Genomic DNA, 144,179 nt, shown 5'->3' on the forward strand with positions numbered 1-144,179 from the left:
ACATTAGGAAATGTCTCTTGGTTTTCTTTCCCCTTTGAGACATATCTAAGGTGGTCCTCAACCCTGGTTCATGTGTGTCCCTGACACTGGTCCCCAAAACATTGTGTGACAAAAGTACTCAATGTCAGCTCTAACGGAGAGAATCTCCTCCAGCCAAGACCTCAGGGCCTGGAACCTGAACTCAACATGGCCTGGAGTCTCCAAAATGGACCTCTGGGCAGGCCATGGGAAGCCAGTATACAGTTGTCCTCCATGACCTTGACGTCCCAGTTCCAAGCTTCTGCTTGAGTTCCTGCCCTGACCTCCCTCCACAAGGACTGCAAGCAGCGGATAAACTCGTTCTTATCCAAATTGCTTTAGTGATGGTCTCTATCCCAGCAATAAAATGCTAAGACAGTTATTTGTTGTTTTTAATTTTTGTTTGAAAATAGAAAATTGTCATTTCCAAGGTTTCATTTTATCTGAAAAAGTCTTCTTACGTTTGTATATTTATTTTCTTGTTCATATGTTTGAGTGGATGTTAAGACCATATGGCAATATACAGGAGCTGGGTCTCTCCTTCCACCATGTGGATTCCAGGATATGAACTCAGCCTAAGCAACAAGCACCCAATAAACCACACTCTCACTCACCGAGTCACACCCTTACCCACTGAACCACACTCCTACCCACTGAACCACACATCCTTACCCACTGAGCCACGCTCCTACCCACCACACACCCTTACCCACTGAGCCACACTCCTACCCACTGAACCACACACCCTTACCCACTGAGCCACACTCCTACCCACTGAACCACACATCCTTACCCACTGAGCAATCTTGCTACCTTCATTTCATCTTGTGTAAAAAGACAAAATATTTGTCTGGTGATGAAAACTATCTGATTAAAAAGAAAACCCTTGTTTGCTCCTGTAGGAATGAGCTCCTAACCATTCCTTATGGTTAATCTAAAACCCAAGGTGAATTTGGGCTTCTGCTTGTCTGTGGGTACTTTTCCTCATCACAGTTTCTCCTGTGAGACACCACTGCAAGCCACTCCTCATGGGTGCTACATCTTAGCCACTGAAATTTTTATTTTTCATAGAATTTGTGCCAAATTCTGTCTTACTGTGTCTCTTTGTTGTTAAGGGGTTTTATGTGTACTGTGGTTCACTAGAGTGGGTGTGCTAAGGGGCTTCGCCTAGTCTTGTTTACAGGCCCATTACCACAGCTTCTAAATGCTTCTCAGATTATGTTCCCATTTTATGTCTGTGGAGCTACATTTCCACATAAACAAAAACCCTTAAATTGCTGGAATTCTTTATGTCTTTTATTGCCAGCCTGCTAATTAACCACATGAAGAACACTCTTTCTCTGCATTTTGCTCTATCCAGTGGAGAGTAATCTAACTGGATTTCTGTCTTCACAATGAAGAAGATGCCACTTTACATCTACAAACATATTTGCATCCTCTGGCCCCAGCCTTGATTGTGTAGATATGACACACAAGCATGTGTTCAGATCCTGCTGTGGTGGCCGCTTTGTTAGCTCTGCTTTACTGAGGCCCACATCTTCGTCCTCTGTAAGGAGGCAGACACCTCACTTCCTTTCCCACCCTGACTTCTGCAGGATGGCTCTGCCCTTGCAGAGCCCTTCCCTTTCGGTGGCTGCGCAGTCTCCTTTTCTCCACCTGCCTCACGGGCGTTCTTGTGCTTTCCTTTTATTTGCCTGACTTTCGAGCCCAGTATCATCTGTGTGTTGGTAGCTACAGACCTGTTTCCAGCTTGTCCCATGAGGCCCAGATACTAGACTGACTGCTGCTTGTCATGTATGCCCTTCCCCAGTTGCTTAGAATTGCTCTGTCCCTGAGCAACAGCCTGCAACAGTGTCCTCGGTCTCCGAGGACAAGGAGCCATGTGCAGTTAGCAGGGCCTGAGCTGGTCAGGGCTTGTCAGTCTTCTCAATTCTTTTCCCCCACACCCCACACTCCCCAGGTCCTGTGCTCATTCTCAGGGGCACAATGGAAGCAGGAACCAGGTACTGCAAGCCTTTGCCCCTTCCACCCTTCCAGACCAATGCAAGTCCTTACGGCACTGGGCACTCGAGGAATGACTGTCGGAGAACTTGTAGGGAGTCATCAGCACAGTTCTGGGAATCTGCCATTTCCCTTTCTAACAGTTCAAAGACACACACACACACACACACACACACACACACACACAGAGAGAGAGAGAGAGAGAGAGAGAGAGAGAGATATTTAAAAAACTATAGTAAAACAATTCATTGCAACAGAGCAACAGATTTTTTCATTTACTATTGTGTTTGGGTGAGACAGACTACTTATCATAATAACCCGATTCAGCTTTTCTACCTTTACATTTTTAATGATCTAATTCAAACTTATATCCTAAATGCTAGAAGTACATGAGACAGGTCAGCAATAATTTTTAAAATGTCAATTCAGCTTAGTAGAGAAAAGCAATTGATGTGCTTCGGTGCAGACTTCACTTGCTTTCTCTCACTGCATTAGAGCAATTCTACTTAATTGGCATGTAATTTAATTGCCACATAAGTTATTTAATTATGCACTATAAATGGGAAGTGCTGTTTGCAGGCACATCTCTTTGTTGAACTTCGGGATGCCAGCACTTTCTCCTGTCTCCTGCTCTCTCTGATCCGTGCTCATAGGTCATCTGTTGGCTGTTCGATTAAATGACACACTAACTGATTTTGTCATTTTTTTTAACCAGGCATGCATATATACACTTGTATTTTCCATTATATTCCAGTAGCAAATGAAGCAGCCTAGAATTAATGCTCATAAAAAAGATTAAAGACACCAAGGCCTGCATTGTTTCTTAAATAAGTTATGGTTATTTATTGCTTCAGGTCAGCAGGCTGTACCTTCTGCTCTGTCCAAACTCTAGTTCATTCCCTTGGAGGGTTTATCATGAGGCTTCCACTGGGAAGTCTGCCTCAGTTCACCGATGGTTCTTCTCTCTAAGTACCAACATAACGGGGTCAGAGGAAGTGGTATGGTCTTCCTTCCCTAAGAGGCGTGATGCTGGGTCTCAGTAAGGAAGGACTCCTGTTACTTAGTTACATCTGGGATAATGAGTACTCATTCACTCACTCACTCACTCACTGGGCTTAGGGAAACCACACTGGCTAAGGCTTAGGACCCTGTATAATCTTGGCACATAAATATTAAAAAACACTTTAGCAGTGTCCTATGAGATGAGCAGATGGGCTTCTGCTGTCTATGGACTTGCCTGCCCCACTGTTCTGTTTGGTTGGAGATCTGTCTGGAGAATTTTGTTTTATATAAGGAAGAGAATAGTGCCTGCAACAAAAGGAATGGTTTGGTGAGCTGGGACAACCCCTATCATCCCAATCTGTCCAAAACTTTTCCTAAAGCAAACACTGCATATTTGACAAACATTTGTTAAGCACCTGCCCTGACCAGGCACTATCCTGTATCAGATAACACAGGTCAAGCCCACATTCACAGAACCTGCAACTCAGTAGAGAGACAAGTACAGGAATGGCTTTGATGCCGAGACGGCACAGAAAGACACTGCAGAGGAATGAGCAGGAGAGGATCCGGTGGGACTGTCTCCTTTTTACATATATTCTGGAAAGCGTCATTGTGTTTTAGGCCAGTATATGTCAATATTCTGATGATAAAGTCAAACTTGCAGCAAAAGCTGGTTATTGTAAAAGGGAACTATTCGGACAGAAGACCCAGAGGAAGTTGGGTCGGTGTAGACCTCAGCACTGAGGCAGGAGAGTGAAGTGTCTACACACTGCTTTCTAACAGCCGTGACTAAGTCAGAAAGAAGACACTGCTTAGCTTCGTGTTTCAAACCGTGCTTGGGTGCCTGACATTTGGAATCTGTAGATAATATAATCTTTATCCCCAAATCTGGCTGTCCAGCTTGTGTTTTGGAGACAGTAGACAGGCCAGCAGGATGGATCTCTGCCAGGCTTGATGAACAAAATTCAATTCTGGAACTGTGTTGTTTTGAATGACAGTGGCTCCCACATGTTCATATGTTTAGAAACATGGTTTCCAATTGGTGGATCTGTCTGTATAAGATTAGGCATCGTCTTGTTGGAGAAGGTGTGTAGCTGGGGGTGGGGTTTGAGGCTTCAAAGGCCTATACCATTCCCAGCGGCTCTAGTTCCCAGCCTCCTGAAGTGGATCAACATGTAAGCTCTTAGCTTCTACCCCCGCACTGTGCATGCCTGCTGCCTTGCTTCCTGTGGTGGTGGCCACAGACTCTAGCCCTCTGGAGCCATAGCTCCTAATAAGATCTTCTATAAGTTGCTTTGTTCATGATGTCTTATCACATCAATAGAAGAGTAACTAAAATGGGGCCCCACATGATGGCAGGGGAGACATGGCCTATGGAAGGTGACCTCTGAACTCCACATGCATCCAGAGGGTTTGCACGACACGCCCACTTTGACAGACTCATAGCATAGACTAGCAGACCAACCGGTACTGAATCCCATCAACCATCAATCACCTCTCACCATTATTCACCACCGGGAGCCACAGAAGCATCAGGAGGAAGAAAGACCTTCTGGCTCCTCCGTAACACAAAGCTTGTGACTCGCCGCATAGGAGGCCATTGGGCTGCCTGGGAGAGCACTGTAGGATTTCTTACTTCACTCACAGGGCCGTTGTTTATCCCCGTGTTCATGAACCAGTTCATGGATTTAGCCGTGATGCTTGTCTCTAAACGTTTGTGGTGCGTATTTGTGTGGTTTATAACTGAGCGCCTTTCCGTGTGCGTTTCTGTGCCACCAGCACTGACATTTGCATAGCTCTGTGAATCACAGCTTAATTTAAAACCATTTTGCAATGAGAGTCGCTTATATAAAAATATCTAAAGAGATTAGGTAGCTTTAGTTTTTTTTTATTTAATTATGTACGTGTGTGTGTGTGTGTGTGTGTGTGTGTGTAGATCTTGGAACTAAGTTGGCTCTGCTAAGTTGGATCTTCCAGAAGAAGGGTGTGCACCCTTAACCACCCAGCAGTCTCTCCAGCCCTGCAGCTTTACTTTTCATGAACAACACCAACGACATAGTTAATGAGTGGATCTTTATTTCCATCCATCTGGATGCAGCCACACTGTGCCACGGTTTGTAGGAAGTTCAGTCCCACACCCTGCCCGCCTGCCTTGTCTCTAGTTAACATGCCCTTCATAAAACTGTTTCCTAGACCAGAGTGTGCAGCCACAGACAAGTCTAGAAAGGCACTTAATCTTGCGTTGCTTTCTCTTTACAATTCGTGAAACTCACTTAAATTCTATAAAATACAGAATGGAAACATGCCTCCTAATGGCAAGAATTAACTGCGAAAACTACAAGAAGCATTAATCAGTCCACTCAAAAACAGACTACAAAGTAAACGGAACTTTTAATTTTCTGACTAAATATATTTTTGAACAAACATGGCTCATCTTGCTATTACCCACGATAGTCTGTTGTCTTGGGTGACAGTTGAAGCGTTGACACCATCACTTGCATCTTTATTCTCTTGTGTGTGCTCCTATTCCTTTATGTGCACATATGTGTTCAGGAGAGCATGCGTGCATATGCTGTGCCTTGGGAGGTCAGAGCCGGGTGTTTTCCTCCACCTTTCTCCATCGTAGAGCTCACTGACCTGCCTAGGTTGCTGGCAGTGAGCCCCAGGGAGGCCCCACCCCTGACGCCCCACCAGTGCTGGGATTATATAAGGTCTCGCCTGATTTCTGTGTGATGGTTAGAGATCACACTCAGGTCCTCGTTCTTGTGTAAAAAGCACTTCCCCAGCCTCTTGTGAGTATACTGAGAAAACACACCACACATAAGCATACACACATAACAAACACACATATGCATGCATACAGTAGACAAACACATGTGCATACACACGGGTGACACACATGTGCACACACAGGTCATGTTCTTTGGGCTATTTCGTAGTTGCCTGACAGGATCTGCTTACGAATTCCAGAGTTGTCTTGCTGTTGTAAATTTCCTGCCTCCACCTCTCAGGTGCTGGGTTCGCTCAGCCCAGTCAAGCCTGGTCTCTGATACTTCATTATTCTGGGTTTTTGTTTGTTTGTTTTCTGAAAGAACAATCTCTGAGACGATTATTCTCACAGATCATGTTCCACATGATATGTGGAGTGAAATTTTAACAATGCATATATGTAAGACTAGTCCTCCTAGAAACACCTACATGTGCATCTTTGCAATTTTTATAATTTGGGTTGTTAATTTGTCAGTAATTTTATTTCTTTGTCTTTGCTTTGAAGTTCCTATATGTTGTATATTCACGTATGTAATTGAGAAGCAAGGCTTTGTTGCTAGGCAGCATTGTGGGGATGGGTGAAGGCAGAAGACTCTGCCGGAGAGCTCAGCATTTATACTCTTATTTTTAAAAGGCTGAATTTGGTAATTGGTCCTGGTGTCCAGCTGTCACAGGTCAAATATTTAACAAAAAAAGACATTTTAAGTTGTATATTTCTAGACTCATATTTTGTGGGTGGAGACTCTTGTTGAGGGCTCTGTGATATAAATATGTGGATGTGTATGTTACATATTGTCTTAGGGTTTTACTGCTGTGCAGAGACACCATGACCATGGAAACTCCTATTAAGGCAAACATTTAATTGGGGCTGGCTTACAGTTTCAGAGGTTCAGTCCATTATTATCATTGTGGGAAGCATGGCAGCGTGCAGGAAGACGTGGTGCTGGAGAAGGAGCTGAGAGTTCTATCTCTGGATGGGCAGGCACCAGGAAATGAGCTGGTATACAATTGTTATGTTAATATTGAAATTAGTACGTTGTCAGTTATTCCTTAACCAGCTAATTCCCCAATAACCACACCCAGAGTCTAAGATTTATTAAAATTGCCTTGAACCAGATGCAATTATGATTCCATTCTAAACCTCCAAGCTGGTCAGGCTCCTTCTGGACAATATTCCTGTCTCACATTTTTGTCCTTTCTCCTCTCCTGATGCTTCTCCACCCCTCTTTGTGGTTCCTTTTTTCCCTCCCTGTCCCTTTCTTCACCCTCCTAGAATCTGAAGTCCTACCTTATTCTCTTTAAAGTTCTGGATTGGCTCATTGGCTTTTATTGGCAAGGGAGAGTGTGAATGAGGAACAATGTTCACACAGACTGGAGGCAGAAGCTTCTAAGAATAAACACAATTGAAACAATATGACGGCAGGGCCAGAAAGTGTTAAGAGAAGGTGGATGCCTCAGTCCTTCTTAGAAGGGAGAACAAAACACTCACACTCATGGGAGGAAATACAGGGACAAACAGAGGATCAGGGATTGGAGAAAAGATCACCCAGAGACTGTCTCACCTTGGGATCCACCAAACCCAAGCACTATTGCTGATGCCAAGTAGTGCTTACTGGCAGGAATCTGATATGGATGCCTCCTCAGAGGCTCTGCCAGAGCCATACTGATACAGAGGAGGATGCTTGCAGCTAACCATCAGACTGAGCATATGTACCCCAATGAAGGACCTAGAGAAAGGACTGAAGGAGCTGAAATGGTCTGCAACCCCATGGGAAGAACAAAATTATCAACTAACCAAACCCATCACAGCTCCCAGGGACTAAAACATCACCCAATGAGCTCCCATGGAGAGATCCATGGCTCCAGGTGCATATGCAGCAGAGGACAGCATTGTCTGACATCAGTGGGAGGAGAGGCCTTTGGTCCAGTGTAGGGGATGCCAAGGTGCTGAGGTGGAGACAGTGGTTGGGAGAGGGAGCACCTTCATGGAGGCAAGGGGAGGGGGATGGGAGTAGGGGGAAGGGGAGAACAGTTGAAATGTAAATACAGAGACTATCCAATAAAATAAAATTGGGGAAAAAAAGAGCATCCACTGTTCTTCCAGAGGTCCTGAGTTCAATTTCCAGCAACCACACAGTGACTCACAACCATCTGTAATGGGACTCGATGCCCTCTTCTGGTGTGTCTTACATAAAATAAATAATTCTTAAAAAAAAAAAAAAAGATACAAGGGCAAAGAAATCATTATTCAAATGAATGACCCAAGGGTGAACTTTACGATGGGTACAAAAACATGCCTTCAAACTGGCCTGAGTGTCCGAAACCTCAAAGGGCATACTAGCAAGGCCACACCTCCTCATGGTGACACTTCCTATGGACTTCAAGCACAGGAGTCTCTGGGGCCACTCCTATCCAAGCCACCGCACATCTGTACGTGTGAGACTATATATGCTTTGGTAGATTGGACTTTCTGTTCCTGGCAGAAACGGCAATAGTTTTACCTTGATACATTCGTCCTCTGCAACAGTACGCACAAACAGTTGTTTCTGAAGGAGTACAAGTGTGTGCCTTTGCCTCGATACCCACTTGACAAAATGTAGCGCTTTTTAAAAATCGCATTTAAATTCACAATGGATTATCAGAGCTGCTCATTTAAAGCACACCAAGCTTCCATTGACAAAGGACTCAGAGTAATTTCAGAGAATTTGCTGTTCCCTTTATGGGGAGCTCAGAGACTGTTGGTGCAGAGCGGTGCTCTGGGCTCTCTCAATGCTGATCCGTTGAGCGTGATAACTTCCGAAAGTCTCTACGTTCAGTTTATCGTCCTGTGCTTGAGTTTGGACATCATGATCTTGTCCATCGCAGGATGCCTTCCCCTGCCCCTATGACCCGAGCAAGGGGGGAAAGAGCGACATTAGAAAGCTTGTTCTTTGTTCTTTGCATTCATGTAGCCTATAATGTCCCTCAAAGGTCTGCCATCATTCTGAGTCCACATCTAAACTAATGTGATCTGCTGGCCAGGTAGACACTCCTGGCCCTGATGCAGCCGGTGCCCTTTGCAGTGTCCCCTGAACTGTGTCAACAGTCCTGGCCCTCAGCAGTCTCCCGCTGTCTTCCTTAGTGCACACAGGTGATATCTCTCAGGTGACACTGAACAGCACCACCGTCCCAGTCCCCCCCCCCATGCGATCTGAAATCGCTTCCCGTCAGTGAGTGTGCACGTGTGCACTGTGCTCACCTGCCGTAGGTACAGTGTCCCCAGCACTCCGTGTTGCTGTTTCTCACTCTGTTCCCATGATACTTCCTCATCCTTCAAGGCCTGCATCAGCAGCTCTACGGGCCACTTCTGAAATGAAGTCAGCTCTGTGGTCACTCAGAGTCCTCTGTGCTTGGTTACAGACCTTTCTGGAGGTTGTCGGATAAATAGGAATAATCCTTTCCGGGGTCCACGTGACTCTTGAGTTTAAGGATGAAACCGACCACTCCCACGTATCTCGGTGCCATTGCAGGATCTGAATCACACCAAATATTCATGAAAGACAATTTCAAAGGAATAAATGTCACCAGGCAGACATGGTCTGAAGTAGCTTTTGTAGCTGTTGACAAAACCAAAAACACAAGACATTTATTACCAGCAGGTGGCGCACTAGCCTCATGTTTTAAATCTCTCTGGCTTTGTGATTTTGTTATAACTCACTAATTGGGCTGTTAAGGGAGGAGATGATAATTTAGGCACTGTTTACAGAATAAAGCTGATTTAACCTTCAGCTTCTCTATAAGCGTTTTCTTTTCAAACGCAGTGTTTCAACCAAAATTGCTAAAGTAAAATGGAAGACTTCAACTTAAAAAAAAAAAAAAAAAAAAAAAAAAAAAAAAAAAAAGATTGGAGTGAAATAAATTCAAAAGCCAGGACATCCAGTTAGGAACTGGGGAATGTGAGACATGAAAGCAACACTTCGGGTTGGTAATGGCGCCACATGAGCTGCAGCCACGCACACAAGCTCCCACAAACGGAAGGCAGACCCGGTTTGTGAGTGAGCTGGGACGTTGGGCGTAGTGTCGTAGGTACAGTGTCCCCAACACTCTGCACTGCCACTTCTCACGCTGTTCCCATGACACTTCCTCGTCCTTTAGGGCTTGTGTCAGCAGCTCTACCGGCCACCTTTGCAAGCTGGTGCTAGTTCCCAGAGCTAGAAGCCTGGACACAAATTGATTGTTTCCCCACATGTCACTGTGAACACCACCCCATGACACTTTCACAAACTGAGATCCATAGAAGACAAGAAGCAAGTGAAGAAGGAGAAGCCTGGGGTGACTGACAGCCTCTGATGTGTGAGATATACGTGGGTGGGGTGGGGGGATAATTCTTGAAGAGAGAAGATGATGGGGGCTCCCTGCTGGGTACTCGAAGCTCAGGAAACTGAATGAGGAGTCCTGACAGCAAAAGGTATAGGGCATGCCCTTCAGGCACTGTGTGTGGCTGGACGTGGTCTGCTCCGTTTGCCGGCTTTTGAGCATGCACCCTGTCCTAGTGAGGGTTTACTGCTGTGAACAGGCACCATGACCAAGGTAAGTCTTACAAATGGGGCTGGCTCACAGGTTCCGAGGTTCAGTCCATTATCATCAAGGCAAGAACATGGCAGCATACAGGCAGGCACGGTGCAGAAGGAGCTGAGAGTTCTACATCTTCATCTGAAGGCTGCTAGCAGAATACAGACTTCTAGGCAGCTAGGAATAGGGTCTTAAAGCCCACACCCAGTGACACACCTACTTCAGCAAGGCCACGCCCCTAAATAGTAACAATCCCTGGGCCTAGCATATGCAAATCATGAGAAATTCTTTGGCAAATAATGTCATGAGAGACAGCACCCTTAAGCCAGTTTTGTTCTTAAAATACTTCATTAGGATGAAGCAATATTAGACATACCAACATAAATAAAAAACAGATTACTGAAAAGTTCATATGTCACTGTGAACTGTGGCCACATTCAAATTGTCGAGGTCAGAATTGTTGTTGCTGTTTTCTTTTCTATTTCTCCACCCCCATCCGTTTCTATTCCTCCCTCCTACCATTCTTCTGTCTCTGTACCTCACCCTCTTCCCCGCCTTTTTAGACAGGGTTCGATGTAGCCCAGGCTGGCCTCAAGCTCACCATGTAACTGAGATAACCCTGATTCTCAGGTCCCTGACTCTCCCTCTCAATTGTGGGTCTCTGGCTGCATCTCCACAGTCCGGTTTCCTGCAACGCTGCTGACTAACTCAGGGCTGCAAGCTAGGACATGCTCTCTATCAACCACTCACCTCCAGAATGAAGGGAAGTTTTGAAAGACAAAACTTAAGAGGATGCAGAGATATTATGAATCCATCCTCCTGGCTGCAGGGACTAGCTTCAGGACCACCTCCAGCTGACTTGGAACTGCTAGGCAGGTTTCCCTGGACAGGCACTTTTTGTAGAAAGCTGTGGTGGCTTCTCTGTGAGTAGTGGTTCTGGCAAGAGCCATTGCTGATGGCTGTGCATAGGAACCTTTCCTTCACAGCCTCCAGCATCCGTTCCTTCTGTGTTGTCAGGGTTGGAGGAAGCATCTGCTTGATCCCGACAGCTTTCACACGGCTTCGTGTAAGAATAGCGAGGGCACCTTGCCTCGCTCACCAATGTTACACATAAAAATCGAGAGCCTAGTCCCATGGATACATCTTCAAAACGCCCCCACATCTAAGGCTCAGAGGTCATTGTGGAAGAGGGAAGCGGCTAGACTTAGTGTGTTTAAGAATCCTATGATCAGCAGGCCCGCAGATTCCCCAGGAAAAGATCCTTTTGAAGATGTTCAGTGATTTTTTTTTCCCATCAGATGAAATACCTCTTAGGCCTTTGAGGTACAGGCAAATAAGGCTCCTCTTGCAGGGCAGCTCCAGATTTGGAAGACAGCCTTGCCTAGAGTAAACTTAGTAAATATTTGCTGAGAAGATTAAAATTAAAGTGTGTATCACACAGCAGCAGCAGCAGCGATCTGTACTCTAAGGTCATTTCAACACATGCACGGATTTGTAAGTTTTACTGTGTTTTATAATTTCTATTTAAGAAGTAAGTGGTGTTCCATGCACACCTTCAAGAAAGATGCTATTCCAGGGAACTTTTCACTGACTGGGAAAAAGAAACAGGGAAACAAAATGGGTCCATTTTTTAACTTAGTTTACACTGATAGATGAGAGTCCGGAGAGAGTCCACATCCTGGATTCCTTTTTTTCCCCCGCTTTGGGGTTTTGTATAGGTTATATGTGAAGTGTTTGCTAATAAAAGAAGCCAAACAGTACAGGAAATTAAGCTTTTCAACCCTCCCCGAATTGTTGAAGCTCGGATCAGAATGCAAACACTGGGTTGGGGGCAGAAATCCGCATAAGGAACTGTGGCTTTTGGAGACTGTCTCCTGTACTTCTACAAGTATTCACTGTTTCCTTGGCTGTTGAACTGACCCTAAATTCAGCTACTAAACACGCTGGTCAAACGTCCTGCTCACAGGCTGACAAGAAGCTCTGTTTCCTGACAGGATGACCAGCACTGTTGTTTGATGTTCTGTCCAGAGGAGAATTAATTCTCTCCCAGGAGGTCACGGTGGTGAGCTAAACTGCAGATGCACAGGGCACACTGGATGGCGGGGCCATCTCACACGTTTACCTGTAATCACATACTTCAACGTCATGGATCCCGCCAGTTTCCCCAAATAAGCTGGCTTTATTAACACAGGTTTAGCTAATGAGCTCCACCATGGCCAGCTGCTCAAAGAACCAGCAAAGAGCAAAGCTGGGGACCTGACACTACACAGGGCAGGGGGATGGGATGCAGCTTTTTAACTCCAGGCCACTGATGGTAATTTCTGGTCGCTTGCCTGGTTTGCCTGGAGCAACTGAAAAGCGTCACCTTGGTTTTATTCAGGCTAATTATCAGCCTGTGCAGTGGTCCTGAGGAATGATTGACAGCTTGTTATGTCTGCTCAAGTTCACACTCACTAGCACACAGTCGCTCAGCTCTGGTCGGCCCCAAAGACGTGCACGGAAACCAGCACCCACTGAGCGCAGACAGCGGTGGGAAGCAGTGCACCTCCCTTGGGTATCCTCGGTTCTCTTCCTGCGCCGGCCATGGCTGCACAGAACAGAGCCTGGGTGTGACCTGGTTTGACCTGCACCTGTGCACAGAGGCAGCTGAGTCTAGAGCTGTCCGACCTGAATCAGCAGTCACTTTACCACAGGGCTGGCTCTTTGTTGATGAAGTCCTTTGAGTAACCAAGTGTGTTCGGCATTCCATAAGTTAAAAAAAAAAAAAAGTGTGAAGGTTGCCACAGTCATGGTTCTCATTTTAGAAATCCTGACCCTTGCAGGTCTCCGATCCTTCCCCCAGAATGGCTTTCCCGCTTTCAGACCCCAAGGGTCTCCATGTACCCTCTAGGGAAAACACCGTCACCGCAGAGGCTTCTGCTGCTCAAGGAGCGCTTCTCCCAGCCTTGGCTTTTCAGTAGAGAGAGGGCCACAGCAGCCTCTTTGCAGTGACCTGGACCTGGGGCCCTGGGATTCCCTCAGAGCATTGCTGGAAGGGATGTCACTGTGGCCTGGCTTCTCATGTTCTTAGCATAACTTACATGTCCCCAATTTTCTTTTTCTCCATCACCCACTACCCACCTCCCCATTCTCCATGGAGATGTGGCACAGACATGGGCTTCGTGGGCTTCTCCCCACTTCCATACACAGAAGAGCAGAGTTCTGTCACATGGCATTGCAAATTGGAGCCCAGTAGACAAAATTCTGACCAGGGATATATATATATATGTTTGCTCTGTATAGTGTTGTAAAAATTAGAAAATTTCACCTAAACCATCTGGATTTTCAGCTTCTTTGTAAAACCGAGAAGACGTGTTATGTTCCTCTTAGAAGGTATTTCTAGAAGGCTGTCAGCAGCCAAGCAGCGGCCAACTGTGGCGGTAGTGCTACAGGACAGCGCCACCCAGGTGAGACCCACCTCACGGTGGAAGCTTTCCAAAATTACAACAAACTGTGTCTTTATGTCTTGGCACAGAAAGCCTGACAGAAGCTTCCAAATGTGGCCATGGAAGAAAAGGATGCCTTCTTCCAGCAGGGAGACCAGCCTCCTTCTTCTGGGGCCGCCCACTGTGCCCCGTCTTCTACTGAGCATACTTTAGATCCTGACTTGACAGTCGCAGCCTTATCAGGTTTCTTCTGTGGAATAGTCCGTCTAGGATTTGCCAACCTAAAAACCCACACAGTGCCCAGTATCTGAGCTCACAGACAGCCCTTTTGTTTTTGAATGTCATGGCTGGGAGCAACCCAAACCAGCCTTCGATATGTGATTTCCATACAGTGCTGAGTGTGTCCCAAAGGCCACTCAGCTGTAGAGTTGTGAAGGGCACTGTTTGTGTCATAGTCCGCATGGACAGAACACAGGAAAGGTAGCAAGCACACACCCAGCTTACACAAGCATACCTGGCACACCCTACAAAGGGGACAGTCACATGGGCTGATGTTCAGGGGCTGATCAGAGCTGCTAGGCTGTGATAGAAAGATGTGTGTGTGTGCTGCAGGGGGTAGAGGGAGCTGGTGGAACAGGCTTCACCAGAGAAACTTGCAAATGTGTCTGCTTCTCCTGGTGCCCACACCCACGTGCCAGAAGGAAAAAGTATCCTTTAGTCTCGCCCAACAGCAAACAAGGATGCTTGCAGGCTATGCAGCTTGAAGACCATGACCCCTGCTTTCGTCAAAGAGACTCCAGTGACAGGCATCTTAGTATGTAACTGTCGCGTGTACACCTGAGGCTCTGCTCAGCGTCAACATGAACAGATGGTAACACATCCTCCTCAGGACGAGTGTGCACAAAAGACAGTGCTGCTATCCTGACCAGTGAGCGAATGTCCTGAGGGCGATGGGCAGACGGGTGGAAGACAAGGAGAGAGTTGTTCACTTGAGCATACACACCTCGGCTACCCAGTTCTCTCATCACCGAATGACTCTACACGTAGTTCCTGAAATAGCTGGAACAAACATCCATTTACCAAGGGAGCCAATATTTAGTCAGATATCTTGATATCTTAGATGTGAAAAATCCTTTTCTGAGGCTAAATTAGAAGCAATTTGCTTCAGAGGCAGCCATTACTGGCTCAATTTGCCGTGCCCTGGCTGGTGTTTCAGGCTGTCTTGTCGGTTGGTCATTAACCCTTCCGAGCACCATCTATTTCAAGTGTACCACGAACATAACACCCCTGCAGAGGATCCAAGAATTAACTGAGATGCGTGGTGGTGGTCAGCACATAAGGAAACATTAGGTACATTTGCTTTCTCTGTGGCCACCCTGTTCCTAAGTTGCTTCTCCCTAACCACCCTGCAGGGGGCAGTGTAGCACCGGGGCTGACGGCCAACCAAGGCGGCGTCCCTACTTGTCTGCGTGTGTGACTTCAGGTAAAGTGCTTCAATTCTCTGCTTCTCAGAATCGTTCTCTGTAAAAAAGCTGAAAATGATAGCATTTGAGTTTAAGATGAGACCTGACATTTAAAGCGTTTGGCACAGAGCCTGGCCCTCAGTGCGCACCAGCATTGTTTTGTTTTTTTTTTTTTTTCCCCGAGTCATTACTACCGCCCTTCATAGGGCCATGGCGGTAGAATTTATGAGCTTTGATGATGAGGTCCACGTCTGTCCCCCAGAAATCTGGACAGTCTCTTTGAAACACTCTTACCCACTGCCCTTGTTCTTGTGGTGATTGAAGGCCTTCAGTTTAGTCGATCTGAGCATATAAAGTGGATTTCCAGCAGGGGAGATGGAGGAGGAATAGCCACAGAATTCCAGGCTAACTCTGGAGCTTTTAACCCACAATCTCCTGCTGATTCTTCTGAGATAGGCCCTCCCCCAAATTCTAGGTATCTGGTCACCCTCCTTCAAAATAACTGGATGGCTTTGATCAGGTCCTCTCTATTTCAGATATCAGCTCTTCCTTTCAACAGTTGATTGGAGAGGGGTGGCTGGAAGTTTCTCTCCTGCTGGCCTGTAACACTGTCCTGGTTACCACATTAATCCAGCATCTGCACCTCCTCCTGCAGTCCCTGGGTGCCTTCTGGGTCGTCAGGAGTAAGGTATAAAAGACTGGGGAAAGGTACCTCCAGCTAACGTTGACTCACATTCAGTATCTGAAACACAGTAACATTTAAACAGCCTTAAACTAAGCAGCACGTCTTGGTCTGATATTTTTATATTATCACAAGTCAGATGATCTAGGGAAACAAGACTATTTTAAATCAAGGATAGCAAGTTAATGCCTTCTTGCAGGAAAGACTAATTTACCAAAATTTGATGACCCTTAAAATCAGGTAGCTACTCCACAGTGAAGCACCTCAGGCCAGCTTCTCTGTGATGGCTGACAGCAAATCTGATGGCTTTCAACAACAAAGGCTGTTCATTGCTCAGAGAGAGTGGGGGAGGGGGAGACACACATATACAAACACACACAGAGAGAGTCACACACACACACAGACAGAGAGAGAGAGAGAGAGAGAGAGAGAGAGAGAATTCTAGGGATGCTTGAAGACTGTTCCCAGTAACATCACCTTTTGTTTTTACTCTGATTTTATTAGTTATAAAAGTCACAAGCCATGCCAACCCCAGCTAGGTCCATGGTACGGACACAGGTGCCATCTCCATGATGACGCAGATGGGATATTTGCTTACATAGGGACCAAGCAGGGGAGACAGAACTTCTGACCTCTGCTTAAGTCTGTGCAGTGTGACGTCTGGAGACAGTTTCAGAGCTTACGACCCCTCATACATGCAACTACTCAAGTTCAGAGTCATGATACCAAGCAAGCTGGAGGGGCAGAGGGGCTTCTGCTGTCTGTGGCTATGTACCCTGACCCACCCCACTCCCACCCTGCCCCCACTCCCACCCTCCCCAGTGGAGTTTCCTCTCTCCCTGTTACTCTGTCTATCCCGTTTTAGATGAGGTAGGTTCCACAGACCACTCTCTCCTCGCTCCAATGCTTCTCTACGCTGCCCCACAGAGCAGCACTAACCACTTGGCTTTTGTCTTTAGCCTCACAGCTCAGGACACAGCCTCTCTACCCTCGGGTACCAGCAGAACATGCCAGACTACAGAAGCCACCTAGACCTGTTGCTTCCTTTTCCTGCAGTGTGGACCTGACCTCGTATGAACCTCTCTCGCCGGCAGCCCTGTCTGACTGACCCTTTGGTGCACGGCCCGGAGCGTTCTGTGGCCACAGCTTTGCATACGTGTGGAGGATAAGCCTCTAATCACAACTCCACATCCTCGGAACCCTTAGCAGCCGGTATCAGTGAAGAGAAAACACCAAAGGAGAGGCGGAGGAACATGGCAATACTGTCTTGCTCTCATGCATGCTAGGGCTGTGCACATGCTAGGGCTGTGCACATGCTAGGCCAGCAGCAATCTACCAGGGAGCAGGGTCCCAGACCCACAGTCTGATCTTGGATCAACTTCAATACTATATACAAACTGTTCAACTCAAGGACTTTTGGCTTTTGCTTTTAGGTGAGTGGGTCAAGCTCTTGGAAATAGTATTTGTCTGTTGACTGATTTTTACTATTGCCACCCTGGGTTTTCTATAGAGACCCAGAGGTCACAAAGCTCTTCTCCATTTTTGATGTCTCCTAAAGCCTTACTGCTTGGCCGTATTTGGAGTTGGTGGAAACCTTAAGACGTAGGGCCTGGTAGAGAGCCTTGGGGTGACTCAGACCTTGTCTAAATCTTTCCTTTGTCTTCTCATCTCGTTCAGTCCATTGCCATGGGGGAGCAGTTTTGTCCCACCACACATTCCAGACCACGATGTGTGGCTCACCTGCCCATGCTCAGATCCAGAGCAATTCCGGGGCAAGCATCCGCTCCCACACATGGCTCTCAGCGCTTGTTTCAGTGACAAGAAGCTCAGTGCCAGGGCTGCCGTCTTCACCTCCCAGTCCACAACTGTTTCCCCTTTGCAGTTTCTTCGAGGCCTTTTCACAACATCCCTTGGCTCATCTTTTATCACGAGAGAATATTACCTGGGGCTTCTCGATCTCTCCAACAGCAGCAACGCTTTCGTTAATCTCCAAGCTCTAAGGGTGACAGTGTTAGCAATTTCTAGGGAAAACATGCTTCTTGGAGAATATTTAAGTTTGTGACAAACATCTTAAACTCCTTTAGGGTTGCTGTTTCATATGAGATAATGTAATAAATGCCAAACAACATTATTACTCAATATGTATTCCTCAAAGACCCTACAGTCTCAGACTTAGTGCAGTGTTAATCTAGTTTGAGTGATGGTACCCATGTGAAAGTCACCAAGCTCTCTCCCTCCCTGCCTCCCTCCCTCCCTTCCTCCCTCCCACCCCATCCGTGTGTGTGCATGTGTGTGTGTGTGTGTGTGTATGTGTATGTGTAGGACAGAGTCTGGCATCATGTCTTCCTGTATTGCTTTTCACTTTATTTTTTGAGATAGGATCTCTCATAGTACCTGGTGCTCACTCGTGAGCTCTGCCGGATGGCCAGCAGCCCTGCTGATCCTTCTGGCTTCTCCTGCTGTGCCGCAGAGTTACAGGTGCATAGGACCATGGCTAGCTTTTTTAGGTGAGTTTTGGGTAACAAACTCAGGTACTCGTGTGAACCGAGCAGGCACTTTCCCACCCCTCCATCCTCTGCCTGCTGTTCTTGCTCTACTGGTCTTCAGCCGTCAGACTTCAAGTGTGAAGACAGACAGAGAGTAGTTCTGTTCATTGCTGGGGCCTCAGGCCTTGGGAGTGCCATTGATTGATTCCCAGTCACTAAGTCCGTCAACTGTCGATATCCCTAGAGGGTCTGTTCGCAGATTGGATCCAGTTCAGAAGTCGGTCCGGCAGGAACAGAAGGCTCTGAAGACACTACGATCATGTTACTCAGAAGTCTGCCTTGGAGACTACAGGCTTTCTTACATGAGCCAACCTCTACCTGCTGGCTTCCAGGAGCGAGCTCATCACTGGAGAGTCTGGAAACAAACGTTATTTCTCACTGCTCTAGAACCCAGGAAGCCCAAAGATGATGTGCACTCAGTCTTGATGTCTGGCAGGATGAATGTGTGCTGCTACTAAGATAGCATCTGTTGCGATGTCTGCTGAACAAGGTCCAGCTCCGGCAGGAAGGCTGAGGAGTGGGAGCGGGTTAAGCCCCTCCATGAAGCCTTCCATACGGACCTTATTATTCTCATCCCTGCCAGAAGGCTCCGCCCTCAAACTGTACTTAACTCCTAGGGGTCCTGCCTCTTAATTCTCTCATGTAGGTGACTAAGGACCAACACACCCATTTTAAGGGACTTTCAGACCATAGCAACCGTGAAACAATTTCATGCCAGTGCCCCGCCCCCTTAAACAGTCCGGTGCCCAGTCTTGCTGCACTGGCCCTCTAGCTCCTGGTTTTACTGCTCTGAGCAACCCAGCCAACTTAGGGGGCCATCAGGAATTAGGGAGCTCTCTTGTAAACCTAGCTACCTGCACAGCTGAGCTTGTCCTGGTGAAAGGCTGAGTCTGCTCACCTCCCACTAAAGTTTTCATAGTGTTGGCCAAGGAACGTAGCCCTGGGAGCTGTCAAAGCACTGTCTCTCCGAAGCCTGACTTGTCAGGTCTATGATGATGGATGCAGGCTGCTCAAAACCTCCGCCAAGCATGCTGGGTTATATCAGATCAAAGTCTCAGTTCTTTGGTCTTTTCCTTTAATAAGCAAGAATCACATGGAAAGACTGATGTCTTCCATCCATTCATTCTTTCATCAGCGTTTTCTTCTTTTTTTCACATTTGTGTGTGTATGTGTGTGTGAACATTTATGTGTGTGCGCATGCATGTGTGTATGTGTGTGAATGTGTATGCATGCATGTGTGTATGTGTGTAAATGTATATGGATGCATGTGTGTAAATGTGTATGCAAGCATGTGAATGTGTGTGCATGCATGGGTATATGTGTGTGCATGCATATGTTATGTGTATGAATGTGTGTGCATGCATGTGTGTATGTGTATGTGTATGAATGTGTATGCATGCCTGTGTTGTGTGTGTATGAATTGTGTGTGTGTGTGTGTTGTATATAAACTTATGGATATTCAGGAGCACCTGTGCAGTTGTTCACATGTGTTTATGCTCACATGTGTGAAGACCAGGGGACAGCCTTGGGTATTAACTTCAACGATGCCACCCATCATCTTTGAGAAAGGATCTCTAACTGACCTGGAATTCACCAGTTGAAGCGAGACTAGCTGAGTGGGAGCCCCAGCAGCCTGTGGTCTCTTTCCCCTCCCTCGGAGCTGCGATTACAAGTGTGCACCACTGTAGTCTCTTTCCCCTCCCTTGGAGCTGCGATTACAAGTGTGCACCACTGTGCTCAACACTTTTAACTGTAGATTCTGTGGGCCCAGATCAGGTCTTCGTGCCCAGAAAACAAGCATATTACCTTGTACATTCATCCTAGACTTTCAGCTTGCTTTTTTCAGAGCTTATGGAGGGAGGACCTACTGAGAGGCTGTTGAGAAAACAAAGTGTGGGGTGGGGGTAGGGGGAGTGCATCCGTTCTCAAGCACCTTGAGTAAGTTACCTTTCTGACTGTAAGGTTGATATAGGCCAGAGGCAACTTTCTTAGAAAATATTTTGTATAAATTAACAGTATTTCAGGTTTTGTGTGGCATAAGCCACTGTGGGAGCAATTCCGCTCCACCCTCGGGCACAGGCAGCAGCAAAGGTGATGCCCTTGAAAACTGATGTGCTTCTCTGCAGGAGAACTCCCCAGACACTGTAAATTTTGGTTTTCAAGTCTCTGTAGGCTTCTATAACTTTTAAGAACCCCCCCCAGTCATTAATAAATGTAGTGTCACTCTTGTTTGAGATGGCTGAACAATTAGACATTGGCTATGAGTTAGCTAGTAAGCCACAGATCGTCAGTCTCCTAGGATGGCCACTGAGAGTTTGGGTGAGCTGATCGTGCAGATCGGGAAGCACCATTGTGTTCTCCTGCCTCATGTGCAGTTCCCCAGTGTTTGGCCCTCACTCCCAGCCCAGAGATCTTTGCACAAAGCAGAAATGTCTGTACGATTTTCCGATGTTACTGGGCACATCTGGGGGCTTGTTTTCTCGAAAGAAAATGAAATGACTCCAGTGACTATTTGGTCTTGAAATGGTTTAATTTAGTTTCTACCCCCCCTTCATTCCCTTACTCTTTCTCCGTAACAGAAATTAACATAAAAATTCCTTCTGGCTAAATTCCCAATGCATTTTCACAGTGAGCATTTTCCGAAGTGAAAATTAGGGGCTTCCGTGGGGTTTTCATCAGGGATGTGAAATGGTGTGGCTCACAGGGGTGGAGAACTCAAGCCCATTTATGAATTAATGCATGCTGGTACTGGGGGGGGGTGCTGCCGCCTGCCAGGGATCCTTCCTATAAAAACTCAAGCATCCAAGCAATGAGTTTTATTTCCCCCTTTCATTCTACCACAGAGACAGTATCGGCTGGTGTTTGAAGACATTGATCAGCATCTACAGAGGGCTGTCCTGTCAGTGCTGTCCCTGGGGATCCTGGGACCTGGGGTGCAGAGTAAGGTCTACGTCCCCTCCCTCCACCTCTTCATCTCCAGCCTCCCACGCCTCAGTTTCTGTCTCGCTGAATCTAATGATCACGAACAGCATTGCAACCCCATAAAGACTCTGCAGTCCAGTGCAGTGGGAAAAGACATCTGGGAAAGGAGCAGACTTCTGCCCATCTCTAGTTCCAGCCGTCTGGTTCCCTAAGCAACCTTGAATTCTTCATTCTGATTAGTTAAGCTGTTGATCTAGGTTCGTCTTTACTATCAGCCCTATCTGTCTGTGTGTCTGTCTGTCTATCATCTACCTTCTATCTCTCTGCCATTTTAATATTTGTTGTCTTAATCAGGAAAACATGATGACCAAAAACAACTCAGGGAGGAAATTGTTTATTTTGCTCACTGTTCCATATAACAGTTCAGCATGAAAAACAGTGAAGGTAGGAACTCACCTGCCGCAGGAGCCTGGAGACGGAACTGATGCAGAGGCCATGGAGGAGTGCTGGTTTCTCATGGCTGTTCAGCCTGCTTTCTTACCGAACCCAGGACCAGCAGTTCAGGATGGCTCCACCCACAATGGACTGGATCTGATGGAGGCATTGTCTCAATTGAGGCATCTTCCTCTCTCGTGGCTCTAGCGTGTGTCTGGTTGACATGAAGCTAGCCAGTGTTGTATGCATTTACCATCTGTTGTGGTTTGAATTAAGTACGGCTCCATAGACTCAAGTGTTAGAGTGCTTGACTTATAGGGATCAACACCACTAGAAAGTGTTACCTTAGTGGAGAAGGTGTGGTCTTGTTGGCGGAAGTGTGTCACTGCCTGTCTGGAGGGGGAGGGCTTTGAGGACTTCTGTGCTCAAGCTGTGCCCAGAGTGATACACCGCTGCCTATGAATCAAGATGTAGAACTCCGAGCTCTTTCTCCAGCACGTCTGCCTGGATTCTCACCATAATGATAATGGACTAAATCTCTGTAACCGTGTGCTATTCCCAACTAAATGTCTTCTTTTATAAGAGTTGCCTTAGCCGTGGTGTGTCTTCACAGCAATAAAATCCTCAGACACTATTTATAATCTATCAATCATCAATCTCCTTACCACCTATTTATTATTTATTTGTCTGTCTGTTTGTCTATCTATCAGTTTACCTGATCTTACCCTTTGGATGTCAATTATCTATGGCCTGATAACTCTGAGATTATGAACAATTTGAATTCTGCAGCAAATTTCAGGGGCTACAGGAAGAAAGAAATCACATTATAATGATTCAAACTGCAGTTCTTACGAATCAGCCAGATCTCAGTTTGAGGCTTGGTTTCTCCGCTTAGAGGCCAATGTGGTCTTAGGGAATTTGCTTACATCCTTGTGTTTCTGCATAGGCTGAAGAAGCATCTACAGAGCCCTCAGTAAAAACCATGCAGTTCAGAAGAGTGCTTTTCCTTTGTTTTGGCTCTGAACATTTGCTGACCTGTTACTTTGCTTCTGAAAACAGAATAAAAAGTAAATGTGCAAAATGGAAGATCTTATCCTTTGCTAGGAAAGGTGGAGGAAGTAGTCAGACTTGTTAAGCAATGCCTATGCCTGTTAGGACTAGGGAAAGGGGTAGGAAGGGATGGAGGGGGGATAAGGAGAAAGAGGAGTGGAGAGGGAGGGGAGGGGGAGGAGCCAGGGGAGAGGGAGAAGAGAGAGGGTAGGGAGAGATCAGTCAGGCTTGTTGAGGTTTGAATGTGGACTCTTGTGTGTGAAAACCTGGTTCCCAGCTTGGGGTGATGGTTCTGGGGACTGTGGAGCCTCTAGGAAGTTAGGCTAGGCTTGACGGGCAGAAATGGGTCACTGCCTTGCGCCTTTAAGTGGGTCTGCTGAATCCCCATTCTCTGCTGCCCAGTTTGCCTACAAATGAAAAATCACAACACTGTGGTGTCACTGGTATAGCCCTCTGATACACTGACCCCTCCCAGACCATTCGTGAAAGGTCAACTTCTCCGTCCTTCAGTTGTTTCTGTGACATATTTTGTCAGAGAGACAAGAAAGCCACCACCACAGAGCTTACCAGCACCATTGGGGATTTTAAAGAAAACAGTATCAAACTGAGTGCCACAGGACAGACAGAAGCTCTCTGCCCAGGAGGTAGTCAAGGGTGGGGTTCTATCGTCAGGAAAGAGATGGGGAAGATTTTGCTTTGGCTAGAACTTAATGATGCTGGGGAAGGTCCCAAAGAGGCTGACTGGCCTTTCATGCTCAGAGAACGTTTGCAATATGAGGAAAAGCAGAGTGTAATCGGAGAAGACAGTGGCTTTTCCACCTCTGAGTGTGGAAAGCACTAAAGAGAGCTAAAACAGAGAGCCATGGAGCTCAGCCATGGCTCTTTCAAAAGCCGCTCAACAAGGCCATGATTCAGCAGATATGTGACAAAGCAAGACCAGCAATCTGTCTTCTCAGCCCAGGAAGGAGCTAGTCTTCTGCAAGGTTTCAATCCACTACTGCCCTAGTCAGTGTGTGTGCGTGTGTGTGTGTGTGTGTGTGTGTGTGTGTGTGTGTGTGTTTTCAGGTGCCGGGGAACAGTAACCCCAGAGTAACCAAGGTGCGGCCTGCTGGACCTCTTCTCATATCGCAGCCCAGGGAGCAGGGTGGGAGCTGGCTTCCTTTCCAGCTTGCCTAGGCTTGGTTCCAGCAGCACCGCTGCTTCTCCCAGCCCTAGGTGCTTGCCTTCCCTCCTCCCTTAGCAACCGGGAGTCTGTGGACGCCATCAAGTAGCAACCGGCAGGCAGCGAGGAGCCAGCCCGGGTGAGGAAGGGCGGAGCCCAGCCCAGGTGCCCAGAGTTCCTGCCACTGCCGCGCAAAGCCACCGCTAGCTAGCCGCATCTGCACCTGCAGCGGGGTCCGGAAAGGATTCTGCAAAAATGAGCCATTCTCACCCCGCTGGGTAAGTGACAACTGGCTTTGCCTGGCTGTGGCAGGTGGTGGCTCCAGCCAGCGGCTCTCTTCCTCCTCCCTCCTGCTGCGGAGCTCTGGGGCGACAGGGAGAGGGAGGGAGAGCTGGGGGGAGAAAAAAAAACACACATACACAGATTCTAGGTTACAGGAGGATGGCAGAAATCCCAGGCATCCTCTCTCCTTCCTACCCATCCTCGCTTCTTCATAACGTTCACCACTCTTGAAATTCTCAGCCTGGAAAAATGGATGTGAAAGCCGCGTACAATAAGCAGGGACGGATGTCATCTGGGATGAATGTCCCTCAGTGTGGAACACAAGTGTTTAAATGCTAAAGTAGAAGTTACGGAAATATACATTTGTTGGGAGATTCGAGACAGAGATAAATTCTCTGTGTGACTTGCATACGAAGGAAAGGTTGTTTATTTGTCTGGGAAGGTCTCCTTGCAGGAGGAGGGCCCTCGGTTCCCAATGTATTTTCCCAGTTGCAGAAGCACCATAACGTGAACGCACTCTGTAGAACCACCTGGGCCCAGGAAAGCAGTGTGGCTGAAAAGAGGAAGCGATCAAGGAGTGAGGTGCCCACACACCAGTCTCCTGTGGATAAGGCTCTTCAGAACGCATATTCCCAACATTCAATACATAGCAGACAGCGAACAGTCTTTGCTGGTTATTAAACAAACAAGGTCCCCATTCTCTGGGAAAGGGAGAATATCCATTTGCCTTTTGAATTAAGTGTGCAGCACACATTAGATCAGCTTTTATTACTATGTATCTAGTGAACAGAGAACTCCCCTCCCCTTTTCGGTTTTTGCAAGTAATTTGAAAATGCTTTTCAGTCTCATTTATGATGCGTATTTAGGAGCAGTGGATTGGCACAGGATCATATTCAGGATCATCTGAGACACCATATTCATTATTGCTCTCAGGATCTACAGTCAAACTTGAAGATTTCGCTTTTTGTTCAGTTGTCCCAGGGAAAGGACGAGAGATAGTAATGTTTAAACTGTCCTGCTGGAAGGTGGTTTCAGAACATTTTGGAAAGTAAGGACACTGTGCTAAATTGAATTTTGCTGCTTTAATGTTTTGCTGCTGAGTTTCTGAGCAACCGTTGTTGGCCACGGGTCCCGTGGGATGGGAATAACATGTTTTCTGCAGATGCTGCTGGCACTTTGTCTGAATCCAGGAAAACGAACGTGTCAGTCTCGGTCTCTTCCTATGTTTGTCAAGTTTTTGGCTAAGTTAGAATCTGATTGTTCCATTTAATCATTTATGTGAAAATACAGGCAAACCTGCAGTTGCTTATTAAACTGTGCCAAGATTAAGACTTCAGAAACTGAAGGCAAAATTTTCTGAAGCCCCATTAGTTCCAAGCACACGAGGAAAGGGGACCGAATAAGCGTGAGTGCTATGCAGTATACCCTTCAAGGGTGATGTGAGGTTGGTACGCACATCCTGCACTAGGATGCAAAGCTTCTTGAAATATTAGCCCCATGCCTTATATGCTTTCCTCTCTAGATCTAGGACTGTTCATGGTAAGGGGAAGCTCAAGAATCACTGGTTGAATAGGTGGTACTGGCTGACAGGGCATGCGGTCACCAAAGAAAACCCTGTTAGCACAGACATTAAGTACTTATGTGAGCCAGGTTCCGTTCTGGTGTGCACATGAACTATCTCGTTGACTGCATGTTCTGAGGCTCCAATGACTAAGATTTCCACAGACAATGAAGATGAGGACCGAGAGGTTTCTAAAGGTTGAACAGCTTGGAAGGGCTAGGCCCGAAACATAAAGCTAGCATCTCTGGTCACCTGTGTCCTTCATCATCCTACTCAATAACACACGAGCATTAATGTATAGAACTTCCATTCGGATCAGATCTACATCTGATGAATCACAGACCTAGTGACCGAATATTACGATAGAGGATGGCAATAATTGTTAACAGTGCCCGTGTGAGCGTGTTAGGATTGGTTTATAAAAATAGATACAGGCTGCAGGGCTTTAAGTCCCATCACCTGAAAAAGCAAAGCCAGACAGGTCTCTATGATTTCAAGACAGATCTCCTGTACATAGTGAACTCCAGGCCAGCCGGGGCTACAGTGAGACCCTGTGTCACAACAAGGAAACAAACGAAAGGAGCAGAGATGTATTTAGTCTACATGCCGTAAACTTCAGCCAATAACAAAAGCATTCAAATTGATAAAACGTCTCCCGCTCAAATAAAAGGGGTAATTATTTCTCTTGTTTATGCTGCCATTTGGAAATAGTAAAAGTTTGAGTAGCAAATAAAAGGCTTCATCAAAGCGGAGATGCCTTCTTCATCATTACAGAGGCAGTTTGTCGTTATTCTGTTTTAAGGATAAAATGGTAATAAGGTGCAGTTTCACAATAAACCAGACACGGTGCTTCTGGACTTCCTCTTGCTGTTCAGTAGCAGCTGACGCCTTTCCCTGGCTCTTCTCCCCTCGGAGTTGCTCACCTACTTAATTACATCATCAAATGCTGGATATAAAAAGCACACAGGGCCCCATAAGGGCTTTGTTCAGATAGATGGAGTTTGGGAGTAAATAAAAATGGTCCTAAAAAGTCTTCCAAAGATAACATAGACTTCAAGGTCCAGCTGCCTCTCCATTGGTGGATGCTGACTATGACACACCATTGCCAGTTCTGTTGTCGGGAACAAATGTGGGTTTTAGAGTAAACAGGTTCATTTCACAGTCCCTCCAGTTTCCTAGGTCCCACCCACTTTGCTGTTTGTGTGTGAGTTCGCTGGGCACTCTGCCTCAGGATGGAATGGGCAATGGGGAGTCTTACATCCTCCAGATGAGAATAAAACAAAGCTCTTCCTTCATGCCCATCACTGAATCCATGGGAATGTGGCTCCCTGCCTGAGAGATCTACTTGACTGAGAAGAACCATCAAAGGTACATCTTTGAGTTAAGAGGAGAGAAGAGTTATACTCTGTGACAAGGAAAAATGCAGAGAATGCAGCTTGAAGTGTTGTTCTCTCTGATAACTCCAGAGAACCATATACCACTAGTTGTGCATCTTTAGAGAGTATTATATTTCCTGGCGGCATTGTAATGCACAATAGATGTGTCTATTATACGCCTGAGCAGCCTTCAGGGTCTTTCCCTCCATCCTTAACAACCTAACCCTACACAGAAGATTCCAGTTCATTGCCCATGTCTGTCCCCCAAATCATCTCTTTAATGCAGAATTTCAGAGTTGCTATTTTTAAATATTTGAATTTGTTTGGTGGTTTTTCTGATGGCCAAAGTGTTAACTTAGGAAACAGGTTGGTTCCACTTAACGGTTGGATTTAACGGTGCACTAGTCCTGGCATGTTTTTTTTTTTTTTAGTATAGATGCCATGCTTCTTCCTTATGCTGAACAAACCCATTCATACAAAGAGGTGAAGATGGAGGGGTGTTTGATTTGTGCTGGTAATAATAATGCTTTGAATTCCTTCAGGGATGGGTATTAAAACTTCAATTACCTGTCACCAGAAACGCTCCTTTTGATGGCTCCCCTGAGAGTTCAGCTGCTTCTGATGCAGTGGGTTGAGAACTATTGGATTTCTAATCAGACTACTTGCCCCATGTGGACGGTATTGAATATCCCTTCACATTTCTGCTTTCCTAAGCTCCATGCTCCCCTGTGGGATACCAGAGACTGAGGGGCACCTCCACTTCGTGGTAGCAGATGGGTGTTTATGATTTATAGTGGGGCAGGTATGAGCGTGTAGGAATCAATGTTTCTGGGGGGAAATATTTTACAGAAGTTTCCTTTTAAGGAAGCACAGAAGGAAGTTAAAGGTAGAGTGACATCTACTGAAGCCAGGCTTGCTCAAGTGTCGTCAGGAAAGTTTTTATGGCATCCCGTGACTGTGTGAATCCAAGTTTGCAAACTGGCTTAGAGACCACCATAATGTTTGGTGGGGTTCCCTGCTCCCTTCTGTTCTCAGAGCCTCTGCTTAGGGACACAGGAAGGAGAGACTGAGCATTCTTCAGGCTATTCTAAGAGCAAAACGGGAAAATAGACCTTTTCTAACAGGATTCTTAACTCTTAACACAGCACCAGAATAATCTAAGCATGGGGGAACATGTATTTTTGAGCCTTCAAATTTTTAACTGAACAGCATGGTTTGAATAATTGTTGGTTTTAGGTGAATAATTTTTGTTGGTGTTAGGATTTTGGGGATTCTGAGAAATCATTTCTAATTCAAACCTCAAGTGCTGTGTTTAGTTTTGAGTCTCCTGTGACTCAGTACAGACCAGGACACACGGTATGGAGTGAGAGTCATGGTTCGTTCCTCCTAGAGCATCTTTACTCCCCTACACAGATGGACGAATTCTACGTGGTCTGTGATGATCTCAGAAATACCAAGTTTAAAGGGAAACTCTCACACCTGAGTGGCGCTAAAATCAGCACAGAGAAGCAGAACACACACCTGTCATTCTGTACTGTTGTGTGATCTTTGTCATTTCCCTTCAGATTGTAAATTCCCAAATGGTATGACTGTGTGCATTCTACAAATAGCAGAACAGTTGGCTAATTCAAGGAAAACTTCAACTAGCAAAGATGTATCATGAGCAGACTTATATTTGTACTTTGTATTCAAGAGCATCATTTAAGGTAAATATATTTGAATAGTTATTCTTTATTTTCTGCGTAAGTGACTAGCTGTACAAATGGCACTGGATAATGAGGTGCAGTGTCCCCAGACTTGGGTATATCAACACACTTTACCTCGTTCTTTTCTTCCTTCTCTTGGCTTGTTTTTCTTTATTGTCCAAGTGAAGCATATGAAAAGGGACTGAGTAGTGACTTATGTATAGAACCGCGTGCTGATTTTACAGCTCTAAGAATTTCCAAGAATCTGTACCTTCACTTAAAACAGCCAAGCAGAATATTCCAGCTCCAGAAAAAAAAAACTGTTCATTTCTTACTCTATTTTTGCTCAAGTCCAGAAAAGAGACACATAACTTCACTGTTAACATCGTTGCTACTTGGCCCAAAGCAGCTCAGATGGGAGCTTGGCTTTGTGGAGGATGTGTATTCTGCACAAAGAGGAGGGGATGTGGCTGACTGAACAGAGAGCTCTGAATAGTTGTTACTGTGATTCTGTTGGTGTTAGGGTTCTAAACTTCTGCAAAATCGTTCCCAAATCACTGCTTGTGTAGTGAGCCTCAAGAGATGAACATTAACAGTGAACAGCCCTGCAATGTGGAGAATCAGTGGTTTGGATTATTTACTGTCTCCTTCCTATGGCTGACTCTTGGTCTACAGGCAGACACTGTGACGTGGAGCTTCATCTACCCAAAGTTGCATGGCTTCTGTATGATTTTCTCTTCTAGCGCAGCTGCCAGCACAGATGTGGGAAGGTCCAGAGGGTTTGTCTTAGCCAAGGTTTCTCTTCCTGAACAAAAAACCATCATGACCAAGAAGCAAGTTGGAAAGGAAGGGTTTATCCAGCTTACACTTCCACACTGCTGTTCATCACCACAAGAAGTCGGGACTGGAACTCAAGCAGGTCAGGAAGCAGGAGCTGATGCAGAGGCCATGGAGGGATGTCACTTACTAGCTTGCTTCCCCTGGCTTACTCAGCTTGCTTTCTTATAGAACCCAGGTCTACCAGCCCAGGGATGGCTCCACCCACAATAGGCCCTGTCCCCTTTATCACTAATTGAAAAAATGCCTTACAGCTGAATGGAGGCATTTCCTCAAAGGAAGCTTCTTTCTCTGTGATAACTCCAGCTTGTGTCAAGTTGACACACAAAACCAGCCAGTACAGGGATCCTGTGCCATTTCTGGTTGGCCGTTAATGGTTACATTCTGTTTGAGAGCATAGAGAATCTAGAATCAAGCTTTCTAGGTGCTCAAGGAAGACATTCCTAGTTTCCGTGCCTTATGTGGATGTTGCTACAGACACTGGTCACTGCTCTGGTTATCTGTGTTGGCTCAGTCCTGGCCATCTCAGAGTGTGACTGTGTTTGGAGACGGAGCTTTAAATAAGTAATCAGAGAATTGACATCAATACAAAGGGCCCCAATCCAAGCTGACTTGTGTCCTTACAATAGATAGAGATTAAGACACAGCAAATACACACACACACCATTACAAATGCAGTGGCCATCCAAGAACTAATAAGCGAAGCTGGCATTGATCTTTCCAAAATGGCCCTCAGGAGCAATCAGCTCTGTATACACTGGCCCAAAGTCACAGCGTTTTTAGCTTCCGGAAGCACAAGAAGATAAATACATGCTGTGTAGACCACCAGCTTGTTTTCTGGTGTGATTTTATGATGCTCTGACTCAGCTAACAAACTTGTTCTGGTCCTGGGAAGCTGAAGTAAGTTTTTATAGGAAGTGCAGCATCACAGAAAACAAATGATTGATTATTGGCAGAGTGTTAGTAATGAGTGTCTTAGTGAATCTAAACCTCATAGATCCAGCGCCTTAAAAATAACCCAAATTCACTTCACACAGTTCTAGAGGGTAGGAGTTCAGAGTGGTGGATGACATTTGCACACTTCTTCACTCACAGGTGGCTGCCTTCTGTCTCTGTCCCCACACTGCCTGTATATCAGGACCCTTTTGGTGACCCCCTGCCCCATGCCTTTTCTCTTATTCTGTGGTTCTAATCTCACTTGTGAGGGGGCTGAACACTTCCCTAAACTCTTCCCAATGTCCCCATTTCCTAATATTGCCACACTGGAGGTTGGGATTTCGACTGATGAATTTGAGTGTGCGTGTGACGCTCATGCACCATTACTTCACACACTGACATGTGAAGCCAAAAGTGCAAAAGGGAGACAAGATCCAGCCCCAGCCCAAATTTGAGGGAAACCACTGAGATGAGCTAATGAGGGTAACAGATCAGAGCTCTTCTGGGATGTGTGAAGTCAGCTTCCTCCCTATAGGAAGAACACCTTGTGTATTGTATGGACACATCACCTGTCAATTAAAAAGCCTGTGGCCTATGGCTTAAGACGAAAGTAGAGGTGGGACAACTGGGAGGAGAAAGAATTCTGGGATAGTGCCAGAGGCTGGAGAGCCCCCGGGACAATTCTAGAGCCAGATACTTGGTACCTGAGCACAGGTAACTAGTCACATGGTAAAATGTAGGTTAAAATAATTGGGTTATTTTTGTTACAAACTAGTCGGAGTAGAGCCTAGCTATATGGCTAGGTATTTGTAAATATTTTTTGTTTCTAAGTCTTATTTCTGAGATTATGTGGCTGGAAGCATGAGCCAGGGCCTACCTTCAAGACCTCCCACCCCTCAGTGCCTGGTGCCGACTGGGATATAAAATAGATCATTTGAAACTGGTGATCCATTTCCCTGTGCTGGTTATTATTTTTCTACCACAGAAATAAACATTTGCAAATTAATGAAAATACTGAGGGGTAAAATGCTGAAGCAAAAGAAGGAACAGCGGGGAACGAAACAGGCAAAATGAATGGTACAAGGCACTTCGAAAACAGCATCACAAACTACGGTTTCCATGGAATCGGAGCACATTGTTTGATGGTTGCTGTTAATTTGTTGTTCTCTCTGTGTGTCGGGCTATAATATTTCATATCTGTGGCCATTATGTGCCTTTCGTATTGAGCAGTCCCTTCCGTACATTGCTTGCTCTGAGATATTTACAGTAATATCGTCTCTATTGTTTAGGATCCAATAAAGATAATCTGTGGTTAATGAGAAGAAGAGAATCAGAAGGAACTTCAGATTGCTGGGTGCGAGGGACACAAGCGGTTTTTAATTTTCCTTCCTCCACTTATCTGTATTTTGAAAATTTTGTACTTTGAGATGACAAGAACAAGGGGGAAAATCAACTCGGATTTGAAACCCTCCCTTGCCAGTGATTACAGCGAGCATTTTCTTATATTATTTCCACTCCATGGCCCTACCATTTGCCCCTGTTTTGACAAAACTATACTATTTGAGAATCTGTTTCTCAACTGATGTAAAATTACGTCAACATAGCATCTTAGCCATAATTCCACCCCCCGTGTACATTGCAAGCCCTTGTGGGAAGAGGCTGCATCTCTCTGCGTCTCTCTGTGTCTCTCCAAGTCTCTGGATTTGCCATTTCGCTGTCACTGAGCTTTGCAATTAGCTCAGTGGTTGCTGGAAGCTGGTGTGTTAGTTACTTCCTGAACTTCTGGGACCAGCCTGGGGAGGTGTATTTTGGCGCCACCATGAGAGAGAAATCATGGGTGTTGGAATGGATGTTGGAGCAGGAGGTAACTGGTCATGTGACATCTGAGGCCAGGAAGCAGAGCGCTGTGAAGGCCGGCACTTGGCTAGGCCGCTTTCCACTTTTTGAGCTGTCAAGCACCGCAGCTCATGGCCGCCTATATTCAAGGCAGGTCTTCCCATCCTTACTTAACTGAACTCCCAAACCCTCATGGAGTGCCTAGAGCTTGGTTTCCTTGGTGATTTGAATACCATATAGATGGCACTCAAGATCAACCTTCACACAAATAAGCATTTATTTTTAGTTATTTTTTATTGGATATTCTCTGCATTTACATTTCAGATGTTATCCCCTTCCCCAAATCCCCTCCCCATTGCCTTCATGAAGGTGCTCCCTCTCCCAACCACCCTCTCCTCCCTCAGTGCCTTGGCATCCCCTACACTGGGAAAACAAGCCTTTGCTGGACCAAAGGCCTCTCCTCTCACTGATGTCAGACAATGCCGTCCTCTGCTACATGTGCACCTGGAGCCATAGGTCTCTCCATGTGAACTTATTGGTTGGTGTTTTAGTCCCTGGGAGCTGTGGTGGATTTGGTTAGTTGATAATTTTGTTCTTCCCATGGAGTTGCAGATACTTTCAGTTCCTTCAGTCCTTTCTCTAGCTCCTCCATTGAGGTCCTCATGTTCAGTCTGATGGTTAGCTGCAAGCATCCTCCTCTGTATCAGTATTGCTCTGGCAGAGCCTCTGAGGACGCATCCATATCTGGCTCCTGCCAGTAAGCACTACTTGGCATCAGCAATAGTGCTTGGGTTTGGTGTCTGCATATGGGGTAGATTCCCAAGTGAGGCAATCTCAGGATGATCTTTTCTTCAATTCCTATTCCTCTATTTGTCCCTTTATTTCCTCCCTTGAGCATTTTGTTCTCCCTTCTAAGAAGGACTGAGGCATCCACCTTCTGGTCTTTCTTTTCTTTGAGCTTCATAAGTAGTGTGAATTGTTTCTTGGGTATTTCGAGCTTTTTGGGTTAGTATCCACTTATAAGTGAGTACATACCGTGAGTGTTCCTTTGTGACTGAGTTGCCTCACTCAGGATGATAGCTTCAAGTTCTATCCATTTGCCTGGGAATTTCATGAACTCATTGTTTTTAATAGCTGAGTGGTACTTCATTGTGTATATGTATCACGGTTTCTGTTGAAGGACATCTAGGTTCTTTCCAGCTTCTGGCTATTATAAATAATGCTGCTATGAACATGGTGGAGCATGTGTCCTTGTTATATGTTGGAACTTCTTTAGGGTATATGCCCAGGAGTTATAAAGCTGGGTCCTCAGTACTTTGTCCAATTTTCTGAGGAACCACCAGACTGATTTCCAGAGTGGTCATACCAGTTTACAATCTCACCAACAGTGGATGAGTATTCTTTCTCCACATCCTCACCAGCATCTGCTGTCACCTGAGTTTTTGATCTTAGCCATTCTGACTGGTGTGAGGTAGAATCTTAGGGTGGTTTTTGATTTGTGTTTCTCTGACGGCTAGGGATGTTGAAATTCAAGAAGACCTTAGAAGGTGGAAAGATCTCCCATGCCCATGGATTGAAAGGATCAACATAATAAAAACGGCCATCTTGCCTAAGGCAATCTACAGATTCAATGTAATCCCCATCAAAATTCCAACTCAATTCTTCTTCATAGAGTTAGAAAGAACAATTTGAAAATTCACTTGGAATGTTTAAAAAACCCAGGATAGCAAAACCTATTCTCAACAATTAAAGAACTTCCAGGGGGAATCACTATCCCTGACCTCAAGTTATATTACAAATCAATTGTGATAAAAACTGCATGATACTGGTACAGAGACAGGCAGGTAGATCAATGGAATAGAATTGAAGACCCAGAAATTAACCCACACACCCATGGTCACTTGATCTTTGACAAAGGAGATAAAAGCATTCAGTGGAAAAGGATAGCTTCTTCAACAAATGGTGCTGGTTCAACTGGCACTCAGCATGCAGAAGAATGTAAATCGATCCTTTCTTAACACCCTGTACAAAGCTCAAGTCCAAGTGGATCAAAGACCTCCACATAAAACCAGGTACACTGAAACTAATAGAACAGAAAGTGGAGAAGAGCTTAGAACACATAGGCACAGGGAAAATTTTTCTGAACAGAACACCAATGGCTTATGCTCTAAGATCAAGAATTGACAAATGGGACCTCATAAAATTGCAAAGCTTCTGTAAAGCTAAGGACACTGCCAAAAGGACAAACCAGCAACCAACAGATTTGGAAAAGATCTTTACCAATCCTACATTTGATAGAGGGCTAATATCTAATATATACAAAGAACTCAAGAAGTTAAACTCTAGAAAATCAAATAATCCTATTAAAAATGGGGTACAGAGCTAAACAAAGAATTTTCAACTGAGGAATATCAGATGTGGTCAAGACATTCAGTTTTCAGGACTTCATCTGAGATTCTATAAAGTCCCAAATAACAAGTTTGGGGCACGATTTAAAGCCAGTGATCCTTGCTGAACCTTGCTGTCCTCGGGCAGTACAGTGATCCCATGTTAGGAATATCTTTGCCTGCAAAGGGGAGAGAGGAAATCAAACAGAAGCTCCGGTCCTGGAAAAAGCTATGATTTGTTTTATCTGCAGTGCACACACAGGTGATTGAGGTTTTCACTACTATCAAGACTTGGATTTGTTTTGGTAGGTCTTAATCTCTGCAAATTTTTCGTTTTTCTATGACGACAAGACATAAAAATTAAATTCAGGCATTGTATTTTTTTTTTTTTTTTAAAATAAAACCACCACAAGTAGGAAGGGAAGCAATGGGCCAGGAAAACATTCATAGGATACTTTCAGCATTCTTTGTGGTGTGTGTCATTGACCATAACTACATCTGTGGATACTCTCAGATACATGAGAGAGTAAGGAAGGGGGGGGGGTGTTCTGACTGTACCGGAGGAGGTGGACACAGGAGAAGAGACTGGGAATGATCTTTCCTATACAGTTTAATGTCTACTACAGAGCTATTGTTGCTGGCTGACTGAGATGAGGCTTGGATGGACTGTCAACCATGCCACAAAGGAGTCGTGTGACCCTAAGCAAGTTTCGTGGTTACTCTGATTCCTGACCGTGGGAGGTGTATGTCTCTTACAAGTTGTTGTTGGGACCAATCGGGATGATGATACATTTATCCCAGCGCCTGTCTCATATGAGATGATAACACTTGGTGCTTGGTTCTTCATGTAATCACAGAGCATGAGGGGCACAGGTTTCTACAGAACGTCTGGGTTCATTTCCTAAGCTGGAAGTAGCATTAAGAAATTGAAAGAACACGTCTTGGAGAAGAGTTTTCAGTGTGGCTGAGACATAAGTAAGACGTCTGAGGAAGCTGTCTCTAATGTGATAGCTAGCAGAATATCAGGAGGCGGGGATGTAAAACAGTGACATGTCTTACTGATTTAGGTGTCTTGTCACAGCATGCTGTAAGCCCACATCACATACAAGTGACCCGCCCTAAGTTAAAGCTTCTGCTGTCACACCGTTTGAACATGTCTCTTGTTCATATTTGACACCTTAAGTGGAAAAGTACGCATTAGGGCTTTTCTTTCTAACTGATATTTGTTTAAAATATTTAAGTCAGAAATTGAATTATTATTCCTGATAAAGTCATTATATATATATATATATATATATATATATATATATATATATATATATATATATATATATATTCCAGCCATTGCCCCTCTCCTGATTAGCCCTCCCACAGTTTCTCATCCCATTTCTCTTCTCCCCAATCAACAAGAGGATGTTCCTCCTTCAGGGCTCCCCTTTCTCTGGGGCCTCAAGTCTCTCTGGAGGATTAGATTCATCTTCTCCCACTGAGGCCAGACCGGGCAGTCCTCTGCTGCATATGTACTGGGGTCCCTCACCAGCCTGTGTATGCTACCTGTTTGGTGTCTCGGTCTCTGGGAGCTCCCAAGGTTGTAGGTCCATTGAGATTGCTGGTCTTCCTACAGGGTTACCCTCTCCTGCAGCTTCTTCAGTCTTTCCCCTAATTCAGCCATAAGGGACACTGACTTCAGTCCAATGGTTGGCTGTAAGTATCTGCATCTGTTTCAGTCAGCTGCTGGTAGGGCTTCTCAGAGGACAGCCATGCTAGGCTCCTGTCTGCCAGCACAGCGTGGCATCAGTATTAGTGTCAGGGATTGCTGTTGGCCCAACCCCCATGAGATGGATGCTGAGTTGGGCCGGTCTTTAAAGTGCCTTTCCTTCAGTCTCTTCTCTGTTTTCATTCCTGCAGTTCTTTTAGACAGGAAGAATTCTGGGTCAGAAATTTTGACTGTGGGTTAATAACCAGTCCCTCCAGTTGAGGCCCTGTCTGCCTACTGGAGGTAGACTCTTTGAGTTCTCTCTCCCCAATGTTGGGCATTTTGGCTAAGCTCACCCCCACTGAGTCCCTCATTTCCCAGGTCTCTGGTACTTTCTAGAGTCCCTCCACCTCCCACCCCTGAGACTAAAATTTCCATTCATTCTCCTGGCCCTCTGGGCTTCTCTCCTGTTTCCCCCCTCCATACCTGATGCTACTCCCCTTTCCCCTCCCTTTCCCCTCTTCTACCTAGATCGCTCCCTCACCCCTTCCCTCCTTCCCTCCCCACCTCCCTCCCCACCTCCTTCCCTCCCTCTGGCCCCTGCGATTATTTTCTTCCTCTTTCTAAGTGGGATTGAAGTATCTTCATTTGGACCTTTCTACTTATCACACTTCTTAGTGTCTGTGGGTTCTATTCCAGGCATGTTGTACTAATAAACACTTATCAGTGAGTATGTACCATGCATGGGATGCTGTCTTTGTAACATTCATCTCTACACATTCTGCGTTCCTGCCAGTCAATCTGGGGTCATTGACCCAGGCTAGAATCTTCTAGAACAAGACACAGGGAGAGGGTGATGCTGTATGAGAAGCTGGACACTGAAATTTCATGTTTGGGGCAGAAAGGAAAACCAAAGGTCTGAAGTTTCTGGGCTCAATGTGAGCATGAGGCAACAGCCCAATTCCGGAGCCCCATAAGGGGAAGCAGGAAGGCTCAGACAAGTTGTAGAGACAGACCCTGCAAGAGACTCAGGAATGCAGGGGGCAGGCAGAAGCTTGGAAAGGTCAGACCCTCTCTAGGAGACAGGGTGAGTCTTCTAACTTTCTGAAACTTGCCTTTTTCATTTGCGTTCCATTCTTTGTGTGTGTGTGTGTGTGTGTGTGTGTGTGTGTGTGTGTGAGCAAAATCTGTGAAAGAAAAACTTAGGGAAGGAAAGACTACAATAAAAACATTGAACGTGGGATAGAGGAAAGCTACAGTTCCCATGTTCACATCCATTTCACTTCCTACTGCCTCCAATAGGCCCACCTCCTAACCTCTCCCTTCCTCTACAATGTCATCCCAGCAAGACTCCAACACGGAACTGATGTGTCTGCTTGCTCAGAGCTCTTGGGATCTGGTTGTTTCTGGAAGTGTCATTTCACCTAGAAGTGGAATGAACTGATCGCATGGATGTTTTAAAATTTGGTCAAGCTGACACTGAAAATGAACAACCACTATATACCTGCCCCCTCACATAAAACAGAGAGACAGACACACAGACAGAAATACTTTGTAGAATTAGAATTATTTTCCTGTTTGAACTTGGGAAAGTTTGTTTTTCTTTATGTTGTTTATTTTTTCATTTATTTTTTTTGTCCATGAGGCTGATTAATACCTCTCCTGAAGACATATTGGCACATAATAGGGATTTGATGTGGAAAGTATATATATATATATATATTACCAGCTTTAAGGCTTTAATTCTTAAAGTATGTCAACCAAAAATACAGTATACTGCTCAAAACAAGAGGAGGAGATTCCATGGGGGCTCTGGAATGGTGCAGTGGTGTAGAGCAGGCAAGTCAGGAGAGGGAGAAGCTGTGTTAGAAGACATCCTGGCTGGATGGTAGAGAAAGGGAACCTTGCTGTGCTCTCTCACCCTTAGCATTTAGATGGCCATTCTCCTCTGTAAGACAAGCCTGACTCGCCCCCTTCACTTGGCATGACACTTGCCCAGTTTCCTTCTTCTTGCTCAAGTCTTGTTTAGTTCCTTGGACTAAGCCATGGTCTTCTTCCAGCCATTCTTGACCCTTCTCCTAGAGCACAGGCAGGCACGTAGCTGGCCCATAAGTTTATGTTGTAGCTAATGTCAATACTGCGACATCCTTGCTTCTGGCTAACCTGGCCATTTGCTTATGAGGCCATATTTAATTCGCACTAGAAGGTCCAGATCCTTAAGACAGAGTTATTCTCTCTCGGATGATGAGGCCGAGATTAACAGCAATAAAACAACGTGTTGAAAGCCAAAGAGTAGAGATGGAAATAGAAAACTTAAACTGTAACTTTCTGTTTCCAAGGGGTAGGAAATCTGAATAATGCATGTATAACTTTGTCTCCAAAAAATGGTTAGAAGCACCTGACTTTAAAAGAACTATATGTTAAGCAAGATGTGGTGGTACACATCTTCAGTCTCAGCACGTCCTAGCACTTGGGAGGCAGCAGCAAGCAGATCTCCGAGTTCAAGGACAGCCTGGTTTACATAATTCCAGAGTACCTAAAACTATGTAGAGAGATGCTGTCTTAGACTGACATCAGACAGACAGACAGGAAATATATTTGGAAAGGAATGTAAAGTTTGTTACAAACAAACATAAAAACGGATGTTAGACACATTTAGGACAACTTTCCTTTTTCTCCTATATGTTTTATAATATGTTTATTATGTTTATTGACTGCTCAGTTGCTGGCGTGCTCACCTATTCCATGTTTAGTAGTTGCTCCTGATAGGCTAGGGGGTTGAGAGCCATGTACTATGCTTATGTTTGCCTGAGGTCAGAGGAAGGGCTTAATCTTGACTGGGAACTCACTTGAAGAATTGCAGCTCCACAAAAGCATATAAAATCAAAGTTCAAAGTTATCTTATTGAATCCATATTTTGTTTAGAAGCAAACTGAGAGTTACCAAGGGGAAAATTCAAGTTGCATTATTTTTAAAAAAGGGAAGGAAAAGGAAAGAGTATTGTAACCAGTCATGACATCCTAGGGCCTCTGCATTGTGCTACGTGGGGATGCCTGACTCCTTAGGAAGATCAGATTATATGGAAGTAATTGGGATCCACATTGGATTTCTGAAAGTATCCTGTCTAACTTGGCATCCTGATTATTAGTATTTCATTATTGGAGGATACCCCCAGACTGCAGATCTTGGTCATATTTAAGTGTAACTAAAAACAATATGAGGTTATACAAAGAGAACAGTCTAGTTGCATGTTCACAAAGAGTTGGGTGTTTTCTTCTGTCTGAACACTAGGCCATGAAGAAAACAAGGTCAAGCGTTCTCAAGGAGTTGTAAAGAAAACATGGCTACCTGGCTCCCTAAGAGCCAGGAGACCGCACTGTACCCCAGGTGAGCAGCAGGATGGCCGAACTATCTACTCTTTGAGGGAGAAGTAGGAAGAACCAGGTTTTAGGTGTAGCTCCTTCCAAGGAAGATTTTCCTGCTAATGTGGAAGGTTGTGTGTAGGAATTGGGGTGGGCTCCTCAGGAGGAAGGCCTTGCCTGCGTGTAGGTTAGTTGTCCCTGGACAGCTTATCAGTAGAGAGTGAGGGTGTGAGGGCACAGTGAGCTCTTGAAACAGCCACTGAGCAGTCACGTTCTGCGGAGAGTCTGTGTTCTTCTGGCTTCTGCAGCCACAGACACCCATTTGATGCTTTGACTCCCCAAGGAAGCACAATTTTATGGTCCTTTTCAGTGAAGGATATAAGGGATCAGGGAGCAAAGACGCTTGTGTTTGGCCACCAACCTACTAAATAACCAAATAGCTATGGTAAACACGCTCGGCTTCTAAGCTATGAGCAAGGTGGGTGCTGACTGCAAAATCACGGTAACCTGGCCCTGGCCATGTATTTATTCCCTCTCCAGAACCTCTGCGTAGCTACCATAGAAACGTCTGAGTCTAAGACATATATATATATATATATATATATATATATATATATATATATATATATATGGGAATATTCTTATTTAATTTTTTTTCTTTGGGAGAATCTTCCTCTCTCTTGAGATTTATTTTATTCGTATGGGAATTTTGCCTGTATGTATGTATGTCTGTTCACCATACCCATGTGGTGCCCTCAGAGGCTAGTAAAGGTCATCAGATATCCCGGAACCAGAGTTATGGATGGATGTGAGCCACCATGTAGATACTGGGAACTAAACTCTGGTCCTCTGGGAGAGCAGCCAGTGCTCTTAACCGCTGAGCCATCTCTCCATCCTCTTCCATTGGAGTTTTAAGTACTTATGCTTTGTTAACTCAGCGCACCACCTATGTGCTTCCATTGCCTTTTGGAATTGTCCCTTTGTAGCCTCGTCAAGGGTAAGTCATTCAGTGCACAGACTCCTCAGGGTCCCTCCTCCAGGCCACCGTCACAAACTCACTTCAGCTCAGCAGTGAAAGCAGAAGGTCCTCACTCACGGGCTGGTCACGTCAGCACGTGTGAACTGAGCACACGCCAGACACATACTCTAATGTTTTGCAGTTAGCTCTGGGAGTTGTATCATGGTTTGCATGTTGTCTAGTGTGATTACTGTGGGTACTACAAAATTTTACACATGCTCCTGATAAGAACGGTTGCTTTCTAGAGCTTTCCATCCTCTTACCTTTCCATTAACTGCTTCACTATCTTCTCTTACTTTGAGTTCTTTTTTCTGTAAATGCATATTTTTAAGTGGTTGCATTTTTTTTTTTTCTGTTTAAAGACATAGAAGGTTTAAAGGAAAAGAGCTCAGAGCCACACAGCACATCTTACTTGGAGCTGGTATGTGACAGGCACAGTGCCACACAAAGCTTCCTATTGGTGGATCTCTGAGCACTGTCAAGCTGCCTCGCTACATGCTGGCACAGTGGGAGACCTAGTTTTTAACTAGTCATTTCAAAGCGCTGTATTAAGGCTATAAATAAAATAATATTATGGCTGGCCTCTGAATGCATTGTTAGAATACGCTGGGAAAATTGTAAATCAATATTTAGCATAATTGCTGAGACCTGGCAGGGTTAGATACCAATAAAAAGTACTATGTGGTGTTTTTAATGGAGGAGTACTGGGACGCTCTCAGCTCAGTCACCCGTACAAAGGAGCAGGCTTCAGAGTCCTGCTCTAATTCTCGCTGGCAAAAAAGTTTCCTTATAAAAGACTGGAAATTAATCGACCTTCACATTCATTGTTCTGCGTTGGTTTTTCTCCGACTTTCCTCAGAAGGATGTATTTCACCCCCACCTTCAAGGGACTTTGTTTTCCAAAGTGGTTGTGTACGCTTTGCAAAGATGCTCCCTCAACACTGGGGACATAATGGCCACTGGAACATTCTGCTTGCTAACAAAGCAGGAGGATGTGCAAGGAGACGTCAAACATTTTCTTCCTGCTGTCAGGCTGGCAGTCATTTCTCTGCAAGGGTAGAAAGAAGGCTGTGCCCTTCACCTGTGCCTCCCATAAATGATAGGAATATGCACCCAAGGGTCACACAATGGATTCTGAAGCCAGGCTCCACATTAGAAAGGCTAGCGGAAGGAATCCATAGAAATCCAGAGCCACCGAGCCTTAGTATGTGACCCCTACTCAGGCAGAAAGTCAACAAGTACTATGGCCACTCCTGGGACAGTCTGGCTTGTTTTTATGTCTTTGATTCATGTTTATCAATGGATCACACTCTCTTTTATAAGTTTATACTCTCTGAATATAAAATGATTGGGTTAGACAGATCCTAGGTGGCCATTTAGGTATGCAGATTTTACATGCAAATGATGTCACAATACCACAAAGTAAATATATGTTCAGACCTGAAAGCAAGCCTTTCATGGCAGGAAGTAGGCACTGAGGAGTGTCAGGGGAAGAAGTTGGGGTTTCCCAGGGGCCGTGTGTGTGGGTGTGGGGGTAGGACTCAGTCTGACCTTCAGGGCTCTGTTTCTTAGCCTGTATTTATTTCATCAAATCTTGCATTAAGTAGGAAGCAATATGGGTTGTCCTGCTGTAAACAACAGCAGGAAGTTTACTGTATATCTTTAGAGGTGCAGCCTGGTCTCGTATTTACTAAATTTTCTAACATTTACATACCAGTCATGAAGTTTTCAATGATAGGAAACTAAATTCTGTGGACTGTGTTCTGCTTACTGGTACCACTCTCGGCTGTTTACTTTGGAGACGATGTTTCAACTTAGGTACATTTACTATTCCACTAGGAATCTTGTTGAGATCCAAACCTTAGATTTGGTGGACTGAGAAAAACATCACAGGTTCATTCACAGGGAGCTAGAATTCCACATAGACAAAGGAAGAACCATTTGAGTCAAGGAATAGAGCCTTTCTGTCGTTAACTGCAAGGTGGTGCACAGGCAGACAAGCCAGTAGAGTCTGAGCTTTGTTCAACAAGCCTTCTAGTCACAGTACCTGATTTGAGAGCTGCAGGCACATTGCACTGGTCTGACTTGGAAGTCCGGGTAGGCAGCAGAGCTTTGGCACAGGCCCTCTCGAGCAGTATCAAGCTCTACAAATTGCAGATTTCGTGCCATCGGAAACACAAGACACTTCTCAACCAGACTTTGCCTCTTTATTAATAAATCTGTGCCTGTTCACCAAAGTCTCACCTGATTCTTTTCTGCTGAACATAACATGTACCAGTTTTCTCAGATTGGTAGACAAGGCAAACCTTTCCTTTTATAGTAATGTAAAGAAATACCTTGCATAATATTTTTTAATTGAAATGCATCTGAAAATGACTCTGTTCTTGACACAATTCTTATGTTCTTGTATAAGAGGTAGGAAGTAGGCAAAGAGCTATAAGAGCCCTTAGGTCAAATAATGCATAGGAAGTGTCAGGCAGAGTTCCCTGTGCTCTTGTCCTGAGCTATACCCTCCACCCCCATGATGTATGGCATTATGTGCTGAGAATCTGGATTTTCAGGAAATAAAAAAGAGTCTTGATTTGAGGTATTTGTCACTTTCTGTGGTAAAAATCAACCCACCAGCTTCAGGCCACCAATATCGTGAATGAAATTTTCTCAAAAATTTAACACATATCTCATGTGTCACTGGTTGAGAACACACTCCAGAAAACTGATGTTACTAGTTTTTAGAGTATATAACTTTATATCTTTTATAATTATTTTACGAATAAATAGCCTCTTAGAGTTCATCAAATGAAATTTGTTAAGCCAGTGACTTTGTTAAATTTGCCAAAATCAAAGTTATGAAAGGACTAAAAATAAATAAAATGGAATAATGAAATGTCTAATGTAATATCATCCTGTTCCGACTCCACCTTGCATTTGCTTAACAAGTTCTCAGCCCAGTCTGCCTTTGCAACATTTTAGACTTCCATGGCATAGATTATGGTCCAGATGACTTAACCAAAATAATTGAGAAGATATGTCTAAAACTTCTACCATGTGCTGCCAGGAATGAATGTCTTGGGATTATTCTGCCCCTCATCTAATTGTGATCTAGCTTTGTGGATTTTGCTTTTAATAATGCTGTTTACCCTTGCGCTTGAGCACCAAGAAACTCATTAGAGGCACAAGCCTGTTCTTGGTCTGACCATCAATAAAAAAAAACAAAATAAAACAAAACAAAAACCCCACAAAACTTTTAATCAGGCCATTCACTGTGGCTGCCAATAACTATTATATGCAGATCATTACATAATGCTCTCCAGTTACATACGTCTTCCAGAAAATGATAGAAATTTTTTTTCTTTATATTTGCCCTCGATGGGCATCTAGGCTGATTCTATTCAACTGTAAATAGAGGTTTGCCAAAATGGTGGTGCAGATACCTCTGTGATGTGTGGACGCGCCTACCTGTGGCATAGCTCAGCCATATAGAGGTCTGCACTGTAGTCCTTTGAGTCCTTCCCCCATGTTGGTTTCCAGTTCCACCAGCAGAGTGTGAGGTTCTCTTTCACTCGCCAGCATTTTTTTTGTTGTTGTTGTTGTTATTTGTTTTCTTGATGATGACCATTCTGACTGTGATGAGAAAGAATCTTTAGTTTTGCAGTGCATGCCTGTGTTGTCTGAGGATGTCACACACTTCCTTCATGTTTATTGGCGTTTGCACTCCTTAAATAAGTGTCCCTTTAGCCAGTTTACTGACTGGGTTGTTTGTTGTTTTGAAATTTAGTTTTTGAGTTCTTTATGTGTTCTCAATACTAATCCCCTCATGTATGATTTGCAAAACATTTGTCTATTCTGTCAGCTGTTTCTCTTTCCCATGTAGCTTTGGGAGATGCAGTCTTGTCCGTCTTCTTGGTGCCATTTTTCCTAGTGCTTTGAGACTTTTTTAGTACTTCTTGCTCATGTTAATACTTTTCTACCATTTCTTTTGTTCTAACATTTCAGACTTTCAGGTCCAATGGTTAAAGCTATTGGTGCACTTTGATTTACATACAGGCTGAGAGGCAGGGACTTGACTTCCTTCCTTCATGTGTAGAGACTCAGTTTCCTGAATCATTTGTTGAAGAGGCTGTCTTTTCTCCAAAGAATAGAGCAGGGAAAATCATGTCTCTGCATGGATTTTGCTCCAGCTCCCCTGTTCTTGGTCACCAATGTTGCATCTGTTTTTGAGCCAGCCCCACGTGTGCTGTCCTGGCACTGTTTCTTATAAACCTCTTCTCTATAGGCTTCTGTCATTAAGGGGTTACAGAGTTTTCCAGATTCTGTTTGTGCATGTATTGAGACAATCAAGCAGTTTCTATTCTTAACTCTACTAATGTGCTATATTGCTTTTATTGATTTACTTATGTTCTACTATCCTCTCACATCCTGCAATGAAGTCCAGATGGCCACATGAATGATCTTTTCAATGTATACTTGAATTCAGTTTGCAAATATTTTGTTGGAAGCTGTTACACCCATGCTCATCGGGGAAATCAATACATAATTTTATGTTTTGTTGTGCTCATAAACAGTTTTGCTCTCAGGGTAACACTGCTTTCAGAAGATGAGTCTTTGGGTATTTCTTTTTTATTTTAAAAGATTAAATATTTATTTATTCATTCTTTTTATGTTTATGCCGTGGTCCCTTGTGGATGTAAGGTGAAAATCTAGAGAATCTGTTCCATCCTTCTAGTACATGGTCATAGAGGTCAAAACTCAGATGGTGAGGCTCATTGGCAAGTGCCGTAGCGCACAGAGCCTCCTATGGACACCCATCCCCGCCTCTCCCTCATAATTTGTGTAATGGTTTGAGAAACACTGTTGTTACTTTGTTTTCTTTTTAATTAACAGACCAATTACTTCCTTATTAACTAGCAGACTAATGACTTCTTTATTAATTTAGCACACTAATAATTACTTCAGTTGCATTGCTTGCTATAGATCTGTTTAAGAATTAATTTTTATTTTTAAATTTGACAGGGTATATATGTCTATAAATTTATATACTTCTTTGAAAATTTTCAACTTATTGGAATGCAGGTTTGCAGAGCATACCCCAGTAATTTTCTGAGGTTTTTGTTTTTGTTTTTGTTTTTTTGCTATCAGATGTTATATCTCATTTTTCATCTCTAAATCTATTAATATGTATCCTCTCTCTCTCTCTCTCTCTCTCTCTCTCTCTCTCTCTCTCTGGCTAATTTGGATAAGGATTAATTAATTATAATCAGATTATTTTAAGAATTAACTCTGTTTCACTGATTCTTCTATTATTCATTTCCATTTTTAAACCTCTGCTTTGACCTTCATTATTTTTATGTTTTTTTTTTTTTACTTTTTTTATTTCAAAGACCTTTAAATAAATTCACTGCATTACTTACTTGAGAGTTCCCTGACTGTCTTAATCAGGGTTTCTATTCCTGCACAAACATTATGACCAAGAAGCAAGTTGGGGAGGAAAGGGTTTATTCAGCTTACACTTCCACATTGCTGTTCATTACCAAAGGAAAAGGAAGTTAGGACTGGAATTCAAGCAGGTCAGGAAGCAGGAGCTGATGCAGAGGCCACGGAGGGATGTTACTTACTAGCTTGCTTTCCTGGCTTGCTCAGCCTGCTTTCTTATAGAACCCAGGTCTACCAGCCCAGGGATGGCACCACCCACAATGGACTGGACCCTCCCCACTTGATCACTAGTTGAGAAAATGCCTTACAGCTGGATCTCATGGAGGCATTTCTTCAAGGGAGGCTCCTTTCTCTGTGATAACTCCAGCTTGTGTCAAGTTGACACAAAACCAGCCAGTACACGGACTTCTTAATTTTTAACATTTGTTGCTATCATCTTCTCTCTTAGGACCACTTTCATCTCATGACAGGGTTCCGTTGTGTTGTATTTTGATTTTCATTGAAAAATAGGACTTTTGAAAGCTTCCCTCAGATTTTTCAGTGATCTGTCATTCAAGAGGAGCAGCTCACCACCAACTGTGTATGAATGTTATGCAGTTTTTCCCCCATTGATTTCTAATTTAATCCAACTGAAATAAGATGAAAATCACAAAATTATTTTAATTGTTTTGTTTTTGTAAAACCTTGCTTATTCCTTACAATATGTTCTGCAGCACTGAGAGGAGCACTTAGTACAGTAGGTCTATGATGACATGGAACACTAGGGTGGTTTTTATTTTTATTTTATATTTTTTAGTCTGGATGACCTATCTACAGGTGAAACGGGGTTGTTGAAATCTACATGAGGTGACATTCTTTACCTCAGCAGATTAATTTTGGTTTAAACTTCTTTCTCTATGGCCATGATTCACAGATTTGTTTTTGTAAATGAGTCCTATATTTCTTGCATATTTTGTTCACTTTTTATTACTGCTTTTCATCTATCTATTTTTCTACCTACCTACCTACTAAATCAAATTTATCTATTTTATCTCTAAGCCCAACTGTTCTTTCTTCCACTCAATTCATTCTAGTGGTAATTAGGAAGGTTTAATTGCCTCCTTTCCCTGACTCCACTGACTGAATGTTGACACTTGATCTCATCCCATCGTCTGTGCTCCAAGGCCATTACTTGGTGCTCATTTTACATTGTTGAAGGTTCTTTAATAATTCTTTGAATTCTTTGTCTGGGGCACCATTGAGGACACTCTTATTGGAGTCTATCTTTGGGAATTGGTAAGTTGTGAATTAGTCATTTTCCTTAACTCTTGTTTTTCATGTATTTCTCAAATGAGATCTGTGCTTCTGGGATCAGGGTGATGGTTGGAATTTTAAAACGTGTTTGGTTCTTTCAGTAGGCATTCTGCAGTGGTTTCTTTTTTTTGTTCATTTATTTACTTATTCACTCTCTTTACATCCTGACTGCTGCCCCCTCTCCTCCCAGTCCCACCCTCACAAACTCTTCCCCTCAATTCCCTCTGCCACTTTTCCTCAGAGAAGGGGAACTCCCCCATTGTTGCCTGTGCCCTGAATAGCTCTCCACCTGACCCTACCTGCCCTTGGGGGTTGGGTGAGGTGGTGCAGAGTCAAGGACGCAGACTGAAGGAGCAAGCTCACCTGAGCACTGCTACAGAGCTCCATTACTACCCTCCACTCACGCCCCCATTGGTCCCAAGAAAGTGTCCATTCTAAATAGCAGTTCCTGATTGGCTGGCATTATTTGCACTACCAATCCTTGGTCTCTCGGGAAGTCCTTCTGCAGGAGATTCTTTTGCACCTGCACAGCCCCCAGGATTTACAAAGAGGTGGCACCCCGCAGTTCCTGCTATACCCCATATGTACCAACTTACCCTGCTACTTCAAGCCACAGCAGGACTAGGTGCACCCTCTCTCACTGAGGCCAGACAAGGCAGCCCAGCTAGGGGAGGGGATCCAAAGGCAGGTAACAGAGATAGCCCCTGCTTCAACTATTAGGGACCCACCTAAAGACCAAGCTACACATCTCCTACAAATGTGTAGTGGACCTAGGTCTAGCCCCTGCATTCCCTTTGGTTGGCAGTTCAGTCTCTGTGAGCCCCCATGGACCCAAATAGTTGAATCTATAGGTCTTTTTACAGTGTTCTTGATGCCCCTAGATTTCTTAACCCTGACCTCCATTCTTCAACAGGACCCCTTGAGCACCACCTGATGTGTGGCTGTGGGTCTCGAATCTGTTTCCATCAGCTGCTGGGTGGAGCCTTTCAGAGGTCAGTTATGGTAGGTTCCTGTCTGCAAGCATAGCAGAGTATCATCAAATGTCAGGGGTTAGCTCTCTCCCATCAATTTGTTTTAAGTTTTCTGCTTGCATTTCTTTTGCTCTTCTTCTTCATCTGCCTTTAGCTGGACCAGTCTTGAACCCTCCCTTTATCTTGTTTCCTCTCACAATTACATTTCCACCATCTGCTGTTCTCTTGATGCCCCTGTACTAACCGGGAGCCTTGGTCTGCTTTTCTCCCTCCATCCCTCAGCACCAGGCAGCTCAGTGTCCAGTGTCCTGTCCTCTCTTTACTTCTCAAACATCACGGGAGACGAGGAAGACACTAATTCCTCATTAGGTATGTTCATGGTGGTCACATCCATCAGCAGCAGGGCGGTGTTTGTTCCCCTGGAGTCTGGTGGGTCGAGATCATGCAGTGTTCTCAGCATGAGGCAGAGAAGAAAGATGCTGTGATACCCCAGTTCCGTAGGGAGGAGGAAATCTAACTCTAACGCAAGTCAGTACTGCTGAAACAGTGTGGTGTCCTGTAATAACAGCCAAAGTGTGCTAGAGATTGGTACAGAAAACAGGGTACAGTTGTCCTAAGTCCATAGGTGTGGGAGGGGGGGCTGGAGCTGCACAGTAGGCAGAGTTCACAGCACACCGAGGAACATGCTGGGTGGGCACATTCCTTACTCTTCTCAGTGTAGTGATGGAACATTTGGCAAAAGCCCTGTGAAGGCAAGGGTTACTTCGGGTCACACTGAGCATGCAGTCCACCATGGTGGGTGGTGGTCACTTGGCACCCACAGTCTGGAAGCAGAGAGATGAAAGCCGGTGCTCAACTTGCTTCATACTTCGTGCGAGTCCACACCTCCCTGTCACAGGGCAGTGCCACTCAGATTTGAGACAGGGTTTCCTACCTGAAACTCTCTTTCAGTCATGCCCGGAGGTTTGTTTCCGTGACGATCCTAGGTCCCACCAGGCTGACTTCAAGATGAACGGGCATTGAGGAAAAGACAGCGTGGCGCTGAGGGCATGTGAAAGCCGGTTAGGAAAAGGTTTGCATCTTGTTAGAGAACATGTACTGAGATTAGGAGTGCTGCAACACCATAAATGTTAAAGCCGGTCTAGTGCTGCCTCACATGGAACTGCGGAAACACTTTATTTGAAACTGGAGGGCAGACAATCTTTGTTGTTAATTGGCAGAGCACTGGCAGGCCCGTGTCTCTAGGCTCGTGTCTATAGAAGTGACGGACAGAGGCAGAGGACATTAGGTTACCTGATCCAGGGATGGGGCTTCGACTGGGGGAGGTGGACCAAGCTGTGGAGGGGAAGTGGGTTGGGAAAGACCACTGTAGAAATGAACTCCTCAGTGTGGTCCAGGAATGGCATTGCCTTCAGAAGGAGCTCCCAGCACTGTCACCTTGTTTGGGAGGTCCCCATTTTAGAGTTTGGAAGAGCTGGCATGCTACTTGTTGCTTCTCTCTCAGGATCCGAAGCGCAATCTCAATTAATTACTGTGTGTGAAGATGCTGGCATGCATGAGATCTTGCTCACCAAGCCTGTGTGGATGCACCTGTAAGCACTGAACCACAAAGACACTGGGCAGGACAGCGTTCTTGAGTGATTTAGACTGTGGTAGAGGTAGGGAGCAAGTGTGAGTTCACATAGGCACGTGTGGTCTGTGTGCGCACATCTCTGGGGTACAGTGGCATCTCTGCACCCTCCCTTACAGAATGACCTAAAAATATCAGCAGTCTCTCTCAGTAGATGCTCGTGACTAATGATGATGACTGTGCCTCTCCTTTGCCTCAGATTTTTATGGGATAGGGGCCAGATGGAGGAACTGTTCGGAATTGCTGCGTTTCATGTCTATAGGTCCCTGTTTGCACACCCTGCCTGGTGCGTGGTGAGGGTTCCGGGATATGTGCTGAAAAGCCACAGCTGGGAAAGCAGGGCTCACAGTGACTCAGCAACAGGCTCTGAAGGGTGTGCACGGAAGCTGGGGAGTGACCAGCACAAAGTCACACAGCAACCTTTGTTTCCTCCTGGGCACTCTTCCAACATCCGAATCCAGAGAGCAGAGAGCAGAGCCAACCTTCTGCACCAGGAATCTGGGGTTATCCATCATACTAAAAAAACAAAACACAACAAGACAAGAAAGCTGGACTGGTCTGCACCATGACTGGTAGGCTCTAGGTGAATGGGATGACCTTTTAGTGAAGTGATTCAGATGGGGTCAGTGATGGACAGTGAGTAAGAGAGATCACAGGTCAGCAACAGGCTGACATTGAAGGCCAGCTCTGACAACCGACACATACACAGGGAAGGAAGCAATTTGGTCACCCCATCCAGGTCAGGTGACCTCACCTGACCCAATACAGAAAACAAAACTAGAAAATGTACAGTGGCCAGATGGAGCTCTGCTAACCCGTGTTAGTGGTCTGCTCAGTCGATCTCTTATAACTGGGCTGATGTTGAGACCTTTGTCGTCATCTACAGATGTCATTCTTCAGAGCCACAAAATGGAGTCACACACACACACACACACACACACACACACACACACACACACACATTTATAATTTTGTGTTGGGCCACATGTGGCTCAGTAGAAGGAAAGACACATTAGAAACGAAGAGGAGCTATAGGCCCATGCCAAACACACAAGAGTGGAGCCAAAGGAATCGGAGCACAGTCTTGGTCATACAGCCAGGGTTCCTTTCTCTAGAAACTGAGGCTTGAAAAGCAGCAGGAGGCTGACTTTTTAAATTATCTGTCAACAACTGACCATTGAGCTAGGTGTGTGCATCATTCATTAGATACAATTTCTTATCAATTAATCTATTAGTCTACATTTCTAGCATAAATATAAATATTCAGCCATTGTCTGAAAGAACAATCACCAGTGCTGGGTGAGCCTGGTGGGTGTGGTGTGTCTGCCAAGTTATCACAACTGTCTATGTGAACCTGGACAGCGGGTGTGGAAGGAGTTCTTTTATAGGCAAAATCCCAACCAGGGACCCACATTTTCCCCTAAATAGAAATAGATAGAAAACAGATGAGTATAAAAATGTCCAGCTTTCTCTCCTTCAGCCTCAGTGGGACTGAGGGTGGGCCGTCCTGCACACAAACCCCTTCAGCCTCACTGGGACTGAGGGTGGGCCGTCCTGCACACAAACCCCTTCAGCCTCAGTGGGACTGAGGGTGGGCCGTCCTGCACACAAACCCCTTCAGCCTCAGTGGAATTGGAGAATGGCATCCTGCACACACACGTTTCTCTGGTAGGACTAGGGGTGCGATATCCTGCTCACACACATTTCTGGAAGGAGATGACAGAACAAAGGATGGTTATAATTGGGGTGCTACCAAAGGTGACTGGGCGTTGGTTTTAGAACCTAAATATTTAACACGTTATGAAGCCTGAATTAGAAGGGTCGCTTTGTTCATCGATAGAGAGGCTGAGGCCCACATCGCCTTCCCAACTATTTAAACCTCACTTTATTTAATCAGGGTTTCAATATCCTTGTTATTACAAAAGTATTGGTTTTTATTTTTTTTTAACATGGGCCTTTTTTTAAAGGCCTTGTTTAAGACAGAAAAAAGACTGTATATGATATTCCTATAATGATTTTATCTTACGGATCTGTGAACTGTGCAGTCGGGATTGTTAGGACTAAGAGGCACCTGCTCACCTTTTGGAAATGAAGAACTGAAAAGCGATTCTGAGATTCAGAAAGGGTAAGGGATATGAGGCTGACCTTTCAGAGACAGGAAACCTTTGATGAACTGTAGGACACCAAGACAGTTCATTTAAAAGATGGCTTCAAAGCATCATCTCAGGCTGGTTTTGTGTGAGACTCTTGGGTTGTCTCTTTACAGAAACCCAGGGAAAGAATGGCTTCTGCAGCTGTCATGTCTGCAGCCTTCAAGTGGTACCTTGGCTTCTGGGCCTTTGTTATAGCTTTGCAGTTTGCAGTCTTCTGACCATTTGGCAGCATGGAACTTTTCTGAGACGGACTGCTCAGGACTGTTAAGGAGAAAACAGACAGGAAAGGTCACCAATTTAATCTCCACATAATTAAAGGTCTTCAAACAGCTAAATAAAATTCCTGTTAACATTCTCCCCAGCCTACAAGTCTCTACTTTAGCACCAGAAGGAGTTAGGAAACAGCTCTACAAGTGTTCAGGGTGTAAATCATGCTATAGTTTATGCATTTTTTAGGACAGGGCTGTAGTGAGGTTTAATACACACACATGTATATACATGCATGTACACATATATGTGTCTATATGTCTGCATGTACACACACGTATATACATATATGTACACATATTATATAGATCAAGCTGGTCTCTAACTGAAATCCTCCTGCTTCTGTGTCTCCAGCGAGCAGAATGCTGGGATTGTAGATGTGTGTCAGTACATCTGGCTTCCTCTAATTCTTAAAGTGTCCTAAAATTTTAAGATATTCCATACATTAAAGTTTCAGTACTAGACACTGTGTTAATAAAATCGTGTAGACGGATATGAATAAGTTGAGAAGTGAGGACTTTGTCAATAAGAAAAATCCCACAGAAAATGGTACTTCTTCAGGACATGTACAGTTTAGACATGATGTTGTACACAGTAGACAACAGCAGGAGAAATGTTTGGAATGAGGAATCCTATATGGTGGAAGGAGATAGGTAACGTGGGGTTTCCTGCTGTGGAGGAAGGGTCACAGAGAAGCCAGGGGGCACACCAGGGGCTGCTTTCTGAGAATGCACTGAAGGTCGGCGGTTCCCAGCCCTCTGACAGATGGAGAATGGTCCTCCCAAAGTATGTTCTGCTGATGGGAGCGAAACATGGGGTTTAGGGTGAAGCGATTGGGTTCAGGATGCACGGGAGAGGCCGAGGAAAGCTGAAGGAGCTATTGCTGCCCTGTCATGCCCGGCTGCCAAGCTCTCTCTGATCTGATGACGCTTCACCTTTGGGCCTTTCACCCACATTTTAAGCACTCATTTCTGGTTTTCACTTTTGTATAACCCAAATCCAGAGGGTTCCCTGCCTCTTACCATAAGACCTGGAACAGATAGGCTCTCAGCTGGCTTCAAACGCATCACTGGCTGTCAGCTGTTAAATTGTCTATAAACGCATCCAGGAGAGTGCTGGCTTAGGCAGCGTTGCCAAGAGTGGCCTTGGTCATCCAGTAACTCTCATAAAACCTTAATGGTGTCTCCTTTCTGTTTCAGATTACTTGCAACATACAATAGCCTCACGGATAAACACCTGGCTGGGTATTTTAACAATACTAGGATCAGGCGGCACCTCCTAAGATCCGGGCTGGTAAGAAAGTTCCGCTCACTTGCTTGTTCAATTGAGCCCCAAACTTTCCAACCTTTCTTTAGATTTCCTTTGAGCATGTGGCATCTTTGCTTCCCCACTAATTCAGAAAAATTGCTTCCCTTTTAACTTTTGACTTATTTATTTGGAGGTCTTTCTAAACAAAGGAGAAAGGTTACAGTGCTACTAAGGAAACATGAATTATTGAAGAAAAGTCCCTGAGAGATTTCAGCAGCACAGCTGACTTGCTTACTTATTCATTCATTCATTCATTCATTCATTCATTCATTCATTCATTCATTCATTCAGCAGTCTACTGACCAGATCCTGTTAAAGAGCAAAGGCAGAGAACACTATTGTTTCAGAAAAAATATTGTTTTGAATACTCGTAGAATGTGGTGTGGCAAACAAACGGTTTGCTTCCTTTTCTGTCTTTGCATGTGTGTGTGTGTGCGCGTATTTTTGAGCTGTCATTTCTCTGTGATGGCTTATTGATACCTTAGTGCCTTCCATCAGCTTCAAAGCCGTTCTTCCCACATAATTCCCACTTCTTCAAGTGTGTGTAAGGGGGAAAAAAAAATCTAACTCTAAAAACCCTATGGTTTTCCATTGAAAGAGAAAGGGTGTGGCTCTAACCTCTGCTGGCTGTTGGCTTTCTTAAAGTACAGCCTTGTTTTGATGGAGAGGAACTGTCTTGTGTCTATAATCGCTGTTTGTGTGCTTGGCACTGGCTAGGTGGAGCTCAGGAGACAGTCCTTCACAGCCTCCTGGGCAGTTATCAGAAGGGTCCCATGAAATTTGGTTCTGCCAGGAACAAGAATGCCATGCACACCGCTTGCAGCCTGACTTCCTCAGCTGTGAAAGGCAGGCAAACACCTACCCTCCGACCCCCACCTCCACCCCACCCCCACCATGCCTGTTGCTGTTAGGGACCTGCAGTGGGTCACCCTGTCATCACTGTGTGACTAAGAACACTGGAGCTTGATGCTAGCTGGACAGGACTCTGCACTTACTGAACACAATCCTTAAGCATGTAATGACCCTAGTTACACGTACAAGTCAGGTAAGGACAGTGTGGCTCCTTTCTCTAAAGCAGTGGTTCCAGGAAGAGGCCTGCGGCCGGCCGTGCTTATATCACATGGAAACTCCTTAGAAGACATGAGTTTGAAACTCACCCCAACCAGTGGGATTGACTTCCCAATCCCTCTGGGGGATTCCTATCTATTTCACTTAGACTCTCTAGGAGCTTCCAGCCTAACTGGGGAGAGAGGACAATCCCAGAGACAGATAACAAAGACACAAGTTGACAGCCAAGGGGATGGGAGTGGCAGTCAGGACAGCCGAAATGTAAACACTTCCCAGGGACATGAAGTGACAGGCAGTGCATTCCAGACACCTTAAGCGACTTATCTGAAGTAACGTGAAGCAACAACAATATACAAATTACAGCTAAAATTGAAGAAGGAAATTAATGTGAATGTGGGATCTGGGAAGATGGCTCCCTGTTAGCAGTAGGCATCTGAGCACACAGAGCAACTTATAACTTCCTGCAACTCCGGCTCCAGGGCATTCGACACCTGTGGCCTCAGCTGCTGTTCACACTCGAATGCACATAGGCATGCACACACACACACACACACACACACACACACACACACACACAAGGGAATGTTAAGGGGGCTTCTATTTAAACTTGGAGATGGGGAGGCAGAAAACTAAGAAGCAGGAGAAGGACTACAGCTTCCTTCAGGGAGACCAGAAGGCAGCAGATGGGCCAAGGGACAATGTCAAAAGAAGCAGAGAGTGAGTGGTAGGAACCCAGCCTGCTGTGGCCGATAATCAGAAAGAGCCTACCGACACTTCCCTGTGATCCGTAATATTCTGATTCTCTCTACATTAAATTATGTTCTGAACTGCAAAGTGGAGGAAGGAAAAGCAGGGAGCAAAGAAAGTAATGAGACCAGTTATTTCTCAAGACAAACCAAAGGCTTCCTCGGGTGCTTGTGTGCCTAGACCCCCGCCAGGGTTTTCCGTGAGCCCCGCAGGCCTCCTCTCCTGCTCTTTCAAGGTGGCACCTCCTCTTCCCCGTGCTTTCAGGAGACTGAAAAGAACACCTGATTTCCATCACTGGAAAATTGTTACTCTAATGAAAACCTTGTTTTAAACGTCAAGTGTACCACCTGTGTGTGTTTTCACACTGACAGGTAAGTGAGACTTCCCTCTTCCTTTCTGCTGCATGAAATATGCATTAAAAGCAGGAGTTCATTAGTGACAATGGTATTCTCTTTTAGGCTTTGAAAAGGATACTTTCTTCTTCTTTCTTCTTCTTCCTCTTCCTCTTCCTCCTCATTCTCCTCCTCCTCCTCTCTCTCTGTCTTTCTCCTTCCCTCCCCCTCTCTCTGTTGTTCCCCTCTCTCTCCTCTCCCTCCCCCATCTCTTTATTTCCCTCTCCTCCTCCCCCTTCTTCTCTCTCTCCCTTTCTCTCTTTGCATCCTTGGTACCCAACAACACATTTCGTTGCTTCATCTTCCTTTGTGGAGTTCCTTATCTATTCACACTCCTTGTTCTGTCACCACAGATCACCAGAAGCGGGAGGATTCTTTCTGAAAAGGAATACAAAGTTAACAACATGAAGCAAGATCACCAAAAATACATCCGAGAGTGCTTAGCTCGGGCCATTTTCCACAAGGTCCTTGATATGGAGGTGTGGACATTTCTTCCTTCTTTATGACGAATGATTGGGTAACTCTTCCTAAACTTTATGGAAAAGGAAATGAACCAAAGGAAATTGGTCCATTTCTAAGTAGCTAGGAGCTGGAACTCTCAAGTTTTTCCTCCTTTTTAGTTCTGAAGAAATATGGACATGATTATAAGGCTTGTGATATTTAATTTTCTAAATGTAGATTCCTTTAATCCACAATGGCTATTCAGCCCTCACCATCTGTACCTTAATTTCCATTCGCTAAAAAAAATGACATCTGTTTAAATATCAGTAATTCCAATGCCATGAATTATCCCAGACCTGTTATTCTTTTAAGGCTTCGTAGCTCAGCCGTATGTTAAGTTTCACAGAATAGGCATTGGAACATCTGCTGTCCCTCCTACTGTAGGACACATTGGTCAGCACGGACTTACAGGCTGGGCATCAACACGCTGTGTAGAATCTAACATTGCACTTTTAGTAGGATATGAACCTAGCCTGATAAATTTTTGTAGCATTCCTCCACAAAACTGTAGTTTCAATTACCAAACACCATTTAGTCTTTGTGAAAAAAGGACACCACTCCTTGGCTCAAACACATAGCAGTAAATCAGAGGAGCAGCTTGGAAAGTCCAGAGACTTGGGGGTGCATTCACGTTTATGAACAAACGCAGAAGTATCAGTAAACCAGCAACACATTTAGTACCAGTGAAAATATTTGTTATTACGTTGACTATATCATTACATCAATCATTCGGAATGCTCACTTAAGATGTATGCGGCACACAGTTTCTGCTTACTTAGTAATTCATTTTCTAAAAAATTTCAGATCATGCCCACAAGTTACCTAGAATCCTTGTTGCCAGCCCCAAATTTGCTGATTACAAAACTACCAGTGGAAATGGTACAATTCTGCTGAACGACAAATAGCATGGCATTAATTAGCCCCTGCCTAATTTCTAGCTTTGGAAGTGCTGAGTTCAGTTTGGCCAGATCTGTAGGCTCTATTGGTACCTCAGCTACGTCAGAACTGTCACATATGTTTTCAGTGGAGTCTCATGTACTCACAACACATAATTATATTTAAAAGGATGTATAATAACTATAATATGGAGCTCGACTTCTCTCATCTGAAAATCTGAAATATGGGTGTTTGAAGACAGTTCATAGGGTAGCCGACAGCCCCGAGTTCAAATCCTCAGCACCAGTGGGGAAAACCCGGTATGGTCACACAGGTGCCCGCCACTCCATCCCTGAGATGAAAAATGGCTGTGACTTGCCAGTCTACTTCTGGGTTCAGTGAGAGAGACCCTGCCCTAAGGGAACAGTACGGAACAGGACATCCTATGTATTCCTCTGGTCTCTGTATGTACACTCAAGACATTCAATTCATATAATAGATATTTCACACACACACACACACACACACACACACACACACACAAACCCGCATGCACAGTTAGAAAGATAAATATGGGATGCTTAGAACTTGAAAGTATTATAAGCATGGTGTTTGTGTTGAAAGGTTTCAGCTTTCAGAGAACTCTGCATGGTCACACTAGGAGTGTTTAATCATTAGAGTCTTCAGATATCCACCATCCTGACAATGTTTATTAACCTAATCTGTTAATAAACCAGAACAACTAGTATCGTCTCTAGGTTGGCACAGTGCCTCCCATTGACGTGAAACCGCTACAGTTTTCCCTGACATTGCTGTAGGTGGTCATGCATTCTCTCGTGCAACAGTAGCTGACCCACTGTGTGCCAAGAGGGGACCCTGGCCTGTGGCTGCAAGACACTGTTTATTGGAACACTGCACAGCGTTTGCATGGAAGACGAAAGTGACAAAGGATCTTCCAGCAAACAAGGTGTCCTGTGGGCTTCAGCTTCTGAGAGACGCCCCTTGAGGAGTAAGCCAGGAGCTCAAGAGAGGAATTCCAGAGGAGGACAGCCAGAGCAGGATTCTGTGAATGGAAAGGGGGCTGTTGGCAGAGGAAGTGACCCCATCTGAGAAGCTGAAGCTTTGTTTCCTGATACGTCTTGGATTCCCAGGGCAGGTTGCTGAGGTGTAGGTGCTGAGTCTCTACAGCAAGGGACAGGAATAGACTAGCAGCGCTGCTAGAGATGCAGAGGATGGATTGATGGTCTGGAAAAGGTTGAGGTGGGAGGCCGATTAGGAGGGTGCAGCTAACAGAGCCAGAGAGTGGGCAGGAGAGACAGCTGTCTGTGGCGACAGCAGAGGAGGAGAAAGTGTTAGAGAAGTCACTGTCTCACAAGCTGGGGAGATGGAGAGAGCATAGAGAATGAGGAGGAGCCCAGGAAGGACGGAGCAAACATGGGGGAATAAAAAGCCACTAGTGAGGTGCAAGCCTGGGAGAATTCTGTCAGGGAGCCAGAGGCTTGAGAGCTCACCAGCTGCAGAATGGCTCCACCAGGTCGGGTCTGGACACAGGAGGCAGCAGCGCTGGAGGGTGTGGGGAGAGTTTGATCTGATAGGGAGGGGCGGAGCTGCAGTAGACTGCAGAGAGTTGGGGACAAATGGAAGTTGGAAACAGATGGACAGTTAATATAAGAAAGGTTGTTGCTGAATGGGGAAACGATCAGAGCAGGAAGGAGAAGAACAGCAAGAGTCAGGAAGACTGATGATACCTAGGATGGGAGGGATTCGATCCGCAGGGACCAAGACCAGAGAAAAGGTTTTCCTCAGAGGAACAACGAAACAACAAAACCACTGGTGGATTTCAAGTCCAACTGGAGACCATTTTTATTTAGGTGTATTTTAAATCACCAATTATTATATGAAAATAATTGGAAAACAGACAAACCATAAAGCAAAAATCATTGCATGAAGTCTCTGCTTTCAGAGATGGTTATTACTCTACATTTTCTTTTAATATCTTCTGGTCATATTATACACCAATAAAACTGTGATATGGCCAGGTGGGGTAGCATGGGCCAATAATCTTAGGACACAAAAGGCCTAGGCAGGAGGATTGCCACAATTTTGAAGCTAACTTGAGCCATGTAATAAGTTCCAGGTCATCTTGATCTAGGTTCCAAGACCCTCTCTCAAAGAACAGTGAGCAGCAGATGTCAAATGTGGCCCATCAGCTGTGAGTCACTAATGGCCCTCACTGAGGACCAGGACTCAGTTCCCAGCACCTGTTCCATGCTGCACATGCTGGCTTCGACCTCCAGCACCATGTCCACAGACACATAAAAACAAATAAAACCATCCTTTGCACACACAGAAAACAACATCATCATGTTACACTGATGGGCACACGGGTTTGAGCAACCAAGCAGGAAACAGGAAGTGAGACCAAGAGACACACCGGTGACTGTGTACCTCAGCGCCTTCGGTTATGAAATGTGATGTCCTTGGAACTAGAGACATAGAAAGCAGCTCCCACTCCAGGGTTGCTCTCACACACCCCACCGTTCCTCCTGTCACTAGGTGCTTACGCATCCAGTGTCCGGCTTGCTCCCGTGTTACTTTCATTTTACATTTAAAAAATCTTTAGAAACTTTATTTAAATGATCACATTCTGTTCTGGTCCGTGGATGGGCCAAAGAGTTAACCATTTCTCCCCCAAATCTACACCACTATTCGAAGAAAAAAAAGGGGCGAGGCCCCTTTCAGATAGTCTCTTTTTGTGCAAAACACTTAAAAACCGTTACTCAGTTTTCCTCTTCAGTTTAGGAACAAAGTTTATGGTTAAAGGGCACGAATACGTTTAGCTAAAATGTGTTTGTAATTGGCCTCCCAAGGAGGGATGGCAATTGATATTCCCACCTGCACACTTAGGCAGGTGGTTCTTCTCTGTCTAAATGACAAGAGGGGTAATTGAAAACAGAGCTACCTCTGCTGGGATTAGTCTCCTCTGAAATATGCGGGGCTCTAACCAGCATGGTTCTATCCTCCACAGCGCTACCACCAGCTGGAAATTAGGCGGAAACTGGATACCTTAGAGAGGAGAGAGCGGATTCAGAGGTTGAAGGTAAACTCTTTTACCTTTTAATATCACGGCGTCATCCAGGCAGTTATCATGGAAAGCCTAGAGGCCCCTGCTTTCGGACAGCACACATAGCTGAGACCAAGCCATCAGAGCCTGGCTCTCAGTGCCATTGGTGCCAGTACTGGTAACAGCCACTGCTCCAGAGAAACGCAACTCAGCAGGGCGGAACTTCCAAAGACGAACTTGGAAATAGCGTTTTCTTGTGGCTGGGGCCAAAGGATATTCATGAGTCTTAAGAAAATAAAAAGAGTTGGTAATGTTCCTGCTCAAAGGAACGCAAAACATAGGAAGAATTATACAGTCACACATTTCCATTCGAATGTCACCCTTGAACGCTATGGTGGGAACAAGCTTCCTTAGTAGAAGGAAGCAGGAACCAATCGAGCATTTTGTGCTGGGTATTTTTAAATCGCTTGGTCGTTCTCTATTTTTGTCCTTTGCAGTGAACTTATGAAATCCATCAGTTTGAATCAGGGGGTGAGAGATTCAATTAGGCATGTTTGAAAAGTTTCAGTCCAGGATGGCAGATTTATTTGATTTCTTGAGCTATTTGAAATTACGGACTGCTTGTTCTTAATTTGCTGTAGCATTTGTAGAGTGTTCCTAGGGCCACCTGCCCTGTGAGAGTAACATTCTCCTCTCTGGCTTGAGGGACTGAATGTATCTATCTCATCAGAGACAAAGGGTGATCTTGTTACAGAAGTGGTAAAGGGCAGGGGGCGGGTCCCTTCTCAGGGTCGGGGGGGGGGGGGGGGGGGGGGGGGGGGGGGGGGGGGGGGGCTGGCAGCAGAGGCTCCCGGTTCATTCAGCTTGTGCCTTGCATCAGGGACTTACAGGTTCTGTAACGTATTTGGCAGAATGTGGATGCAGCAATGATGACCAACTGATTTCCAGTCTCTAAACCAGGGTGGGCTGTGTGTCTGTGATCTGTCCGTCCTGTGCAATGGCAGATGGAGGCAGGAGGTAGACAGGAAGAGGAGGGTTCTGGGAAAGTGTTAAAGACATTCCAGTTGCTCCCACGTGACACCTGCTTGTCAAAACTTGCTGCATATTTGCAACTGGCAAAGGCATGTTTTAGGCATGTTTAGTAAAAGGAACTGTATTGCTTAAGGGCATTTTTGAGTTACCGGTTTTTAAACAAACTTTAATCTTTTCCGGTAGTGTGTGCCAGTCAGTGTACTGAAGAGCAAAGGGCATTTTGTTGGCACAACAAACATTATCATGGGCTGTGGAGGTGGTTCAGTGGTTAGAGCACTGACCGCTCTTTCAGAGGTCCTGAGTTCAATTCTCAGCAACAACATGGTGGCTCACAAGCACCAAAGGGATCCAGTGTCCTCTTCTGGTATGTCTGAAGAGAGTGACAATGTACTCACATACATACAATAAATAAACAAATCTTAACAAACAACAAAACCCTCACCCCCTCCCCCAAACCAAACATTATCATTAAGTAGGAAGTTCTTTCAGAATGACTCCTTTGTCTGTGCCTGGAGAGGATTCCATTTTCTGTCACTACTAGACCCTCCTGGCAGGACTATAGAAACACTGCTAATGTCCTTCTCAGGATACAGAGTAGCAGTCTTAGTGGGGAGGGCTTTGATCTCACAGTATGAATATGTGTCATCAACTTCACTTTTTTTTCTCGTTCCAGGGAGAACACAGGAGACGATTTATTGAAGATAACATGCCCATTCTGACTCCCCATCCCCCAGCTGGCCCAAAGACTAATCGTGGCCATAGCATTCTGGCTGAGGAAGGACGTTCTAGTCCATTAACGCTGGTGAGCCCTATTAAGCACTCTGTCCCAGCTAATTAATTTATGATTTCTCATTAATCTGAGAAAGAAGGCTCTCTGGGAAGCATGCCTACACAACCCTATAGAAATAAAAACATAGGCAAAGGAAGCAATTGAAAACTACAGTCTCCTTATTACTGAGCATTAAAAGTCCTCATTACAAGTCCCCACTCCAATCAAAATTGCTGTGGATTAATCTCTGTCCTTGCAGCTACACTGGTTTCTGAAGTAGAGATGACCTGAGGTTATGTAGGTACCCAGATACCACCCCTGGCTCCATTTTACTTATAGAAAGAGCAAAGTCATTTGGGTATCTAAGATCACACATGATGACTTCAAATTCTCTCTCAGTAGCTACCCTTCAGCTCTTGGCATAGTGGTGGGTCTGAGCCCCTGACTGTCTTCTGGGTATTTTTCTTGCTATTCCTTTATCTGCACAGATTCAGCAGCACCGGCTGCATGCTGGCAACAATCTACCATTTCAGTTTATCAAAAGTAGATGCCTCTACCTTGAGATAATTAAATGTACTGAAACCCCATCTAAAGAAGCCATACACTGATATTTTATCCTAGCATGATGCATCTGTGGCCCAGAGGTGATGTTTGCTGGAAGGAGGGCAGGGTTTTTTTTTTTTTTTTTTTTTTTTCAAAACAGTACAAATTCAGGGAAGATTTAAAAGGTGTTGGATGCTGGTGGTTGAAACTAGGTTAAGCTCTCTGTGACATCTTTACCCTTGGTTTGCATGACTAGATGTTTTTCTAGTAAGTCTGACCATTTTTATTTGTGTTATACAATATCTGTAGAGATATTACAAAGCCTTCACACACAGTTGAGGTAAGTTTGTCACCTAGGGCATTAAGCTTCAACATTCTGCAACAGGTAAACATGTCTTGACCTGTCCTGGCTGAACAGCACAAGTTCTGAAAAGCCCCTGGGCTGTTCCTCCTCTTCCTCTGGGTAGGATTTGAATATAGGCACGTACAGACAAATATGTCTTTGTTAGATAGCAATTCATTAGCATCTCCCAAGCTTTCCCGGAGAAACAAAACAAAACAAAGGAAATGGTGCTATTTTCTGTCATCCTACCTGGTTCAGAGAGGGGAAACCTATGCACATCCCCCACCCTCCTTCTCCAGATGAACCAACCTACCTCAGGAGATAATCTGTAGTTCACTATGCAAAAATCAGAGACTAAACTACTAGAAGAGCCTGGAACACAAGGGTAGTAGCTACTCGGTCACTGCTGAGTGTCCTGTGCCCCTTAGGATAGCTACTGTGGTTTGGAGTTTAATTTGCCACTTTATAGACATTCAGGTCTCCCTTTGGTTTGTCCATCCTATCCTGGACACATCCTCTCTGTTTCAGCCCTGACTACCAGTGACCCTAGATGGAGACAGGAAGTTTTATGGGACATCACTAGTTCCCCAAACTTCTCTCAGTACCTGCTCCCTCACTTTGATGCTAACTGTGCTAAAGTTTCAAACACTGTGCAAGCATTTAGCTGCATTATCACCATTAAAACCAAGGAAAGTCATCTCAACGGATTCTGCATGCCTTTGAGAAAGTCACATCCCTCTGATGCTCTTGGGAGTTAGCAGAGCTTGGGCAAGCCAAGTCATTACCAGGTAGCCGATTTCAATTCACATTCTGGCATAGTTTTGAGCACATTAAGACGGTGCCATATTTATTACAGAGAAATATATGTACATGTTGTAAAACACAGCAAGCTTAAGGTAGCCTGTGGTATAAACCTCCAGAGTTTGGGGCTCACAGCTGCTACTTAATGGGACAGATTTGTTTTTACAGATAAATGTGACCAGTTGAGCATTCGACGGCCACATCCATCTAACGGGATGATATTTGCAAATGCCCAGAAGTAGAATTAAGTAAACGGCCCCTGAAAGATGGTGTTCTGGTCTGCAGTCCTGCTCTCCCAGATCCCGACACAAGATTTCCCTGTTTGGGATTATCAGACAGCCTAAAACCAAAGTTGGGTCTGGTAGAGTCTTTAGTGATTTGAGTCTTTTATTCAGAAATGTTTAGTTTCGGTACATGGATTTTAAGATCTCTCTGTAGTCTTATCTCTTGTTTTCTCTGGCTAGTATGTTACTCCAGTTGATTTACATGTGTCCATTAAGGTTTGAGCTTGTATTCCCTACTTTCCTTGTTACTGAGACAAATACCTTCAAGAATGACTACAGAAGAGGAGCCTGCCTGGCTAATAGCTTATGAGCTTACAGTCCACATGGTAGAGACCCGCAGCTGGGACTCTTCCCACATCTCAGCAGAACAGGAGGCAGAGACAGGGATAGAAGCAGGGGGTTCTGTAAACACTGAGGTCTGCCTTTCAGAGAGAATCTTCTTCCAGCCAGCCTCTACCTAGCAAAGGATCCACAAACTCCTAAAAGAGCAACTCCAGGTTTTAAACCAAGTGTTGTAACAGCTAGTGCAAGGCGCTTCATGTTCACACTTAAGAGACCCAGTAACAATGGCTGACCCATGGGGTTTCATCCCTACCCTAGCCCATGCCCATGCGTCTTAGGTGACTTTATGAAGTCATCAAACACATGGATTTCTCTGGGTTACTCACCCACCAACTTGGGGTGCCTGCTTCATCCACAGCAGCCAGGGCTGTGTGTCACCATGCGGATGCTCCAGCCTGCGGAGAGGTGTCAGTGGGAAAGTAAGGACGTGCTTCCCTTTGCTATGAGTGCGAGCTGCACGTTGAATGAGTTACTTTTGTTGACATTTTACTCACCTCAAGTAAGAGGCCATCTCCTGATGGAGCTGTAGGAGAGTCTGAGGGCCACACCCTTGGGCTGTGCCAGCCACGTTCACAAATGAAAATTCTGTAACTGGAAAAGAGAGAAAAGCAAATATTGGGCAGTGTTGTCTCTGCTGTTCTGTGATCCTGGCTCGGAATCAGCTCTTAGATTTTCAAATGACCATCTTCCTTACCGTTTGGCCAAAATGTTACCTGCTTCTGTGAGAACTTTAGTTTGTCTTAGTCTCCTTGGTTCCCTATAACTATTCTGAGAGCATCATTCTGGCTTATGTTCTCTGGCATTAATCAGCCCGATTGAGTAATACCTCTGGACATTACATATTTTTATCTCCTCACTTGGCCTAGCATGGAGGTTCAGTATTGCCAACCGCTGAAATCCAAAGTTTCAGCAGTGTGTGCACACGCATGCTTCTTGGGATGCTGTGAGAAAGAGCTTCTGGTAGGAGTCTCTTGCTGCCATTTTTTTTTTCATGTGTTTATTTATACATGCTGCTGCAGAATGGAGTATTTGTGGCTCACCACCCTTCAGAGTCAATGCACAAAATTCTAGTCACGAGTTGTTTATACGACATTCATCTCATGCCAGTTGTCCAAGTCCACACACCCTATTCTTGGCGTGCTTTCTACTATCTTAGTCGAATAGTACAACTGAGCTGAAGCTTCTCCCCGCCCCCCACTTTTGATGCATTGCTAATCTTTATACGAAACTTACAATATTCTGTTGATGCTCCCAGAGGCACTTGTAATGTTCCACACTGGCACTTTTTGTATTCGCTGCAGCAAATTCTTGATTGGAAAGTGTCTCTGTTGGGGGCTCAGTGGGAAACAGATGGCTCCTACAAATAGAGTAATTACAAAGTTGTTTAATAAAGAAACTATTTAGGAAGATACAGCAGGGTAAAGAGAAGCCAACTAGGGATGATAAGCCTGCTGGGGTCAGCACAATGGGAAGCCACAGTCCCTAAGTCAAGGAGGAGGCTGGGTGGAAAGGGTTAGGTTCCAGAAGCAGTAGGTAGGTCCCATAGCTGGTTTTCCTGCAAAAGCATAAGCAGTTGGTGGTAGGTACTATTTCTACCATGCAAGATTATGGGAACAAAGGCCTCCATCTTATCCCCCCATCTACTCTGATATCACTCCTCTCCTTGGTAGAGCCTAATTGCAGTCCTGAGGTCGGTTAGTAAATTCGTTAAGAAATCACTTCCTGGATCCTGGAGCTCCTCAGACAGAGGGTAGACAAGAGACCTAGAACAACAAATGGAAGACTCGCAGTGTGGAAACATCCATTTTGATATAGTGCCTCCCAGTGTTGCCAGCTATAATGTTTCATTTTGTTTTCTTACAGTTTTAGGAAGCAGTTGAAGATATGTAATTGGTGGTCCATTATAGGCGAGCACCTGCCTCTCCTGGTGTCTGCTTTTACTTTGGGTGCCAACCTTGCTGAGTAATGAATTCAGAGTAGATTTTATACCAAAAACATTGAAACTGAAATGAGTCTGTTCCCATAATATCCTTTCAGTGCTCTGGAATAGGACATTATTTAACTTAGCATTTAATTGAGCAAAGCCATTCTTTGCCTATATTCAGCACAATGAAGAAGTTACAGTATGAAAAAAAAATAGGACTATAATAGAGGCCATCCCTTTTGTCTAGGAGGCTCCATCCCTGTGGCATTTGGTTATGTAGAGGACTTCAACACCATATGTTTTAACAAATACCTTGGGGTCAGAGGGGTGTATATAATGGAAGAATATAATTAAAGTTTAATCTGTTCAATAAAAAGGCACCATTAATTACTCTGGGCAATTTGTTGGGTTATTAATTGGTTCTGGAAACCTGTCAAAGTACTAATTTAAGTGGAATTTTCCCCATCATTGTCTAGACGGCCCCTCGACCATATACTGCTCCAGGAAACATGCAGCCTCCAGTTCAACTGCAGTCTCTTCTTGGTAATCGCCAATTGAGAAACGTTTCAAAGATAACTTCAGGGTCCAAACCCAAAACCTCATTGCTGGAAAGTGAAGCTACGTTTCCTCTTGGGGTAAATGCTATTTTCCTTAAGAAACATCTGTTTTTAAATTATGGATTAAAATCTTGTACTATCAACATTTTTAAGATGCTGTATTTTCATCCACATGTGAGACTTACACTGTACTTCACTAAGCACTTACCATGTACTTACAGTTAGCTGTTTAATGCTGCAAATGGAAGGCCTGCTTTTCATGTGATTATACAGAACCTCTAAGGGATGGAATTTTATTGATATGCAGTGCTTAGCTCACTGAGAAAACCAAATGAAAAACAAAGATGCTCTGTCCTCAATCACATGACTGTCACCCCCAAATGACCCTGTGTGGGCTCCTTCCATATTTGAAGACATAAGACCCAGACAACAAGACTCTGCATGGCTGGCTGGTCTGTGTTCGTGTGGGGAACTCTTTCCTGTCCGTGTGTAAAGTTACTTGGAAGTTGAATTATAAAAGGAAGGAAAGTCATTAACCTAGGAGTTTGACACTGCAACCGTTTCAAGGTTCTGTCTTAGGTAATCTTTGCTCACCAGAGTTTGACTTGACTAGGTATGGTTACCATAAAACAGAATCTACCTAACCAGGGAGGAAAAGGCCAGGCCATTCCCAACTCCGGGAGAGACTGTGTTTCTAACTTGCAGAAACATTTGCTAGCTTAAGAATTTGTGTCATAAACATAATTGCCATTATTCCTTTCTAAGAAATACTATTCACGAACCTAAGACACTATGCCCTTGCTCAGACAAATACCTTCCCTGTGGATGATGTAATCTCAGTTTATACTAAATATTCAGATGTAACTGTGGTATCTCAGTCCACTGATTGTGGTATCAGCTCATGAGAATGTTTTACATACCTTATTCAGTTAACTTCCTGGTAGCTCCTTAAAAGAAGTTAATTGGGAATGTGTTGGCCTTTTGTTTTTTTGGGAGAAAGTTCTTGGAGTGAGGCAGACTCCTGGGTCTTAGATCTAGGGTACAGTTTGAAGGTCCGTACTTGGAAGGACATTTCAGCCACTGTTCAGAAGTAGCCAGGTCCTGTGAGACTTCAGGCTACTTAAAATAATACACAAATAAGATCCTTTGTCACTTAATTGTAATCTGAAATAGATTTGTCTCAATTAGGGATACTTAGTTCACCAAGATTAATCAAACAGTCAAACCTTATAACACTGTTCTCTTCCTGGTTGGCAGAGCTGCCTGGGCTCACAATGAGAAGGTTGCCTGGTGACCAGAGAGTCAGAATGAGGCTGTGACTCAAGGCAGTTCCTGGATCAGGTTAAGGCCTCCTGAGGCACTCATCTCAGCTCAGGAATGGGCTTGCCAAAAGTCCCAGAAATCTCTCAGGTCTTTGCCTAAAACTCTGTGTCCTCTGGGGTTATCTTGGCCCTTAGGGTTGGGCATACTCAAAGCCTGCTGAGTCGAGCCGCCTTCCCTTTAGACAGCGCTTCAATGGGTCCTGTCCATGTTTGCCAAGGTGATTACAAGTTCTATAATTCTATAGTTCTGAGTTCTATGTCGGTGACTTTTTCCCTAGACATAAGAACACCACTGAGGAAATGACATAGTCTTTGATATCTAGGGACTGAAATGAACACCTTTCAATAATATTCCTCCAATTTTCCTCTGAGACACTGTCTATAAGTAATACATATATGTATTCATTATGACCCAGTATCTAATCTCATCTTCCTGCTCACAAGTTTTGAGAGTATGGGTTATTTCTGAAGGAAAAGCATTGAGTAGCTCACGCAGACCAAGAGGATGATTAGTACCACGTTAGCTTCAATTAGTGAAATTTAATGCATATTCTGGGCCCTTATGACAGGCTAGGTTTTGATGTAAGAACAGGTATTATTGATTATCAGGACAGAAGGCACTGGAGCTTACAGTGTAATATGCATAAGCTAAATATTCTTTGAAAAGACATGCTTTGGTTGTGGTACTGATGGTGAAAGCGTTGATGATGAAACAGACTCCATATGGAAGACAGTGCTCTGGACGGAGTGAGCACCAGGTGAGCCTTCTTGCTTTACTGACTGGGGAGGATAGCGGTTTAAGGATTGGAAGTACCGAATCGAAGACCAGGTTGAACTTGTCTCAGCAGCCAGAGGGAGCATCTTTTGGAAAAAGTAACCAAGTCAACAACAGGTTGGTTTTGATGCCACTAAGTAAAATTAATCACGTGGCACACTTTTTAAATATTCAAAGGGAGTCTCTCCTGTCAGGAGACATCAGCACAAGTGTCTTCAAGGTCCTGCCTGATGGTCTACCAATATCTTAACCTGTAGGAATCTATCTCGGGAACATGCACATAAAGGCAAAGGAAGAGTTAAGTTCACTTTGAGATGTCATATTTACAGCAGTGAACAAGAAAGAAAAACTATATAATGCAATATAATTTAAATGCTTATGAACTTAAAAGTACAGTATAACCATATGTAGTGGTTTAGAAAATTATCCAATATACCATCAGTTAAAAATAAAAAATTATTATTTTTAAAAACATTATTAAAATCATTTCCAAAACAGGACAAAGAGCTGATACCCAGTTTTGCTATTTAGTTTTAAAAGTAGTTAAAAATTGTCTAAATTTCTAATGTCCTAGATTAATTAATTTTAATATTTGTATTATGTTTATTTAATTTTGGTTTGATATTCTAGGCTCAGTCTATTGGAGAAATAAATTGAAAACAAAGTATGATTACTCAATATAATTTAATAACTGAACAGTAGAGTCTGCTTACACAAAAGTGTTGGTTTTATTCAAGATTTGAGATATACATGTTTTTACTTAGTCTGCTTTTATTGACATAGTAATTAATGCCCTTGGGAGAGCTTTTCTTAAAACTTTTATTATTAAACATCTCAAAATATAGACAAAACTGGTTAAAAATTAGTTATGAACACAAAAATATAAATGTAATGTCAATTTCTATTGTATGAGTTTAAAGAATTTTTAAGGAAAATTGATGTAAAATGGATGAAAAGATCTAAGTCTCTTAAAATTTAGAAATTTACTTCAGATACAGAAAAATAATTAATTTGTAAAAATGTTTAGACTCAAATCTATCTGATAAATATGTTTGGCTATACTTTTAAAGATTTTAAATAACTGAGGTAAGCTATTTTGATTAAACTGTCAAGTAGAAGAAAAATATGGATCCCAAGTATAAATTAGTATTTAAAATTTTCTATTTGTTATTGCTTTTTAAATCAAATTCTACATGTAAATTACTTAAAAGGAATACTGCCTGCACTACTATGTAAGAATATACCCATATCTCTATACCCTGGTGAGAATATATAATGTCATTAAAGAATCAAAGCAAATTTAATGAACCATTTTTTTATTCATGGCTTTTTAGGTTGCTAAAGTGTTTATGGTTCAGCTGAATTTACATGTCTCATACACACACACACACACACACACACACACACACACACACACGTGTATCTGTATGCCCAAATGCATATTTATGGCAGAATATTGACACTGTGCAGTGATCTATATAGATTTATGGCAGGATTTGTAGGTCAAAGAGTGTTCTCTTTGAAATTTGGTGGGTCTTTTAAGCAAGCACACTCACTGGTGTTTGATCTAAGCCTTGCTTTCCTTGCCTGTTCAATCCTCAGCAGGTATGGAAGCCTCAGGGTATATAAGGTCAGAATATTGAGGACACTGGTACATCCTGTTGCCTAGGGCACTGGCCCACCCTACTTCAGAGTACAGCCCTGCAAACCTTCCAGTGTGAAATTAACTAAATTACCTATCTTTAAGTCTTCTATTAAAACCATGTTAATACAAGGTTAGGACTATATGCTTATTGAATTTGCAATCGATACAAACTGGTTTTTAAAGTTTGAGCATGACTTTTAGGTTGGTGTGTTCTTCTCAGCTGGTTGGTGACAAGCATCTGAGCTTGCCTGTGATGTGGGTTGCACTAGGGCTCTGCTTGTGTGCCATTGGGTCTTACCTCATGTTGTGTAATTACAGGGCAAGAAGGCAGTGATGAAATTCAGGAAATACATGGACAATTCCCAGAAGGAGGATCTCTACCAACTTCCACACATTAACAGTTACCAGATGCCTGTTCCCCCAACACCCCAGCCCCAAGCAGGAAAGAGCTTCAGGGAGAGCAGGTTGGAGTCTTGGAGGAAGAAGAGGTTGCGTCCCATCACGGCTCCCAATGGCCTAGAGCCTCTCTTCATCCAGGTGATTGTGGCCAAAATGTTCTTTTGTTCCTGTAACACTAGTGACGTCACCCTAGCTGACTTCTAGATCTGTAGTGGGAGAATTTTCTAGAACCAGGTAGAAAAATGCTTTGCATAAATAGAGTATTTTAATAAGTACAGCCATAATGAACACACGAGTCAAAGGGAACATTTGAGTAATTAGGAAAACAGCTTAATTACCCTAAGTGATGATAGATTACTCATGAACTCTAGTAGTCAGAATTTAGTTTAGATTCCAACTTCATTTCCCTTAAGTTGATCATTCAGAGTATCTTCACATTTAATTCATGAAAATTCATGAATTTAAGCATAGCTATAGTGTAATATAAACCAAATTTTATTTTTAATGGTTTATTGCAAGTTAGCGAACAGTGCCTACCAACTTTTTCACTGTTCTTTGGAAATGCTGTGGTTTGTCACACACATGTCCTCAAAGAATTATTCTAGCACATTTTTTGTAAGCCTAGCTCAACTTCACACCACTTCAGTCCAGTAAGAGAGCAAAGGACTCTTTCTGTTCATAGTGCAACAGACAAGCACCTTTATTACACAGGGCTCCTGCCTCTCTTAGCAGAGAGGGGGTTGATGTCTTCCCCATGAACAAGCAGGGAAGTCCCCAGAGCACAGCACTCTGCACCCGACTCCTTCAAACACCCTTCTCAACCCGTCCCTCCTTATCTCACCTCAGCCTCTGCCCTCCCCTCCAACCTTCTAAACGGCCAGGCCAGGAAGTCTTTTTCCGGCTTGCTCAAGTTTCTTCTCCAATTTCCCTCGGTTCTCTCCCTTCACTGCTGTGTCTGGCATAGCCTGTCTCTTTCCTGAAGATGTCTTTGGCCTGGGTGTCTGATCTTGACCTGACCCTGCCCTCCCAAGTTTGCCACTCCAGCCTGTCACGTGATCTCTGCTCCTTGACATGGCAAGCTTTAGATGGATTTATCAAATCCTTTCTATGTGGACAGCACCGTAGACCAGTTTTCTCTGTCTTTTTACATGTTCAAAATTTTATTCTTTGAAAATTTCACAGGTAGTTTCATACCCTCAACTACCTGTCTCCAACTGCCTCTGAAATCCTCCAACAGACCTCTGCTCCCAATTTCATGCCAATTGTATCATTATTATTATTATTATTATTATTATTATTATTATTATCATTATTATTATTATTATTAATTATTAATCTTCCTGACTCTATTAGTGTTGGTCATTTACAAAAGAGTGTGGGGCCACCACGGGGATGTGGACAGCCTATCAGTGACAACATCAGTGACAACATTCCCTTTCAAAGTGACTGCTCCTCCCTTAACAGCCACCAGCTACAAAAAGCCTCTCAGCTAGGGGCTGAGCCTCAGGAACAGGCTGCAGTAGAGACGGCCACCACAGCTTGTGTGTAGCAGCCACTTCAAGTCCTGAAGTCAGCTCTTCGCAGCTCTCTTCCCCAGCCTCTCTCTCTCACACACAGTTTCTGCTTCCTCTTCCTCAATGTGCCCATGAGCCTTGGATATAAGGATGCTAATGTACATAACTCACCTTGCTTAATTGTTCCTAGAAATTTCCTGGTGTCTGCTCTAATTATTTCCTTCAGGATCTTTCAATCTTGTTTATCTTTTTGAAGAAACGACTCTCAGTTTCATTGACTCTTTGTGGCTTTGACTTTTTATTTCACTGATTTTGGTTATCTTTTCCTGATTTATTTTTCCTTGTTTTTCCAAGGTCTTAAGGTATGCCCTTAAGTTATTGAGATATCTCAAGTCTTTTGATGTAGGCAGTTGACACTACTAACTTTTTGCTTAAGACTATCTCAAATAGATTTTTGGCATGTTGTATTTTCATGTACCCGATTTAGAGAATTTATTAATTTCCTTTTTTATTTCTTCAGTGACCCGATAATCATTCTTTAGTATGTGCTTAGTCTCCATGTGTTTGGGTCTCTTATGTGCTTTCTATAGTTTATCTTACTGTTGATGTGTAGCTTAGTTTCTTTGTGATCAAATGTAACAGGCTAATTTAATTTTCCTGCATTTGTTGAGACTTCCTTTGTATCCCAATACATGGCCAACTTTGTGGAAAGTTTTCATGGGCTGCTAAGAAGAATGTGTGTTGTTTAGTGTTCAAATAGAATGTTTTATAGTTGTGTTTTAGGTCCATTTCACTTGTGATGCCATTTAACTCCAATGCTTCTCTCTTTAGATGACCTGTCTGTTAGTGAGAGTGAGGTATTGAAATTATTACCACTGTGTTAGGGTTAATACTTTATTTTACATCAAGGAATATTATTTTATGAAGTTGAGTATATCTGTTTTGTACATACATATTTATAATTATAATACCTTCTCTCATAGATTGTTTTTAGTGAAGCACCTTCTTACTGAGGAGTTGAGGCCACTTAATATTCAGAATTATTAGTGTCTAACAAATTACTTCATGTTATTTACTAGATAATTTTAAAAACATTTCTTGATCTCTCAATTACTGAGTTTACTGATGATTCAAACTCTGTAAACTGAGTTTGCTTCTTGTGAGTGTTTAGATTTCACTTGTGAATGTCCAGAACCTTCTAGAGTCTAGATTTAGGACAATTTGGCTTTAGTGATAAAATTTTGCATCACTGAAGAATAATCCTTCATACTACTTATTACTTTTCGTGTTAAAATATTCTTTCTGAAATACATAAAGAAAGAATATATATTATTCATATATGTATAATTATATATGTATTATTCATATACATTTTATTACTTTTAGCCTTTTAGATTTTTAAGCACGAAGTCTGGGCTTTAAATGTTCTAATGTAGAAGTCTGATGGTTTGTGTTTAATTCAGTTTGGGTATCTGCTCCATTAATGAGCTTAGCCCAAGCATATGCCTACTTCCCATTTCTTCAAAGCTTTGCTCATCTTCCAATACACATCTTCCCAGGCTTTTTCTCTTACCTCTTCTCTTTATTTATCTTCACCCTTCAATCTGAGCATCACCTTCAGCCCTGATGCTTAATTTTTTGTTGAGATATATCAACTTCCCTGGCAGTTTGTCCTTTTCAAGACACTAGAGCCTGAAAGGCAGAAACATCATAGTAAATTATACTTATTTATTCATTGATGAACAAGGTCTCAGTTCTACCCATCTTCCAGACTTCTCTCCACCTCTTCCAAGCCAGTTTGAATTACTAGCTTCAGCTGGCCCATGCCTAATTTCATGGCTTTATATCATCTACTCAGGAAATATACTTACCTTCAAACCACATATTGTCTTTTCTTCATTTGATTGTCTGTTCTTATATGTGTGCTCTGTGCACTTTTACCTAAATATAAAAAATTATGTTTAAAGACAACACCAATGAGATATATTAATTAGTGGTCCTTAAAATATAGAGTTTAACATGCCATATACACAACAACCCCACAAGAAGACACAGCAATTTCATGTTAGAGATGAAGCAAATCAAGTTAAATAAGTGACCCACGATCACAGAACTCATTAACACTATCTTAAGTATATATCCCAGCAAGCTGACCTGTTTTTGTAATACTCAAACTCAAAAGTGATTCATTTATTTTCTCTCAACTCTTGAAATGAACTGTAATTGGTCAGATTTTTTTTATTCTAAACAGAGAAGCCAATTGGCCTTCTACATGGTAGTGCCAGGCACCTGACATATATGGTCATCTGTCCTTGCAGGGATGTCAGAAGGAGTCCGTGTATCTACTCACCTCTCAGAGGGAATGGATTAAGCAAGGCTCTGTTGTCTTTGCTCATTTACAAAGATGAGATAGGTCACCTCAAAACTGTCACTCTGCCACAATCAATATCAACTTCAAGCAAAATATTAACAATCTTTCAGTTCATTTGTTTGAATTTTTGTTTGAAAATGAGCAGAAAGGGTCAAAAGTACTTCCTTCTTGGCAGAGAGAGGAGAGAAAGAACTTAAAGTGGGAAATAAGAGATTTTGTATAAATTTTTATCATTTACAAAAAACAAAGCCAGAATCTGCGTGCTAGAGACCTAGAGAGGAGCATCTTTTGTAATGCCTTTGATTCTTGGACTTTGTATATATACAATGACCCATTATAAATATTTTGTTATAAGGTGCTTAGAATTGGATCTCTCAGCTCTTTGATTGTAACATCGTGTGGGAGCAGGGAGTCTGATGGGAAGACACTTAGTCTCTGCGTTTGTTTCCTCTGTTCTAGGATCCAGGAAGGATCTACAAAACAGCACCACATAGCAATGCAGTTATCACGATGGTCTATTTTGGGAAAAATGTACACCTAGCTTATGATGACATAGACTTCCGGGATGAGATCAAGATTTACCAGCAGCACTGTGGAGGAGAGAACCTTTGTGTCTACAAAGGCAAACTACTTGAGAAAGGTACAAATGAACATGGGGAAGAAAAAAGCCTGGCTTGAGGTTCTAGCTAAGCTGTTGTTGACATAATATCAAAACGACTGTAACCACTTTGTGAAATTATGCACATCCAGGGAATTATAAACCAGCTGCCTAAGAGTAAATCTAGACTCACGACTCCTTAATTGAAACTGGAGCAGCGATTGCTCTTGCAGATTGTAGGAGATAGAATCTGGAGTGATTTAACCTGGTAACAGATTGAGATGGAGATATGTATCATCATTAAATGTTTCAGAAACGTGCCGTCTCAAAAACCTGCAAGTTAACTATTTGGTTTGTCATAGTGAGTGGTACCGCAGGTCATCGTAAGAGAAGAATTACAGGGTATGGAGACAGAAATTGATGAGTCACACCTAAATAACTTGATGCAAAGCATTGTCTAAATGCCCATTTTAGTAATTTGTACTTTCCTTTGGTCCTAAGTCCATATTTGTCGGTATAAGGGGTTTTTATTAATACATATTCTCACATGCTGTATTGTAGCGTTTCTTCAGTATGTAGTTCAGTGGGGCAGCAGTGAAAGGACACATGCTTATAGAACTATGTCCCCTCCTTGTTTGCACAGCAAACTCTTTAGTTTTCATAACTATATAGAAATCAGATTGAGAAGCTGAGAAAGGAGGTCGTTGGTACACCTGGAATTATTTTCTCCTTTGATATTTCTTTCGCCAATCAAGAAGAGTGACTCTAATAAAAACAGCCACAAATATGATCTGGGGATTGCATGTCTTAAGCCTCCCAAATGTAAACACGATGCTGAAACATTAGCTTTAAGTTAAAGTAAAAATAAAGCATGGCTCTCAGTTTGCTGGGAGCTGTTACCCTTTTTACAAATTTTCCGAACTGTGGGGCTGTGCTCTGGTGTTTCTCAGTCACACCCCAGAGTTCCTTCCCATCTCTTTGTAGATGAGGGAGAGGAGGGGCCCCTGAGCTGTGTCCGCTCTTGTAGCACTGGCCTGGTGGGGTAGGGTCTAGGGTTCAATGCTACCTCAGCTCTCAGTAGCCAAAGTGGAGCCTTTTCCTAAAGGGGAAGGCGTGAATTCCAGTGAGCTCAGTGTGTAAGGACAGAAGCACACGCCCTTATCTTAACCCAAGCAGTTCAAACACAATTATTTTTTAAAGGAGGTTGTTGGGTGTTAGTTTATGAGGACCAATGAGAGGCTGTCATGTAAAATTGGAGTGCTTGTTTAGATATCTATGTTTAAACAGTTTGCTGGGTTCTGAATCACACTTGCTTCAACAGCATGAATACAGAACAGCCATTTAGTGGAGAATGTGACTTTCACAAATGAAGTCTTACCCTGGGTGGTCTAGAAAACAACCAGGGGGTGGACCAAGGATGCTGCTGGGAGTGGGGTTATTTTGTATAGACACTGATCCTGGGTCTTTGTGTTCAGACACTGGATAATCCTACACCACAGCTTGGAATGGGGACTTAAATACTGGATTCTGTCCCTGCTGTACTGTGGTCTTGGCTTACCTTGATCAGTAGGAAAGAACTGTTTCAGGCTGAAGAATGGCTTTGTTAGGAGTTACCTTGAGGTGCACCAACCGGACTGATTTATCCAGGCTACCAAAGACTGTCTTCAGTGCTGCATGATTCTGTGGAATGTGAATAGGTTTTAGGTTTCCGTGGAGAATAAATAAAAGCCTTTATTTATACCTTTGGGATAGCTTACTCGCTAAAATGTGGCATTTGTTAATTTTTCTCACTTCTTAAAAATTAAGAATAGCAATAAAATTATGGAAGAATAGGGCTAAGAGCATTCTTTTAGTCCCAAAGTAATTCTCGGTGCTTGATGTAGTTAGGTTAGAGTCAGAGCCACAGTGAAGTGCTTTAGTGCACCCACAGGGAGCCTGGGCTGTTTTTACTTCTCATAAAGACTGTGGTATCTTTCAGACAGTCTGACTTGCAGGATGTATCCTTTCAAACAAAAGACACTTTGGCCTGTGTGCTCATGCGGGACAAAGAGACTGTAATTGATTTTCTGGCCTTATGAAAGTTTCCACCTCCTGACCACCTTTTCTTAGGGCTCACAAACCAATCCCACATTTCTCTTCCCAGTGTGTCTCCTTCTCTCTATAACCAGATAGATGGTTTCCCAAATACATGGTCCTCTTCTTGTGATGTTTCCTTGGTCTGCTATGATCCCTGGTCTCTCTTCCTTAAACTTGATCCCATTCAGCCTTGAGTCTAGTTGAAGTGTCTCTGCCTTTTGCCTAACTTTTGCTGGGGTTTCTCCTAATAGCTACCTGGGGGGTCTATCTAAACTTAGAATGGAAGTTCCCCATTGTACTCTGACCTTATTTAACCATTCTTCTCTTCCTCGTTTTATATTGATTTTGAATCTTAAGGTAGATTTCTCAAGATATAAGTGAAATCTCAGGATATCCACCCACTATATGTGTGTGAGCTAATGGTATTCAGAGATTGTATAAAAATTGGAGATGCTCTTGCACAACCAGCTCAGACTCTCGCCATCATGGTGGTCTCTGCTCGCTGGCAGTTTTCTCTCTCTCTGCTGACTTGCTGAATCAGCAGTTGCTTTATTTTGCTGCATGCAGAACCTGTTGTACAGAATATTACATCCACCTTCCAGAGAACCATTCAAGATGGGGATACACACAGCTATAATATTCATAATATATTAACATATTATAATATAATCAATGTAATAACAATAATGCCTACAAGGAAGTACTGTAATCTGAGTCAGGGTTCTCTAAAGGAGCAAAACTGATACACATAAATATATATATAAATATATATATATATATATGTGTATGTGTATATGTATATACATATATATACTACATATGCATACAAACATATTCAGTTATTAGATATGTGTTAGATATTTATTAGAATGGCTTATAGGCTGTGATCCAGGAAGTCCAACTATGGCTATAAGTCTGGAAAGTTGTTCTGTCTATGAAATTGAATGTCTCCTCAGTCCTAATTTGGTACTGGAGTTAAAGAGGTTTCCTGGAGAGCTTCAGGTCTTCAGTCTGTTCTGGACTCTGGAAGTTGGTTCTAATGATTTCGTCTCAGCAACAGGCGGGGTGGACCTGCCAGAGGGAATGAGAGTTGCCAAGCAGGCAGGAAGCCAAACTTCCTTCTTTCAGGTCTTATCTGGGCTGCCACCAGCAGGTGCTGCTCAGATTTAGGGGCAGGTCTTCCTGCGTCAAATGGCCCACTAAGAAACTCCCTCACAGGCCTGCCCAGCAGCCTGGGCTTTAGTTGATTCCTGATGTTGCCAACGAGAGAACTGCGATGAGCCCCACAGTATGTCTTTTCACTACATTGTTAGAAGAGTTTTTGCACTTTTCCCCCCCGTGTGGGTCCCAACTTCTGTTTCTTTACATATATCTACATGTATTACCTACTGTGCACTTTGGGTTCTGACTTTTCTACACTGTGTTTGGGGTATGGGAGTATCCGGAGTCAGTGTGAATGCTCATCTCTAGAACCCAGCACAGTTAGAAAAGTTTCCGGTTCTCAGGGTAGTATCTGCTTTTGGACGTTCATCAGTGACCTGTCAGAGGCTTTGCCTTTCCACTAGTTGATCCACTTATTGATCTGATCGTTCCCCAGGGCTCAGAAAGTGAATGTCTTTTTATTATGATGTAAACAATGGAAGGGTATCTTCTATGTCTGGAGGCCAGAAATTCAAAATGAAGACAATCTTGGGTTGTGTTCCCTGCAGAACTCTAAGCCATAAGTCTTTCCTGATCCTGTCCAGTGAGGGTCAGTCCTCTGCTGGTGACAAAGTTGTCACTGATGTGTCTATTTATGGCTTTGTGTGGCCTCCTTTCCATATGTGTTTTTTTGTTTTGTTTTATTTTTGTCTTGTGTGTGTGTGAACATTATGTATTGGATTCAGGGAAAACCAACAGCCAGAATATCTTTCTCTTGAGCCTTCATTAATGAGCTCCCTGAAATCTAAATAACTAACTGAACAGGGTCCCAGAAGTTCCGAGTGATTCTGAACTTCAGTGAGTTCAGGGAAACATTCCAGCAAGTTTTCTTTCCCCAACTTGGGTTTTTCCACCGGACTTTCTCATTTGGTCTGTGCCTCGCTGAAGAGGTAGTTACACCAGGATTCATGAGACAGGGTGAGTCTCTACTGAGACCCTGGTTGCTTCCTGAAAACAGGCTGCATAGCAAACCGTGGAAGATGGCTCTGGTTGCCCCATTGCCCATGGCTCCCAGGCAAGGTCTTGGTGTTGATTTACTAATAACTCTAGCTTCCAGGAACCTCTGGCCTTCCATGTGAGATGCTTAGAGATCAGTGGAAATGTCATGGGCTAGGGGTTCATTGGCTTCTGTACCGAATTCTGGCAGGCTTCACAGACTGGAATTCTGCCATTCTGTACCCACTCAGCATTAGTGAAGAGAAGAGAGCAGGTGTGGGAAGCCCCAGGCAGAAGTCCACAGATTCTTTCTGCTTTCTTATAAAGTCTGAATTTTGCACAATTTAAATGCTGCCCACTTCATGTTGTCAATTTCTAATGACATGTTTAAGGAAAGAGGATTTGATGCCCTTACTTCATAAACCAGCGAATTAATTATTCCTCTGTGGTTAAATAGACTCTTAAACAAACAGAGTTCTATCCAAACAAGTGTTTCTGTCTCTGTCCCTCCCATCTATTTATGTATCCATTCACAGTTAGTGTTTGTCTTTATCCTTAGTATCCCAACGCTACTTATTAATGTGCAGCAAACACCTCTGCTTCCCAAACACTGGGCAGCTCTTTCTTATGGTATGAGTAGATTGGAATCTCCCATCACTGGCGTCCCCAAGTGAAAGGTGCGAAGTGTTCCTTGGTGAAGGATGGGGATAGGGACTCAAACTCCACTAAGCAGCCACTACGTCAGAAGTGGGAGAGGTCACCATGGCAGGGTTGTGGGTAGGGCCATGTCTGGCAGTTCATTCCCTGGTGGTTGGTGTCATTTGCTGGGATTTTCTTTCCTCCAATATTTGTTTTCTTTTTATCCTATGTGTCTATGTTTTTGTCTCCATGTGTGTATGTACACGTGTGGACGTGCCCAGAGAGGCCAGAGTGTGTCGGGTACCCTGGACTGGCGTTCCAGGCTGTTGTGAGCCAACTGGTACATACTTGACATTGGACTCTAGTCCTTGGCAAGAGCTGTGAGCACTCTCAACTGCTGAGCTGCCTGTCCAGCTTCCCCTGTGCTTTCCTGGGTGCACCTTCTCCTGGTGAATACTTGTAGAGCTCTAAGGAACAAGCCTCAGCAGAAGGAATTGCAGTTATGTGGTCTGGGGTCAGAGTAATGAGTTCACATTGCCTTCCTAGCCTCTGACTGGAGGTCAGTATATTATTAAGACCTGTGCACTCTTGAGCCATCGTGCCTCAGCCTTTCCGGATTCCAACCTCCCTAGTTTACTCTCTCCCCATGATACGGAGATGGGTGGGACAAGACTTTTCCAGTGGGTTTCATTCTTAAAGCCAAGTTGCATTTGGTTTACGAAGTTTCCAGAGCTCACTGTTGCCTCCTCATAGACACTCAGTGACCAAGCAGGACAAGGTTAGAAGAATGGCTGATTGATTATCTGGGGCTCTCACCACTGTAAAGGAAACAAGACACGCAAACCAGCATTGCGGCACACTTTTACAAACACGATGCACAGCAAGCATTAGAACTGGGGTTCTGGGTGTGAGTGAGACCCAGCAGCAGGAGCACCTGGAAGCTGGAAGTGCTATAAAAACAGACAGACAGACAAACAAACAAGCAAAACGAAAGCACAGAATTTGTCCCCAGCTCTGTCACAACCCCTTTGACCCTTTGAAGCAAGACACTCTTTGAAAAGGGTCAGCAGTCTGGCCTTCATAATTTCCCTAAATTGTCCCATTGCACATAAAAATTTTAAAGCCTCTAGTGCAAGCATATTGTGACAGATTGTACTAAGAGCTGTGATAGGTAAAGTGTGCACAGCAGAGGTATGGAACCTCTGTGGAGGTCTCCTGGAAGTGTCATGTGAAGCAGAAATCTGGGTCATTCTGTAGAGCATCTCTTGGGTGGGACGTTATTAGAGAACTGTAAAGATTTGGGGTGATTAAAATTGCATCAGAAACATCAATTCTTAATTTCTTGGTAAGGTGCTTAGGAAGGTAGAGAGAGAAAGAACCTCAAATGCCAACAGCAGTTGGCACAGCTTGGATTTGAAATAACTGCCACCACCATTAAGCATCATAATTAGACTATTTAATGCTACAGTTAAAATATGACATTGTGTGTGAAGGTCTCTAGTGTGTATGAGTGTGTGGGGGGCAAGGGGGAGGGAAGAAGAGGACCTTGATGTGTACCCTTGGCTCTTTTTATCAGTTTCGGGGATCCAGCTGGGCTCTTCCTCACAGGGAAGCGCCTGACTGAGTGAACTTAGCCCGCAGTGATGATCAAGCACCTGGAGATCCCAGTCTTCAACCCCAGCACGAGAAAAAGTTGTCCAACTAAAAGTATTTGGTGTAGCATAAGGTATTCTTTTGAAAAGAAAAGAAGGAAAATGTGGTTAATAAGGTGTCCTGCTCAGGAATGTTTGTGTTTGAATTCCAGACACCTTTCAGTTTATCTCCAAGCGTCACCATGGCTTCCCCTTCAGCCTCACCTTCTTTCTGAATGGGATCCAGGTGAACAGGATCAGCTCCTGCTGCGAGTTCAAACACCGCAGAAGCTCCCGCCTGGGCGGCAAGAGAGGCTACTTCGGGTTTGTGTGTGTGGAAAAGGCATCTCCTTGCTACAGGTACACGAGCACACCCTTTGCCAAAGAGGGTGCTCTGCCATGTTTTTCTTCACTAATGCTGTTCCCAAAGAAAATTAACCAGTATATACAACCTTAAAGACATAAACCAGATTTCCAGTGCATTGTATTGACAAGATAAAAGGTGGTGTAATTTTGAATTCTGTCTCACTTCTTACCTTTCTTAACTCACCCTGCCTTAACTCTACCTCTGTGGGGAGAAGGGCCACAAATTTTTGTCATTTCTTTCTTGTTATTCTTGGTAATGGCCTGAGACTAATATCCCATACCCATGTAGTCTGCCCCCCTCCTTCTCCTCCTCCTCCTTCCCTTCCTCCCTCCCTCCTTCCCTCCCTTTCCCCTTCCCCCATCTCTCTCTCTCCATCTCTCTGTCTCTGTTTCTCTGTCTCTGTCCCTGTCTCTGTCTCTCTCTCTTCTCTCTCTCTCTCTCTCTCTCTCTCTCTGTGTGTGTGTGTGTGTGTGTGTGTATTATGTGATGTGGCTGCACTGGTTGGATCCAGGCATATATTTGAAAAGCAGAGTCATAGGTGACTCAAATATTTTTGTCATAGGGCCTGAGGGTAAGAGTACAAGAGGCCAGCCAACCTTGAAAACGGTGAGCTTGCAGTTCAGTTGAGAGACATTGTCTCAAGGAGAATACATTGAGGTGGACACCCAAGCTCTGCTCTGCTCACAGAACCCGAGCTCAGTTGCTGCTTCACTCCTTCTCACACCAAACCCAAAACCAAACACAGAACTACAGGAAAAAGAGGTTTGTCCCAAACAACTGGAAAGATGTGTGTTGAGCATGTATTTATGATTAGTGGTAGAAGATGCGGATTAGAGGGATGGAAGAACGGGTTTAGTTTTGGACACAGGAAGTTTTAGGTTTTTCTGAGAAAACTCAAATAATAGAACTCATGATGACTAGCCAGTTGGGTTCTGAATCTTGGGTGAGGTGACTTTTTTGGATTCCAGAATATTTTTTGTATAGCAATGGCAGGAAACCAGGGGTTGGAGGGCTTTCTTAAGACACTGAGGACTCCTGACAAACAAGCTTCCTACAGCTCCCCTTCAAGTTCTCCTGGAGGAGGAGCCCCTAGAGAAGGAAAGCCAGTGTTTGAGAGGGAACCTTGAGGGAGGATTATCTTAAAAACGTTTGAAGAATATGACAGTGATTTACTGAGACAAAGGTGTGGACAGGTTGTATTTTATCAGTACAATTAAGACCAGTGTGTCAACTTCTCACCATGAACTGAGCAAATACCCAAGAAGAGCTGGAAGGATGAAGGCTTAGTTTGGCCCATGGTCTGAGGGTAAAGGGCATTAGGGTCAAGGAGGTCAGCAACAGGAGTGTGCAGAGGTGTTGATGGTCAGGAAGCAGAGATGAATTATGCAGTAAACTGGACCCCAGCCAATAGGATGGTGTTGCCTGTGTTCAAGTCTTTCCCTTCAGTCAAGTCTCAATGGAAAAGTTCTTACACATACAAGGCAATCCTCACTGATGGCATAGATACTTACCAATTTCCTTGGGTTGACAGTCTGAATTACCATCTTAGCAAGGTGGCAGGAATGGGAACTTGACCACAGTGACCTTACAGAGTAATGAGTGAACTAATGATACAGAAAATCTTTTACTGTAATTTTCCTTAAAGAAATGATAATTGTATGGTTTTCTGGAAAGTCTAGGGCTTGAAGGGCCTCTTAGTTTTCAAGATGTGGTATTATGCCATTAATTATGCTAACAGATAATGTTGATGCATGGGAAAAACTTAGATATATAAAAAGGGAAGTTGCTAGACTTTAATACTTCAGTAGATTTGAGAAACTGGGATCAAGAATCCAAGCAGAATTTTCAGTCTTAGGTAAAGAAGAGATGGTTGGGTAGTAGGCATTTGATGGTGGGTGTACAACAGATATTAGCTATAGTATATGCAGTGGTGTTAGCTGGAGAGTGTGCAGTGGGAACTAGCTGGTAGGAAGCTGTCTATTTGCACTTTTTTTTAGAATATAAGAAATACATTTCTCCCTTGAGGTTGGGGATCAGTTGTAGGTTTTAGAGAAGAGAAGAGGTGTGAAGCAAAATTCAGAGAGCAGGCATGGGAAAGGTCCTGTGTAGTAATGCCCAGCTTAGCACAGCCAGGATGGCATTCTAGATCAGATGCTCTATCCAGTTGTTGAAAGTCATTTCAGAGATTTCCACTGAACCCTAGAAAATAATCGTTTATACTCAATCATCCATGAGAAGTCCACGTGCTTGAATGAGAAAAGTTAGTCTTCTGCATTTAAACACTTGGTTATCAGTTGGCCCCATTGGGTAGGTGGGAAACGGAACCTGCAGGGAAAAGAGCCTCCTGGGGGAAGTCCAACACTGGGAGAGCTTTAAGGCTTGATGTCCTGGCCTCACTTCCTGTTCTCCCTGAATCCTATGTATGGATGAGTGACAGCTTCCTTCCTAGGATGGACTCAATTTCTCTGCAACTGTAAGCTAAATATGCCTATTCTTTCTAACACTGACTTTCCTGTCACTTTCTATCTTAGTAACAGAAAAGTAACCAATGCATGGAATATTCTCAATGAGTTGTGTAATTGGAAGCTAGACTACTAAGCCCCGAGCACTGTCTTTGGAGGACTTGGAAAAAGTACCAACATATGTTGACATCTACTCCCCCTACTCAGTGCTTCCTAACTTCTCTGCAATCCTATGAGTTTATTCTCCTCTTCTTTCCAGGAAAATAGAAATAGTTACGAGATTAAAAAAGAGGCCCTTCACTCTCAAGTGAACTTACAGTTCTTAGAGAAGAGTTACTTTTTATAACATTAGCTTCAATACCATTTCTTCCAAACCTGTCAGTGAATTCTTGAGGCAGTCTCCTTTGCTGTCTCCTTGTCACAGGTGAGGTAAAGGTCCTCTCATAGCAACAGAAATGGGAAAGGATGGGTGGTCACAGAGTCCTGTTTACTTGACTTCTGTCCCACTTAGATGACTTGAGATATTCTAGTAATTTATTTGAGCTTCAGTAATCAGAACCATCATGCTGAATTACACTCAGAAGTAGAAGAGGTAGATGGGGGAGCCAGATGTTACTCACTTTGTCCAATTCCCTTCAGCAGATGGGCTATAAAAATGTCTGAGCTTTCAGCAGGGAGGCCCCAAAGCCTTTACACAGCACAGAAGACATTCCGGGCAGCAACGAATCACAGGCTTTAGGCCCTGGGTTTGTAGTTGCCACTGATCAAGGAAGAAATGTTTGCACAGAAGGCAAGGCTAATAATGACATCCCATGAAGATGTGTGGCGTCGTTATCCCACGGAATGCCTCACACTCAGCACATTATGGTGATGGGGAAAGCCCTTATCACGCTTAATTTTCTTGAGATGGTTGGTTCCTATTTCCTCATGTTCAACAGACTGATCTTTAGCTGAGTTCAAATCCTCTCAGTTCTGTCACACAAGGAGATGCTAAAATGTTAGGTGATAGAATGTGGTATTTCTTGTTACTGTCTTTTTTTGAAACCAAACAAATGAATAAAAAAACCAACTAAACAATTTCCATGCTACTTGAAGATTCAAGATGGCTGAAAATTTAGTAAAATCTTCAGTTTAAGAAATTGTCCTGGGCTAGGGAATGGCTCAATGGTTGCCCAAGTATGAGGCTCTCTGTTATGACCTGAAACTTACTGAGCCAGGTATGGCCGTGTACCCTCCTCTTCCCATGGCGAGATGGCTGTGGTAGACTAGGAGCTCCCCAGGAGTTCGAGGGGAGCTAACCTGGTGTGTAGAGGCAGGGGAGGGTAGCAAACAACAGCTGAGGGGTTCTCTGATCTCTACACACACTGTGCTCAGAACACATGAGTGGGTTACCAAATTTGAGGTGTAGTGACTTCTGCAGAGTATTTCTAGTTTTGAAGCACAAAAGCTTACCACCGGTGAATCCATCCAAGACTGTTGGGCAGGGCTTCAAAAGACCATTCTTATAAAGCAATAATCGAAATTCTGTTAAAAAATGCACAGACTCCCAAGTTACTTAAAAGGCCCAACAGACAATGGCTGATTTTGTTTCTTAAAAACTAATTCCTAAAACATTTTGACTTGACCTTAAATGCAAGCTGTTAATGTTTTCTTGGAGTAATGAATTGATAACATTTTTTTCCTGATTGCTTACATGTCTTCGTTTAATGAATTTACTTTTACTTGTGTGTGTGTGTGTGTGTGTGTGTATATATACTTGTGTATATATACGTGTGTGTGTGTGTGTGTGTGTGAGAGAGAGAGAGAGAGAGAGAGAGGAGAGAGAATATGTGCCAAAGAGACCAGAAGAGACTACTGAACTCCTGAACACTTTGAAGCTAGAGTTACAGGAGTTTATGAGGCATCAACTTGTATTCTAGGAACCAAACTCTTGTCTTCTAGTCCTGTGAGAACAAGAGGAACACTGAAGTGCTGAGCCATCTCTCCAGCCCCTCAATTATATATATTAGCTAAGGACTGATGGCCTGTCTATCCTGTCTGTCTGTCTGTCTGTCTGTCTGTCTATCTATCTATCTATCTATCTGTCTGTCTATCTATCTATCTATCTATCTATCTATCTATCTATCTATCTATCTCTCATCTATATGCCTATCTGTCATATATCAATTTATTGGATCATTATCTATGTGTTTATCTATGTCTATAAATTATGTTTTTATATAAATTACATTTGTATATAAATCAAATTCCTGTAATTCTTGTAAAAAATTAATATTATAGTTTTTGGTTGATGAGAGCTTTTAAAATATTTGTTATTGTGATTAAAATTAGGAATATATGTTTATATGCAAGATTTTCATATTAATAAATATAAAATGGTTTATATTAAGTTGGTCTATGAAAGAAAGTAGTATATTTCTCATAACTCTTATTAGACTATGATACACATAAATTATAAAGTTTATGACCTCATCAATCTACTATATAAGTTAATAAAGGCTTCATGCTGGTATTTCTCACAGGTGTATTATTGCAATGGGCCTTGACAGAAAACCATCTTCAATGAAACCTAAGAAGGAAAAGATTACTGAGAAAAAGGAGGAGCCACCGAAAAAGAGTCAGAGGAAACTGAGGAAGGACAGAGAGAATACACCATCAAAAAGGAATGAGATGGAGAAGAAAGAGTCCTCTGTCTCAGCCGCGTTTTCAGCTGAGGAAATAAAATTAGGGGTCAAAGAAGTGAGGACGGCTATAGAGGAAATGGAATGGAAGGGCAAGTCAGCACAAGAAGTCTGGGAAGAGGACCAGGACAATGCTGTTAAATACGGTTAGAGCCGTCTTCTCTTGCCATTACTGTTGTCCTAAGTTGTCATAGTAACCTGTGAACTGTAGGTTAGCTGAAATCTGTAGGCAGCCATGGCTTCCTTCATTTTGTCCTGTGGTGTTTTGAGGGGAGGCTTCCTGGCCTTGGAAGTACTGAGATGCTTGCTACAGGTCTGCAGACAGGAGAAAGCCTCTGTCCTGCTTGCCAGAGCCAGGAGTCACACCCATAGAGATTGTTTGTCCAAACAGGTAGAATTTTGTCTATTTATTTAGTCTTCGGACATGATTGCAGGTACAATATACCTGAGCACTTAGAGCTAGGAAGTCACATTCTAACAACAGCCTGTGTTCAGTCAGAAGTCCTAGAGCCTGTCTACCCTGTTTCTCTTCCTTTTCCTCCCTCTGTCCCCTCCCTCTCTGCCCCGCCTTCTCCCATTCATGGTTCCTATTCACACACACAAGCACACTGAGAGGCATGCACTCACACACCTGCACAGTGAAACCTAAAGTGGTAGCAACAAGAATGACGTCGCCAGGCTTTGAGCAGTGCGTGTTGCCACTCTTCCCACCCCCTCCATTCACTCTTCCCACCCCCTCCATTCACTCTTCCCACCCCTCCACTCACTCTTCCCACCCCTCCACTCACTCTTCCCACCCCTCCATTCACTCTTCCCACCCCTCCACTCACTCTTCCCACCCCTCCACTCACTCTTCCCACCCCTCCACTCACTCTTCCCACCCCTCCACTCACTCTTCCCACCCCTCCACTCACTCTTCCCACCCCTCCACTCACTCTTCCCACCCCTCCACTCACTCTTCCCACCCCCTCCATTCACTCTTCCCACCCCCTCCATTCACTCTTCCCACCCCTCCACTCACTCTTCCCACCCCCTCCACTCACTCTTCCCACCCCCTCCACTCACTCTTCCCACCCCCTCCACTCACTCTTCCCACCCCTCCACTCACTCTTCCCACCCCTCCACTCACTCTTCCCACCCCCTCCACTCACTCTTCCCACCCCCTCCACTCACTCTTCCCACCCCTCCACTCACTCTTCCCACCCCTCCACTCACTCTTCCCACCCCTCCACTCACTCTTCCCACCCCTCCATTCACTCTTCCCACCCCTCCACTCACTCTTCCCACCCCTCCATTCACTCTCACCTATGTGGAAGCATGCTCCTCTCTCCGTTTCACAGTTGGAAATGGTTTTCACTCACGAGCAGACAGACAACACAACAGAATTTCACTCCACACCCATGTGGATCTCCTCTCAAACTACCGAATCGTTCTCTCTACCAATGTTCTCAGGTATTACAAGGCTGTTGCAGTAAATATTAAAAATTAATGACTTATCTCTTTATCGGCCCCCATGGTTTCTCCCCGTGAGTGCTGCTCTAGTTTGGAACCGAGCACACAAAGTCTGTCACTTGGACCACAAGCTGCACTCTCCACAAGATTTCCTTCCTGGTGGTCCACTCCGCCTGCCCTACTGGCTCCATCCCCGATGGAATTAGCACCCAGGCGTCTTCTTTCCTCCACTGCCCATCACAAACATCACTCAAAGCCTGGTAACTTTTTCAACAGGTTTATATAATAGATTCTCAATTCACAAACCCTCTACACAATAAGATTACATCCAATGGACAACAATGCAAACTGCCCTTGCATATGAGATGAAGACCTATGCGATCCTTTTAAATAGTTATATCTACCTAAGTCCATTTACAGCCACTAGGACCTAAGTCTGCTTTCCCCAGCTTCATCTTGATTTTTTCCAATCTCTCTTCCTCCTTCATTTTTTATACCTTTTCATCACCTCCCTCTCTACTGTCCAATCATGTATTGACTTAACATAAATCTACACAAGGCCACTTGTGCTAGAGTGTGTCCCCTTACCTCTTGAACACAAAGGCTGGATTAGAGGAGCAGTAGCCACAGGTTTGCATTCTCTGTGGAAGTTGTGGCTTTAGAACCCTCTTTCTAATCTTATGTTGTTGCACAAGGGTTTCCACAATCCCAGAGAAAGGCTGGTGTTCTGGGTCTTGTGTGTTGATGGCAAAGACGATGTTGTTTTAACAGATCTTGACTGTAATGATCGTCCCTAGCTCTCTCCCGCCTCTGGGTGGGAATTTTAAGGCATTGGGCATTGCTGCTTCCCAGCGCTCTCTCTTGTTAGACTTGGGGCTTGAAGAGAACGGGCTTCACCCCTTTCCCTTGCTTTTCTTTTCCAACATGGTGGTGCTCTGGCAGTGCCCTTACCCCGAGGTTGCTGAGTCAATGGGCTTTAACTGCCAATTCCATGAAGAGCCCGGGAGAACTGGCAGCAGGTCCCGGCTCTCGGACTGGCCTTGGCTGGTTGCATAGCCTGAGCCGGGTTAGCAAAGATTCTGGCAGAGGCATTGCTCCACATCTGTTCACCCGGTGCCCCTCCTCCTAATTGAATGCTCCAGAAGAACCCAGGATTGCTGAGCAGCCCCTATGAAAGGAAGCGTGCTCAAAGACATCTGCCAGGTCCTTCCCATTTAAGCCATGAGTAGGTGACACAAAGGTGGCTTGTTTTGTGCTCCGATGAAAATGGAAGGCTGGTAACTGGAAAGGACTGAGCTTTCCTGGAGGTAAGGAGGGGTTAGCACAATGCTCTGGCAGGGCTGAAATTTTGTATTTTGAAGGGAAACATAGAAACCTGTCAAAAATAGGATACAAGGCTGTTTCTGATTTCCCTGGATGTCCCTTTTATGTCCCTGTCCTGATTGTGGCTATTGTGTTTCTCTGGTTTAAATTGAGACCCTCTGTTAACTTGTATTGTCCCCACATAAGAGCACTTTAAGGTGATTTGTCTCATTTAAGAGCAGCTCCCCCACTGCCCCGTGGCAATCGTTGTTACCACTGATTCTTGTGTTCCTGATGACCTATAGCTCACGGCTTGGGTTGAGTCTTGCTGCTTCTAATACCATAGCTCTGTGCTACCCCATGCCATGGATGAAACAACTGAAGCTGAAAGATGTTAAATTGCCCAGTGCTATGGGATGTTTGTCTGGGTACAGGACATGTGACCCCCTGATCCCTAAACCCGCATACTTCACTACTGTTCACTGCTATAGATGGAGTTACTCCATTACGCTCATGTTCTGTCAGACTTATCTTGTGACGAACAGCATATAATACAACATAAGATATTTGTGGGACTGGAGAGATGATGGTTCAGTGGGCAAGAGCAGTTGCTATCCAAATTCCTGGAACCCATGTAAAAATTGGATATAGTCACATGCACATGTAACCCCATCACTGTGGAAGGGTGGAGCCAGCAGCTAGCAGGTTCAATGAGAGACCCTGCCTCAAAGGATGGAGAGTGAGAAGGGATGACAAGGGGGAGAGGTAGAATAGAATACCTGCCATCCACATACAAGTGAAAGTACTACAAATATTCACACACATGTGTGCATAGACACACAGGTGCATACATATGCATACATGTGTAAACAGTCACACATATGTGCACACTACACACACTCACATACATATCCATGCATACCTACACACATGCACACAAGTATGTACAGCCATACAATGCACATATACTTGTGTGCACAGACATACACATACCTACACACATGTCCACACATATGCACATATACACACACACATCACACAGTTGTGCACAGCCAGACATACAGTGCGCACGCACACACACACACACACACACACACACACACACACATACACACACACTAAGCTGACCTCTAGTATTTCTTTGATGCCATTTCACTTAGGTTTACTCTTCATCGGTTGAGCCTTGTCCCAAAGTGTTCTACCAAGTTCTAAAGCCACAGATGTGATTCATGCTGAATCCTGTACACATGTTTCAAATATTCCCACTTATTGTTTTCTAACTATATTTGTGCATGGGAGAGCGAAAGCACACACGGCTAAATCGTGGATAAAGTAGGAGCTGCTCTTGATACCATTTCACATAATTAATGATTCCTAACTAAGAAACCCTTCGTGTGAACGCTCACATGTGGAATGCAGTGAGAGCACCATTGATCTAAACCACACTTCCTCAGCAGAGAGCGGAGAGTCCTTGGTGGCTGGAGTTCCATCACTATCATGACTTTTCTTGAAGTTTTATTCTCTTTTACATAGGAAATTTTGAGGTGTAGTTTATTAGTGAGCAGTTATGAAATTGCCCCGGAGGCTGGAGAGATAACCCAGCTGTTAAGAGTGCCGGCTGCTCTTCCAGGTACCCAAGTTCAGTTCCCAGCACCTACGCTGGTGGCTCACAACAACTGAAGTCCAACTATAGAGGATCTAATGCTCTCTATGGCTTCTGTAGACACCTGAATAGGTCACACACACACATGTCACACACACACAACATGATACACACATGGCACACATATGTTACGTTCATGTGACACACACGATATGACACACATGTTACACTACATGATGACCATGTGGCATACACATGCCACACATATGATCCATTCACGTGACATATGCCATAATGCATTCACGTGACACATGCTACATGTGACACATATAACACATACATCATGATTTATACATGTGACACATGATTTACACATGTAACACACATAACATGACACATACAACATGACATACACATAAAAATAAAATCATATGAGGAGAATTTATCCTGCAACTTGCCCAGCAATGTTTGAATCTGAGTCTCTTTCCTCCTGTTTACTCTGTGTGTTGAGACATGAGCTAATCCCTTATCATACCATTTCTTCTCTGCTGTTATTTCTCAAAATATTCCTTAAGTGTACAGATCTCACGGCAGCCATCTTGTGTGCACACTTGTGTTCTAATCTTTTACCTAACTCTTGTTTTCACAAAGGAAACATTCTCTGCGCATAGGACCCTCATTTCAAAGTTAGCTTTCTGTGATTGTAGAGGGTGGGCAGTTCTCAGGTGCATTACCCAGGAGGCCCCACCACAGAGAAGTGGAAGTGTCTGGTAGCAAAAGCACACAGACATTGGGAAACCTTTATTTCCTTCTGTCTTTTAGCTTGAGGATAATTTTTTTTCCTTGCTTAATTGGTTCTGCATGAGAGCCTCTTGCTGTCTGTCTTGGGTCTGCTGTCACTGTGAGATTTTTAAGTTTGGGTGGTGAATTAAGAGGAAACAATTAAATATGAGAGGTGAAAAATTATAACCACGAGAGACAGCTGGAGTTTATACGATGTGACAATTTGCTTTCCCTGATACAAATTTGCTCTGTCCCTGTAGGGAATGAAGTAAATTTGAGGCTGTGACAGCGATGTTCTATTTCGTAGAGTTTTTATTCTTGAGTTGTAATTTTTTGTGCATTGTAGAAATGAACACTTTACATGGTTTCTCTTCTGCCTCAGCTCTAAAATCATCTTTAGGGCTTTGCCCATCGTCCATTTGGTTCTCAACATGATATTCATAGGCTATCTCTCAGGTCCTTTGGATGTGGTTAATTGAATTTTTCCACTTCACTATTAATTAGAGTGATATCCAAATATTTTGAACAATCTTTATATGAAATATGACCTCACTGGGTCTCCAGATTAACTTCTATTATTGTGATCCTGTTTTTCTCATTTTTAATTTAGCTCTAATTTATTCTCTCACATAAAGCTTCCCCCTTTCCATTTGGTCACTGTGGGTAATGGTGTCCATTTGTAAATGAGCCTCTATTAGATTCCAGCCCTGTCATTTTGGGCTTCACTTCTTCTGTGCTGTTGTGTGTAGCTGATTGCAGCCTTTGACCACTTTCTATTAGTCATCCCCGCTTCATAACCGCATGAAAAAGCAGCAGAGAAAGGCCTGGGAGCCAGAAGACAATGGAGCTGGGTTCCCGTCAGAGGGAAGTAGGTGAAGCATCCAGGCTTCCGTGTTCATTGTTACAGTGCAGTCTCTTCTTTCAGAATATGAAGAAGATTTCGAAGTAGACGAGGAAAAGCAAGATGAGAAGGTGGAGGAAGAGGACCAGGCTGATGACCAGATGAGTGTAAGATCCATGTCACCCACCACAGGTGAAAAAGATAACAGGAACCCTGAAAAGGCGATTGATGTCTCTTCAGAGAAGGCACCAGATGCTCACAGCAGCGAGAAGTATGAGGATACTGGATCTTCGGACAGCGAAGAAGACAGACAAGGCAGGTTGCAGAGTGTACCACATGGTGACGAGAGCTCGCCTTTCGTTAATAAGGCAGACGTGTGGCTTCCTAACCCAAGAGTCCCAGCCAGCCACCCCTCAGTGCATTTCTGAATTGCAGAGATGTTTCTTAGCTTGTTCTCCCCAGTTTGGAGACTTTTGGCAAGATGTCAGATTAGGCTTGTGCTGACTTGTTTTCTGTGTAGGTAAGAAGTTATTACATCCTTTTATCTCAAAATATTTCAGTATAGAACCCCCCCCCCCACATGCACATCCACACACATGTCCACACATGCTCACACTTGAAGTAGCTCCTGGTTTGGCGGTATTCCAGAAAGATGCTGAGGCAGGTTGTCCTCTTGGGTAACAGATTTATTAAGAGTTACTAATGGCACAGATTCACAGTGTGGTGGGGGTTCTGAGAGTAGGTCCCCTCGTCGTTTCCAGGGGTCCTATGTAGTGTGACTGATGGGTAACACACAATAACTGCTTGCAGCCAGACTGACCCTGATTCCTGGCTCAGGCAGCTGGAGGAAGGACGACTTTAGTGTGCTTTATTAGTGTGTCCTTTATTCTGGATGCCCGTGCTTCTGATTTCTCTGGGCTTCCTAAAATCCCTTTGGGACATGGAGGCTGACAGAGAGAAGCTCACAATAGGGTGCCTGTCAGTTCCCTGTGACAGTAATGGCAGAGCCAGCTCTGAGGGTGGAGAAAAAGGCTCCTGCATGGGAGGCTGCTCTGAGGATCCCCTAACCTAAGCTCAGCAACTTCTGCTTGTTAAAAGGGTTCTAATCGCTTTGGGCTGCTTATCTCTTTTCATTTCTTTATAATTCTGCCATGAACAGAAGATGTAGACCTACTAAGTTCACAGAAGGGTCTGTGGCTTCTTTAAATAAAGGTTATTTTAGCTAGGAAGGCTTGTTAAAAGATTGTAGTTTGCTTACGTTTGTCTTTCCAGTGAAGCATTTTCTGTTTTATTGGATACAAGTATTTGGTTTATGATTTGTTGCTTTTGGCACCTCTTGCCCTTTATCAATAATAATAATGATTCTTACACATTTAAGTCTACATGGCTTTGAAATTTGTAATTTGAGAATTAGGTCACATTTGGTGACTTTTCAAGTTGCTGACTTTTAAAAATATTCTTTTTATTCCAAATTATTTTCGATATAAAATTATCAAGTTTTGAATTTGGGAATTATTAAGCTAGTCCAAAAGGAATGAAGTAATCAGCTCCATTCTGGGTACATACTTAGTTTATAATTCCACTTCCTTCAAACTACTAGACAGTTTCTAATGTTAGGGCCTGGAAAGCACCCTGTGGAGGCCGTGCCTTTGCTCCTGAGCTGATTCCTGTTTATTAGGACCCTTATGTGCGGGGCCCCACACTGAGCGTGCTGCAGGCATTACCTCATTTACCTCAGACAACCTGAGAAGCAATTACATTCCCCTTTATCTACATTTCACAACACATAAGCTTGCAAATAGTGAAATTAAATAATCCCAAAGCCAGTAAGAACTGCAATTTGGGTCCAAACTTGTGCTTTGTAGAAAACACACATTTTCAAAATCCAATATTATCTACATACCTAAAATTTAAACAACATTTCAACCCAATGAAAAGAGTTTGTTTTCTTTTGGGGGGTTTTAGCGCTCAGAGGCGTTTTGAATTTTTCCTACCTCTGTTTTCGTCTTTTGCCTGGTTTGTTTTTACAAAAGAGATAAAAATGATGTTTTTAAATTTTCCTAGATTGACGTTTGTCTTCATGCATAAATGTCCCTTTCTGTTCCTAAGCCTTGTGAGGTCCCCTCATAGTGATTCTGCCCACTGCAGTGCCTGAGCTAAGCCTGTGGACCCTATTCTGTAGTGGGTCAGTTTACAGACATTCCTGTGTATTTTGTTTCTCAAATCAACCAAACTAACAGCAACAAACCATGCTAAGGAAGCCAGGATGGGGTGCAGTTTTGTTTTTCTCACAGAGATAGTATCATAAGAGGTTTTGTAAAAATGCCTTCCAAAGTACTTTGAGTACTCTTGTGATCTCTGATTAATTTTCATGATAGTGGTTCTTGGAATATTCATTTTAAAAAGTTATGTAGAGTTTCTTTTATTTACATAGGGGCAAAACAAATGTTTTAGGTATGGCCAAGGTCAAGATGCTGGGAATGTACGAGGCAGAACTGAACCGGCATGCTCTCATTTCTTCCCGTTTCAGTAATGGAATTATCAAACGTTCTTTCCAAGGCCTCTTTGCATCCTGGGTGTACATGTACACTGCCACCTCAACATTGCTCTGAAATGTAATGTCACTGCGCGCCTGTTCCCTGGAGGTCTCCTGTCTTCTGACCCTTTTTTTCAGTCACGTTCCTTTGTGTTGCTCAACAGTATGCCTGTGTGTCTGAGAAGCATCCGAGTTAGTGGTTTTATCTGGCTAGCACATAGCATTTATTAAAAATGACAAACATCATGGTGGATTTCACAGAAAACACAGCATTTTACCTACAAATGTGTAAAAGGCACAGCTCGGGCCCTGAGTCCCAGACACCCACCTGTCCCTTTTATTGACATGGTTAAGAGGCCTGCTGCTCGAATTTGGATGTGTTTCATTCGAGCCCTGCCTGCACCTGTTCCCAGCGGCAAACAGTTGCCCAGACTGTCACTCTCTTGGCAAGTCAGCCCTGCTCAAACTGCCAGCTAACGACTCCACTCGATCACTTTGATGAACACAGTCTTGTGGCTCATGAGTGACGGAGAATAGCCGACTAAGAGAAGACCCTGCTCCAGGAACGGTGTGTACAGCTTCCTGCCATTTAAAAGGAATGACAGCTCTGCTCCCCACATTTGCGTTTGCAACCCCGGACCTAACTTACCAGCAGAACGTGTATTGTGGAAGATGGATGCTGTCATTCTGATGGGGAAGCGCCCTGTGACTAGGAATACACGTTTCATGGACACTTGGGCTAATAATGCCTGTGAAGAGGTAAAGGCGGAGTAATTCCTCATGAGAGAGAAGAGACATCAAAGAGTCTAGAGATCAAGAGACAGATGCACTGGTTCTCAGACTGCTCATAGAGTCAGACTGGAAGCATCTTTATCTCCCAAGAAAGCCTTTATTCACGCATTTTTTCAATCTGAGGAAGTAGATGTCAAAGACCGAAACATCTCAGTCACAAAAAATTGTTTACTCGACATCAAGTTCTTCCAGCTTTGGATTTTACTTGCTTGAATACATTTTTGAGAGTTTCATATACTCACACTATGTACTTTGATTATATTGGTTTGACTACTTGTGAACTTGAAGCACATGATAAGGTCCTCTGTACTGACACTGTATTTGGCATGTGTATTTGCCGTGTACTGAGCTTGTGGTGTATGGTGCCCACAGCCGGATGGGGAGAGTTATAAGGAGATTTCCATGATGTCTGGACAGAGTTTATGTGTAATTCTTGCATAGTTATTTGTTTTCTTTTTGTTTTTATATTATATGTTTGGGTGTTTGCCTACATGTATGTAAGTACATGGTACCTAATTGGTACCTCTAGAGATCAGAAAAGGCTTTGGATGCCCTGAAACTAGAATTATAGTCATTGTAAATTGCTAAGTGGGTGCTGGAAACAAACCCCAAAGCATCCGCAAGAGCAGCAAGTGCTCTTATCTGCTAAGCCACAGTTAGCGATTTCTTAATAACATGATTGCTGGAGTAGGAAGCCACAGATTTTAAAAGATAGTTAAATTCGCCATTGATCAGTTTACACAAAATACCATCAAATGAATTCGCTCTCTACAGTTTTGAGGCATGATCTTACCATGTTTCTGAGGCTAGCCTTGAACTTGAGATCCTTCTGTCTCAGCCTCCCACATGCTGGGAACAGAAGCATGTGGCACAGCTTTTATATTTCTGAACCCATGTGGTCCAAGTAGTCATGCTGTGACTTAGTACAGTTCCAAAGGAAGGTTGATTGACCAGATCAACACACAAATACATGGAGGTGTAGGCGGAACAGTGTGTCTTGTGATTGTTATGGTCTGTCTGCTGTATTCACTACAAAGCTGAGCACGTTCAGTCAGAGTGTAAAGGTGTCTACACAGTCTGGAGCCCTTCTTGTTGGCGCTGTGCTGTCAGTAAACATGTCCTCATAAGGTCATGGATACATTTATCTCTCTGGTGGATTGAAATATTTCAGTGAGTGATAATTATCTTCTGATGGTCATGTGCTTGCTCTTGGGACAAATGATTGGCTTATCTATCAGATTAATTTGTATTTCTACATTTTAAAGTCTCCATCGATTCTAGAACAGTGGGTCTCGACAAGCAGGCTACAGCACGCACAGGCATAGGATATGCTGCATGTCAAATATTCATGTTATGATTCATAACAGTAGCAAAAATACAGTTATGAAGTAGCAATGAAAATAATTTCATGGGCTTCACCACAACCCGAGGAAGTGGATTCGAAGGTTGCAGCATTAGGACGGTTAAGAACCACTGTTCTAGAATGTTCACTGAGTATCAGTTACTTGTCTCATTAGGTGTTTTCTGTGGAGAGTTCACCCCTGATACCTGCTATCAGATACAGCAGTTCCCAAACAGCAGTTCCCAAACTCGTGAGTCTAAACAGGAGTCGCAGTAGGATGTTCTGGACTCATGTCCTGGACACATCTGAAGAAAATAGGAGTGTCACTCATGAAGTCTTTATTTTGAATTCTTAAACTTAAAAGTAAGAAAATGCCAATAGTGTTACAGCTGAAAGAGGCATAGGTTTTACGTGGTTGGGCTCCATGGGCTTGATATAAAGTTTTAATCAAAATTAGTTAAGATATCTAAGATTCTAATTTAAGCAACAACAACAAACAGAGCAAGGTAAAGACCAGGACTATGAGGAAGCAGCGGACTTTAAAGCATGCTCCGTACTGAAGAGTGGGGATTGCTGAAACCCAGCCCCCTCCTGTCACTGGTAAGACAGACCATGCAGGTGCTGATGGTGGAGAGTGAAGAAGGCAGCAACCCTTTCTGAGGTCTCCATGGCACTACTAGGAAAATGAACCGGCACCTGATCAACAGTGCAGTTATCCATCTCTTCTGCAAATGAGAGCCAATGGATAGTCACCAGAGAGCTTCCGCTCTATACAGAAGCCCCGGCACAGCTTTCTTTGCTTTGCAGAGCATTTTCTGGCACATGGGATGCTCTCAGCATTTATGGGTGGCTGAGCCCACGTAGTCAGTCGGTATTATTAATGACACAGAAAAAGGAGAGATGGGGACTGAATGATAGAATGTCCAAAGCAATGATCCTGCTAGGGACTTGAAACAGTGGGGACCATGCAGTTGTCTTTGGCAGAGCCTCAAGCACGGAGGGCACATCCTTTCCTGGGTAAGACCAGCAACTGTGTCTCTCAGCAACAGGACTGGGAAGAGACTTTGTGTGACAAACGCCTGTTGCTTTACTCTATGCCTGCAATAGCCTTTCTATTCTAATGACAGACAGTTTCAAATATGTCCTCAAGATTGCTTTATATGAACGTTTTATATAAATTATGCTTTACTTCTAATAGGAAAAATAATACACTTCATGGTGGAAATCCCATTGCATGATCCTGAAGCTTTTTCTCTAAGCCCCATGTTACCCCAGGGTCTGTATAGAAATGGGAACAAGAAGCTAGAGTGTGTAAATTACACCACCAGATGAGGGAGACATGTGAAAAGGGAAATGAGTTCGTATCAGACGTCAGGTCCACTTGCCATGTTGAAACCTCTCAGCTCCCCCTCTTTCTTTACTGACCTTACTCAAAATTGAACCATGACGAATTGTCAGCCTCTTGAAATAAGATAGTAAAACTAAAAGAAGCTACTAGAGAAAGATAGATGGGGTAGCTGTTTATTACCATGTGAACGGCTCACAGAACCCGAAGTGGGAATCATCCTGCTGATAGATATTCAGGCAGTAGATGCATTCCTGGGGTCCCTGAACCAGCTAAATATCATCTCCCAGCTCGCAGTGCATCAGGTAGAGCCATCCACAGGACCGCTGATACAGATGAGTTGTTGCTCTTTTAAGACTGTGTGAAGCATTTACAAGAACTGCTGAGCATAGACTCAAAGTCTGTAGATTGGTGCAAATAAGACAGTGGTCGATCCCCTTGCATTCTGGGCTCTTTACAGGGAGGCGGCAGGTGCAGATATAGAAGGCAGAGCAGGGGGCCCATGGTCCAGAGGGCTCTCTTGTGCTCCCTGTGACTTTGAGCACTTGGAGCCTCATTTGCACCTCCTCAGGAATGTTGGTATGTCTCCATGACTGTACTTAGAATGCTAAGATGAGCCACAGGGATCTGGCAGAGCCAGAGGGACAGGGAGAAGACAAAGGAAAGACCTGTGTTTTTATTTAGTTAGTTTTCATCGCTAGCTGCACATTAGCTAGCCCAGGCATCTGTGTGGCTGTCACACAGTGATAGAGGAAATCAACAAATGAGCTGGAAAACTAGAAGCACTGGCGACTCACTTGATAGAGTTTATACTAATGCTTGGTCCTTAATAGCTCACCAAGGGAAAGTATTATTCTTATGAAATGATTATAAGTTCAGAGCAATTGTTTTAGAAAGCAAACACTAACTTTGTGTTTCTCCCATCTGAAACATCGTAATGTAAGAGCATCTGAAACAACATAATGTAAGAGGGACTTCTACACAGCACCTTTTCCTGACATAGAGTCAACGTGTGTTAATTCTTGGGAGCTTCCAAAAGCCTTGTTGGGTCAGGTGTAAGCCATTTTTGACTACTATATGTTTCTAGGATGTACCCGTGGTTCCATCTGGGAGTTCAGCTTGGGCCACTGATTTTTGCTCTGTGGTCTGCCTCCTGGCTTCTCTCCCTGACTTCTTCAAGGATTGCCTTAACTGGAATTTCTTTACCCTTGGGCATAAAATGCCCAGAGAAAGCATGGAGTTTATATCCTCCTAGGGTTCTCCATAGTCAACATCTTGATGGTTCAATGTGTGAAAGCCCAGCTCTGTCTTAATTTTATCATATCCTTCTAGGGCGACTCTTACTTCTGAAGTTCTTATGGTTTCAGCTGAGCTGCTTTTTTGAGACATCTCTTTGGTGGATCATCTCCCATCCTTGTCTGGCTTCCTAATTCCCCTAGGATTTTCTCCCGGAGCCTGTACTCCATGTCTTCCCTCAGACAGCTTCCTTTTAAAAGGACTTTAGAGTCCCTATAAGCAAGATTTTAAAAAGGAAACTGCCTGAGATACTTCTCAGACACCAGAACATTCTAGGATGGTAGGTTTTACAGTAGATAAAATAACTGAAATTACCAATGTGACTAACCAGGAGAAGGAACTAATGTGTTCTTATTAAAAAAAACATTATTCAAAAGTATTGAAAATCCATATAGCCATTATAAAGGTTCACAGAGACAAGTCAAACCCGGAGTTGGTTCTCAGTGGAATGTGGTCTATTGACATCTTTCCTGGTTCGTAAGCTGGATAGGGGGAGCACACGTGTAATAGCATCACTTGGGAGGTAGAAGCTGGTGCACTTGGAAAGTGAGGGCTGTGCAGACTACATAATGAGACACCATGTCAAAATAAGAGAAAACAAAACCAAGACCCCATAGATAAAAACAAAACAAAACAAAACAAAAAAGCTTTGTGGTTTACAGATCAGCCATTTCTTTCATTATGCTAGTCATAGAGAATACACTGAGAAAGTGAACAATTTCCCCTAACATTTGTTAAAGGTTTAATATGGTTATTTCCGAATATCGATCCATATCAGCTGACAGATTCAGGATATAACACAAACATTATTTTTGTTGTTGTTGTTTTTGTAGACGTTAAAACCACGTCATCAATCTCATCTAGAAGTCACCCCTACTCAAGTGAAAGTGAAGAAGAGTCTCCGGAAGTGGGCAGGGAAGCCGACTCCACAAACAGCGAAGGGGGGAGTTCCACCAGAAGTTCCTCTTCTCAGGATCTTCGGGAAAACAATGACCCAGGAAAATCACACTTTCCAGCTGAGGAGTACTTAACAACTGAGATCGAAGAGCAAGAAATCACAAAACTCGATGGGGATGCTGGACCGTGGTTGACAGAGCCCAGCAGTATGCATGTTTCCGAGGGAAAACCAACTAAGGGTACCCAGGCTTTATCGGAGAGTGAACCCAAGGAGCCCAGGCGGGCTGCTTCTTCAGAGGTGAGGGCTAACAGTCAGCTCCAGGGCGAAGCAGGCCTGGCTGGGCTGGAGGAAGAGGGTAAGTACAGCCAGTGAGGTGACATGCTGCTGTACCTGTGCGTGGAAGCTGATTTGGTCATTGCTACTGCCAAAGCTGGGCAATCGGATGGATGATTCTGGAAGGATTCTAAATTTCCCTTTCTTCTTGTCAGAGAATTACACATGTATTTTCAGCTTGTGTGTTTTCTTTCTATTGCATTTTAAAAGCCACTTCATCATTCTTAAATAGCCTGTTTCCTATTTTCTGTAAATTCCTTCCTATGGTAATTCTATCTCAAGAATCCAATAAACCACAATACATGTGTGAAGTCAAAGATATGTCTGGCTTTTTAGAGATTGACATTAACATCGCTCTTTGTCCTGAGTCCTGTATGCATTTGTATGTGCATAGCTCACGTTGATGATGCTTAGCATGTCTTATGCATGGTTTTACATTAGATGTGAACTCACTGCATCTTCTAAGCACTGCCATCTCTGCTCTCCAGGGGAAGCAGCTGTTTTCTAAGAGGGTCACATTGCTGAACCCTGTACAACCAAGAACATTCGGCACTGGGTGGGATGGGGTGGCCCCAGAGTTTCTAGAGACTTCTATTGTCTTCTACCACTGTAGCTTAGATTTGATGAAAATATGAAAATTCTCTTAAGATGTTTCAATCTTCACTCTCAAATATTCTCTAACTCTGAGCTCTCTAACCATCCCTGGGTTTCCTGCGTGTGTGGGCAGGTCCTGTTTGAAGAGGGACAGTTAGGGTGCAGAACAGCATGTCCCCAGGACCACTGACACATGGGTGGTCACAGGCCGCTGTCACCTCTGAGAAGCAAGCAGGGGACTGAGCTGAGTGTGTGGACCGGTGAACTGTCCCTGCCTGCCAGCCACTTCTCAAGAGCACCCTGAACTCTACCAGGCTGCCAGGCCCCACCCCCGACAGTGCAGTAGCCAATCATCTAGGTTCTAAAATAAATTTGTTTCACATTTTGATACTATAAAGTCCAGCTATGTTTTAAAAACTTTGAGTCCTATTAATTGCTATATCTTTAGGTCTTTAAAAGTAGGAATAGAATGTACTGAACAGTTATCTTCCTGTTGAGCTGCTAATGTAACCTTTTAATGTATCATGGTAATATAGTCAAAACAAATGTATAAGGGAAACTCCTACCAGAATATGTTAAGGGTCAACAACAGGGCTAAGGTCACTAACTACATATAAAATCAGAGCGAGAGAAAGGAGCGGGAAGCGATGAAATTACATCATAATCTCAAAATCTCATTAAAAAGGGAAGCAAGTTTTCCTGAGGACTGTGGAGGCTCAGTTTAAAGGTGAGGGCACGAGGTGAGGTGCTCCAGATCAATTATCTGCTCAGGGGCATGACCTGCAAGTGCACCCTCAAAAATACGTAGTATAAGCCAAAAATGGATTTTCCATTTTTCAGTGGTCCTAAAGGACTGGAGGAATTTATTTTTTCAGGCCATTCCTGAAAGCGGCTGTCAGCTTAGCCCTCAAATGGCCATACGAAGGACACCAGCTTTTCAAAAGGACTTGCCTTATGCAAATTAAAATTCCTATTAAAATATCCTCGAGACACTTTGATAAAGATAATTCATATCTTTGATCTTGCATTTAGTCCTTGTATTCCGGGATGGTGTAGCAGATCTCCGAAGTTTAGCAAGTTACTAACAAAGGAGGCTGACATGTGGGTGGAGCACGTGCCTTAGTGGTACGGAGCTTGCCCAGTGCACTGGATAAACACGCAGCTATAACACTGGTTTTTGTCATTATTTTAATTTCAGAAAACTGGATTTTTTTCCTCTTAAAATTAGCACTTGAAGTATTGTAATTCATGATGATATTTTCACATGCGATTTGTATTTGACAGTTTCTCCCCCCCTCTTGATTTTTTCCAATTTCTTCTGCCGGAGCTCAGCACCCCTTCCACAGGTTGATGGCACACATGTTCCATGACCAGCTTGATCTAATCTCCCTTTTTCTTGGAGTGTTATGAACTGTGTTTATACTCACAGTTGTGTATACCTTACGTTTATTGCTTTACTGCAATTCAAGACAAAGTATCAAAGTCTTTAGGATCGTATTTATTTTGAAAGTTTTTTCTGTGATAAATAATTAACATATATTTTTAAAAAATGAGTGTCTGGGATTAAGAGTAACATGGTTTGAGGAAAGCCCACGATAGTTACAGTGGAGTTGGAGAGTCTTAACTACTCAGCGGATCTGCACTCCTGGGGAACCCAGAATCACCCTAGAAACTGTCCCCATTCTGTGGCCCAGAATACAGTTGTGTATTATAATTAGCTGCAAGCTTGTAGAGCTCTATATTTCTTAAGATGAGCAGAAGGCCATCTCATGCTTAGAGATTTGCAACATGGGTGAAATGTACGGTTAATGTCAAATTATTGTATATATAAACAACATATATGTGTATATGTGTGCATGTATATCTTTTATGTTGTGGCTGTTTATAGATTCACACATACACATATGTGTAAATAATACATCTTTATTTCAAGGACAGTATACATATTTTACATATTAATTCAACACATTGGAACATAATATATTCAAATAAGTATTTTGTCTGGCTTTAATATTGCTGCTATAAAAATAGACTTATAATAAAGTCTAACAGACTTAAGGCCTGAGATAACATGCCTACTATGCAATGCCTCTTAAGATGAAAATCAGAGCCCTGTAGAGTTGAAATCAACTTGAAGGACTGTTTGTATTGCTTCCGGATGCTTGAGGAGAGTTCAGTCTCTTCCCTCTAGTTTCCCACCTAACTCAGGTCAATTTCCTATTGGCTTCATTTCAATTCCTGCTCTCCAGTCTCTGTCTTCCCCAGACTTTCTCTCCCTACACTTCCCTCTTCTCTCTCCTGCCCCTGTCTCATAAGTGTGCATGGCTGCACACACAGATTCCTCCTATCAAGGCTCCTTACCATGTTTGCAATGCCAAGTGATACTCGCAGATGTGGAGAATTAGGACGTGGCTTTTAAGCAGGGGACACTATTCAATGTTCTAAACATTTCATACAAATTAAGAATGCATGAATCGCTTGACATGAGCAATAAGCCGAAAGTAGAACTTAGAGTAAATAACTCATAACCACCATGTATCAAAATACATGACAGAAAGGGCTAACTTATTTGAAATTTTAAGCATAGGTTTTTTTTTTTTTTAACCAGTATTTATATAAGTAGATTGGTTTTGTAATGTAGGGTTCTATAAAATGGATTGTAATATGCTGGTGAATAAAGTAACATATCGAACATATCAGTAGATTTTATTCCTTATGTTTTAAAAATGAGTATATTTGTTTATTATTTTCTCAATATATTAGTAACTAGTTTTTACTTGATATCTCTAATTTCACAAATGTTTTGTAACCTTTTTATTGATATAAGCTTGTCACTAGATGGCAAGGTTTTAGCCTTGTTCAGCTTTAAAGCATGAGCTATGTTTAATTTTAATGCTTATTTTCATTAATACACACATGGAATAACATCTATGAATTGGAGGACAAAAGTTCAAATAATTTTTTCATGCATTTGTTAAATGTAAACTTACTTCGAATATTTGGCAGTTTTAAAACTTTTGAACTGACATTTTATAGTTAATTGTCACACTTTATAAACGTAGAAAGTTCTTATAAAGCATGATCTGCCTTATGTTTTTTTTTAAACAACTTTATTTTACAAAACAAAGATAAATGTACAGATTTTAAGCATTTTTTGCATAAAATTATACAATACATTTTTGTCAGTACTTTTTTTTCAGATTTTAAAATAATTTTTACATAAAACTGTATGAATGTATTTGTTTTATGTTTACTTGTCGCACCACAATCACTCCGCTGTGGCTTTGATCAGCATCCTGTGTGTGTATGTATGCCATTCCTGGGTTTTCTCAGAGGCTAGCCACTTCCCTACTGTTGCATGCTTATATTTTTCCATTTTGTTATGGTAGATTTTAAATATTCACAGTGATTAACATTACTTTCATGTTTGATTACTCAATTTACTTCCAATTCACAAAGGCTTCCTTAGGATAGTTCTATGGAGTATAATTCCTGGATGAAAAGTTGCAGATTTCTTTGTGGGTCTTGATAAACCTTTTGCTCACTACAAGCAGTTGGCTCAAAGTTTAACTATTATAGGGAGAGGGGTAGAGTGACAGTAAAATCTTATCCCACCCAGATCCTGTCTTTCTCATATGTGTGGCTTTGTCTAACAAAACATTCATGGCTCTAGAAAATGTACAGAGATATACTTAGAGATTGTGAACACAAAGTAAGGGAAGAGTAGTTTTCTGTTAGTTACAATAGAAAAGGTTCATAGAAGTAAATCCTGGTGTGAGTGTGTATGTTTGAACGGGTGTGTATGTGTGTGTATGAGTGTGTTTGTGAGTGTGTGTGGGTGTGTGTGAATGTGTGTGTGAGTGTGTGAGTGTGTGTGGGTGAGTGTGTGTGTATGTATGTGTGAGTGTGTCTGTGTATGTATGTGTGAGTGTGTGTAAGTCTGTGTGTATGTGTGTGTGAGTGTGTGAGTGTGTGTGTATGTGTATGTGTGGGTGAGTGTATGTGTGTATGTGTGTGTGAGTATGTGTGTGTGTGGTGCTGAGGACTGAACCCAGGGGCTTGAGTTGGTGCTCCATCGATGATTTATATCTGCAGCTTCATCTTTTATTTTTATTGTGTATATTAAGAGTAGTGGAAGTAAAATTTGATTTGTTGTTATGAGCACAGGATACAACAGGCCTGAATGGAAAAAAAATTGAGTTGAGACCTAAGTATAACGTCTGGACAAACGTGGAAGCCCTCAGTGTCTGTTCCAGTAGATTCCTTCTGCCACTGTGCGCTAGGCATATGCTTTCTGACAAACACTTTCTGGTGTGAATATCATGAAGTCCTTGACTATACAAAGTGTACAATCAGGGAGGAAACATATTCAACAAATGGAAAGTGAGCAAGGTGGATATCTGGGGGCCAGACCTGAGGAGAATAAGTGAGTATCTGGGGATGCCTTCTGAGGGCTGGCCTCTCTTCAGATAGTACATTTGAACAGAGTCATGAGGAAGGGCAGAGGTCATGAGGAAGGGCAGAGGGCATGAGGAGGGCAGAGGTCATGAGGAGGGCAGAGGTCATGAGGAAGGCAGAGGGCATGAGGAAGGGCAGAGGGCATGAGGAGGGCAGAGGTCATGAGGAGGGCAGAGGTCATGAGGAAGGGCAGAGGTCATGAGGAGGGCAGAGGTCATGAGGAGGGCAGAGGTCATGAGGAAGGGCAGAGGGCATGAGAAAGGGCAGAGGGCATGAGGAAGGGCAGAGGGCATGAGGAAGGGCAGAGGGCATGAGGAAGGGCAGAGGGCATGAGGAAGGGCAGAGGGCATGAGGAAGGGCAGAGGGCATGAGGAAGGGCAGAGGGCATGAGGAAGGGCAGAGGGCATGAGGAAGGGCAGAGGGCATGAGGAAGGGCAGAGGTCATGAGGAGGGCAGAGGTCATGAGGAAGGGCAGAGGGCATGAGGAGAACAGGGGGCAGCAACTGTATCACCTGCAGGGGTCTGAAGAAAGGCTAGGAGGGTGCCTGGGCTGGGGAGGGAGGTGCTGCTCACAGCTGGAGAGGAAGCTGGTGTAATGGATTTGGGTGAAAGGGAGGAGGAAGGGGAAGGGCACGGGGACAGGGACACAGAGGTGAGGTCAAAGAGGCAGGCGTACCACTGTGCAGCCTTCATTCTGCCACCGGAAATAATTTCACTGGGAATTTTAGAGTGGGCTGATGATGATTCTCACTAGGAGGGTAGAATTTGTCCTTGAACAGCTGTGGTCTCGGGTTTGTAAATAATTCTGGCTTCTTGGGCCATACTTCAATGTCAAAGGTAACACCAGAGCATGTTTATGGAGATACAAGGTGCTAGTCATGTTCTGTTGTGGTGAGCTTTGGAGATGATAATCGATTATCTACAAAGAATGATCAAGACACAAAGATACTCTCCAATATGACTGAAAATGAACTTCCATATGTCTTTACTCTGTTTCCGTGGATTTTGATGGAGTAGGGTTTTAAATAGAGCCATGGCATCATTCTATCGCTGTTGGGCTTCTCAGTTTTCTCAGGACACACTAAGATGGAGCCAGCTCATGTTGCTTCTCTAGCAGTGGAGGAGGGACTGGCAGCGTTCAGGAGAAGGCTAGGCAGAACCACTGGAGAACTCCAGTGCAGCTGGTCTGCGAGGTCCTGTGCCTGGTGTCCCCTCCCTCTGCTGTCTCAATCAGGAAGAGTGTAAAGGACCACACTTTGAAAGTTTTGAGTTTTCTTTCTTGAACCACGGGTATCTTCTTTATCCGGATGTTGTACAATCCACAGAATTTGTTACACAAATGCATGAGAGAAAAACACAAGGATCTCCGTGGAGTGGGAGCGATTCCCCACAGGAAAGGGGAAGGGAACTCACAGAAATTTAACCCTAACCCTAAGCTCCCAGATGTCAGCTGGCAGTGGTGGCTGAGCTATGAGGAGATGAGAACTTTGTCCTTCACAGTGGCAGAAGGAGAGCAAGGGTCCCACCGGGGCCTCTGAAGCAGAATGGCCTCCCTGCCAAGAGGCCCAGAGACGATCTTATCTTCCCTTCCAGGTAGCTCTCAGATCCACAATTGAAAATTGATAACTACTTTAGCATAACACACCTAGAATGAGGTTTCTACCGGAAATGATGGGCATTGAACTGTGACAGGTCACTTCAGCTCCATGGCACTTTTTCCAGAGACCAGCACACTGGCCAGGGGATAAGTTCCGCCCTGACTCGCTGGAAGACAGCCTCACCATTGACTCGAAGTGAGATGTAGTGGTCAGGTGAACGCACGGGTTCTTACACTAGTTTTTGTTTCGGTGGCTGCTATCTAACTATTGCTTCTTATTCTTATCATTATTAATTATATTGTTAGCCATATTGCTCTAAACCTTGTAGTTAACATACTATGTAATGATTTAATTAGGACATTCACACCCATGTGAAATGTACTTTTTTCTGGCTCACCTATAACCTGCTACCCCCACCCTCTCTTCTCTGTTCTCTTCCTCCCTCACAAACACCCATCCCCCACCATGCCTCTTCCATGACAGAATCTTTTCTGCCTTTTCTATTCCTCAAGACCTTTCCTCCATTCCAAGCCACCGCCCACTTTCCTATCTGTGCACAAAGATCCCACATGTGCCTCCAAACTGTAGTGTTGTCTGTAAATGTTTCAGCTTGTGCACTGGACATATGAAGTAACCTAATGCAAACACAATATCAGAGCTATATGACGTTTCTCTTTCTGTTTCCATGCTTGTATTAAGATCAATGGTCATGTCATCATTTCACCCACCGAGAGATACCACAGAGAGCACAGAATTTCTTCCCAAACCACTGGCTTTGCCGAACTTGTTTCAAACTAGTCAGGAGTTAGAGTGACATCATAGCTTTGTTTGGTTTTTTAAGTGCAGTCCTTAGATTAGCTTCCATCGTGATGTTAGAAGGTGGGGAAGAGAGGGGAGTGGCTCAGAGGTGCAGATTGAACCAGAAGGCAGATGCCAGTCTCGTTTTACTGACTGAGTTAACCACAGGTGATGTCAGGGGTATAATGGCGTTAGAGGTGCAGGCCTTCAGATGGCCAGCAGCGAGGGAGACGGGGAATTGTCAGACACTAAAGACAGATGTGACTACATTTGGTTAACAATGTTGGCTTGGGCTTGGGTGGCAACATGTGCAAAATGCTTATATTGTCCTGCCATGCAGAAGTGCACATTGCTACCGGGTCCACAGAGCACTTGCTAGCACAGGGAACCCAGCATGCCATGTGTACAGTACTTCATTTAACCCCCATGGAGTATAGAACTCGAACCCGGACCTCTTGTCCCTCGGAGGTCTGTGGTAGTAATCAGCATTACAGAGTAGGAATTTGTGTAGGAGTGTGAACTGTCAAACTGATAGGAATTCTGTGTCAGCCTCTCATGGCTTCCGCTCATATTGGGTGAGTACTGAGGTTAAATCATTAAATCTACCAATGGAAGAAGTGCTCCAGCTGCGGTCAGCAGGTGTAGGGTTAGCCGTCTCAAGGAGCAGGAATGGCTGGTGTCGTAAAATAGAGAACACATTTCTAGAGACCAAAAGGCGACTCGGCTGCTTCCCCACTCACTCCATCATTGCATGTGCTGCCCTTGGCAACTGTCACTGCCTTGGCTGTTGTCTTATTTTAATGAAAGAATCTTTTTGCATGTGTCTCCTCCCTTCACGACTGACTATGGTGTGTCATGTGTTTTCCTCTAAAAGAATCAGGGCTTGGGAGTGGTTTGATCTCTACTTGTTTTTAATGTGAATCTGTTTAAATTGAATTGATCCTACATGCTTGAACGATGCAACATGCCAGGGTTCCCATGGCCTCTCATGCTTGTTTGGTATTTTATGTGCTTTCTAATCAGTCGAACAGATAATAGGTGAAGCCCAGGAACCTGGACTCAGCCCCACAGATGACGGGGTGACACCCATGAAGAAACCAGAGGTCAACATGGGCAGAGGTAAGGGTCGGCCGTTGCCTAGTGAAGACCCTGAGGAATCCTCTACAGATGCTGACTGTCTCTGTCTTTCATCTTCAAGTCCTTGTTTCATCCCTTTGCCCTTTTAAAATTAATTAATAATTAATTTTATTCTCTTCTAATGGTTATGGGATATGATGAAAGGAATTGGCCCAGAGTTCTGAAGAGGAGCTTTGAAACTGACATTATCTATAAATGCTGTTTCATACATTGATGCTTAAGTCAAAACAAACAAAAAATAAAATCTCTGGTGTTGATTTTCAGATTAGTCATATTCTATAGCCACACCCTCCATTAACTGACAAGCAGGGGAGTTTCCCTTTGCTAAGGTAACAGACATTGAGAGCTGCCGTAGACCGTGCTTCACAGGGCTCCACGCAAACTTCTCAGCCTTTTCAGAAGTAGGGAAGAATTCAGTGCTGTCAGTGCACAGTTGACTGATAATTGCATCATCAGGATTGCCATCAAGTCAAGGAACATGACTCACACAAGTGGCCAGTTGCCTTGATGAATGCTGCTTTAAGTCGCTCTGGTTTGAATGCATGTATGTATGGGAACTTGTTTTACTCACCACATTGTCCCATTTCCAGCGTTTAGTACAAGTTATCAAGCACTATGAGACAGCTTCGTGTATGCTGTAGAAGGTACAACAGAGACTTGCTTCTTCTTTGGGAAGAGGAATTTGCAGTATGTGGAGTCATTTGGGGAGAGATGCTGAACTATTGGAGAGATCATCCCTTTAGAGGAGTTCTGGTGAACCTTCCAAACACACTATGTAGACAAGGATGTTCTTGAGAAGGCTGGACTCCAGGAAGAAGGCCTAGTTTACCACAGGCCATGAGAGGGGGAGGCATGAGGGTCTCACAGCCAGATGCAGTACTGACCACTTCACGCAAACAACACTGTTGATTGCCGCAAGAATTTTGCCAGTCGGACATGGATAGTATCATCTTGTAGACAAGAAAATGAAAACTCAGAAAGGTGCCATTTCCTGAGCTGTCCTGGAAACGTAAGAGCTAGTGCACTAGGCTACCTGACTCTCACCCACAGGCACACGCTGCAGCCACAGATCCTGTGGACCTGTTGATGAATATTGCTCTGTAAAGTGCTTCCGCAAAGCTCATGAGATTGCCATGAAAACTACTCTTTTTACTGACTGCTATCTCCGAGGAAGGCCTCAATTACCCACTCTCTCGTGCTTTGGGAATGTTCTGTTTGACTTCTCTGTGCTGTGTGTATTCATATAATAGCTCAGCTGGGTGTCATTAGCACATTTTCTCCCAGAATTCAGACAGTATATTATTACATGGTGACTAGGCAATTTTATTCCCCTGTTTTCATGAATGCTGTTTAATTAATCCATAAATTTACAGGGCAGGTTTAAAAACCAGATGACATTATTTAAGTGTTTTCCGCAACTGACTTTCCAATAACATTTTGTGCAGGAATTTGAACTAAAAAGAAACTTGACATCCTGGGCTGTTTACCGTTGCTCCAGCATAGTTGTGTTCTAAATCAGCCATAGTCTGTAGTGAAATAAAAACGGAGGACATCTTTTTTCAGGTGACTTTGCTGCTTGCTGCATGCCATCTGGGTAGACAGTTTGGCTCTATATATCCCTTCCAGAGCTCTTACATACAGTTTTGGAAATTGCTAATTGAATCCTGGATGAGTAGATGACTCATAAAAGCCAACTTCAGCCTCACTGACAGACCTGGTTTATTAATTTTTTACACCTTTGTAAAAATATAAAAATATATTTCTAAATATGAATTTTAATGGAATGTCATATCAGCCCCTTTTTGCCTACCATCCGAGTGGTTTGTGCTGATAACTGGCAAGAGACTGAGGCAGACAACACAGGATATGTTTAAGAGGTGGTGGAGCATCAACGTTGTAGGATGAGAGGACAGAAAGGGGAAAGATAAGCCCAAGGTTTCAGTGTCTCTTAGGTTGTCACTGGCAGTACTGTAGGTGTACTGGCTGGTTGTGTGTCAACTGGACACAAGCTGGAGTTATCACAGATAAAGGAACCTCAGTTGAGGAGATGCCTTCATGAGATCTAGCTCTAAGACATTTTCTCAACTAGTGATCAAGACAGTAGGTAAAATAGTTATCAAAAACTGCAAGCAAGGTCAAGCTGAGAAGGTCAAGGATGTTGTATCAAACATGGTGACCACACACTGCTGGGAAAGAACTACCTATTGAAAGTTGTCCTCTGACCCCCACATGTGCACTGTGGTATGCAAACAATCATTCCCCACAATATGATAAACAGACCCACTCAAAAAAGAAGAAGTAGGCTCCAATTCCAATGAAGAAATGGACCTACTGGAAAGAGCAAGAGAAAAGAAGTGAAGGGTGGGGAGGGGAGCTTCCTCCTTTCATGTCCTTTATATAGGGTGTCAGTAGAAGGTGTGACCAGAATAAAGATGGATTTTCCTACCTCAAAGATCTAGATCAGAAGTGGGTTTCCACCTTAAATAATTTAAGAAAATTTCCTCATGGGTTTATACAGCCATTTGCGTTTTAATTAGTTTTTGATGTAGTCAAGTTGACAACTAAGAATAGACAACACACCAAGGCAACTTATCAAAGAAAATGGCTTAATTTTGGATTATTGATTGAGAGGGCAGGAATGTATGATAGCAGAACACAGGCTACCAAGTGCCCACATCTTGATGTGCAAGGAGGAAGCAGAGAGAAAACATTCAGAATGGCTGGTCTTTTGAAACCTCAAACTCACCCCTAGTGACACACCTTCCCCACCAAAGCCACACTCTAATCTTTCTAAAACAGTTTGTCAACCAGAGAACAAGTATTCAAATATATAAGCCTCTGTGTGTGTGTGTGTTGGGAGTAGGGCATTCTCATTCATCCTACCACATTCCACTTCCTAATCCCCTAGGCCTATAGCCATATCCTAATGCAAAACTAACTTAATCCTACTTCAAGAGTTTTCATAGACTTCTACAGTCTCGACATTGCTTAAATATCCAAAGTCCAAGTATCTTGTGATTCTTGAGGCAACCTCTTTTAAATAAATAAAATTAAATTAAAAAACTTAAAGCTTGTGATACACAATGGCACAGAATATATATTACTATTGAAGAATGTAGGAATGGGGGCATGGGGAGGAAATTCCAAACCAAATCTATGCCTTCTAATCCTTCCCAAGCAGTTCCAACAGGTATTCAAACCGTATGATTAAGTATTCAAATATATGAAATTTGTGGATTCATTCTCATTTAAACCACCATGTTGTTCATGTTGGTGTGTGCGAGTGTGTACCTGCATTGTGGTGAATGTTCATGTGTGTACATAGGTCAGAGGTCACCCTTGATTGTCATCTCTAAAGCATTGTTCATCCTGTTTCATGTGCTGTTGTGTATGGTTTGTTTTGAGACAGGATCTCTTACTGAACCTGGAGCTCTTCAAGTGACATAGGGGGACTGGTCAGCAACCCTCAGGGGCCCAGCTACCCACTGGTTTCTAGTGCTAATTTACAGGTGTGGACTACAACACCTGGACACCTTACTGACTGAGCTATCTTCCCAGTCTTAAGTCTGGTTTGTAAATGAAAAATATTGGAGTAGCTATGCTGAAGAGATGCCTCAGTGGGTAAAGACATTTCCTGTGCTAAGTCTTGTGATTGAGTTCCACCCCTGCTACACTCGTGAAGATGGAAGGAGAGAACAGACTCCACAGAGGTGTCCTGTGACCTCGTTAGGTGTTGTTGTGGGCACGCACACACCAGACAGAAACAAACGTACATAAAACTTAATATTTAATGACTTATTAAAGTTTTTAATATTTAACATTAAATAAATCATGACCCCATTCCTTCATTCTGCACTGCTGAGATGCTGCCTTTGAAGCATCTCAGTGAGCCTCCAGTTGGGAATTTGCTGTCACCCATACTCAGATACCCTGCATGCATCATTCAGAAAGACGTATGACCTGGTAAATGCTGAGAAACACAGTGACCTTTCAGAGACATAGCAGACCTGTATATCTCGATTGTCTGGGCAGTCTTTCATCAATCAGGACTTGTGAAATACTTCAACAGTGTTGTAGGAGGGCTGTTTGTGTTGGACATTGCCCCACACCTCCAGGTCCAGTCTTGCTTTTTCTGTTGCTTTGACACGTGTAATTGATTACTCATCATAGATGGCATGTGACATAACATAACATGGAATACAAACTGTCATCTCTAATAAAGTGCTATGCCTCAACAATAAACATTTGATGGCTGAATCTAACCAGAGATGCCTTTTAAGATATTGGGGTGGTATGTGACATAATTGCTACCTCTGGACCATGGGTATGTGGCTGTCTAGTGAGGTAGACGTACTCTTGGTGCTATGGGGAGCTATGAGTTTTAAGACAAGTAAATACTTTTCTGCTTATTGTAAAATGTTTTTTTAAATATTAATATTTGAAATGAAAGAATGTATTGTGTATTTTATGTGTGAGATAATTTATTGATAACAGAATATTGGGGATTGTTGTGTTTGCTCACAACATGCCTAATGTTCAATTTTTATAGTAATGTGTCCATTAAATTTGAATTAATTTCTTTTTATAAGTGAAGGAAAGGCATTTTCCAATCATGGTTCACATTAGTTAACAATGTCTTATCAACTGACAAAAGGTTTGATGTATAATTTCAGTGTCCCCTTGATGATATATAAAATCTCATAAATATCCTATAAAGTTCTATATTTTATGTTCTGCTTCATACACTTTGATCTAAGTGACCTGTTTCTCATCTTTTGTTTTATGGCACCAAATGGAAATCTAGTGTTAGAGGAAAGAGCAGCCATCAACTCAAATGAGCAACCTGTTCAGGCTGCACAAGAGATGCGCACACTGAAGGACGAAGCCATGGAGAAAGATGAATCTTTCCAGTTTGAGGATACCGATGTCTATGCAGGACTGAAGGAGAAAGCAGGGATGGAGGAGGATGGTACCTGTCATCCCCAGGATGCTGATATGGATGCAGGACTGAAGGAGAAAGCAGTGATGAAGGAGGATGGTACCTGTCATCCTCAGGATGCTGATATGGATGCAGGGATGAGGGAGAAAGCAGTGATGGAGGAGGATGGTACCTGTCATCCCCAGGATGCTGATATGGATGCAGGACTGAAGGAGAAAGCAGTGATGAAGGAGGATGGTACCTGTCATCCTCAGGATGCTGATATGGATGCAGGGATGAGGGAGAAAGCAGTGATGGAGGAGGATGGTACCTGTCATCCCCAGGATGCTGATATGGATGCAGGGATGAGGGAGAAAGCAGTGATGGAGGAGGATGGTACCTGTCATCCCGAGGATTCTGATATGGAGGTTCCCTTAGGGGAGAGAAGCCCTACAGGTGAGCAGCTGGCATCAGCAGAACAGGCCACAGAGGAAAGGGTGTGCCCTCTGAGCATAGCTAGTGAGGAGGAGGCAGGCACAGAAGGGAGTAGCAGGCACGGGGAGGAGAGGTTGATCCCCACAGGAACGGGAGCAGCAGAAGCCTCTGTGTTTCTAAGTGTAGAGCGGGCAGTAGACAGACAGAGGGATGAGGACCTGGATAGGCAGACCTTGCTGCAGACAGGGATGAAGAAAGGAAGAACAGTTTCTGAAGAGGAGCAAGAATTGGAGACTCTTGGGGAAGCAGCAGTTCTGAAAGAAACAGAGACGTCTAAAGTGAAGGAGGCAGATAGAAAGGTGGACTCCCCAAAACCAGATGGAGACCAAGGTAAAGAAGAAGCTCTTACAGAGCTGGAGGTCATGGGGCCTATGGACGACACAGGGCCAGAGAGAGCAGGCATGGAGAGGAAGGAATTTCTGGAAGCAGAAACTCCCTTCAGCTCATCCACAGGAGAGGCTCCTCCATCAAGCCCCAGGGAGGGTTACCAGGGCAACCATGAGGAACTCTGTAAGGAAGACACAGCAAGGGAGGGAGTCGTAGCTGACAAAGAATCCATAACGGAACAGGATCCGAGAGCAGCATTCCCTGGGGAATTAGCTGCATCTGGAGGCACAGAGAGAGTTGAGAGGCTCGCACCACCTCTGAGGGAAACTGGATCTGAAAGAGAAGAGGAGGCAGGGGCCGAGGCACTGAAGGCAGACGTCCTGTTAGGAGAGCACAGAGTTAAAGGGGAAGAGGAGGGCACACAAAGAGAAGTTGGTTTTGAGGAAGAGGCCCGTGCATCTCCACATGAGATGGAGGCTGGGGATGCAGAACCCAAGGAGGCACCTGAGTTGTGGGAGGTTACAGGGCTTCTAGAAGATGCACCCGAAGAAAGAACCATTACCTTGTTTGAAGCAACACCTCAGTTTGAGAAATCAACAAAAGGGAGTGAAGTCACAGCCACAGAACATAAAGGAAGAGAAGAACCACCAGGCCAGGAGAGCAAGGCTCTGTGGCATCAGGGGAGGTGGCTCAGCCACGATGGAGGGGGGCGTTTAGCAGCTCCTGGACCTGAGCTGGCAGACAAAGCCCAGGGACCAGAGGGCCTTTTCACAGCCACAGGTGAAGAGTGGGCTTCAAAGGAGCAGAACAGCCACACAGAGTCGGAGAGAGTGGAGGAAAATGGGCCTTTGCAAATTCAAGGAGGGGACATCTTGAGAATGACCCAGGAAAATCTTCCCGGGGAAAGGCTCACCAGGGCAGAGGTGGTGTTGTGTAGAGAAGCCAAGGGCAAGAAGCCGGAGGAGGAAGGGGGAGAGGACAAAGAGTGCCCTCCAGGGACAGTGACTGACAGCCCCACAGGGCAGAATTGGCTCCTGGGAGGAAGCACTGTCCAGGCTGAGGAGGACCCACAAGGAAGAATCGAAGAAGCTGCAGATCGGAGGGAGGTGTCAGCAGAGTCAAAGTCAGGGGATGGGATCCCTGTGGCCTCTACAGAAGATCAGAAGGAAACCCGGGATGGAGCAAGTGAGGCTTTAGGAGAAACCGCAACTGAAGAAAGGATGGTGACTGAAGACATGATGCTAAGAACAGAGAAGACAGCAGTGGTGGAGGAAGTGACGTCATCGGGGGCAATGGTGGAGACAGAACAGGAACAGATTCCTGAAGTGCAGGACTCAAGGCCCGGGGAGGACAGAGAAGGAGGGGAAGCTAAGGCTTCTCAGCAGGAAGGCATGGCTGGGGAGGAGACAGTGGATACAAGGAAGGACGAGGATCACCAGGCTGGAGCAGCTGAAGCGCCCAGACGGTCAGTGTCTCAGACAGAGACAGCCTAGTGTGTCTAGAAGCGGCACCTCCCAGGAAAGTGACTTTTTCTAGAATCCAGGAGAAGCATCTAGAGAGACTGCAAGAAGAACATGAGAGGGCAGACGTTCCCTAGAACACAGCCGAGGAGGAGGTCACATGACAGCTGGTGCACTCCAGTCTGGTGTGACTCCAGGACATCTAGAAAACTTGCATGGGTGTCCTGTCTGTGACGCGGGCTTCTCCTATGTTCTTATGTGTTCTTCAGGTCCATATTGCTTAGACCTAAGCTAAGGGTCTGGTGGCCACGGGGAGGCGCTAAAGCATGCAGAGGAGGCTGACTAGCTCCCTGTGGAGCCTTTACTCACACCTTGTCTTTATAGATGGGGTTTCCTGAAGTGAGGTCTATATGTCTCACAGGGCACAAGGCAAAAAATACACAACAGAGAGAAAAGTTGGACATTGAGAAGCTCGGGAGGAGAAAGAATATGACCAAATATATATTGTATGAGAATTTTAAAAAGCATACAGAGAAAGAATGTGCCCTCAGTTACAGAGCTCAGAAATAAAGGGCACTTTAGAACACTCCACAGTAGCTTTCTTTCATACAGGCATATAAAATCCACACCCTTGACTCCTCCCAAATCGCCTCCATTTAGGATTTTGAAGGATGGAATGAAGCTCATTATTGGCTTTTTAATCTTGTAATGCTTCTATGTGTTTACCTCTGATGTTTTACAGAGTTTAATAAATGCACGTTTTTCACGCATAGATTAAAACTGCTAGGCATATTTCATATACAATGTTTAAAATACCTAAGTTTTGAATGGTGTAAGTAAACACCAAAATATATTTACAGAGTCTGTTGTCTCCAGGGTACCACCACATTGCCAGCACATACTTACTATTATTTTGAATGATTTTTGTCCTCAGTGCTGTCCTTTTTTCCCACCAGGATATTGTGAAACTGTCATGGTTAAAGACGTGGAAACAGATTGAGGCATATTCTTCACCAGGAGTTCAGAGCCTTTTTTAGTTCACTGCTGGCCTGAGCTTGTCTCAGTTGTAGACCCTGGACAGTAGGTTAGTAACCACTATGAAGTAGCTCAAGTAGATTTCTCCTCAAAGGAGCTGTGGCCCCCAAACAGAGAATGGAGGGGCGGTACTGAAAATTCTACACATCAAAGTGATGATTTTTTTCAAACATTTAACTTTTACCAAAGATGATCAGAAGGTGAGCCCTGGTGGCTTGATTTTGTTTAAATCACTTCTTATTTAACAGTTAAATTTTAGTCCCAATTTCGTGCATAGAGATTTTATCTTAACCACCTTAGAAATTTGCTGTCTCTTGGAAAAGTTAACTCTTCCTCTTTACACCTGGGGAGAGGGGAAGGTAAAATGGAAACCTTCCTGAAAATGCCCTTTAATGTGTTTGAATCCAGTTTTCTCTGGTAAAATAGAAACTCGTGGCTCTCAGTATTTTGTTCTTGAGAGCATTCTATACCAGACTGCTCAAATGTAAATGAGGTATGTATATAATCTAGGTAAGTGTGGGAGAAGTGCGATGACCACAGTGGAAAGACATGGCCCATCACACCCACTCTGGGAAGACCTGGTCTATCACACACACACTGTGAGAAAGGATGGTCCATCACACATACTCTGGGAAGATGTGATCTAGCCTCCATTCTCTGAACCTGATATCATCCTGAAGATCAGCAGACCACACTCCCTTCGGGGTTCTGTTATTTCAAACCCGAGTGACCCCACGGTCCACAGTAAGCGAGCAGTCACAGTGCTCTCCAGATGGTACCCAGATATTATTTCCTTATCAGGTATCAGCCTGTTCCAAGGGGCTAGGTTTCCTTGAAGACAGTCCACGCTCCAAAGCTCACACCGTTGACCCCTTTCTAAAAGCGAGGAGATGAAAAATTTCCAGGACAGCAATTTCCCAGCCAAGAGGAGAATCAGCCTTTTATGGGGGCACTTTTCTGAGTGAACTCTTGCCCCATAAAAGCTTCAGATACATCTGCTTTTAAATGAACCTGTGCATCAATATTTCAATTTTTTTTTTTCGATTCGATTATGTAGCCAAAGTTGAGGAGTCACGCTGTCTGCCATCTTCCCTGTGTGGCTGTTGTCAAGGTGTCCCATTGTTATAGGTGGTTTTTGTGTTAATGAACAATGGAGCTTTGTGATAATCAGTGGTAGACAGAGCTGTACCAGAGAGTGGGCCGATCATCCCATCAGGAATGTCAGTACACCGAGCTCACCACCTGCTTCTTCTCATAATTAGAAACTGCATAGAGTGCTGGGGAGGGGGCAGGGTAGAAACTGTAGTTATAGGAAACCTTGGAGGTGATTCTAAAGTGTTCCTCAGCTGAGCACTGCTCCGGGAGGCCATTGGTTAAAACTGAGATCTCACATCGGTTACAAAGTGGACCACAGGAGCACTGTCTGGTTCATCTCTCCCTCTATGTCTTTCCTGAGCCACATGTGTGGCCATCTGAAGGAGATGATAGTCACCGTGATGAAGCCACCCTTCAGCTCATTTCAGTATGATTGTGTGCAGTCTGTTTGGAAGATTTGCCTCTCCTCACTGACTAACAAGTGGATGGAATCAGACCATGGCCTCCCTACCCTGTGCTCAGGTCTGCAGCTGGGTCTCATCTGCTCCACATCTGGATCCATGTGTTCCTCATCCGCAAGAGCTCTACAGGACTTGCCCCTGTGCCACAGCGTACTTTAAACACAGTACTGAGGAGAAAGATCGCAAACTCTTTAATCACTTTGAAAAATGAGTTTTGTGCGATGTGTTAAATGGAAATCGCATTGGATTATTTTTATATTTAACACCTTCCATCAGCCCAGCCTGTAGTGTAATTCTACAATCTGCATGTGGGTTTAACTGTGAAATTCAGTGTTGTGATGTTTTGATTGAGTAAATTTTATCTCTGCAAATATTACACCAATAAAATTATGCTTAGCAAAACTGATTTTTCCCCATAGTTTATTCATTATTTAAAAAGACAATACATTTGCAGGCTTGACAGGAGAGTTTTCTTGAAAAAGAGGAGTAGACTTTTAAGATGTTTTGTGCTATTTTCTTGCAGAATTTGAATGACAGGAGCAGATAGAGGAGGGCAGCCTTATTGGGCTGTACTTTTGAGTGCATGATCTTGCAGACTGACTGAGTTCCTCTGCATTCATCTTCTAGATTTCTGAGCTAAAGCCAGAGAAGAAAACTATCACACCACTTTATTGACAAGCATAAATGGGAGGTCAGTGTAGTTAAGTGCCTGCCCGAAGTCACAGTCAATCTCAGGTCACATAACTTCTACCTTAGACAAGCTTTGGACACACTGGACATTATGTCTAGGAATGCTCTAGACTAAGACACTCAGTGCTGGTCTCCACAAGTTTCTGTTGGAGGAGTAAACATCTTACTAATACATCTTCTAACAGTGTGTGTGTGTGTATGTGTGTGTGTGTGTGTGTGCCTTCATCTAGTGCTCACCAAAGAACAAGGAGTTTTACATGGTTTAGGAGATGACAGACAGTCAAGAGAACTTAGGAAGAATTGGGTTTTATGATTGAATTTTGAAGAAAGCCTTTCCTGTCACTTTATAAACTTCACTGAAGTAAATTTACAGCATAGGTGAGTCCTCTACCCTCCTTACGATCAATAATTTGCCACCATTCGTGCCCTTGGAAAATGATTGTTTGAACAAAGAAGAGAAAATCTCAAAGGAATGTGTTTAGTGGGTGAAATATTTGAACAGGCTCAAGGACGCTCTGGAGACTTTGCTGTGACCTCGAGTAATATTTCCCCCAGTCCGTCTCTACACTCAGTTTTGTCATGAAAAAGAAATTCTCTGTCACTATGGTTTACAAAAGAGGTGCAAGAGAATGGGAATAAATAAAGCCAGAACTCTGTAAGAATCACTTCCAAACTAATCCTTCAAAAACCACTCTACCTAACTCTTCCTTGGTTTTTTCTTTGTTTAATTTTCTTTCTCCAGATACACCCAAGGATGGGAGCACTATGCCCACTACAATAACTGGGGACTCATCTTAAGAGATGAAAGTGTGGGTAGTTGATAATCACATGCATATATATATGCATATATATATATATATATATATATATATATATATATATATATATATAATTTCTTCCAGACTGCGCAGACTCTTTAGCCATCTGTGTGACCCTTACAGTATTTTGGAAAGTGGCAGTATACCCATTTTTAAAATGAAAAGGAGGTACAGAGAAAATTCTAAGAGGCAACCTTACTGCTTTGCTGATGTCTCCTGGTTTTATTTAGTGCATGCTTACAATTAAAATGTAGTAAGGAGTCATACATTATGGGAGAAACCTTCTAGGTTGTCAGAGGTCTGGATATTGTTGTAACAGAGAAACCTTCAAGCTGTTGTGAAAACATCCCCGAGGGGTGACATATCTTTTCATGGTTTATTGCCAAGGCTGGACCTCCAGGGGCACATTGTCTTAGAATGACCTCACAGCTAGCCTGTGGTCACAGTTGTCCACATTCTCTGTCCACTACACTTCCTTGAGCACAGAAGCTGAGTCGTCACCCACTTTCTATTTACTGTGGTTGGCTGGTCATCGCATGACGCAGTTTAGACCAAGAGGTGAAATGTGGTATATGTTGAGGGGCTGTCTTTAATGGATGATTAACAGAACCGTCTGGAATAGCTGCAGCTGTTTGTTTCCTACAAAACTGACTGAGGACCAGACTGAGCCTTCAGATGATACTGTATTAGAAAATATATCTTGTCGTTCTTTATTTTCTGGTGAATTTAGTTAAATCAGCCACAGGGAGTTTCTATGAAGTGTTTTGCTATACGATGTTGCAAGCTCCATCGTAGCTTTCTACTTATGTGATGTGCATAAATATTGTGTTTTTACATCTATAAAACTAAAACCCCAAATGGATAAAACTGATGCTGAACACTCTCATTTTAGAAGTAAATAATATTTGTTCATGATCACAAAAACTAATTAGAAATCGAAGTCACTCATTCTCAGAGATATGACTTTTAAGTTTTTATGTGCGATATTTATTAAAATTTATGGTGCATGTATGTGATCTTGATCAAATGTGAACTTCTAATAATCCCAGTGGTGCTCAGTCTAGAAGAAATTTAATACAAAAAAGCCTCGTGGTCATGGGGATTTTTTAAAATTAAAATTTAACATATATATTAGTTTAGTGGCGGAGAAATATGCCAGGAAGAGTATTAACAAAAACAGAATAGAGAGAGATTCTCAGAACATTTGAAAAGTGGGATAGAAATCTAAGTTTAAAGAAAAAATACAATATTTTTTTAAAGTTAAGAAAAGCTTGGACTTGTACCTTTGACAGTAGATTCTGAGGTCAGGGTCCTGAGAAGTACTTCAGTGACTGTGTATTTGTTGGGGCACACTTTGAGAACAACACTGTGGGCTGAGAGAAAAGCCGTTGCACCACACAGCCTCTTAGGGGAGCCACAGGCAGTGAAGGAGTTGGGGAAGGAACAGGACTCTTGGTCCCCACAGCCGTGCAGTCTCTCTTTAACACTGGGTACGTGCTGCCTTCACTGGAGAACATTTTCCACACAGGAACTCATATCCCGCCCCCAGCCCAGGCAGCAGGAGACCAAATGTGTTCACTCTGAGGACTTCATTGTGGAACCCCACAGTACGCAGCCCCTGAGCATTTTATCATAGAAGGTTCTGCTGTGTAACGGTAGAAACCATTTCTGTAACTCCTATTTAAACACAGACAAACTTAGACGTACACTGCACAAGCACTAAGTGGTTTCGCAAACGTGTTCGGAGAGTCCTGGTACAGATGTCTGGAAGAGCTGTGTGCTTCCCGTGCCTCTTGGCCTGAGGTTCACTGTTAAAATATTTTTGTCTCCATAGTATTAAAGTGATATTTGATGCCAAATAAATGAGTGGCCCATGAAGGTTTTCGTGCAGTGGCCGCCGTTATCTGGGGAAGGAACCGTGGCCTATCCAGTGCCCGTGTGCACCACCAGAGCTCTGATAGCCAGTGAGCATTAAGAAACGAGGCTCAGCAATGTCTCTGGGAAGGACTAGAGCTTAGTCTTTCTGAAATACTGTTTGCAGCACCCACCCTTCTGTTATGGGTGAAGCAGCCACAGGCAACACTGACCTGGTTCTGTTGCAGCCATATAACTTGTGTTAAACAATGCATGTGTTGGCAGACTTGGCCTGAGGACTCCAGTCTGACAGTCTCTTTAAAGTCTACAAGTGAACGGGTCAGTTGCTGAAGAAGAGTCTGACACCTCAGGTTGAAAGCTATGCCAGAGTCATCAACAGGAAGCAACTTAAGGCAAGGAGGGCTAATTTTGGTTATACTTAGATGGGTGACAGTCCTTCATGGGTAGGTCATGGTGACAGTCCTTCACAGGGAGGGCATGGTGACAGGAACATGAGGCTAAAGATCAAACTGTGTCCACAGTCAGGAAGTAAAGAGAAATAAATCCACGTCTTCAGCTGGCCTTCCGTCTTATTCCGCCCATGACATTTAGGATGGATTCACCTCGGCTGACCTAATGTAGTAACACTCTCACAAATATGCCCAAATATTAGTTTCCTTGGTGATTCTAGACCCTGTCAACTCCACAATCAGATTACCTACCACAATAATGAAAATATATATTTCTTAATATGAAAGTCTGGGGGAAATCTACTAGAAAGAAACAACAAAGTTTAATCTCATGGTGAAATGGAGGTTTTCCCTCCCTTTAAGGGGATTTTAATGCTGAATCTTCGGCTGTCAGACCTTACCTCCCAGAATCAGTCCCACCTCCTATCAGAATGTACATGTGAGATTCTGTAAAGAGAGAAGTGTTGTAGGTCCAAGAAAGTGCATTTCATGTACCACAGGCTGACTTCCTGGAGACCAGCGGCTCCATGAGAGAGGGGGGCCTGATCCCGGGGACTGTTGTCCATTTCTCTGCCAAGAAATGTGTGGTGCGTGGCCCAAGCTCGATGACTGTGAAACTGACAAGTGAGATCGTGGCTCCAATGCTGGTTTCTGCTACACTTGGGAGGTGACAGTCCATCTTGGGGTGGCTGTTCCGTGTCATTCTGAGCAGCCCATAGGACTCATCGGCATTGGCTGGCTACAGGGAGTGTCCAGAGGAAAAAGTAAGTGATAAGACATTAGTGTCTGCAGGGATGCTGCAGACCCAAAGGTCCCTCTGTCCTCTTCAAACTATTATACAGGGACAGCAGTGTCCCCGAGGGTTGATATTTGCCAGGGGCTGGAAAGCAGGGTAGAAATTCTCTTGTCAAGGAGTTGACAGGCAGCCCAACTTTTTATAAGCTGGTTTTCCTTTTGAGAGACGGATAATCCCAGTTTCTAATGAAATCCCCTCTCAAAGATCAGTATTCTCACAAACACTACACAAGTTCTAAAATACAGCAGAAGCTTTTATTGTCCCCCTGAACACCAAAGTTTACCCCGGAGTTGGCAGAGGTTCTGTATGCTGTTCACACACACACACACACACACACACACATGCATACATGAATGTACACACACAACACACACACACACCACACCACACATTACACACACACACATACACATATCACACACCCCACACACTTACCACACACACACACACACACACACATGCATACATGAATGTACACACACAACACACACACACACACCACACATTACTCACACACACATACACATATCACACACCACACACACATACCACACACACACACACACACACACATACACACACCACACATACCACACACACACATACACACACATACACAAACACACCACACATACCATACACACACACACCACATACCACACACACCACACATAAAACACACACACACACACACACACCTCTGACATTGGTTAAAGGACCGATAATTGTCCAGAATGAACAGAACCCTTCAGTTAATACAGACCTGAAATTATCAAATCTCTATTCTAAGCATCAGGGCCTGCTTAACAAACTCAAAACTAAGTCACTACATGTTAGAAGTCTTCTGTCACCCCCCCCCCCGACACACACATTTGAAATACCTGCAAACATGCACTGGGCACCAGAACTTAGAAAACAAAACCGAACTCCTCACCATCTGCTGCTCTGTGGCCACGGTCCCCACCACCGATGTAGAATCTGAGTGACAGCCAACTTTAACCTACAACGCTTTGACTGTTCACTTGTTCTGCACGTATTCCTGGATGACTTTACTTATCAGGCCTTAATAAGCCATGCAAGAGTCACTACTGTTCCTTCCCTTTCATAAACGGGGAAGAACAAACTGGTGACATTCAAGATGTGGAGCCAGGACAGCCGACATGGGAAATGGTGCCGACAGACAGCAGCACAGTTCTGCTTCAGTGTGGGGTTACCTATGTGTAAGCGCATGTGCGCACGCGTGTGCGCACACACACACACAAACACACACACAAATGCATACACACATACCACATACACACAAACACACACACACATACAGACACAAACACACACACAAACACACACACACTCACCTCACATATATACATATTCATAATTAGTCACAACAAAGACACAATCACACACACACTTACATACACACCCATATGCTCACATATATACTCACAATCACATACACACTTACATACACACCCATATACACACACATATGCTCACATATATACTCACATACACACACACACTCACATATATACATGTTCACAAATACTCATATCAAAGGTACATTCACACACTCACACAGGCATACTCACCCACATTCACCCAAAAACATACACACTCCAAACTCTCTTATAAACACTCACAGACATGCAATCACACACATATTCATAAACCCACGCACATCCACTCACACACTCATAGATTCTCACATACACACACATACTCACACACACGCAGATACACTCTCATGCACACACTCACACCCTGTACTGTGATCCTGACACAAACTCTAGTAGCAAAGGCAATGCAGACATTTTCATGCCTGACCTCCAAATGAGCCATGAGCCTGGCAAAGCTCTGAGACAGACCTTTCTACCCTTCGCTTGTAGCTGTCCAGTCCTGTGTAATTTCCTCAGTGCCATCTGCCAACTTTGTGTGTGTGTGTGTGTGTGTGGTGTGTGTGTGTGTGTGTGGTGTGTGTGTGTGTGTGTATGTGTGTGTGTGTGTGTGTATGGTGTGTATGTGTGTGTGTGTGGTATGTATGTGTGCGTATGTGTGTGTGTGTGTGTGTGGTATGTATGTGTGCGTATGTGTGTGTGTGTGTGTATGGTGTGTATGTGTGTGTGTGTGGTATGTATGTGTGCGTATGTGTGTGTGTGTGTGTGTGTGTGGTATGTATGTGTGCGTATGTGTGTGTGTGTGTGTGTGGTATGTATGTGTGCGTATGTGTGTGTGTATGTGTGTGTGGTGTGTGTGTGGTGTGTGTGTGGTGTGTGTGTGGTGTGTGTGGTATGTATGTGTGTGTGTATGTGTGTGTGGTGTGTGTGTGAGTGTGTGTGTGTATGTGTGTGTGTGTGTGTGGTATGTATGTGTGTGTGTATGTGTGTGTGGTGTGTGTGTGGTGTGTGTGTGGTGTGTGTGGTGTGTATGTGTGTGTGGTCTAGCCCAGCATGGTCTTGAACTTCTCTGCCCGTCGTCCTGGCTCAGCATCAAGAGTGAGGGATGATTGCCCGCGTCACTCACTTTGCCCAGGTCCCCTCTGTAAGCTTGATGATCCTATGCTGCGAGTTAAACTTTTCTACTTGTTGTCTATTTATCTAATATTGTAGTCGTCACCAGTGCAGGCCATTATAAATCGGTGCTTCTGGTGTCCGGAGTCCTGACCAGACTCTGCCTGTACGGTGTCACTCTGGCTGTTCTGATCTCTGTTGCTTCTTAGACAAGTGAATGAAGTGACTTAAGCTTAGTGGGTGGATGAGGCTGAGCCCTTTATAGTGCATCAGTTAATGAACCTAATGTCCAGTTTCACCGTTAGCTTCTACTGTCTTCAGCACAACCTTCATTTTCCCTCTTTGTTTATCCACATCACAGCTGACGCATGCTTCGTCCATGTTCAACTTGAATCTCCTATTTTAAAAACAGCAAGCTTCTAATATAATCCTTATTTTAATAACATTACTTACTTGAAAACTAAGAGAATCAATAAAATTTTCAAGTATTCTTAAGCACAAAATATTCATAAATTCAACTTTTCCAAGAAGGAGAATTTTTTTTTTTTTTTTTTTTTTTTTTTTTTTTTTTTTTTTTTGGATCATAAAAATGCTAACAGTGAAGACGGAATGCTTTCCACGGCTGAAGCTTAAATGAGGGTTTAACACAATTGTCTTAAAATGGTTATGAAGAGATTTTAACATCTCAATGGTCTTGTTATTGGCATTTAACACAGTCATTCTCCTTTTAGTGGCATTTAAAAAAGGGGGGCTCTTGTTAGTGCCATTTCTTCTCTTATTTCAGCTTCAAGGAAGAGCAAGGAAGAGTTCACAGATGGGTCAAGGCAACAGTTAAGTTGTGTGAAACTTTAGAAAGCAAAGAGAGTAAGGATTGCAGACTGAGAATCCATTTCTCTTCCACGCCGGTTTTCATTCTACCTCATCTGTTGCCTTTGTTAAAATGAGAGGTTTATGGACTCTTGGATCCTTTAAGACAGGGCTGGGCTGTCTTTATGCTGCTGTACCAAACACTGTAGATTTGTTAATTATACCAGTGTATTTCTACTTCTTTGATGTTAGGAGATTAGGGCATCCAAGATCAAGGATTCAGCAAGTCTGGTGTCTTGTGAAGACCTAGTCTCCATTTTATCACAGGGGTGGGTCAGCAGGGGGAGGGGGCTGTCTGATTTGATGCTTCTTTCATTAACCTTATCAGAGGGGCTGAAATCCCTATGGCCTGGTCACCTCTGAGGGGGCCTGGATAGGTGCCAGTTTCCTGCTTTCTGTTCTACTGCAGCCAATTCAGAAGTTGTTACATTGAGGGAACCGTCGAGGAATACCAGGACTTTGCCAAATAACAATTCCCAACAGTTATTATTCAAGTAAAACCTTTACACAAAGAATATTAGACTGGGAACTTGTGTAGAGTAGTGGTTCTCAACTTCCCTAATGGTGTGATTCTTTAAAACATTTTCTCATGTGGTGCTGACCCCCAATGTAACATTGTATGCCAGTTGTAACACTGTAGACACTTCCTCCTGTGGTGGTGACTCCAGTTGTAACACTGTAGACACTTCCTCCTGTGGTGGTGACTCCAGTTGTAACACTGTAGACACTTCATTGTGTTATGGTAACCTCTAACCCAACATTGTAGAAACTACCTCATGTGGCATTAACCCCAACTATAGCATTCTATATACTTCAGCCTGTGGTGACCCTAAACATAACATTGTATTCACTTCCTTGTTGGCAGTGACCCCAGTGCCTCAACCATAACACTGTTTTCACTACAGCTCTGTAACTATGATTTTGCAACTGCTTTCTGAAGGCCTTAGGTGGGCCCAGTGACAGGAGTTGCTGCTCACAGGTTGAGAACAACTGTGGAGAGGAAAAAGAATGGAAAGAAAAGGTCACAGGTCTCTCCCTAGACCTTCAAAGAGAGAGAAAGAGGGACAGGAAGCCTGGCTAAAAACACACTCAGCACAGCACACGCATGGCTTATCCTAGCTCTCCAGAGGCTCTGTGGGCAGAAGCTCAATGTGACAGCAAACATTCATTTCCGAGCTGTTTGCTCTGTGATAAGATTCCTGTTCCAGCCAGCAGTGTGGGGCAGCTCCTGTGAGTGTGCGGACAACCTGCCATCTTCTTGTTGGAGACCCAGATTTTTAATAGCCACTTGTTATTTTTGCAGTTATTAATGTTTTACAAATAAAAAAATGTAAGTTAATGTGATAGGGAAAGAGGACTTCGTGGAATCTACAAATGATGAGGAATCAGAGCTCTGAAGGCTTTAAGACGTTTACTTAGAATTATATGGGATAAAGAAGGGTTGCCATCTTCACAGAAAAGAACTCACGAAGTTTTGCAAGCTCTTGCTGGCTGGTCAAGGCAGTTCTGAATAACTACAGGATGTGTTTATATCATGATTAATCACACCTAATACAGCAGTGATATTTGACAGAAAAAATTGCCAACATAGCTTTTCTCTATGATTCTTGAGTTGTATTAATATTTTAAATCAGTTAACAGCTTAATGGATAAAGTAGGAGAAGCAGCAACAAGCTAATTTAGGCTCCACTGGCATCTTGAAGCATACAGTACCTGCTATTGCACGTTCTGCCGAATTTTCCATGTGTATTAATAACTTGTTACTTCCATTAAACATGCATTCTCCCTAAAGCTTAATGTTTCTTCAGTGGAGACCAATTAACAGGGACAGTCTCTGCAGCCAGCCAATTATTTTAATTACTGGAATTTTAAAAATGTGCTTGCTTTGCATAGATTTGACCAGCTAAACTTGTCCAAAGAGTGCATTAATTCCGTGTTCCAATAGGTGGAATATTTTTGGTGAATATTTGGACACCAGAAACCTTCTTTTGGTACATGTAAGTGCATATGTAGTATGGTGAGTTTGTCTGTGCTTCTCTCTCTCTCTCTCTCTCTCTCTCTCTCTCTCTCTCTCTCTCTGTGTGTGTGTGTGTGTGTGTGTGTGCTCACATTCATGTGGATGCAGGTGTGTGCAAAGGTTGGAAGTTGATACCCAATGCTGTCCTTGGTGTCTCTCTGCTTTGCTTATTGAGGTAGAATCTCTCACTGCACTCAGAACTTACCAATTCCAACTATTTAGGCAACCACCTTCTCGAGGGATGCCCTGCCTCTGCCTCCTGAATGCTTGCTTTACAGGATGCTATCATACCTCTCCAGCTTTTGTGCATTCTGGTCACTACAGGACTCTTCCAAGTGATGATCCAGTTCTCCTCTGGGCCATATGTCCAGTTTCTCTGACCAACAAGGAAACTTTGTCTGTCTGCAAAACTCGGCAAACAAACACCAGATGCCTGCTATGCCGTATTTGTTTTAATGTGGAGGCTTCCCAATCTCCTGGCCCTTTGGTCATGGTACAGAATCATAGCTTGTAGGATGGGCAGACCTCACATGAGTGTTTATTTCTTGCTCTTCTGGGCTGGAATTTTAAAATTCATGCATCTCATGTTTAATGATGATAAAGGGTTAAAGACAGGAATAATGAAAGTACATTGCATACATCAACCCTCTGAGAGGCCAGAAGTGCTATAAAAAGAGGAGGAGCCCCAGGAGAGGAACTTAAGGGAGGACCAGAGTCCAGGGCAATGTCAAGAAGTCCCTCATTTCATGCAAATGAGCAAACTTCTGAAGGGCAGCGGAGGGATTCCTTCCCACCTGCAGAGCAACACTGGCCAAGCTGGAGATGAGGTGAAGTGTCAGTGCTAATATCCTAGTGAGACAGAGCTCTGAGCACATTGATCACTAGGATGAGAGACATCCTGAAAACAGAAAACAAAAGTAAGTCTTCTATGTGTGGGAACCCAGGGCACAGAAAGTGCTTATCACCTGCATCCTAGGTTTGTTAGTGACCAGAGCGTGTACAGGGCACAGTCAAGTTCAACATGTCATGACAATGATATGCGGAAAATCTGGAGGTGTTTTTGAGACCGAAGGAGCCTCTGTAGGCTCTTAGGTAGGGTTTTACCTTAGAGTATCCGGATGCTCCTGGGCACACATTTCAGTGAGTTGGTGCCTTCGGATTCCTGTCTTGTAAATTTGATAAATGAAACTCATGGAGCACACACGGTGTGCTTTAGAGAGAAGTTTGTTATAAAGTTGTGGGTGGGAACACGTGGGGGGCACAGGTGAGGAGCACAGCAGGAATAAATTCTCAGTGTTCGGGAGTCATCAAGCTGAAGGTCAGAGAGCTTTACAAAGGCCTTATGGCAGAAGCTGGGGTGAACACTGGAGGGGTGAACTGACCAACCCACTTAGCTCAGCCATTCTATAGTCTGAAACCTCTCAGTTCCACACCCTCATCTGCTGCTTTCAGAAAGGGGGCGCTGCCAGGGTGGGCAGAACTCTTTTGAGCTTTTGGCTCCAGCAAAGACATTCGCAGGGTGGTCTGGGGTTCCTGCCCTTCCTTAGAGCTTTCCTGTCCTCATCAGCGTGTTAAAGAGACTGAAGTGTGAAGACAGAACAAAGGGAACGCAGAGGTTCCAACAGCATCACGGCCATGTATGTTCTCGGCCTTGCTCAGGGCCGCGCCTGCTCAGTCACCGGTTAGCTCATCCGAGTGGACCCGCAGTCTCCTGTAAATAGCATAAAAGGGGATTTGTACCCCAAATCTAATCTGTTTGCATACTGCCTCTCACCAAGGAACCTGAGCTCAGTCCGAAGTTCAATTGTGGCTTTGCAAACACGCGAGGAAGTCCCCGTACCTCTCCGAGCCCCTAGCCCTCATGTAGCTTAGCTGGTCCCTGAGGTCCAGGCTTCTTGTTGTTGTAGGTTCTCTTCAGAGGCTTCAGGGGCTCGCATGCCTGACGACAGTGGGTGCTGTGGAGAACAGAGCCAGCAATGCCTGGCTTTGATCTTCTTGTGGGCAGCGGTTTGCTGTACAGGCCATTTCTACGGCCTGTAAGATGTGGAACAGCAGGGCTATTCAATAACAAAGGAAGAAGGGCAAGTCTTGCCACAGGTGAGGTGTGCACAGGTTGTGTCCTGTCAGCTTGGTTGTGGGGAAGGTGGGTTCCTTAAGAGCCAAGGGCATTGTGGCATGTGAAGTGAGGTGACCCAGAGTACGACATGTTTCATCACTATGACACAATGCTTGAAAATTATCAATTTAAGGGATAAGAGTTTACTGTGGCTTACAGTTTAAGTGCACACAGTCTATCATGGTGAGGGGGCCATCTAGATAAGAGCACAGCCAATCACAGTGAGGGTTCATGGCAGTGCTAGGTGGCAGGCCATGGCCTCCACAGTCAGGAAGCAGTTTGAGATGAATGCCGGTGTTTGTTCAGCTTGTTTTCTCCTTAGAAACCATAGCCACGGGCAGGTTTTCTTTCCTAACTTAACCTTTTCTGCAAATTCCCTCATAGACACACCCAGAAATGTGATGGTGACTCTAAATCTAGTCAAGCTGACGATGCTTGCCCGTCACAGTACTTACGTCTGATGTGAATTGTCAACCTGCATTGTGAATCTGGTTTGAACTGTGTCCGGATTGTGTCCAGATAAAACAACGTCTTTGTGTGACTTTTCCTGTGCTTTGTATTAATAACTTCCATTGCCTGATCACGTAATTCAGGGCTCGTGTTTCCTGTACCTCCATCTTCTGAAGCTGCAACCATCTTGTTTGCATTCTCAAAATGGTTGGTCCCTTGGGCTTGCGCCGCTCTTCTCCCAGCAGCAGAGCTATGGCAAGCTCACTTGGAGAAGCTGTCACACGAAGGCCACTGTGCTAGGCAGTGTGTACCAAGCGTCATTGCTCCCTTGGGTGTCCCCATGAGGTAAGGACGAGAGCCTCCATTTTCATACGGAGTCTCTAATGATCGGAAGGCTAAGTGCTAGTGGTAAAACAGGCCCCGCAGCAACACTGGTCTTTGCACACCCGTGCAGTGAGGCTCATGTCCTACACGCATCTGGAGCCGCAGTTCTGGGACCAGCAGCACCAACTTCTGGGAACTGGCCCTGGCCCCTGCTCCAGCGCTTTGTAGATGCCGAGCAACAACTTTCATGTCACTTTATTTTGGAACCAACTGTGATGACTACAGCCTGGGAGCACAGCTACAGGGCAGCACAGATCCCACACACTGTCTTCCAACTTTTAAACTGTGTTGGTGGAAACCTTAAGCACACTGGGTATAGCAATGCAGGGAAAGCTGCAGAAGGTGCCAGCAGCTGTCCTTAGGCCTCCCCTTGCTTGGGTCTATTTGTATGTCCTTTCGGGGTTTACCCAGGGCACAAAGTATCTGGCAGGTGCTCAGCAGGGCAAGAAATGGCTACTAAAGGGGGTAAAAATACTGCAGCACAGCTTGGCCTGGGCTTCAACATCCCAACTGCTCCACATCACCGAGGGCTCAGCCAGCCAGCCGCCCTTGAAGAAGGTCCAGTGCAAGGCGCAAGTCTTTTCAGAACTTTCACCCACAGCTTGATGCCGTAGCTCTGGAGGTGCTCTACTAAGCCCCCCGGGCATCCAGATGTAGGCTCCAGTTTCAAAACTGCCTGTGGGATTTCTGCTGACAGCCTATGAACCTGAGTCCACACGGCGGAGACAATTGACTTCCAAAAGTTGCCTTCTGATCCTCGTGTGTGCTGTGATATGCACACAGACACGTACGTGCCCACAGGATTATACTAAATAAATAAATGAATAAACAAACAATTGTAAAAGCAGCTGGAGACCTGCTTTTGAAATGGTATTGAGAGCATGAATTTAAACAAACAACAAACAAAAGACCCTTAAAGTTAACTAATGTTCGAATATTACCCACCATGGCTGGCATCACCCTTTCCTGATTCGTTGTATCGATCTTACTGTTTTCTGTTTCACTAGGAACAAAGAAGAGATGTAGTTTTGTGAAATTAATAAGTTGAAGTCTCCCCTGAAAGATGGCAGAGATGCCTTTCTTCTGCATAGGAGCAATTGCTTGAAAGACTACAACCTGAGATGCTATACTTCCCAGGCCTCTAAGCCCCAGAAAGCTAAGCTGGGGAGGCTTCTGCAATGTGTTCCCAACATCAAGGCTCCGCACCTGTGGCAGTGTTTAATGCAAGACACCTAATTTAATTAGCAGCCTGCCTCTGGGCCAGCTTGCTGTGGGGTCTTGAAACCTTGGCTCAGGAAGAAACATGTAACCCCTGCTCTTTTTATTCCTAGTTAGCCTTATAAAAGGGGGGGGGGGTGAGGAGAGAGAGGAACTCTGCTTCTCAATCAAGCTCTGCACAGTGCTAATTGAGCTGACTGTCTTGGACCACTGTCCGCTGTCGCTGCAGTAGAGCGGAGACGCGGCGAAGGGATTGAAAATGTCAGATGGCTCATGTTTGCCCTCTTGGCTCTTGAATTGATCAAGGGAGATATCCAGTCTGCACGCTTGAGTAACTAAGTAGCAGACAAGTAGGAAGAGATAAAGTATTCAAATCCCAGTGGGAAAGCTTGCACCAGATCCCTGCGCTGCCTCCCAGAGCTAATGAGGAGGTGGAAGGTGAAAGTGTCTGGCTGCCTAAGTTCAGGCTTCGCCTCCTGACTTTGTAACTGCTTATCATACTCAGGGCTTGTCTCCGCCAGCCATTTCTCTCTTCTTCAGCCTAGAAAATACACCGCGTGTTTTAATATTATGCCAGCTTGTGTCTCCTGCAACTGTTACAGAGGAAACAGATTTCCTGTTTGTTTTACTTTATATGGATAAGCTACAGCAATTAGGGAAGATGCATTTTTCTGGTCTCTGAAATTTCTGTGTTCATTCCCTGCTTTAAAGAGGCAGCAATACCCACTTTTGCCACAGCTCTGGGCTATGAGAAGAGTCAGCTCTGCCTTTCTCTACATCACAGTGGGACAGGGATGGGAGAGATGGCTCAGTGCATAAAGCTCTTGCTATGTAAGTGCAAGACCCAACAATCCCTAGAATCCACATATCACTAATCCCAGTGTGTCTGGTAAGATGGAAGCCGGCGACAGGAGAAGAGACAGACAGAGGCTGGTCAGCTGGCTTGGTATGTGCCATGACAAACGAGGAGCCCTGTCTCAGACAAGGTGGGAGATGAAGACTGATTCTCCAGATTGTCCTCTGACCCCCACACTAGTGCCGCAGTGTGTGTGTGTGTCCCTGTGTCCACTTGTTCAAATGTGTTCATACAGAAAATGAAGTCAGACAAGCACATTTAAAACATTAAAGCACATTTCTGTTTTCTTGCAGGCCATCTGTCCATGGACATGTGCTCTCTCTTCCCTTATCATCCTCTATGAGAAATTATTTGTTTTCTGTGTTTGGAAATGACTGGAATCCTTGCTGGTGTTATGGGGTGGGGCACTGGGCATTGGTTAGTTTGACTCGGAGAGGTAGGCGCTGAAGGTCATTTTTTATGGTGAAGGGATAATTTTAGAGACATTGATAGGTTTTCTTTAAGGAGGAGACGATGCTGTTCTTTCTCACACTTTCCTTCAGTTCCCCTGTGCATGACCATAGAACAATAAATAGCAAAAGCAGATGGCATCTGCTAGGATGACCTCAGAACGAATCAGATACTTGGTTACTCGAGATCCTTCCAGGAATGGCAAAGAGTCATTATCTGCGGATCATAAACTGGAGACTAAAGAGGCTCACCCACAATCACAGGACCACAGAATTAGAGGATCACAGGATCACAGGATCACAGGATCACAGGATCACAGGATCACACAATCACAGAATCAGAGGATCACACGATCACACGATCACAGGATCATCTACTGCTGAAGGTCCAGGTGACTCTAGAGCTGGTGTTTATTGTTTAAGGGGAGGAAGGGAAGAGACTGGGGGAGAAGCTAAGGAAGAAGTGAAGGGAGGAGAGAGAAAAGTAGAAGGAAGTTAAAGAGAAAATAGGGAGGGAGAAAAGCCAGAAAGTGGGGAATAGAAAGGATAAGAGTTAAGAAGAGAAAATAGAGAACTACCCTTGATTTTAGATAAATTGTGTAGTGTTAACCTTTCTTCTTACAAACAACTCCCACTTTTCTCTTTCCCGGGGAAATGACAGCTTTGGAAATAATTTAACCCGAATACTCAAGCTGTTGAAATGGCTTCTCCATGTCACTTCTGTAATATGGCTCACAATTATAATTAATGGAACATCTTCGGGGTGAGCTAAGGCTGCATGCACATGGAAAAATACCTAATGCAGAAGCATGAACTAAGAAGTCCATTTTTTACAAGCAGAAGAGGGAGGCAATTAGGGAGATACTTTTTGGCAAGAAGGAAAAAAAATCCTCAAAAATCCTGTGTTCCTGACACACTTTAAGATGAGCCTCAGGCCCCATTAAGGGTGTGGTAATAAAGAGGGTCTGTGAGCCACAGGACCGCTCCGTGGAAAGGTTTCTTCTTCTCAGGAATCAAGATGAATTAGCCTCGTTATCTGCAGACACTTGACAAGAGCAGAGGAAAGCAGGGGTATAGGGCAGGCAGTGGGGGAAGGAGTTGGCCCAGAGGAGACAAGAAAGGGAGCTGGGGTCTGTTCTAGGCAATCCCCTGCAAAAAGGGGGGGGGGGATTCATGAGAAGACAATACTCACATGCCGTAGACCTCTCTAGTGGGATCTGTGGAGGCGTACGCATTCCTACCTGATGCCCCCTACTTCATCCCAACACTCTCCATGATAAGGATCACGTGTATTTACTGTTCCATGTACTGTATTAAAATTAGCCTTTCCAGCCTGTACAGTGGGCTGGCTCTTGGCTTGCTGCCTAGACTAGCCCCACCAAGGCCGTGTGGAGACAGGTGCTCCCTAGCCAGGGCCCATCCCCCTCCTGCAGCTTTGTCCAGTTTATGTTTAAGAGGTCACCTGTGCTTCCTCGGCTGTGTTCTTGGGAAGCCTCTTGAGAACGTGCTTGGTGAGATTCAGTACCTGTCACTCTGAAGTAATCAAGTAGGAGAATGAAAACGCTGTTGGCTTAAAAGAGATCAAAACCCACTGGAAGTACTGGGGTTTTAATTTATACCTTTCGACTTTCACCAGGTTATCTGTAAGCCAATCTGACTGAGCTCATGGGGACTAGAGATTTTGCTACCATGGGTCACACAAAAGACATTCCAAGGTATTTTAGAGGTGGGATTGCTGTTTCCTTGATAGCAATTGCTCTACTAGAGATATAATTTCCAACAGCAGTGGAAAGCAGAGCCTGCTGGGACATCCCTGGGTCAGTCTGCACTCCTTTGTAAGAAGCTTTATCTGAGCCCACATTAGCTCAGGAAGAGATATTCCTGACAGCTGCTCCTCAGTGGCCAGCTTCAACCCCAACTAGTTCTCTCTGACTGTAGAATAGAACGCTTTAACCTCCAGGGCACACTGAGGAACATAGAGAGACTTATTTTTAAAATAGTTTTGGACATGCTACACTGTCCAAACTAGCTTTGAACTCATAATCTTATCTCTTTCAGCCATCCCTGCTCATGTACAGGCATGTGCGTGTGTATGGTGCCTGCAGACAGTTTTAAACGTGATTGGAAATAGGTGTGTCAGCTGGTGGTTCTCTAGAGAAGGACAACCGATGGGCAGCACACAATAGACATGTGGGTAGGTAGATGACAGAGGATCAGTAGATGGACAGACAGACACCAGTTGTAGAGATGAATGGAGATTTAGATGATAGATGGATACATTGATAAAAGGTGATAAGATGGGTGATAGATGATAGACATTTGAATATTAATCGTAACTGATTTATGAATGATACTCATCCTTCAGTATCCAAGGTATGCTGGCTATTTTTTTGTCAACTTGACACAAGCTGGAGTTATCTCAGAGAAAGGAGCCTCAGTTGAGGAAATGCCTCCATGAGATCCAGCTGTAAGGCATTTTCTCAAGGGGGGAGGGCCCAGCCCATTGTGGGTGGAGCTATCCCTGGCCCAGCCCATTGTGGGTGGAGCCATCCCTGGCCCAGCCCATTGTGGGTGGTGCCATCCCTGGGCTGGTAGACCTGGGTTCTATAAGAAAGCAAGCTGAGCAAGCCAGGGGGAGCAAGCCAGTAAGTAACATCCCTCCATGGCCTCTGCATCAGCTCCTGCTTTCTGACCTGCTTGGGTTCCAGTCCTGACTTCCTCTGGTGATGAACAGCAATGTGGAAGTATAAGCTGAATAAACCCTTTCCTCCCCAACTTGCTGCTTGGTCATGTTGTTTTGTGTAGAAATAGAAGCTCTGACTAAGACACAAGGTATACATTTATTTGTGTATTTCATGGATATATAAACTTGAAAATATATGTAGGAAATGTATGTATATATATATATATATATATATATATATATATATATATATATATATATATATAGTATCAGTTCAGATAATTGCAGAAGTTGAAAAGTTGTGTATTTCATGGATATATAAACTTGAAAATATATGTAGGAAATGTATGCATATATATATATATATATATATATAGTATCAGTTCAGATAATTGCAGAAGTTGAAAAGTTCCAAGACCTATTGTCTTGCTGGTATTAAATACCTGGTTTTACAGATGAAAGGCCAAAGCACTTGAGAGCCCAGGGTGCTGATTCCAGTGTGCCCAAGGAATAGAGTTCCTGGGCCCAGGGAATGAAGGTTCCCACCCTCAGTGTCTGCTCTGCAGAGGACCTAGTGGACTGCATGGTGCTGGCTGCTACCTTGGACAGGTCACCTTCAGATGTTGTTCTTTCTGGATCATCTTCACAGACACACCCAGAGTTACACTTTAACTAGTTGTCTAGGCATCTTATTATTTAGTCAAATTTACACAAGGAATGAACCATCATAGGATGTGACCTGGGCTAACAGCCAACCTGTAAGCATGCAACAGTGCCAAGGACAGTGCCCAACAGAGAATCGTACTGTCTGGAAACAGAATGAAGCTTGAAACACTTTAATTTAGAATATGCCATTTTTTCCCCTTGGCCAATTCCATTTCTCTTACTGTGGTCAAAATCAGTAATTATTGTTGGTATTTTAACATTTCCAGTCTCATGTGTCCAAGTGTCTCTCTTAGTGGTGGTGGACCTCTATGTGGTGGGACCATTCCTGTCACTGTGGCTTGAGCTGCCAGCATGAAGGGCTGACCTAGAAAATTCACTTCTATTCTTAAAAATTCTTTGTATGTATTTATCAAGTGTGTGTGTGTGTGTGTGTGTGTGTGTGTGTGTGTGTGTGTGCACATGTTAGAGCAAGGGTAAGGTGGTCAGAGAACAGCATACAGGAGTTGTTTCTCTCTTCTGATGTGTGTCTCCTGAGGATCAACTCCAGTTTCTAGGCTTGACCAAATTACCTTTGCCCACTGAGCCATCTCTCCAGCCCAGGACTCTTATTTTCTGATGCTTATGTCTGTATGAAATTCTTGTCTGGCATTAGTGTGTTGATTTCACAGCTGTTTCCATTAATGACATCTTGCTACTGACACTAAGGTGCTGCTCAGGTGAGCACAGTCAAGACAAAGGAAACAGGTTAGCTAACCACATGATTCATGCTTCCATACTTTAACCTGTCTGTCTGAAAAGAGGCCTCTTCAGTGGAATCCCTGTTGGAATAAAACACACATAACATCTGAGCCAGTGTTCTAAGCCACAAAAGAGTCTTTAATCACAAAATGACCATCAGAGGTAACAGGAGACAAACACAAGGCCACAGTTGGGTCTAGAAATACACAAGGACCAACCGAGCCATGTTCACAGACTTGAGCCTCACCCCACCCCCAGGCAATTAAGGGTTTTAAATATCAAACTAAGACGAATTCCTCATGCACATTCTGTGTCTACTCTTTGGCACGTCAGGCTTGGTGCAATTCAAAGCCTACCCCATAGAAGGGAATTAAGTGAGTGCCGAATAAGCAAGGAGATTTGAAGAGAGCTCAGAGGGCAGCATGTTATAATTGGAAGTGAGCCTGCCATGGATAAAATCATTGCTGTCAGTCTGACGGGAAAACTCCCCTTAGGTGTATGTCAGGCCTGTCAGTTGCTATCCTCAAAGCCGCCATTGTTCCGGCGAGAGTGGAGGTGCATCGGGCTCATGGGATCAGACACATAGCCTGCGTCAGAAAAGAAGTTCAGTTGTTACTTATCGACCTTACAGCACATCTCCCTGCTTCCGTAACCAGCGGAATCCAGAGCTGTACACAGCTACCAGGCTGCCCTTCCGGGTCCCTGGGAATGAAGACCGGATTGGGGTCCTTTGGGGATGCTATGATTTAGAATAGAAGCCTGGACTTGGCACCATATGGACATCTATGACTAATGTCTGTAGCGGTAAATATTAAAAATAAAGGAAACACTAACCCTCACTATCGCCAGCACTGTAGGGCCATACGGCATCTACAGGGTATTTTCATCTCTACCAGCAAAATGTCCCCACCTGACTCACTAAGTTCCCAATTTCCATTCCAGTCTGCCGCTGGCTACTCTCTGCTCCCAGCAGTGACTGCCCTCCAGTGTCTCCCTGCTGCGGACTCTGCTTCCATTCCCAGTAACCTGGTAAAATCAAAACTCTAAAGGATTGGTTATCTTATCAATCAGACTTGTATCAGTAAATTCTCACTCCACAAAACGTCCAAACAATAAACTCAGAGCCACTTAATAATGATTAAGAAAAACAAACAAACAAACAAACAACAACAACAACAACAACAAAAACCCCAAAACTGCCCACCAAGATAAAACAAACTACCCTGTAATTATCCATTCCTTATAAGATATTTATAGCTACCTGTGGTGATGGTTCAAAAAACTCTGTCCCTGCCTTTCTTTTTCACCTCCCAATCACAGGCCTTGCCTTACCTTGTGTCTACCTTCACCTGCATATCAACCACAAATGTCCACATTGCACATGCTGGTTGGCAGTTAGCATGTTGGCTTACAGGAAAGCAGGATATGTTTCTGGAAGGAAGATGCCATGACAGCTGAGAGCGAGATTCATGCCAGGCAAACGCATTTTAAGCAATGGCTCCAGTGTTTGCTGTCTTTGGTTGGGAGATTTGTCAGCTTAAATCTTCCTTAGCCTTAGTGAATAGATAGTGCCTATCACTAGGCTGCCGTGTGCCTCAGACATGTGGTGGGCAACTCCAGGGGTGAGGGGAAGGTTGGGCTCAGAGGAATGGTGTAGATGGTGCTTATGGAAAAGAAATAGCAGCCCGAAGAAGGCTGCCTGCTTGTTTCCCTAGCTGCTTAATTTTTAAGAGTCTGTCCAGTGTTTGGGTCTGACTGTCAGTGCCATTTGATGCAACAGCCTGGACATCTTCAAGAATGGACTTTACAGATCTAGCACAGGGCGGTGACGGAGAGCAGGGAGCCATTCTGTCCACCCCAGTACAGAAACACCTCCAGTTTTAAAAAAATGGGTGGTTGGTGCCTGTTTAGTCACCATTGAAAGCTCAGTTATCAGAGCCAACACAGACCTTGACATTATCTTTAAGTCATATGGTCACATGCAGGAAAATGAATGCATATTCACTTTCAAAAGAAAATAATGTCAAACTCCCTTTGACAGCATGCCATAGCAAACTCTCCTGCAAGGAAATCCTGCTGACGATGGCACTTCTGAGCGTGGGTGCGTATTATTCTCCTCTGTTGAGATTGGCTCAGGTTAGCACTGAGGGCCTATGTGTGTGTGTGTGTATGCCTGCAAGTACAAGTACACGACTCTATGTGTGCATGTATGTGTGCATGCATGCATGTGTATGTGTGAGCATGCGTGTGCATGTGTGTGCATGTGCCTATGTGTGCATGAGTGTGTGTGTGTGTGCATTCATGGACCTGTAATATGTGTATGCCTGTGTGCCTGCATGTGTGCATTTCAGGGTATATTATATGTGAGCGAGTTGACCCACATCTCTAAATCTTAACTGGTGGTCACTAAAGCAGAATCGATACTGTAGCGTAAGAATATTTTTTTGCCGGCTGAATTTTCATGTCACTCTGGACATGGACAGATCTTTACTAGGTCAGCCACGTGCACACAGTTTCCCTGCTTTTGGCTGTGTCAGCGTTTCTCACCACACTGGCTCCAGTGAGAACCCAAGAGTTGTTATGGCTATCACAGTGGGTAGGCTGCACTTCAGGGATGAGTGACACAGTTGTAGGTCACTGAGGCGGGTGTTTTACACTCATGTCCCATTCCCAGTTTCAAGGATTGGATGCTTCATAAACTGAAGACCAGCTCAACTAGAATTTTCACTGCAGAGTTAAGGAAGACACTGAACATAGAGGCAGGAGCTGAGGCAGAGGGCATGGAAGAGTGCTGCTTACTGACTTGCTCGTTGTGACTTGCTCAGTCTGTGTTCTTATAGGACCCAGATCCGTGAGCCCAGGGGCAAAAATACTGATACTGGGCTGGGCCCTTTCCCATCAGTCATTAAGAAAAGCCTACAAGCTTGCCTACAGGCTTGCCTACAGCTTGATCTCATGGAGGTATTTTCTCAACTGAGCCTCTCTCCTCTCTGATGATTCTAGCTTATGTCAAATTGACATAAAACTAGCCAGCCCAGCACACATGAACTCACAGTAGCTGTAACATACACAAGACCTGCACGATGAAATCAAGCTAGTCAATGTTTTGGAATGGATGGGAGACAGGGACATATGTCCTTACTCTGAGCTATGGGCAATTGGCAAGGGTCCTAGCAGGTTGGTCGTGCTCCTCCAGTGGCTGGTCCTGCATCCCCTTCGCATATGATCTGCACTCAATGGATTCACAAGGTTACTAAGTAAAGATCTGAAGTCAGCAGCAGGGTGTGTGTACAGGGGAAGCAAGGAGCTGCACAGGGAGGGTAGGGGAGTGCACACAATCACAGTACATTGTGAACACCCTTGAAATTCTCAAGGAATAAATAAAAACAATCACACCACCACCAACAACAACAAAACTAAAAGAAGAAATTTTACAAGGTTGTTGTTGTAGGAGATAAAAGTATAGCCAGTCTGGGAATAGTCGCCAGTCTGAGAAATGGAAGATTTCTGCAAGTTTGAGGAAAACCTGGGGTACATAGAGAAACACTGCCAAACAAAGAATAAAATGGTAAAATAAATCAAAATAGAAAAGGAACGTGACACCAGCTGTGCAAAAGGCTGTTACTAGGATGGAGCGAAGCTATATGCATCTTTTCTATAGGAATCCTCACGCCATCCGAGCACACGCATCTTTTCTATAGGAATCCTCACTCCATCCGAGCACACTCATGCTTTCTATAGGAATCCTCACTCCATCCGAGCACACTCATGCTTTCTATAGGAAT

General features: G+C 43.9%; 2 protein-coding genes across 2 annotated transcripts in view; one reads left to right on the forward strand and one right to left on the reverse strand.

Annotated features, from left to right (window-relative positions):
- Positions 1-24,051: 24,051 nt before the first annotated feature.
- On the forward strand, positions 24,052-118,254 carry ERICH3 (glutamate rich 3; the record flags this gene model as incomplete). Its single annotated transcript, XM_080916058.1, has 15 exons — positions 24,052-24,304; positions 53,946-54,039; positions 56,615-56,740; positions 60,667-60,738; positions 62,408-62,536; positions 67,217-67,375; positions 71,358-71,576; positions 75,783-75,963; positions 82,577-82,763; positions 87,755-88,059; positions 93,979-94,221; positions 102,039-102,471; positions 109,211-109,281; positions 110,908-111,003; positions 115,826-118,254. Exons 1-15 carry the CDS (start codon positions 24,282-24,284, stop codon positions 118,252-118,254), a joined length of 4,767 nt encoding a protein of 1,588 aa, XP_080772184.1. The 5' UTR covers positions 24,052-24,281.
- Positions 118,255-140,904: 22,650 nt separating this feature from the next.
- The window catches only part of LOC308420419 (serine/threonine-protein kinase TNNI3K), a gene marked incomplete at both ends in the record, with an annotated part of 262,391 nt that continues 259,116 nt past the window's right edge, over positions 140,905-144,179 (reverse strand). The window contains one exon of the mRNA XM_080916430.1: positions 140,905-140,981. Within this exon, the coding sequence (XP_080772556.1) occupies positions 140,905-140,981 (77 nt within the window). The remainder of the gene's footprint in view (positions 140,982-144,179) is intronic.

This window comes from Micromys minutus, assembly GCF_963924665.1.
Source record: "Micromys minutus genome assembly, chromosome: 4".
Taxonomy (NCBI): Eukaryota; Metazoa; Chordata; class Mammalia; order Rodentia; family Muridae; genus Micromys; species Micromys minutus.